This window comes from Cibotium barometz, chromosome 31 (genome assembly GCF_041138505.1).
Source record: "Cibotium barometz isolate CiBa-2024 chromosome 31, ASM4113850v1, whole genome shotgun sequence".
Taxonomy (NCBI): domain Eukaryota; kingdom Viridiplantae; phylum Streptophyta; class Polypodiopsida; order Cyatheales; family Cibotiaceae; genus Cibotium; species Cibotium barometz.
The window spans coordinates 18,008,012-18,152,190 of record NC_141076.1 but is presented as its reverse complement, the minus strand read 5'-3'; the positions used below and the strand labels follow the sequence as shown (position 1 = coordinate 18,152,190).

At 46.1% G+C, this 144,179-nt stretch overlaps 1 protein-coding gene across 8 annotated transcripts; it reads right to left on the bottom strand.

Moving 5' to 3' along the window:
• Positions 1-30,318: 30,318 nt before the first annotated feature.
• LOC147620565 (phosphatidylinositol 4-phosphate 5-kinase 9-like) lies at positions 30,319-134,426 on the bottom strand. Of its 8 annotated transcripts, none has more exons than XM_086824796.1 (9): positions 134,280-134,426; positions 131,705-133,216; positions 114,718-114,879; positions 112,481-112,646; positions 109,895-110,005; positions 72,401-72,588; positions 31,599-31,747; positions 31,232-31,397; positions 30,319-30,642 (listed from the first exon to the last, which is right to left on the bottom strand). In XM_086824796.1, the coding sequence occupies exons 2-9, from the start codon at positions 132,940-132,942 to the stop codon at positions 30,360-30,362; spliced, it is 2,463 nt and encodes an 820-aa protein (XP_086680922.1). In that variant the 5' UTR covers positions 132,943-133,216; positions 134,280-134,426; the 3' UTR covers positions 30,319-30,359. The 8 variants fall into 8 exon arrangements, 6 of the variants coding, with proteins under 6 accessions (XP_086680922.1, XP_086680927.1, XP_086680925.1 ...); XM_086824801.1 differs by having other exon boundaries at positions 31,599-31,743; XM_086824799.1 differs by having other exon boundaries at positions 31,599-31,693.
• Positions 134,427-144,179: the final 9,753 nt, after the last annotated feature.

Here is a 144,179-nt window from a genome sequence, read left to right as displayed (position 1 = left end):
GTGAGAGAGAGAGAGAGAGAGAGAGAGAGGGGTCCTTGGTCATCATAGCCCTTGCCTTTTCTTTTGCAAGGGGCACCCTTCTCCTTTGTAGTCATACGCTCCCTAACTTGCAACTTGACAGTGTCCCATAGATCCCTAAATCCCCAATTTCGGTCGCCACGTAGCATACGTAAACCCAAGCACACACATTTAACTTGTGATTGGCCACCCCCAATTCTATCCCCCTCTCCCGCACCCTACTACCATGCCCACTAAATCCTTGTGCAGTACCGCATGTGTGTGTGTGCATGTGTATGTGTGTGTGTGTGTGTGTGTGTGTGTGTGAGAGAGAGAGAGAGAGAGAGAGAGAGAGAGAGAGAGGCCGGTCCTTCGTCATTCACAACCCTTGCATTTTCTCTTGCTACCAAGGGCACCCTTCTCCTTTGAAGACATATGCCCCCTAACCTACAGCTTGATTGTGTCCCAGAGATCCCTAAATCCTTAATTTTGGTCATGCAGCTTACATAAACCCAAGCAGCATGATCACCTCCTGCTCTCCTTCTCCATCCTACTCGCCATTGCGTGAGGCAAGGCGTGCCACTATCATGTACACCTGTGCATTGAGACGATGCTTGTGAGGGGACTGTCGGGGTCCCTTTTTGTGGGGAGTGATATAGCCCCCTCATGCTTTTTCTCGCACGACCCGCATCAGCTATGCTACCTACAAACACGCTGTGTAGCCTCACTTTGAAACAGACCTTCAAAGCTCACAGATCCCCATTTCCCACACCCTACTGCCATGCCCGTTGAATCTTGGCACAACACTGCATGCATCCCTTGACTGAGGTGTTAATACATGGCATGCCCGGGTTTACATTTTGGTCCAGTTCCGTAGGCATCAATTCAAATTTGGCAATGAGTAGGTCTAAAAGAAGAGACATTAATTTGGTGCCATTTCAAAATTCAAATTAGCGCCAATTACAAGAGATGTCATTTCCAAGTACTAGCCGTAGCCTGAGCAGTATAGATAAAGTCCTACTCCCATAAGTAATATCACAAGAAATCAAGTGAAGCTTCAAGTGTGCACATGTATATTGAAGCTTGAGTTACACACACATACCACACGTGTCACCAAATAAAGGAAGGACACATTTGGTTGTCAATCCCAAAACAAATAAGTGGATATTTTAGATCCTCAATGAAATTTGGGATCAAGCTTAACCACTTAATGTGACCCAAATAATGACGAAGGGAGTGATTAAACTGAATAGCTCTCACCCATCTCTCACAATAGAAACACAACTAGGGTACTAAGGTAGTAAATTCTATGCTTTGGGATTAGCCCCTCACCATGAAACCTAGAAATGCTCTCTCAAAACCAAGAAAACAACCCATCCTCACTCACAAGAACTTGGGTGCAATGTCATCATCCTCACCCACAAGAACTTGGGCACATGATTGGAGCACATATCTTCATGTTAAGTCCTTTCCTAACTTCTCCTCTAATTCATGATGCTGGTTTAGGTTCTTCCCCATGGTTTTCTATTGAGCGTCATAGATGGTGGGTCATTGTTTTTCTTTGCCCAAGGTATGGGCATACTTGTGTTCATTTGAGGAGAATATTTTGCCTTATTCTTTCAAAGTCAAAGTAGTAAATTTTTATGAAGTGTTGGTGTTGAAGAGGAAGTAGAAGTTATGGAAATTGTATGAGTGTGAAGTTGAAGAGAGTGAAGAGTTGTTGGTGTTTGTGAGAAGTGTAGGAGTGTGTTTCTTCATCAACATAAGGTGCTGATTTCAAGGTAAAGTGTTATTTTTAATGCTCACGAGGATGTTCGCAACAACTAAGTGGAGGAGGAATGTTAACCTCACGATTTGTACAAAATTAGGCACATTTTATAGGTCTACACTGACAAATCTTGAGCAGTTTGGCTATATACGTTTGTAATTTGATAAGCTTTCATTGTAAAATCATATGTAAATTGGCATGGCCATATAGCAGGCCTGCACTTCAAAGCCATGTCTAATGTGTGTGTATTCACATTTCAAAAAGGAGTAGGAGAATTTCCTCATTTTGGATGGTTTTGAACCTTACAAAAATCAAATATATTGAACCTTAGTTCTTTTTGAGGGAAAAAAATAAAGAAGAGGAGTTGGTTGGAGAGTGCACAACTCCTTATGTGCATGTCTCTTTCCACTTTCTTTTCTCTCTTGGTTGGCACAACTTTTGCTCTTGCGTCTTTGGGTGTTTCTTGTTCTTGCAGTATGGAAGATGGCATTTTTGGGTGTTTCTTGTTCTTGCAGTATGGAAGACGAGAGTGTGAGTGAGGATGGTGAGGATGATGACATTTTTCTATGTGCCTAAGTTCTTGTGAGTGAGATGGGCTGTTTTCTTGGTTTTGAGAGAGCATATGTAGGTCTCTCATGGTGAGGGACTAAGCCCTAAACGTAGAGTTTGCTACCCTAGTACCTTGGTTGTGTGTCTATTGTGAGAGATGGGTGAGAGTTGTTCATTTTGGTTTTATTTGCTACCTCGACAAGGCTAGCAATGGGATTTCCAAAGGATGGAGAAAAAGCTTCATCATAGTTACAAGGCTTATGAATGAATGTGAGAGAAGAGAAAAAGAGAGTAGTAAGGGAGAATTCAAAGGCGAGAGAGTCTTTGAGAAGAGAGAGAGAGAGAGAGAGAGAGAGAGAGAGAAGGGAAAAGCCCTGCAAAGCAACCCGAGTGAAGACAAAACGACCACTGTGGTCATCAGACCCAGTCTTACTGAAATCAAAGCAACAAAAAGATGAAGATGGTAGCCATCGTGTAGAAGAAGCCACAGTGACTACACAGATCTGTAATGGCCTCCACATCGCCCTTGCCAGCCAAGTAGATAATGTTTTAAATCAAACCTTAATTAATAAAGTTTACATCATCAATGGTGTAACGGTTCTTTAATAAGCACAAGTTCAGACACAGATTGATTTGAAGCTCTACTTCTACTGTCTTTACACACTCAAGGCTTGGGAAACCTCCTCTTCCCAATCCATGCTCCTCTACCAACGAAATCCAAACCCATATCATTATAAGAACACCCATGGTTTTTGTTTTTTTTTTGCTCTTATCTCCTTCCTAAAAGTTGTAGCCACAATTTCACAATTCGCAGTGGATTTTGGTGTGTTTGTATAAAATTGATGTTGTTGTCTATGTAAGTTTCACTGAAGTTTTTAACCATAAAGTGCCAGTGTGTGTGTGTGTGATAGAGAGAGAGAGAGAGAGAGAGAGAGAGAGAGAGAGAGAGATCTATTAAAACAAAAGAACAAAGGATCAAGCCAAAAGTGTAAGAATATGCTTTGATCAAGGGAGGGTGTTAAAATATATGATCTTGCATTTGTGTGAGCTAGATTTAATGTAATTGTGTTGGGACCCTTGGGTGATCGTGTAAAGGTGAAAAGGGTGTCTAAAACATTAGAGTAACTACTTTGTTTAGTTGGTATAGATGTGATTCAAAAATCATAGATGAGGAAGAATTAATTTAGGAGGGGTGAAAAACTTATAGGTCTTAGATATAGGAGGAAAGATACCTTTCTCTAAATATGTAAATATTTTATGAAGAAATTAAGCAAGCACGCAAGTACATTTTTAGTATTCATGTATCTTTTCAGCTTATTTCACTCTATTGTTCTAAATATTCTTAAAGGATTTTAATTTGATTCAAGAGCTCTCACGCAGAGCTTAGGTTAGTGCTTAGAGTTCAAAAAAAATAATCTGTGTTATTGTCCCCTAGTCTAGCTCCCAAACATCCATTAGGAAAAATGCATTTTTGTTAATCTACGATAGATCCTTTCCCCCCCTCCCCCCCCAGAAAGAGACTTCTGTTAAGTATGAGAAAAACATACAACAATCACAGCTATAAGCCGGAAGAGAATAGAATCACCCCAATATGTAAGGTGATTTCAACCACTGAGGAGCATCATGATGCCATGTAAGACTTGTGGTACTAGAGGAAAAGAAGATGCCATGGTCCCATTCCCGCATAAATATCACACGCTTCGCCTGCGCAGAATGAGAGGGCCCCTGAATGCGAGCCCAAGTAGCCATAAGAGTGTGGATGATATCACCCCATATAGTATTAATGCACTGAGACCCAAAAATCTGGACACCCTCAATAGCCTCCGCGCATCTAGCTCTCCAGATCTGCCATGCTGTAATACTGGCAATAATCTCCCAACTGGTGTCAATCCTCTGTCTAGGGGGTGTATAATCAGAGTGAGGAACATCCTGCAATAAACCATGCTGGGCAATACCTCTACGAATGAAAAAAACAGAATCTGTACCACTACCCTCATAAAAAAGTTGCGGACCGGATTGGGAGAGCCAAGCAACTGCCCCCAAGTCACATGCATGGCTCGGCCACTCAATTTGCCCATAAGTTATGGCTACAGGTCCCCAAATCTGCTGTGCAATGCTCACCCCCATAGACAATGTTATACGGACTTAGAATCTACCGCACATCTAGGACAGGAAGGTGCTACACCGAAAACTGATCTCCACTGATTGGTGGGGAGACCACCATGTAAGAATAACCAAAAGAAATGAGAGATCTGGCTCCTTCTGTATGAGTGCCAAAGTCTATGCCAATATCTGCGCTGTATCACTGGAGCAATATCATAGCTCTTCCAATGAGGCCTGAGAGTAGAGATCCTATGCATCTGTCGAGTGAGGAGAAGCTTGGCATTCCGAACACTGAACAATGAAACTGAAAAAAGGAAGGCTTTTCAAAGGATCGAAGGCATCAATCCACTCCCACTCTCCTGGATCCCACTGAAGATATCTGATAGGACTGCCACCATATAGCCACAAACACCAAGAACCATAAGTCACTATCTGAGGAGAAGGGTCAATGAACCAGTGCTTCCCCGAGCGACCAACAATCCTCACTAGACTAAGCCTAGTGTTTGGTATGATCTCCTCCATACTACATCTCCTCAATCTCCCACCAGGCATGATAGAATACATGAGGAAATCTTTATCCTCTTGGCCTGGCAGAGCAATGACCTGCAGAGGTATGCCTATCCTCGAAAAAACTCCCAGCCAACTCAGATGATAGTCTCCGTGAAAGGTCCCAGAAAGCCACTCATGCGGAATAGCTGCATCAATCTGATCAATACGAATGCGAGAGCCCCTAAGATGCTGAGTGGATGCAACTCTCCGATCCTCCAGAAGACTCTTAAAGGTATTCCAAGCAAGAACTGTGTATGCGCATCTCTCCCATCCTGACCATTGCATATAACGAGATGCACCAAGTAGCCGACCAGCCTCATCCCTAATGAACTCGTTCCACATAATAGGTTGTCGGTCAGCCTCGTCCAAAGACCTAGGAAGCCTTTGTCGCAAAAAATATCTCATGCTTCTCCATGCTCTAACAATGGCTGCAATAAGAGGGGAAGATGGTGCCCTAATATCAACCTCTGTAAACAAAAAACATGTGTTGGGCCGACCCTGGGTGTACATCTGGAAATCTGAGACAAGAAAAAATCCTTCCAAGGCTCAGTGCCTAGTAGGAAGCCTCTGACCACAAGTTTGCAAAGCAACGCCCTGCATTGAACATCCGGATCGATAATATTCAAGCCCCCCTCTCTTTTGGGCTGAATAACTGTGAGCCAAGCTACCCTGGCACGAGTGTCTGAGGTGCCATCCAAGCCCGACCACAGAGAATTTCGGATCAATCTCCGCAATTGGCCAATGCACGCACGAGAGAAGCACCAACAAGAGGCAATAAACCAAGCTGAGGCAAGCAAAACCTGATTAGCCACCAAAGCTCTGGAGGCTAAATCTAATCTCATGGAGCTCCAATGGAGGAGCTTCTTCCGGATACTCATAAGTACCGGAGCAAATTGTTGTGCAGGAGAAATATCAATCCCAACTTGGCATCCCAAATATCTAGCAATACATCCTCTACTGATCCAAGTAAAACCAAGCTGTGCACCCTAATCAACTCTCAGTGAATCACTAACCCAAAAAACAACAGATTTGTGCCAATTAATGAGTGCCCCTGCTGCCAAACAGAACTCCTCTAGTGCTACCCGGAAGGAACATAAGCATATATGTGAGGCCTCCAAAAACAGGGCTGTGTCATCAGCTAACTCAGAGTCAGCCAACTCCTCATGACTACGAAGAGGCAACCTCAATCTTGAAATACCAGCAGTGGAGCGGAGAAAGATGCTCATGGCCTCTGCAACTATGATATATAATAAAGGGGCTAATGGGCAGCCCTGTCGTACTGAGCGAGAAATCTGAAACCGCTCTCCTCTATCACCGCAAGCAAGAACTCTACCGTGGGCATCACGATACATGCATGAAACTCCCTTGATCCATCTCTGAGAGAAGCCCATATGACTAAGAGTACCCCCAAGAAAGTCCCAATCCACTCTATCATAGGCCTTCTCAAAATCCAAGAGCAGAATAGCTAAGGGCTGATTGCTTGCTTTAGCCCATTCGACGGCCTCCCAAAATGAGAAAATGTTATCAAAGATGCTCCTGCCGTGTAAGAATCCATTCTGGGTATCATGAATAACATCCTGCAAAATTGGCTGCAATCTGATAGGCAGTCCCAAGTAAGGTGATAGGTCTCCACTAGCCAATCAATGTCTTATCCCCGCTCCTAGGAATAAGATAAATAAGCCCCTCAGTGAGAGAAGAAGGCATAGAACCTGTGTCCCACATCTCCTGCAAAGCTGATGTTATCTCAGCCCCAATCTCATCCCAAAAAGTAGTGAAAAAAACAAGACAGAGGCCATCCTCCCCTGGACACTTACCATGACAGACATATAGGTTTTTATAAACCCTTTATGTCCAACTATCAGGTTATCATGGGCTTCTCTCAGAATTCTTCCCTTTATTCCCACATCATTGGGGATACCCAAGACACTCTTTCAAGAGGATGCACCAAGCCCTCATGTCCACCTCTTTTATCTGTTGGCATCTCAACCATGTTTAAATCCCCACCAATAATCCAATGGTCGGCAAGAGGCATCAATGTAGTGAGAGATTTCCAAAAGGCAATCCTCTCACCTCTATGGTTAGGAGCATAGAGGTTGAGAATACCAATGCGTGTAGTACCCTGCATAAGAAGGATCCACTGCGCTCTCACAGGCAAAATAACACCATGTCCAAATGATGTAAGGCAAGATCAAAGCTGAAACAAAGATACAAACACCACCCTTGGTACCAACAGCCGGTGACCAAAAGGTGTGTCCCGAGAGAAGCTTGCCTGATCTCCCAAACTGACTAGCATCCAGTTTATGCTCTTGCAAGAGCAATATATCCATAGGTCCACCTGTGACTGCACAATGAAGCTAGGTTTTTACAATTTGTTTCCGTCGACGTGGAAAAAAACCCCCAAGACCCTGAATGTTCCAAGAGACAATCCTCATAAAGACTTAGAGTAGGAACGTCCAGATCTCGTGGTCGACGAAGGACCCCCTTTAGAGGCGGAAGTACGTCTCGCATAGGTAAGGGAGGGAAAATCTGACGATGTAAATCTTACCTCTCTCTCCCACTCCGGGGAAAAGCCAGGGCTAGTCCTCAGAACTGGAGAGGTACCATGACAATGCGAATGCGCAACATCATCCTCAAGGGTGCAATCATCCTGTAACTGTAATGCAGCATTCTCCTGTGAGGGATCCAGATCATGTGCCTGCAAGGCCTCATCCTTCAAAAAAGGATCAACATCCTGTGAGGCAAGAGCTGCATAGGGGTTAGGGTGCTCCACAGGGAGTGTGGGTGAAGGGGCAGGAACGGGGGTCCGAGGGTGCCTGCCATCCCTAACCACAACCCAACGCTGTGTGGTCTGCTATGGCAAAGGAGCAACTGGAGTCTCGGCATCTACAGAAGGCCTCTGATGGGCAGGACCACGCCGCCTCCTAGCATGGCCCCTCGATCTGGGACAATCTCTAGCAATGTGACCCTGTCGACGACAAATCCGACACTGGTCAGGTTTGCATGCAATCTCCATACTCTGGCGGAAATGAGATCCGTCAGGTCTTTGAAGCATAACATGATCATCAGTAATCGATGGATCAGGAACAAGCACAAGGACCCGGGGTACACCATCAAGAGTGGCGGTAACGGCCGCGGAAGCTGAGGCGGGAGAGCTCAGGAGGATTGGTACCTCTAGAACCTGGCCAAAGGATGCCCCTATGGAAGCTAAAAGCTTCCAATAGGACCGAGGAAGAGCAGGGATATGTAGTGAGACCGGGGTAAGGCGCTGATCCTCCACCCCACTGGATCAAAGCCCACCTGCTGGTACTGAAAGAAGAAAATCTTCCTAGGTCCAAGAGGAAAGGGGCTGCTAGCCAAAGCCTGAGAAGTAGCTTCTGAAGAATGAAAGTCCACCTGGAAGAAGCCTCGACCAAGTAAACGAGTATCCTGAAAGTGCACAATCAGCTCTGAAGGGAGAGCTGCTAGAAGCCATTCACGGGCCTATGAGACAAAAGATGATTACAAGTATCCATGGAATATCGAAAATAAGTGCTAGGTAAATGCACATAACAAACAGGGGAGCATGCTATAAAGTATACAAGAATGATCGTAATGCACTCTATCCTGAATCTATGGAGGGGAGGGGTCCATGGGGGAGATCCATCATTGGGCAGGAGAGGGTGGCTGCAAGATCTGAAATAGTGAAGAAAGGCTGAGAAGAAGAGGCCTCCATCGTGTGTCGGTGACGTGTAAGGATCACATCGATATGGGCCTGATGGACTGGTGCTGGTGGTGGTCCAAGGGGCTGAGGTCATCTCGCAGCTTGGAGCACTGTGGCTCGTGGTAGAGTGACCCCTATGCTCCTAGATACTCTCCTAGTTTGATGAAGTGCCGGATCTGGTACAACATGCTGGGGCTGGAAGAAGTTGGTGATCCTGAGTGGGCTGAACTAGCTTGTGAGGTATGTGCTCTGAGGAGGCTCTCTCTGTGTCGTCGTAGCTCCAGCAAGAACAAGCCCAGGCATCTCTGGCCTCTATAATCCATGATACAGCTAATAGGACCGAACCCCTCTCTGAAAAGGCAATGGTACCTCCCTCTGATCTCATAGTAGACTGAGCATCGGCATACATAATGCTCCTTAGACTCCACCTCTTTGCTGCATAATTTGCAAATCCTGTCCTCCTTGGGTATCTTCGCTGCTCTACCGGCCTCGATCTATAGGGTATGGGATGAAACTCGGAGCTGATCAATGGCAGTCGTCATGGCATGAGACATAAAGATATCCATGTAGCCTGGTCTCTATATGAACCCATCCTCAGTGAGCCTAAGGAAATGATCCCGATAATACTGCATCTTGACGGGCAAGGGCTGCGCTGGGGTAATCCAAGTGTCCCTAATGTGTGCCTGAAGCAAATCATATCGGAGCACCCGGTTACAGTCCACATGGGAAAGCGTGAGGTATAGCGAGTCTGGGTCATACTGAGCTCGTCAATCTGAAGCCCATGTGCCGTAAACCATGTGATAACAGAGCCATACCAAGATGAGTGTGTGCCTCTCGCAGAGCAATCGCATGTGAAGACTCCAGGGCTAGGCGAGGGAGTCGTGTGGGGTCCATCTCTCTCTTCCTCTCTCTCGGTATACAGGTAACGGTTTGGAAGAGTGCCTCTATGACCATGGGGGATGCAGCAAACTCCGCTCGAATGATATGATGTGGGACAGATGGTTTGCTGCAAACCATCTGTGATAGCATGAGGATCAGAGGCCGCTCAATCCGGTGCCAGTCTGCCGAGGATAATCCTGGTGCCCAAAAGGGGGCTGCATACATCATCGTTGGAGTGACGAAGGTGTCAAAGAGCCACCCCTTCGTCCGAGGTTCCTAGAAGTGAGACTGATGGCACTGGCGCTCCAGGAGGGCTAGTGCTGCATATCCTCTGGTCAATCTGAAACGTCCCTCCGTATTGGTGAAGGTAACCCCAAGATAGACATAAGAACTAGTCACCTCCACTCTACTGCCTCTGTATGTGGTCATTGTATCCTTCATCACTTTGTAGCCCCCTGGGCTTCTAACTCTCCCCACTACCAGGCTCCAGCTCATATAATGAAATGATCCCCCATATCATATCTGATGGAACCCCCAGTAACTGCAACCTCTGGAGCAAGCGGTCACATGGCACTGTGTCAAAGGCTTTGTGGAAATCCACAAAGCAACAATAAAGCCGTCTGCCATCCGCCTTAGCCTGCTCAATGAGGCTCCTGAGAGTGAAGATATGATCTAATATAGAGAAGTTCCGTCGGAAGCCGGCCTGGCTTGGTGCTCGGAAGCCCTCCCTCTCTGCCAAGGCACTGAGCTCTGCCTCATGAACTGATCCATAAAGCTTGGCCATAATATGGCCGATCATAATGGTCGTGTAGTTGTTGGGATTCATGGTATCCCCAGCCTTGTGGATAGGGGTAATAGTATGAAGAGACTAGGTGTACGGAAAGCCCTCCAAAAGTGCTCTGTTAAACATATGAGCTATACGTGGGGCGACGTTTTTGGAGGCATAGGAGAGGTGCTCTTCTCTAATCCTTGTGTGATCCTCAAGTGACCATGCTGGAGTCTCCTGATAGCTTTCTCCACCATGTCTGTGGTGAAAAAGCTAGATGTAGTGGGGCGAGGCTCTGGTGGGTGTGGAAAGGGGGGCTCGGCTCATCAGGGATGTGATATAATGAGTGGGCGTATGTGTGCCAAATATGTGGGTCAGTGATGTGGTTGGCATTCCCGTCATAGTCCAAGAAACGGTCGTTTCAGCCCCTAGAAACGTGTTTCTCCGTTTCAAGTCCCCATCCTTTTCCATGGCCATTTCTCGTTTCCCCTGTGATGTTGTCACAGGAAACGGCGGTTTCCACCCCTAAAAACTTGTTTCCCCGTTTCCATTCCTCGAACGTTTCCGTTCCCATTTCTCGTTTCTGGTGACTTTGGTTCCCGTATCCGGTGCCAAGCCGCCTCAGAGTTACTGCTCAAGAATAGTTGGTATAGCTCCCAATATTGCTCTACTTCATGTGCACGTTTTTTATGACGACTAAGGGACTGGTTTCTTGTCGGGCCGAGATTTGGCCATAGCTAAGTAAGGTGATTTCAACCACTGAGGAGCATCATGATGCCATGTAAAAGACCTGTGGTACTAGAGGAAAAGAAGATGCCATGGTCCCATTCCCGCATAAATATCACACGCTTCGCCTGTGCAGAACGAGAGGGCCCCTGAATGCGAGCCCAAGTAGCCATAAGAGTGTGGATGATATCACCCCATATAGTACTAATGCACTAAGACCCAAAAATCTGGAAACCCTCAATAGCCTCCGTGCATCTAGCTCTCCAGATCTGCCATGCTGTAATACTAGCAATAATCTCCCAACTGGTGTCAATCCTCTGTCTAGGGGGTGTATAATCAGAGTGAGGAACATCCTGTAATAAACCATGCTGGGCAATACCTCTACAAATGAAAAAAGCAGAATCCATACCATTGCCCTCGTAAAAAAGCTGCGAACCGGACTGGGAGAGCCAAGCAACTGCCCCCCAAGTCACATGCATGGCTCGGCCACTCAATTTGCCCATAAGTTCGGCTATAGGACCCTAAATCTGCTGTGCAATGCTGCATCCCCATAGACAATGTTGTACGGACTCAAAATCTGCCGCACATCTAGGACACGAATGTGCTACACCGAAAACTGATCTCCACTGATTGGTGGGGAGACCACCACATAAGAATAACCAAAAGAATGAGAGATCTGGCTCCTTCTGTATGAGTGCCTAAGTCTATGCCAATATCTGCGCTGTATCACTGGAGAAATATCATAGCTCTCCCAATGAGGCTTGAGAGTAGGGATCCTATGCATCTCTCGAGTGAGAAGCCTGGCATTCTGAACAGTGAAACTGAAAAAAGGAAGGCTTTTCAAAGGATCGAAGGCATCAATCCACTCCCACTCTCCTGGATCCCACTGAAGATATTTGACAGGACTGCCACCACATAGCCACAAACACCAACAGCCATGAGTCACTATCTGAGGAGAAGGGTCAATGAACCAGTGCTCCCCGAGTGACCAACAATCCTCAGTAGACTAAACCTAGTATTTGGGATGATCTCCTCCATACTACATCTCCTCAATCTCCCACCACGCATGATAGAATAAATGAGGCAATCTGTATCCTCCTGGCCCGGGAGAGCAATGACTTGCAGAGGTATGCCTATCCTCGAAAAAACTCCCAGCCAACTCGGATGATAGTCTCCGTGAAAGGTCTCAGAAAGCCACTCATGCGGAATAGCTGCATCAATCTGATCAATACGAATGCGAGAGCCCCTAAGATGCTGAGTGGATGCAACTCTCCGATCTTCCGGAAGACTCTTAAAGGTCTTCGAAGCAAGAACTGTGTATGCGCATCTCTCCCATCCTGACCATTGCATATAACGAGATGCACCAAGTGGCCGACCAGTCTCATCCCTAATGAACTCGTTCCACATAATAGGTTGTCGGTCAATCTCGTCCAAAGACCTAGGAAGCCTTTGTCGCAAAAAATATCTCATGCTTCTCCATGCTCTGACAATGGCTGCAAATAAGAGGGGAAGATGGTGCCCTAATATCAGCCCCTGTGAACAAAAACGCGTGCTGGGCATCCAGTCTCTCCCGACCCTGGGTGTACATCTGGAAATGTGAGACAAGAAAAAATCCTTCCAAGGCTCAGTGCCTGGTAGGAAACCTCTGACCACAAGTTTGCAAAGGAACGCCTTGCACTGAACATCCGGATCGATAATATTCAAGCCCCCCTCTCTTTTGGGCTGAATAATTGTGAGCCAAGCTACCCTGGCACGAGTGTCTAAGGTGCCATCCAAGCCCGACCAGAGAAAATTGCGGATCAATCTCCGCAATTGGCCAATGCACGCACGAGAGAAGCACCAACAAGAGGCAATAAACCAAGCTGAGGTAAGCAAAACCTGATTAGCCACCAAAGCTCTGGAGGCTAAATCTAATCTCCTGGAGCTCCGATAGAGGAGCTTCTTCCGGATACTCATAAGTACCAGAGCAAACTGCTGTGCAGGAGAAATATCAATCCCAACTTGGCATCCCAAATATCTAGCAGTGCATCCTCTGCTGATCCAAGTAAAACCAAGCTCTGCACCCTCTGCTGATCCAAGTAAAACCAAGCTCTGCACCCCAATCAACTCTCAGTGAATCACTAACCTAAAAACCAACAGATTTGTGCCAATTAATGAGTGCCCCTGCTGCCAAATAGAACTCCTCTAGTGCTAACCGGAAGGAACACAAGCATATATGTGAAGCCTCCAAAAACAGGGCTGTGTCGTGAGCTAACTCAGAGTCAACCAACTCCTCATGACTACGAAGAGGCAACCTCAATCCTGAAATACTAGCAGTGGAGCGGAGAAAGATGCTCATGGCCTCTGCAACTATGATATATTAGAAAGGGGCTAATGGGCAGCCCTGTCGTACTGAGCAAGAAATCTGAAACCGCTCTCCTCTATCACCGCAAGCAAGAACTCTACTGTGGGCATCACGATACATGCATGAAACTCCCTTGATCCATCTCTGAGAGAAGCCCATATGACTAAGAGTACCCTCAAGGAAGTCCCAATCCACTCTATCATAGGCCTTCTCAAAATCCAAGAGCAGAATGGCTAAGGGCTGATTGCTCGCTTTAGCCCATTTGATGGCCTCCCAAAACGAGAAAATGTTATCAAAGATGCTCCTGCCGTGTAAGAATCCATTATGGGTATCATGAATAACATCCTGCAAAATTGGCTGCAACCTGATGCTCACTGCCTTAGCAAGAATCTTATAGGCAGTCCCAAGTAAGGTGATATTTCTCCATTGGCCAATCAATGTCTTATCCCCACTCTTAGGAATAAGATAAATAAGCCCCTCAGCGAGAGAAGAAGGCATAGAACCTATGTCCCACATCTCCTGCAAAGCTGATGTGATCTCAACCCCAATCTCATCCCAAAAAGTAATGAAATGAACAGGGGAGAGGCCATCCTCCCCTGGACACTTACCATGGAGTAAGGCATGAAGAGCATGACTGAACTCCTGCATAGAAAAAGGGGCATCCAAAGCGGCACACATCTCCTCAGTGATCAAATGTGGCAATGCATTCCAAACCTTCCTTTGTGCCCTGTGTCTCAAATCAAAATGCGGCTCAGCACTAAGAAGCTGGCAATAGAAATCAGTGGCAATCTGTCTAACCATAAGAGGATCTGTGTGAAGAGTGCCATGTGAATCTTGCAACTGCCTGACACTATCTCTGGCATGAGATGGGCCGTGAGAAGCAAAGAAGTGTTTGTTACATTTACCACCCATCTGTGTCCAAAAGGATTCCTGGGCGTGGAAACGGTACTCTGCGCGCTGCTCAAGAGAGTGATGAAGTTCTACTCTAACAGTACATAAAGAATCTGCAACCCATTGAGCATGAGGATGTTTCTCGTGCTCTTTCTGCAAGGCAGCCAATCTACGTCTAATAGCCCTTTCTAAGTCCAAGGCCTCTTGCCTCTTAGACAGGGCACATGTGTGATAAAAGTCACTAATATCACAGAGAGCAAAGGCCAGGCTTTGAGAGGCATGTATAAGAAGTCTTGAGATCTTCAAATATCAAGCATATGACGCGATAGCTTTGCATCTGAAAACAAATGATCAGGGATGCGTACATGGGGTGCTGATCCATGGCAATTCGGATCTCTAATACATAAAACCACTCGGCAATGATCCGATTTGGAGGTGCCTGTAGCAATCAAAGTATGTCCACCTTTGTCAAGCACCCAATCATCCACATAAAATCTGTCTAACCGTGCATAGATACATCCTACATCTCTTCTCCTGTTAGACCATGAATAAAGAGGAGTGTCATCCTCATGCCAACAATCTCTACCATGAATGGAGAGTATAAACCTCTCCCAAGACGCTCTTTCAAGAGGATGCACCAAGCCCTCATGTCAACCTCTTTTATCCGTTGGCATCTCAACCATGTTAAAATCCCCACCAATAATCCAATGGTCGGCAAGAGGCATCAATGTAGTGAGAGATTTCCAAAAGGCAATCCTCTCACCTCTATGGTTAGGAGCATAGAGGTTGAGAATACCAATGCGTGTAGTACCCTGCATAAGAAGGATCCACTGCGCTCTCGCAGGCAAAATGACACCATATCCAATGATACAAGGCAAGATCAAAGCTGAAACAAAGATACAAACACCACCCTTGGCACCAACAGCCGGTGACCCAAAGGTGTGTCCCGAGAGAGGCTTGCCTGATCTCCCACACTGACTAGCATCCAATTTATGCTCATGCAAGAGCAATATATCCATAGGTCCACCTGTGATGACTGCACAATGAAGCTGGGTTTTTACAATTGGATTGGTGCCTTCGTAGTAGCCTTGGACTACAAGTAGCTTCTTCTCCACCCACCTTTTGATACCATTAAGATACCTTGATTTTTGTTGTCTTGGTGGATTTTTCTTTTTGGTTGAAGTGGAAGGTTGTGAGCTCTCCTTCACATTAGTTGGCACACTAAGGCTGCAGGTTTAAGACTGGAATTGTTGACTAAGAGACTGAGTCTCATGTAGAGTGGCATTCGAGCATGCGGTTGTCTCCTTTGGTGAGATTTGTCAATGAAGAGGTATACACTCTGGGGCTTTTCATTTGAGTTCCTTGTTAGAGATAGATGGTTGCGCGGGGGTAACTTCTCCAGGAATAGTTGTTGATTGTGAGGTTTTGGCATTGAATTTCATTGGTTTCGTCGACGTGGAAAAAAACCCCCAAGACCCTAAATGTTCCAAGAGACAATCCTCATAAAGACTCAGAGTAGGAACGACCAGATCTCGTGGTCGACGAAGGACCCCCTTTAGAGGCGGAAGTACGTCTCGCATAGGTAAGGGAGGGAAAATCTGACGATGTAAACTTAACCTCTCTATCCCACTCCGGGGAAAAGCCAAGGCTAGTCCTCAAAACTGGAGAGGTACCATGACAATGCGACTGTGCAACATCATCCTCAAGGGTAGAATCATCCTGTAACTGTAATGTAGCATCCTCCTGTGAGGGATCCAGATCATGTGCCTGCAAGGCCTCATCCTCCAAAAAAGGATCAACATCCTGTGAGGCAAGAGCTGCATAGGGGTTAGGGTGCTCCACTTGGGGTGTGGGTAAAGGGGCAGGTACAGGGGTCCGAGGGTGCCTGCCATCCCTAACCACAACCCAACGCTGTGTGGTCTGCTGTGGCAAAGGAGCAGCTGGAGTCTCGGCATCTACAGAAGGCCTCTGATGGGTAGGACCACGCCGCCTCCTAGCATGGCCCCTCGATCTTGGACAATCTCTAGCAATGTGACCCTGTCTCGACGACAAATCCGACACTGGTTAGGTCTGCCTGCAATCTCCATCCTCTGGTGGAAATGAGATCCGCCAGGTCTCTGAAGCATAACATGATCATCAGTAATCGATGGATCAGGAACAAGCACAAGGACCCGGGGTACACCATAAAGAGTGGCAGTAACGGCCGCGAAAGTTGAGGCGGGAGAGCTCGGGAGGATTGGTACCTCTAGAACCTGGCCAAAGGATGCCCCTATGGAAGCTAAAAGCTTCCAATAGGACCGAGGAAGAGCATGGAACCGTAGTGAGACCGGGGTAAGGCGCTGATCGTCCACCACTGGATCAAAGCCCACCTGGTACTGAAAGAAGAAAATCTTCCTAGGACCAAGAGGAAAGGGGCTGCTAGCCAAAGCCTAAGAAGTAGCTTCTGAAGAATGAAAGTCCACCTGGAAGAAGCCTCGACCAAGTAAACAAGTATCCTAAAAGTGCACAATCAGCTCTGAAGGGAGAGCTGCTAGAAGCCATTCACGGGCCTGCGAGAACGAGAGGGGTGGGAACCATAAACTCTCGCAACAAGGGTAGTCTGGACCTCAAGGTCAATGTCGTGCTGCTGAAGAGAGGTGAGCTCGTCTTGTGAAAAATTGATGATTCTCCCGGCCAATGGGGGTGATGAGAGATTGGCTGCGGCAAAAAAAGCCATAAGACCAATCAAGAAAAGTGGGCGGCCGACTTGAATCCAGATAAAATAGCTGCTGGGAAAACGGGAGCAGAGGAAGGGGGGAAAAGGCGGGGAGCAGCTGGGGAAGCAAGGGCAAAGGGGCAGGCAGGGGCAGCAAAGGGGCAGGCGGGGACTGAATAAGGCAGGGGGCGGGCAGCAAAGGGGGAGGCGGGGCAGCAAAAGGGGGGCTGGCGGGGGTAGGTGAACGCAGGCAGGGGGCAGCAGAGGGGCTGACGGGGGCAGACGGGGGCAGCTGAAGGGCAGGCGGGGCAGCAAAAGGGGGGCTGGCGGGGGCAGCAACAGGGGTAGGCGAAGGCAGGCGGTGGGCAGCAGGGGGGCTAGCGGGGGTAGCTGAAGGGCAGGCGGGGACTGAAAGGCTAGCGAAGGGCAGAAGTTGGGCAGGCGAAGGGGGGTGCGAAGGCAGCAGAAGGGCAGGCGGGAGCAGCAAAGAAACAGGCGGAGGCAACAGAGGGCATGCCGGGGCAGCAGCGCAGGTTCACGTCACTTCAGCACGTCCGATAGAAAATTGCTAATTATCCAGGTATCGGGGGCTTGTGCTAGGTCACTCATCCTCGTGAGAAAAATTACTATGTGAAGCATTCTGCACTTGCGAATTGTTGCATAAATCTGGATCCCTACGATAGATCTTTTCAAATTTCTATAGACGAGTAATCTACATACCATTTTGATAAACTTGTATCAAATCTTAGCTTAGGATGCTTTTTCATTTGAGAGAGAAAGAGGATTAACAATGGATTGCAATAATTTTGGGTATTTCAAAATAGACAACCAAAGGTGTAAATGAGAAATAAGGGTGTGTAAAATCGTGGAATTAAAAGTAAGTGGTTTGTTTAGTTGGCATGTGTCATGGATATGATTGAGAAATCATAAATCAGTTCAATAGCAATGGAAGAAAGATGCCTTTCTCTAAGGCATATTTATGATTATGGACTTAGATATAGGAAGAAAGATGCCTTTCTCTAAGGCTATAAATATGTAATCCTTTAACGAATAAATCAAGCAAGTACTTTTTAAGTAATCACATAATATCTTTCTAGCTTGTTTCACTCTATTTTTATAAGTGTTCTTGATGGATTTTGATTTGATTCAAGACCTCTTACACCTCCAACCACTATGAAAATTTAACATGGTTTTAGATCTTAGGTTATAGCCTAGGGTCTATAAAATCCATCTCTGTATTTTCTCATCAATACTAGCTTCCAAACATCCATTAGGAAAAATGTATAGATCAGTATAATATGTTTTATTCTAAGATTCTTTTGAAACCTTAGTTTAGGATTCATATAACCCATTTTGAGGCTGTGAGCCCATCAGGGAGTTTGGTAATGGAGCAAAGGACGTGTGGGGAGCTAGCTTTGGCTAGATTCGTGTAGAATAGATGTGAGATGTGTCATGATGGTTGATAGTGATGATGAGAGGTCAAGGTCAGCTGCTCTGTGTGGTGGTATAAGTGATCAAAGTAGTGAAGATGGATGTGGGGGGATTTGGAGTGTGGGTGGACAAGGGGGGATAAGATATGGTGAAGGCTAGGTAAACATGATCTGGGTGAAGTTGGACATGGGGGGATCTAGAGTGTATGACAAGGGGGACAAGATCTGATGAAGGCTAGGTAAGTATGATCCACCCTAATGGCTAGTGGTGGGATGCTAAAGTCTCGAATATGTTGCGTAGGAGCATAAGACTCCATCATGTAATCCATGGTGCTAGAGCCGCCCCTATATGGGAAGCAGGTCAAGTTCTACAATGTGGGCCAATGAGACAATTCGTTGAAGAATAGTAGCTCATGCATGGCTTCCATGTCCAAGAAACTCCTTCCATAGCTATGTCTCAAGTGTCCTCAGATGACCACTCTAGCCCTAGCTCCAGAGAGTCTATGTGCACAAGCATAACTGGGTCTGATGAAAGTCATACATATGCACCTGCATCTTGGCTGTCCGTGCATTGAAGTTTCCCAAAAGGAGGATATCTCCCTTTGCGAAAACTCCACAATACCTGCAAACAATGGGGAATATGGTGACTATCCATCCTACAACAAATCCCATGCATAAGCAGATGGCTCTGGTGGGAAATAACATACTCAAAGTGTAATATCTAGGAGCCTGGGGCTAATAAACGCTTCCACATGAAATGGACCTCCTCATCCCACCAGACCAATGTTAGTACTCTACATAGTGGGACCTAAACAAGCATACCACTCCTCCTAAGCTCAATGGGCTAAACGTTTAGCCTAGCCAGGCTAAATGCTTCCACATGAGATGGGCCTCCTCATCCCACCAGACCAATGTGAGCACTCTGCATAGGTGGGGCCTAAACAGGCATTCTCTTCTCCTGAGCCATGTAAACCCAGAGTGGCATCCCTATATGATTACTCTATACATATCCAGACACCTTAGGAAGCCCTCTCTAAGGGTTGTAATGTCTCTCTGTAAAAGATGATGTCCCTCTCTATGTAGGACAATAGAGACCCATGCGGCGCTGTAAAGTGCATCTATGGTCCCATAGACCTATGCGGGGTGTCACTCGGTGGTGATGACGTGGCATCTTGGTATACAACCCATTTTCTTGCCTTCCTTGCCTACATAACTTGCATCATTCCAAGTTTCCATTGTTGTTCTTGCAAGAGTGTGACATCATCACTTAGATAGATCTACATGGAGCGAAGCATTGCCCTCTTCGCTAGGAAGGCTACACTTGTATCATTCCAAGTTTCCATTTCTCTACTTGCAAGAGTGTGGCATCATCTCACTTAGATCTTCATGGAGCGAAGCATTGCCCTCTTTGCTAGGAAGGCTACATGTCCTTGAATTTGAGGAGCAAAGGCCTCCCTCTAGTGAGGTCCTTACCTGCCCACCAAACATCCATGAATGGAGTTTCGACAATGCCTATTCGGCGGCACAAGGTCTCGTCATCTTCTTTCGAAGAGCTTTCCGCAAGAAGGCCGGTGACTCGCACATGCAATGCACATGAGTGTCGCCTCTTGTCTTCTTCCAAGGTGGCCATCATGATTTGTGTTTGTGTTGTGAGCTGGTCTTTGTTTTTTAGATACATCCACCCATTTAAAGATCTCGTCAAGCTCCTTCTTGACCAATCCCACCCATTTGGAGGTGGACGTCAATTTCTTCCTTCGCTCCGCTTGGATTTCGGTTTTGGTGGCCTTCAAATGTAGCTCCTTGATTTCCTTCTCCATTGCTTGAAACTTTTGACAGATTTTCTCGTTCTTCTCCTTGAGTTCCTTCAACTCTTGTGCCCATGCCTTCTTGCCGGCTTCCTCCTTCGCTATGGCTACAGGGTCCCTTGGTTCATGGAAGGAGATCCTAAGCTCATCGATCTCCTTGTTGTAGTGTAACTTCAAGCTTTCTATTTCCTTCTTGCTTGTTGCTTGCATTGCACTCGTTCTTTCTCTTGTTTGTTGCTTGCATTGCACTCCATTCTTTCTCATGTAATGCTTGCATTGCACTTTGTTTCCCTCTCGTGGCGTCGGGGTTCAAGAAAAGATAGGTTCTACTTAGCCCAGAACTTGTTCAAATTTGTGCAGAGCTTGTGGAAGAAGGAGAAGAATCCTCTTCAAAATTTTGAAGTTTTAGTTATATTTTGCAAAATTTACAGAGATGCCTTCTCAAAATGATTAATTTCCTCTTCAAATTGCAATGACTGTAGGAAATATAAAAGCAAGTGCAAAACTAGAAATAAAACAAGAGCAAATGAAATACAAAGAGTTACCTTGAGATGAGTGTAGACAAGACACAAGATTGATGCTTTCATTGATGTGACACCTACAATATATAGGTGAGAAGTACAAGATTGAGTAGACTGACTTATGGGATAAATGTAGAGGTGCCACATGGCACTAGACTCAAGACACAAAGACTTAAGTGAAACTAGACTAGAAATAGTACACCTAGTGTGCACTTATTTCCAACACCCTCCTTAAGTGGACACTAGGAGGAAGACAAAAAAGACAAGACTAGAAGATAGACATAAAGACTGATAGACTGAGAGACAAGACATGAGAGACAAAAAGATCCTGAGACACCCCTCCTCAAGTGATATCCTCATATGGGTCCACAAGGGTAGGGACAAGATGGATCTAAAACAAGACACAGTCAGATTGATAGACAGATAGACAGACGACAGATAGATAGACAGACAAGACTAGATAGACAGAAGACTGACTGTAGACAAACAGATGGACCTTGAAGACAACCCCTCCTCAAGGGCAATCACTGCCTCTTGGGTAGGGACAAGAGAGAGGTCAAAAAGCATAATGAGTAAGACACTAGAACCCCTTGACCTACATCATCGGTGGTCAAAGTGGTAGATAAGAAAGGTGAAGTAATCAGAAAGCCCATTCCTCATCATGTGAGGAATGAACAGCAAGATCTGCTGTTGTAGATGCTGCAGCAACATGTGCTGAGGCAGATGCAGGGGCTGATGTAGAGGTTTTAGAGTAGCAGTCCTTTTCCCGGTGATTATCACGGCCACAAATGGTGCATGGATGAGCTTTGAAGCAGTCCTTCTCCAAATGATTAGGTTTTTCCACAATGGGTGCAAGGCTTTCTTACCTTAGATCCTCCTTTCTTTGCTAAAAATGCAGTGTCAGTTACCTTTTGTTGTTTTGTTCTTTCCTCCTCTTGGAGAGCATTGATGATACCTTCAAGAGTAGGATTATTGTGATACTTGAAGGTAGTGACAAGAGTAGCATAGGTATCAGGTAAGCTTTTGAGAAGCACAGCAATAGCAATATCTTCGGAGATGGGGGACTTCACTGAAGCAAGCTGAACCATAAGACTGCGAAAATAATTGACATGAGAGGCTATAGTAGCTCCCTCCTGCATATATAGATCAAAGAATGAGATCATAAGTGCAATCTTAGAATTTTTAGAGCGGGGTCCAAAGAGGGTATCCAAAGTGATCCATGCTCGAGAAGCAGACTGTATGTCGGAGATGTGATGAATGTAATCATCTCCAAGACCGAGCAGGATGATAGCATAGGCTTTGTCATTCTTAGCAGTGGGAGCATAAGTGATAACTTGCTCAATGTCGGAATCTTCGGGAGCAGCATGGTGAACAATGTCCCAGAGACCTTCTTTCATAAGATGGCACTTGATTTTGATTTGCCAAGTATGAAAGTTGGAGCCATTGAATTTGTCGATAGACATGAGAGAATGAGTAGAAGAGGCCATGTGGGAAGGTCTTACCTCTTGCTAAAATGCAAGGGCAGTGTCTATTCCCTTACAAGATTGCAGAAATGAATGAAAGAAGAGATCCAAACTGTTTTTAGAAGCCGGCTCTCTCACCACTTGTCAAGGCCATAGCATTTGACAGCCTATCGAAGCATGAGGAACTAGCAGTTTGCAGATAAAAAAGGACTAATCAGCAAACTGATGGAGACAATGCACAATTACCTTGTAGACTCTTCAAGAGGAAGCATTGGCAGAACTGAATGCAGCAAAAAATAGCTCGTTTAGGAGGACAGTCGATCTGCAGCTTCCTTGAGATGATACACACCCTTGAGTTGATAAAGAAGGCAGCCAAAGATGGGCTGCAACAGTATGGCGGGCAGCAGCAGCTCCAAGTGAGAGAGCAGTAGCAGCTTCACGAAAGCAAGAGAAGTATGCAGCAGCTACTGAAATCAGGCCGTGGACAGTAGATTCAGGTCAGCGCAGCCTTGAGATAAATGGAGCCGGCGCAGGGTGGACAGCAGATTCGGGTCGGCGCAGCTATGAGATGAGTGGAACCGGCTGGTCCTACAGGCTGAGCACAGCTAGGGAGAAGCTATGGCAGGCAACCTAGCTCTGATACCATGTAGGAAATATAAAAGCAAGTGCAAAACTAGAAATAAAACAAGAGCAAATGAAATACAAAGAGTTACCTTGAGATGAGTGTAGACAAGACACAAGATTGATGCTTTCATTGATGTGACACCTACAATATATAGGTGAGAAGTACAAGATTGAGTAGACTGACTTATGGGATAAATGTAGAGGTGCCACATGGCACTAGACTCAAGACACAAAGACTTAAGTGAAACTAGACTAGAAATAGTACACCTAGTGTGCACTTATTTCCAACAATGACAAGGTTTTCAATCCGGCTCAATAAAATGTATTTCGCGAACACTGTGGCGCGTTTTGTAGGGGCTAAATATCTTTGATTCTCGTGACATCTCAAGCAAATCTTGTTATGACACCGGGTTTCTCGGCACTCAAGTGTGTGCCCATGTTGGTGATTGCCTTCACAAACTTCCTAAAGTTGCCATTCCATTTCATGGAGCGTGTCATGCCTGACTAGTCTAGTCGTTGGAGTCGAGGGTGGAATAGACATTGTCCAGTGATGACTTGATGATGATGATGATGATGATGTGTGTGTGTGTGTGTGTGTGTGTGTGAGAGAGAGAGAGAGAGAGAGAGAGAGAGAGAGAGAGAGAGAGAGAAATGAAATGAAATGTTATATTAACGTCTTCAAAAGGCCATAATGACCTATGAGACCAAAAAGTTACATCATGGTAGCTCAAGCAAGAACAATCCCAAACACCTCTGGTCCTGGTACCCCACGACTCTGGAAAGTGGTCCAAAACCCTCTCTGAATAAACAGTGGAAACGACCACGTATCTCATAGTATGCAGTACAATGGCATATATAATGCAGCTCTATCTCTGGCTCCCCATGGCATACTCGACATATCCTGGCCTCAGCTGGTATACCTCTATATCGGCCAATCTCAATCTCAAGCTAGTGTGAGGATGTGCGAATCTGACCAATAGCACATCGTACTGCATGAGACAAGTGTACATCCATGTAACTCGGTCTGATCACAAAACCATCTGTTGTGAGCTGAAGAAAATGCTCTCTTTAGAAAGCCATCTTCGTGCCCAGCTCCTCAGTCGGCTGTATCCATGTCCTCCTAATGTGCAGCTGAACTAAATCCTGACGGATGAGTCTGGTAATCTCTGTCCGTGTGAGAGTGAGAGAGGGTGCCTCCAGAGAATACTGGAAGGGAGGCAATCTGTCCATGCTAAAACCATGTGCCTGGAACCAAGATGTCATCTGTCCATACTAACAAGCCGTGTCTCCCTGTAAAGCTAACTGTCAGGAGGACTCAAGGGCGAGGCGTGCATATCTGTCTCGGGGGAGATCCCACAAGCCATGTATGTAGGAGACTGATCTCGTAAGAGCCTCAATCACCAGAGAGGCAGCCGCCAGCTCTGCTCGAATAATCTCATGAGGTACCAAGGCCTTGGCTCTAATAATCCTAGCAATCATAGATACCAAAGGCCTCTCCATACCTCTCCACCCGCCTGCGCTGTGATGGCCCACTAAAGGTCCCCATATCTGCACTCCATAAAGCATAGCTGATGTCACTAGAGTGTCAAAAAGCCAGAGTTTCGTTCGAGGTTCCTGAAACTGAACCTGCGAACACATCCTCTCCAAACCACCCAGGGCTGCATGTGCTCTAGTCAATCTAGTCTCTGCTGCTCTCCTCATCGAAAACATTGGTCGCTGAATACTACCCCAAGATATGTATATGCATCTTTATACTCCACAATCTCCTGCCCATATGTAAATGTGGGAGCTGTTAGAAGTCATCTCCTGTCTATTTGTATACACCAGGGCCTCTGTTGTGGGTGTGCCCGCCCGTATATCATTTTTCCACACTCCCCGTATTTTTTCCCTATTTTTCCCATTTTTTCCTAGTGGCTGGAGGGCTGCCAGGTGATGCCAGGACCACTCTGAAGCTGGCCGACTGCATCTGTAGTAGCAGTCGTGGGCTATCTGAGTGCTGGCCGACTTGTTCTGTGCAGACGTGGGGCACCAGATGCTGGCCGACTACTGTTTTTCAGCAGTCGTGGACATTTAGTCAGTCGTGGGCCTCTTCCAGAGCTGGCCGACTGCCCTCATGGGCTTGTATATATTGCCCCCCATCCTCCTCCACTTTCTCATTCAGTTATCTCCGGGATCTTGTGTATAGAGAAGAGTTTACACACATCTCTCTGTGTTTCTTGTGCTGATTATTTTCTGCAGTCTACTTGCTCTTGTCTACCCAAGTTTGGATATCATTTCCGCTGCATATTCTGACATGGTATCAGAGCCCTAGGCTCTAGCAGATCTTGGGCGTTTTTCTGAGCAAGAGGGGGAGCAACAGGTTGCTGATCGGTGGACTGTTTCGGGCTGAACGGGAAGTGAAGGTGCAAGAGGAAGGCGGGCAGAGGGGCTGGACAGCCACTTGCATATATTCTGATTTTCAGATTTTTCCCACCCACCCACCCTTTCAGGTTACTCTCCGAGATGGCGGATTTACTCGAGATGGCAGAGAAGCACGTGAAGATTCCGACTCTCCCCACGTTCCCAGTGGATCGTCAGTTGGACGGGTCCAATTATGGCATCTGGAAGGTCATGATGGAGTCAGTTCTGGAGTCATATGATCTTGCTGATTTTATTATCAAAGGGGTGCCAAGGCCGGAAGCTGAGGAAGGGGAGGTTTTATCAGCGAGGAAGGACCGAGAGGCACAGGCACAAATGTGGGACCGTGTCAACGCCAGGGTCCGGTCATTTATATTCCTCAATTGCACACCACAGGTGATCAACCATGTGAAGCACATGACGCTGGCACGAGGCATATGGGAGCACTTGGCTTCTTTGTACAACAGGGTATCACCCATGAAGTGGATATCCTTGGAAGTGCAGATGCGGGTTATGAACCCTGCAAAGTCTTCGACGATGCGGGAACACATTAACAAGCTGCAGGCCCTTCAGCAGGAAGTCCTTCAAGCTGGGAAAGAGATATCGTCCGAAGATATGGCCATCACGTTACTTTCCCACTTGCCTGGTCAGTATTCCGCTTTCTATTCCTCGTTGATCACGAGTGGCAGGCTCAGCACCATTACTTGGGAGGAGCTTGTGCCAATGGTCTTGGACTAGGAGGAACGTTTCACGAACCCTCCTCACGGCGGAGGTTCGGAGGCCTTAACTGGCCAACGGTCGAAAGGCCGTAATACCAACAAGGGCAAAGGGAAGGCTTCATCAGATAAGTCTTCCGAGAAGAAGCCTGATCCAGAACGAGAGAAGCTGAAGGCCGAAAGATCGTGTAATGATTGTGGCGAGAAAGGCCACTACTGGAGGAAGTGCCCTAAGCGGACAGGGAAGAGTGCTGAATCCTCAGCCTCAGCTGCAAAGACTCCGGCATTTGTGCACTTGGAGATGGTGGACTCCGATGATTCATCGTCTTCGAGCGAGGAGGCAGTTGGCTTCACCGCAAAGGATACTCGGGAATGGATTCTCGACAGTGGTGCTTCCAGGCACATGACTCCATCCCGTGACTTCTTCCTGGATCTGAAGCGGCAGTCAGGTCGTATCTTTATTGGTGATAACTCCACTATTCCGATTCATAGTGAGGGCCGGATGGAGATCATTCCCGACGGAAAGGGGGGCAAGCATGCTTCCCGTGTTCTTTATGTCCCTGCTCTGGGCTTTCATCTTTTGTCAATGCATGAGGTATGCAAGACTGGCTTTCGGGTGGAATTTGAGGAGCATTTAGTTGCTCTAAGGGACCGTGAGACAGGCAAAGTTGTTTGGGAAGGCGGTGTGGAGAACGGTATCTACAAACTCTCTGCACTCTCCTCACTGACAGGCTCTCAAGTCGGAGACTTGTGGCACTTTCGTTTTGGCCACTTGAATGTGGATGCTTTGCGGTGCGCCTTCCGGGACCAGATGGTGGTTGGCTTGCCAGATGTTGGTAGTAGGCAAGGACGCTGCAGTTCTTGCATACGTGGTAAGCAGCACAGGGAATCCTTTCCGAAGCAGGCTTCCAGGCGGGCTTCGAAACCTTTGGAGTTGATTCACACTGACTTGTGTGGACCACAGCAGATACCATCCTTGGGAGGATCTCTCTACTTCATGCTGCTTGTTGATGATTGTACCAGATTCACGTGGGTCTACTTTCTTTCCCAGAAGGACCAGGCTTTTGCTCGGTTCAAGGATTGGCACGTGATGGTGGAGAAAGAGTCTGGATTTCAGGTCAAGACTCTCAGGGCTGACAAAGGAGGGGAATTCTCCTCGACTGTATTCTTTCGGTTTTGTGCAGAACATGGCATCAAGAGGGAATTGGCCAATACCGGATCGCCTTCGGAGAATGGAGTTGTTGAACGTAAGAACAGGACTGTGGTGGAGATGGCGAGGACCATGCTGGAGCATCGAGATCTTCCTCGTCCACTTTGGGGTGAGGCTGTGGCAACAGCTGTCCATAAATTAACCGCTCTCCGACGACTTCTGTACCCCATATGACTCCATTTGAGGCATATTTTGGCAGGAAACCCGATGTCTCGCACTTCCGTGTCTTTGGGAGTGACGCGTATGTACATATTCCGAAGAAGCAGAGGGGGAAGCTTGACTCCAAGTCCCGCAAGCTGGTATTTGTGGGGTATAACTCTCTTTCCAAGGGATACAGGTTGTATGATCCAGAGAGGAACGAGATTGTTGTCAGCCAGGATGTGGTCTTTGACGAGCATGTTCCAGCATCCACTGTCGAGGAGCCGCCACTTCTTGGAGATCCAGAGTCTGATGATGATTCCCAGTCTATCACTCCAGTTGATCCACCTCAGTCATCACAGGAGGTTGAGCCCTCAGCTGGAGTTGAGCCCCCGCGACCACAGGAGGCTCCACGATCTGTTCGAGTACCTAGGTGGTTGATGGACACCCTTCGGGAGTCAGGTGTCACGGAGCTACCCTCCGAGTGGACCACAGAGGACGGCCCTCGAAGATCACATCGAGTTCGAGATAAAAGCAACACGGCGGAGCTTCTTCAGGTGAACTATGCTCTTATGTCTCGTATCATGCGGGATAAAGAGCCCACTTCCGTAAAGGAAGCCCTTTCACAGGATACTTGGAGGGAAGCCATGCAGGTGGAACTTGACGCCATCGAGAAGAACAACACTTGGGAGTTGGTACCGAGGCCGTCGAAGCGGTCAGTCATTGGTGTCAAATGGGTCTTTAAGACCAAGTACGCGGCTGATGGGTCGGTGGACAAACACAAAGCCAGGCTCGTGGCTAAGGGTTATGCTCAGCGGCCAGGCATCGACTACGAGGATACCTTTGCACCGACAGCGCGGATGACCACGATTCGGACCGTTCTTGCCCTTGCTTCTTCTCAGAGGTGGCCCGTGTACCAGATGGATGTAAAATCGGCGTTCCTTAATGGTGACCTGCAGGAGGAGGTGTACGTTGAGCAGCCTCCAGGCTTCATTGTTCCAGGATCGGAAGGGATGGTTTACAGGTTACGTAAGGCCTTGTATGGTCTTAAGCAGGCTCCGCGGGCTTGGAATCAGAAGATTGATTCCTTCTTTATTCGGACTGGATTCCAGAGATCGGTTGCAGATCCGAACCTGTATCTCTTTCGGGAACGCGGCATGGTCACACTCATCATCCTTTATGTGGATGATCTCATTCTCACCGGCGGTCATGTGGAGCACATTGGAGTGACGAAGGCTGCCTTGTCAAAGGAGTTTGAGATGACCGACTTAGGCTTACTCCACTTCTTCTTGGGATTGGAGATCTGGCAGACCCAGAGGGGGTTTTTCGTCTCTCAGCAGCGGTATGTTCATGAGTTGCTTGAGGCCTTTGGGATGGAGAACTGCAAGCCTATTACTTCGCCGATGGATCCGAACACAAAGTTAACCGTTACAGATCCTTGTGAGCCAGTTGATGCCTCGCAGTACCGGAAGTTGGTTGGTTCATTGATCTGGTTGCTGAACACCAGATTGGACTTGAGCTTCTCCGTGGGGCTGTTGAGCTCTTTTATGCAGATGCCATTGAAGACTCATTGGGACGCAGGATTGCGGATCTTGCGGTATCTGCAGAGTACGAAGGATCTGGGACTCTTTTACACAGGAGGGAATGGAGTCAAGCTCCAAGGTTGGAGTGACTCAGATTGGGGAGGAGATCCAGACACGAGGAGATCTACTTTAGGATACACTTTTACCCTCGGCTCAGGAGCGGTTTCTTGGAGCAGCAAGAAGCAGCCGACTATTGCCCTTTCTTCGACAGAGGCAGAGTATCGGGCTGCTTGTGGTGCTGCTTGTGAGGTTGTATGGCTGCGGAGGCTGCTTGGCGAGATGGGGTTTCCACAGAGGGAGCCCACAGTCATCCAGTGTGATAACCAGAGTTGTATAGCTATTGCTCGGAATCCGGTTTTCCATGCCCAGACCAAGCATATAGAGATACAGTATCACTTTGTTCATGAGAAGATCTTGGCGGGTGACATCTTGCTACTTTATTGTTCGACGGAGGACAATGCGGCGGACCTCTTCACGAAGTCTCTACCTCAGGCTACGCTCAGGCGGCACTCCAGCTCCCTGGGGTTGGTTTCACAGCCAGGAGCTGAGAGGGGGTGTTAGAAGTCATCTCCTGTCTATTTGTATACACCAGGGCCTCTGTTGTGGGTGTGCCCGCCCGTATATCATTTTTCCACACTCCCCGTATTTTTTCCCTATTTTTCCCATTTTTTCCTAGTGGCTGGAGGGCTGCCAGGTGATGCCAGGACCACTCTGAAGCTGGCCGACTGCATCTGTAGCAGTTGTGGGCTATCTGAGTGCTGGCCGACTTGTTCTGTGCAGACGTGGGGCACCAGATGCTGGCCGACTGCTGTTTTTCAGCAGTCGTGGACATTTAGTCAGTCGTGGGCCTCTTCCAGAGCTGGCCGACTGCCCTCATGGGCTTGTATATATTGCCCCCCATCCTCCTCCAGTTTCTCATTCAGTTATCTCCGGGATCTTGTGTATAGAGAAGAGTTTACACACATCTCTCTGTGTTTCTTGTGCTGATTATTTTCTGCAGTCTACTTGCTCTTGTCTACCCAAGTTTGGATATCATTTCCGCTGCATATTCTGACAGGAGCACCCACTGTGGCGTGGTGTTAAACACCATAACCTTGGTTTTGCCAAGGTTGACAGACAATCCACTATCATGTGCAAACTCATGTAAAGCATCCAGATGACGCTGCATACCCTCAGGGGAGAGAGAGAGAGAGAGAGAGAGAGAGAGAGAGAGAGAGAGAGTATTACTTGTCTTCAAAGTGAACTTTCCTGAAGTAGAGAACTTGGATATAAGACCAAATTGAACATTCACCTGCAACTGCAATTCACCCATCTTAACTTTGTGGCAAGGATATTGTTCTCAGATGGTAAACAAGAATATTTCCACACATACACACGTGCACCCTTCCTAACTACATTTTGTTGGTACACACACCAGCAGCTACATTTGGTTGGCACATACTTTAAGCTACACTTGATGCAAACTTCAAGAAAAATTGAAAATAATATTTTGACTAGGTATAATATCACACACTAGGCAGAAATGTTTTGAGTATAAACTCCTGAAATCGTTGGGAGTAAACACGTGGGTTTACTGCAGATATAGAATCTGCACTATATTTCAGGGACTTGTATACATGCTCAACCCTCTTACCAATGTCATATCTTTGCAGGATGTCAATGATGCCAAAATAAAGTATAACATCACAAACTTCACCAAACAAATTATCTGTGTGATAGATCGCATCCATTTTTGGGCACCCGCAAACTGCCTTTGATGGCATGTTCACTCCGAGCCGTATTTGTAACCTGGATTCAGCAGTAATATATCTTTAGAAAAAACCCCTTACCTAATTGAACTTGTGAGACGCCCCCCCACACACAACCCCCCCCCCCCCCCCCCCCCCCAACCCCCCCCTCCCAAAAAAAAAAACACCCACCACCAACCCCTCTTAGCTTGGCCCTAAAAATGACCCCTCTTTCTTCTATCTAGAATAAGGTACCCATAATGTAAGTATATGTATATAATAAAAAATATTAAAAACCCCTTATGTTGAACTCACGTGCTATCTTACATGTTTTCTGCTGGACAAGATAGCATGTTTCCTACTGACCCCCCACACCCACTCGCTCCCCCTCCCATCCTGGGATTAAAACAGGTCACATGTCTTCTAGTGGGAAGCCCCTTATGTTGAACCCACATGCTATATTACATGTTTTCTACTGACAAGGTAGCATGTTTCTTAGTGACCCTTCCCCCGCTCCCTTCCACTTGAACCCACGTGCTATATTACATGTTTTCTACTGAACAAGGTAGCATGTTTCCTAGTGACCCAGTGCCCCGCTCCCTTCTGCGCCCCCGTGATTAAAGCAGGTCATCCTTGAGATGCATGCAAACCTTGAGTTCGTGCCCAGAATCATCAAATCGACTTCCTCGTGTCCAGATGTTATTGCTTTGAGAGGGTTACCACGAACATGGGGACCTGGAAAACTTCCTGCCTTTGGCTCATGAGCAACCAAAGCCAAACCTCCTGGCTGAATATGGTCCTCTTGTATACTACACTCTGGTGGACACAAAAAAATGCATTCGTCAATTTTTATGTAGAAGCAGGTCTGTATAAACAAACAAGCAGCATCTTCTCTAGAATAGAAAATGAGCTACCTTAAATACATTCTCCACGAGCTGAAACCACTCTCACCATAGCTTACATGCTTTCTGTAAGGTTAGTCTCAAATTGCACAAACATATGGCACTTTCAACTTACCGTCATGATCTTGTGATGAATTCTTCGTTTCCAATGAGTCTGAAACCAAGAGTTCTGAGGATTCTGGAGCTCTAAAATGGATGCCCAGCAGAAGACTGTAATCCATGATTTGTTCAGATTCAAGAAAGGAGCAGTCTTTACGAATCTGCCTGTATAAAACCCTTTAAGGATCTCTCTCTCTCTCTCTCTCAGATCCACCATGATGTAACTTTTGGTCTCATAGGTCATTATGGCCTTTTGAAGACGTTAATATAACATTTCATTTCATTTTCATTTCTCTCTCTCTCTCTACACCTACAATCATTACGAATCTGCCTGTATAAAACCCTTTGAAGCGGAGAAGTGGATAGAGGTCGCCAAGAAGGGTAAAGGTAAGGAGATAACAACCCCTACACCTACAATCATTAACATGACTTTGGAAGAGGAACAATGAAGACGTACACGTGCTTTGCATGTGAGGATTACCGGCCTTAAAGACGGGGATAAAGTTGAAGAAGAGGTGAAAGAGTTTATGGTGTTGATGGGGATTGACAGTCCGGCACACGCAAAAGCCTGGAGAGTGGGCAAAAAAAGCGGAGGCAACGGGGAAACATCAAAGGAAAGAGCTCTCATACTTCGCTTTCCCTCTATTGAGGCGAAGGAGGAGTTCTTGAAGAGGCGACCCACTTTAAAGAATACAGGCATTTTTCTTGGTGACGATCTTACTCTTTCACAGCTTGCACATATGAAGGAAGTCATGCTAGAGATTAGGGCAGCAAGAGAAGAGGGAAAGATAGCATTTTATAGAGAAGGGCATGCATTGTTGACATTGACCATCTCTTTTCACTTTACCACAGCTCAGAGGACACGAGGGGCAGATCACACTCGATATACTTTTACTTCAGAGACTGATGCTGTCTACAGAGATGGGATTTATAGACGTCTGTACATAGAGGAGCCAGGGAGACCTTTGGAGGAGCTGACCCATATACTGACAGAGACTTTACAGGATGTAGCGAGAGAGGCATATCCACATACTCAGCCTGGACAGAGATAGCGTTCTGGGTGTATGTCCCAGAACAGCTGGTATGATGAGGAGTGCAGAGAGACAAGAGCCCGACGTCAGCAGGAGGTTGCTTTGGGAGTCACTACTCACCGACAGTCACGTATTGCCTTCTGGCGCCTTGTGCGAAGGAGGAAGCGGGCCTTCCTTGCTCAGCTAGAGCAGGAATTATACCAGCTGTTCTTGAGCGAGGATTCGAGGGAGGCTTGGCGTTTGTTTCATGAGTCCTCCCCTGCTTTTGCCATCACTTCTACAGAGGTCTGGGGTAGTTATGCAGCATCTCTATATACAGTTCCTGGACACACACCTTTTCCTGACCCGCCAGCACCATGCCCACAGACATGTACTTTCTTTACCGTAGAGACGGTAAGGAAGGCCATTGATAGGATGAAGACTGGGAGAGCATATGATCATGATGGATTGGTCGCTGAGCACTTTATTCATGCGCGAGACATGCTGGCACAGCTTCTAGCAGTGATGTTCAATCGTGCTATGTGTGAAGGCTTACCCGAGACTTGGAGTATGTCCACCATCGTGCCTATCTTCAAGTCAGGGGACCCTATGGAGCCAGGGAATTATCGCACTATTATGATTGGTCACACACTAGCATGATTGTATGCATCCATTCTTGAGCAGCAGTTGAGTAGATGGGCAGAGAGAGAGGGCATTCGAGCAGAGGGACAGGTAGGGTTCAGGAGAGGTTTCTCTACTCTTGACCACATCTTGACTCTGCGGGCCATTATTGAGGAGGGCAGGTCGCATGGGCGACGGATTTATTGTAGCTTTGTGGACTTCCGCAAAGCATTTGATACAGTGCCCAGAGCCAGATTGATGAGGCGATTACAGGAGATGGGGGTACCCACAGAGCTCATATGGGGGATTATGGCTTTATATAGATCAGTTGCAGGACAGGTACGCACCCTAGAGGGGGTCTCTACTTTGGTTCACTCCACTATAGGAGTGAAGCAAGGTTGCCCGTTATCTCCTTCATTGTTTGGTATGTATGTGGATGAGGCTTCTGACTACAATGAGAGACTGGGGGACAGAGGAGCCCAGCTAGCATGTACTTGGATCCCACTATTGTTATATGCTGATGATATTGTGTTGATCTCTGACTCCCCTGAGGGTATGCAGCGTCATCTGGATGCTTTACATGAGTTTGCACATGATAAAGGATTGTCTGTCAACCTTGGCAAAACCAAGGTTATGGTGTTTAACACCACGCCACAGTGGGTTAGGCGATCAGCTCCCACATTTACATATGGGCAGGAGATTGTGGAGTATACAGATGCATATACATATCTTGGGGTAGTATTCAGTGGGCCAGTGTTTTTGATGAGGAGAGCAGCAGAGACTAGATTGACTAGAGCACATGCAGCCCTGGGTGGTTTGGAGAGGATGTGTTTGCAGGTTAGTTTCAGGAACCTCGAACGAAACTTTGGCTTTTTGACACTCTAGTGACATCAGCTATGCTTTATGGAGTGTAGATATGGGGACCTTCAGTGGGCCATCACAACGCAAGCGGGTGGAGAGGTATGGAGAGGCCTTTGGTATCTATGATTGCTAGGATTATTAGAGCCAAGGCCGTGGTACCTCATGAGATTATTCGAGCAGAGCTGGCGGCTACCCCTTTGGTGATTGAGGCTCTTACGAGATCAGTCTCCTACATACATGGCTTGTGGGATCTCCCCCGAGACAGATATGCACGCCTCGCCCTTGAGTCCTCCTGACAGTTAGCTTTACAGGGAGACACGGCTTGTTGGTATGGACAGATGACATCTTGGTTCCACGCACATGGTTTTAGCATGGACAGATTGCCTCCCTTCCAGTATTCTCTGGAGGCACCCTCTCTCACTCTCACACGGACAGAGATTACCAGACTCATCCGTCAGTTAGCTGGACATTAGGAGGACATGGATACAACCGACTGAGGAGCTGGGCACGAAGATGGCTTTCTACAGAGAGCATTTTCTTCAGCTCACAGCAGATGGTTTTGTGATCAGACCTAGTTACATGGATGTACACTTGTCTCATGCAGTACGATGTGCTATTGGTCAGATTCGCACATCCTCACACCAGCTTAAGATTGAGATTGGCCGATATAGAGGTATACCAGTTGAGGCCACGATATGTCGAGTATGCCATGGGGAGCCAGAGACAGAGCTGCATTATATATGCCATTGTACTGCATACTATGAGATACGTGGTCGTTTCCACTGTTTATTCAGAGAGGGTTTTGGACCACTTTCCAGAGTCGTGGGGTACCAGGACCAGAGGTGTTTGGGATTGTTCTTGCTTGAGCTGCGGAGATATAGAGATAGCCTGCTTAGGCGCACAGAGAGTCAGACTCAGAGGCACATTACAGACTTCTTTAGTCCAGCCATCACTGCGCCAGATGGACCGCAGCAGCAGCAGCAGGACATGGATACCGCCCACACCAGCGGTACACTGATTGATCGGGCGACTGAGCTTGGGTGCTCCAGACGCCCACGACTACGCAGGAGGGCATCCCACCATAGACGGAGGTTGCAGCCGCGGATTCGGATTATTCTTGCGAGACATGCGGGACACCCAGTCAGGGTGCTGACCACAGAGGATACTGAGGAGATCCGCCAGCGTCCGATGCGGCACATATTATGAGATGGAGGCACCTCCATAGTGTACCCCCCCGTCCCACATGATATTGTATCCCCTCACTGTACTCCACTCACCTCCATAGCGTACCCCCCCCTCACTATATTCACACCCTATAAGGGTTTCTGTTTACCTTCCAGTTCCAGTTTTATTTTCTAGGTGCCAATAGTATCATCTTTCTTTTTTTCGAGAAAAGATCCTTTCATTAGTTATATAAAAAATGCCCGTAGGGCTACAAAAAATCTCTCCTGCTCATAAGAGAAAAAGAGCAGTGAATACAGCATGGCAGTCCGGGAGACTCTCCCTAGGTGCTGCAAAATACAAGCATCAGCACAAAGGACTGAGAGGCTAAATCATACAATAGGGGGGGGGGAAGAGCCAAACAGGTGGCCTGTAGTGCCAACGGGGGAATCCCGTGTGTAAGGTGTAGAAGGGGCCACAGCGCCAAGTGGTGTGAAAGGCCTGGCGTCGCAAGTTCGCCTCATCCGAATGCGGTCGTACTGTCCTCGCAGGGTGTGGATCAACTCCTGCCAAATCCCCCGTACAGTCTCTGCTGGTGGCTCCAATCTCCCCTCAAAGGCCGTGAAGCACCGGGCCCTCCAGGTGAACCAGATGGTGAGGCTGCTGAGAAGCTCCCATCGTAAATCCCTCTCCTGTGTCCAGCTGGCGGACGAGAAATCCGGTGCCGGAACCAGGCGAGGCTGGCCCCTAATAAATCTGATGGCCTAACTACCCTGCTCCATCTCATAGCCCATCGCAAGCCCTGACGAGGTCGACCAAGCAGCGGCACCCCACGTAAACATACCCTCTGGTGAGAGGGGAGCCAGAATACGCATCCGCAGCCAAATCTGCTGCGCCTGAGGGCAATCCCAAAGGCAATGTCTCTGTGTTCCCATAGGGTGGCCGCATCGGACGCAGGCCGCCGGAAGACCGCTGTAAACAAGCCAAGTGCCAACTGCTGTGCCCCTGTGGGCGACCAGCCCACTAAAAAGTCGAGATCCTGCGGGCCTGTCGACTAGCCCTGAGCCGAGCCCAAAAATCCTCCAAGAACTCCAGTGAGAGTCCCTGTAGCCGCCAATGCCCCGCTGCCGCTGGAGAGACCGTCCTCCTCGCCGTCAAAATATGCCGCCCCAGCCGGACAGTATACTGGAAAAAGGTAATCTCTGTGGCCTCAAGGGATGCATAAGGATCATGCCACTCGTACTCCCCGGGGTCCCACTGTAGCCGGGCCAAGGGGCACGCTGCATATGCCCATATGCGCCAATCCGGGAGCACATCTGCAGGGTCGGGGTCAATATGCCACTTTCGAGAAGCGGCGGCCACTACCCGAATCCTCTGAAAGGTGCACTCTGCAACCAAAGGCGACTCCACCTCCACTCTCTGGAGTCTGCCCTCATCCTGAATCTCATAGTAGAGGCAACTGCCATCCTCAGTGCAAGCTCTGACTGCAATCAGGATCTCCAACTGTGTAAAGGCTCCCATCCACCGTGGGGCCACTGGCTCGAGAGGCGTGAACCACTCCTCTGTGAGTGCCTCCTGAATATCATCCCTCATAATCAACCCCCCTCTGAAGTGACTCAGCCTCTCCACCTGGATCTCCTCTGGGAGACTGCAGAAGCCTGCCAGTCTCCAAAACTACGAGCTGGGCCTGCCGCCGCTAAAGGTCCCCAGGCTAGACGAGGCCGAGAACCCAGCATATGACCCTGCTCCGTGCGAACCGCTGGGCTCCAGATGAGCGGCTATCTGGCCCGCTCCTCAACACAAGGAGGAGGTCGCTGAGAGAGCCCCGGTCTCAGCAGCTCCCAAGCTCTCAGGATACTCAAAGCAAATCTGTCCTCCCATCCTCTACTGAGGCCTGTCCAACGGGGAATTACTCTAACGAGTCAAAGTCTTAACTAGTTAAACGGATCTGACCGAACCTGAAGTCACATAGTCAGATCAAGAGGAGACATCTCTATGAAGATCCAGCGAATCTCTGGTGCCCAAGTACCCCCTACTGAGGGCGCCCGAGCCTGCAGCCGCTGCAAGAGGAGCTCTTTCCAAGGCTCAGCGCCTGGAAGCAACCCCCGAACAATAAGCTTCCCCAATAAGGCTCTACTCTGATCGACTGGATCTATAATGCCCAAACCTCCCTGAGCCAGCGGAAGTGTAATAACTGCCCATGCACCCTTTGCCCGAGCTAGCTGACCGTCCCGCCCAGACCACAGAAAGTTCCTAATCAGCCTCTGTACCTGGCTGATGCAAGAGCTCGAGAAAATCCTGCAAGACGTAATGTACCACATGGTCGCTAACAGCACCTGATTTGCCACCACCACCCTCCCAGCCAAGGATAGTCGAGCTGTACTCCAATACAAAAGCTTCTTCCGAATGCTCAGAAGAAGTGGGGCAATCTGCTGCTTAGGTGACAAATCTAGGCCAATCTGGCATCCCAAATACCGCACTGCTGTGCCTGGAGGAATCCATCTAAAACCGGGGTCCGGGCTCCATGCCGGAGTGGGAGCACTACTGATCCAAAAGGCCACTGTCTTGCGCCAATTGATCAATGCTCCCGAAGCTGCACTAAAAACCTGGAGCGACTGCTCTGCCCGAAGAAGATTGGCCTCTTGGCCATGCAAAAATAAGCCCGTGTCGTCTACAAACTCAGCATCAAGCAGGTCCTCCCCCCGGACTGGGAGCTGAAGTCCTCTCAAACCAACCTCCTCTGCCGTCAAATACATGCTCATAGCCTCCGCAAAGAAGAGAAAAAGAAAAATCTTCCCCTCTTATTGCAGCCATTGTCAGAGCATGGAGAAGCATGAGATCTTTTTTGCGACAAAGGATTCCTAGGTCTTTGGATGAGGCTGACCGACATCCTATTATGTGGAAGGAGCTCATTAGGGATGAGGCTGGTCGGCCACTTGGTGCATCTTGTTATATGCAGTGGTCAGGATGGGAGAGATGTGCATACACAGTTCTTGCTTGGAAGACCTTTAAGAGTCTTCTGGAGGATTGGAGAGCTGCATCCATTCAGCATCTTAGGGGCTCTCGCATTCGTATTGATCAGATTGATGCAACTATTCTGCATGAGTGGCTTTCTGGGACCTTTCACAGAGACTATCATCCGAGTTGGCTGGGAGTTTTTTCGAGGATAGGCATACCTCTGCAAGTCATTGCTCTCTCGAGCCAGGAGGCTACAGATTGCATCATTTACTCTATCATGCTTGAAGAGAGATTGAGGAGATATAGTATGGAGGAGATCATCCCAGATACTAGGCTTAGTCCAGTGAGGATTGTTGGTCGTTTGGGGAAGCATTGGTTCATTGACCCTTCTCCTCAGATAGTGACTCATGGCTCTTGGTGTTTGTGGTTATATGGTGGTAGTCCTATCAGATATCTTCAGTGGGATCCACGAGAGTGGGAGTGGATTGATGCCTTCGATACTTTGAAAAGCCTTCCTTTTTTCAGTTTCACTGTCCGGAATGCCAGGCTTCTCCTCACTCGATAGATGCATAGGATCCCTACTCTCACGCCTCATTGGGAGAGCTATGATATTTCTCTAGTGATACAACGTAGATATTGGCATAAACTTTGGCACTCATACAGAAGGAGCCAGATCTCTCATTTCTTTTGGTTATTCTTACATGATGGTGGTCTTCCCACCAATCAGTGGAGATCGGTTTTCGGTGTAGCACCTTCCTATCCTAGGTGTGCGGCAGATTCTCAGACTGTACAACATTGTTTATGGGGATGCAGCACTGCACAACAGATTTGGGGTTCTATAGCCCAACTTATGGGAAAATTGAGTGGCCGAGCCATGCATGGGACTTGGGGGGCAGTTGCTTGGCTCTCCCAGTCAGGTCCACAGCTTTTTTATGAGGGCAGTGGTACAAATTCTACTATTTTCATTCATAGAGATATTACCCAGCATGGTTTATTGCAAGATGTTTCTCACTCTAATTATACACCGCCCAGACAGAGGATTGACACCAGTTGGGAGATTGTTGCCAGTATTACAGCATGGCAGATCTGGAGAGCTAGATACATGGAGGCTATTGAGGGTGTCTAGATTTTTAGGTATGAGTGCATTAGTACTATATGGAGTGATATCATCCATACTCTTATGGCTACTTGGGCTCGCATTCAGGGGCCCTCTCATTCTGCGTAGGCGAAGCGCTGATATTTATGCGAGAGTGGGACCACGGCATCTTCTTTTCCTCTAGTACCACAGGTCTTACATGGCATCATGATGCTCCTCAGTGGTTGAAATCACCTTACATATTGGGGTGATTCTATTCTTTTCCGCCTTATAGCTGTGATTGTTGTATGTTTTTCTCATACTTAATAGAAGTCTCTTTCTGAAAAAAAAAAACAAAACAAAAACTCAAATTGCACAATAATGAAGGTAGAGAAGAATAGCCCCACACCCATGAGCTCCTCTGAAGGGAGCTTCGATGGCTGATCTCAAATTGCTAAGACCGAGACTCTAACCTGGGCCTAGCGAAAGACGGTTTTCACGTCTAGCTTGGAGATAGAGCTTGAGTCTGGATCCATTCACTAGAGAAAGGCACTCATTGGACAAGGTGCATTATTGCACAATGCCTTGTGGCAAGATTTGTTGAACTTGGTAAGGTTTTTCCTAGGCAGGTTACCAACTTTTTCGCTCAATTAAGGTTCTAAGCCTTGTCGAGTCACACTGAGAAAAGCGAGGGCGACATATGTTAACAATCCTAAAATGGGATTGATCATGGTGATAGACACAAGATTAAACATAAGATTAAGGTGGGTTATACCACACTAAAAACTCCATGACTAGAGAGAGAGATTGCACACTCAACACAAAATCTTTATTGCATTCACAATGAATCATACAATGATATAGGCTTTCTAGCCTTATCCCACTTTACACATCATCATCCATGTGGCACTCCCTTTTCCACTCTTTTGGTCAACACTCACACACCATACAATATCACACGTGGTATTCTTATCTTCCCACAATATCTTGCACCTCTAGGGTGCTTTCCCACATACAACCAAATAACCCATTCATTTTACATTGCACATGTCAACACCCCTTCTCAGTGTAAACTTGGGTGTGTGCATACAATCTCTCGATTTGACCAACTCGCCTCTCACCCCCAACAATTTGGCATTGTCAATCTCAACACTTCCCCTTAATAGTGTTCAACAAGTTTGTGTGCATGTGTCTACCATCCTAGACACGAAGTCCATTTTGAGCCCACTTACTCACAGCGGAACCACTAAGTCCAATTTGAACATAAATATTCGGGTGGGAACCAACCCATGAAGTACGACGCCTATGCGTGCACAACTCAACGCACACCACATTTACAAACCATTTCGAGCACCCGCAGGCTCGGACAAGGGACCCTCAAAAAATCTGGGTGAGAGAGTACAATCCTTTTTATGCGTGCAAGCAAGGGCAGGGTACCTGTTGTGACGAGCCGATTGCTCTCACAGTGTCTCGAAGACATACAAACATGTGTACATTTACTCATTTTGAGCTTCTCGATGAGCTCGGGTACGGTTACTCTCATATCATTAGGTGAGAAATTATACAAACCATTTTGGTGACCTGTGTGCCTGAACAATGCATTAACAATGTATGGTAGGGAACCTTTGCATGTGAGTGGGGGCTTATTAAGCTCTCTTTACACCAATTTTGGGCTTTAATGAAGATATCCTTCATACTATGAGCCACACAATTAAAAACGTTATCTTCTCGTTGTTTCTGTCGATGTTCATCTTCTCGCTAGCATCGCCCCATAGCCATGGAACCTTCACGGTTGCCATTGCTGTCTTTTAATCACAGCTGCCATTGCTGTCTTTTAATCACAGCCAGCCCCTCTACCATCGCTAGGTTTCTGTTGTGCTGCGCTTCTCTCCACCAATGTAGCATCATTTACACGGACTCTTATCTTCTCTTGTGCGCTTATCTTCTCTTGTGCGCTTCTAAGGTCGCCAAGCTTCAATGCTTTTATGCAAAGCACTGCGACCTATGCATGCTAATCTCTCTTCACACAACAATCGTGCGCTGCTACTCTTTGCTACTTCTACTTCCTCTGCTTGTGCTGAGGACGGCGGCCATGGCATTTGGCACCGACAAAGACAACCAATTCAGGTTCTTGCAGCTAGCCAAACTCCCACGTACGCGGCTACAGTGCTATTCGCTGCTGCAGTGCCTGTCTCTTCTTTGTGACTTTTCTTCTTGGTCTGCTTCTTGAGCATCTACTGCTGCTCAAGTCCATCAGCAGCGTAGGCGGGGTGGTGTGCGACGGCTGCAGCAACTGCGGGAGCCTCTTATTCTTCAAAGCTCACTTTTATGAGCTCGCTTCTTTGAGCTTACAACTTAACCATATGCTACTATGCTACGTTTCTGCTGGGGGGTAAGCAAGGCTCACATGATTTCTCTCTGCATACTTTGGGAGCAAATCCTGCACTGCATCTTGGGTAGCTTATTCTATGTGATGAGCTTTCTATTGCTCACGCCTCTTGCTGCCTTTTGCCTTCATCTCCTTTGCTGCCTCTATTGTGATGTTTCTCTAATCAGAAGCCCTTGCTATGCTTTCTTGCTAATCCAAGCTTCTTGTCTGCTCTCCTTGCTTAGCTTTCTACTCTGCCATTGCTATAGCTGTGAGTTGAATCTTGAATCAAGCGTCCATGGCACATGCTCCAGATGTGCTTCTTCCTTCACATGTAGAAGTTCCTTTACAGCTTCTCTTTTGTCTTCACAAAACCTCCCCCATGAGGTTCTTGTAGCCACCACTTTGGCTACCATGAGCTTCAAACATGCACGCTCAGTCATTGCATGCATCTACAAGGGTTCTCTCATAGATTTCTATTTCAAGACCATAGGTGCATGACCAACATGTAAGCCTTTAAAGGCTTGCATACAGCTTGCCCCCCTTCTTTGAGCAAACTACTAGCACATCCCTTCCAATGTGCTCATTCATGGGCTCCATTCCTTGGCCCAAACTTGCTTGTCCCCATTTGGACAAGCTGCACCTCATAGTACTCTTTGCTTACTTGCAAAGAACCATGGGATTCATGTTCCCATCACATCGTAACCCTTTCATAGAGCATTCTTCCATGCTCAAACACCAAAATATTGAGGTAATATAATACACAAACCAATCTTCAATGTTGCAATTGCAATTTGCACTTTCCTTGATGATGAGACAGCTTCCAAGACTTCATCTTTACTGAAATCTCCATTTTCAGCTTGCATGGCAGCACCATAATCTCTAAGTCTCCATGAATAGCTTCCAAGACTCCAAATGCAATCCATAATGATGAGTGTGCATAATGTTTCTTTCATAATAACTGAAAATAATGCTTAATCAAATAACCTCATAAACAAGAAAACTATACATAGATATTCACCATGACCAAGAGCCCACCCAAGCTCTGATACCATGTTAACAATTCTAAAATGGAATTGATCATGTGATAGATACAAGATTAAGAATAAGATTAAGGTGGATTATACCACACTAAAAACTCCATGACTAGAGAGAGAGAGAGATTGCACACTCAACACAAGATCTCTATTGCATTCACAATGAACCATACAATGATATAGGCTTTCTAACCTTATCTCACTTTACACATCATCATCCATGTGGCACTCTCTTTTCCACTCTTTTGGTCAACACTCACACATCATACAATATCACATGTGGCATTCTTATCTTACCACAATATCTTGCACCTCTAGGATGCTTTTCCACATACAACCAAATAACCCATTCATTTTACATTGCACATTTCAACAACATAAATGACAGTCGTGCTATGCCGTGCGTCTCTGCTACTCTGCTTCTAAGGCCAAATTGTCAAGGGCACAGGTTTCTTCCAAGACTGAGAGACGGTTGATGGAGGAAGAATGAGAGGCTCCAAAGCAAGAGACATGTGGGGTGCCCACCTTGAGGGAGCCAAGGTCAAATTCGAAAGGGGAGGTGGCTTCAAGCCCAAAGGCCAAAATGGAAGAGGCAGTGGTGTGCAGTGGCTGTATAAGCAATGCAATATGTCCAAGGTGTGTCCAAAAGAGCATCCGGCCCCAACTTGGCGTCCAGTTAAGGCTTTCGAGTGGATTCCGAGAGGCACTCATCTTGGATGTCAGGTGGGCATCGATATCTCTTCGGAGCAACAGCTCACCCCTCTTCTTCTGAGCATTCGGAAGAAGGTTTTGTATTGGAGATCCACGAGACTCTCCCTAGCTGGTAGAGTGGTGTTGGCAAACTAGGTCCTTGCCACCATGTGGTACATTACTTCTTGTTGGGCCTTCTCCCAAGCGTGTATTAGTCAGGTCCAGCGGTTGATCCGGAATTTCTTATGGGCCGGTAGTTGACAGGCGGCCTGCCAAGGCAAAGGTGGCATGGAGAGTGATCATTCAGCCACGACGCAGAGGGGCCTAGGCATCATTGACCTTGCTATTCACAGCCACGCCTTGCTGGGCAAGCTGATTGTTAGAGGATTCCTTCCTGGTGGTGAACCTTGGAAGGACTTCCTTTTGGCCCAGATTTCAGCCCACACCCCGAGTCTAGGGGGCCCTTGGCCGCCGCAGAGTGGCCGCAGAGTACCAGATGGATCTTCACAGAGATGTGGACTCGCGGATTTAGCCCTACAGATTTACAGTGAGTTTACTCCGAGCTTGGGATCACCTTAGGCATCTAGCTCCAGTTGCCTCAGAGGAGTGTCTTCGGCAACCATTGATCTGGGACCACCCTTTGATCCGTTTACCTAGTGGCCACATGCTGGGGGCCCAACCTCATGTATCATGGGGCGCATTGAGCTTAGGACCTACCACGTCCCTTGGAGATTGGCTTGCACACAAGCAGCTACCCCCGAAGGTTTAAAAGAGAGGCTTGGCAGGGATCTGGGGTAGAGATAGGCTCAGCATCGATATTGACTTCGCTATTCCTCAAGAGTGGTTGACACCTATCCGGGGTAGAGAGGCTTGGCACGGATCTGGGATAGAGATAGGCTTAGCATCAATATTGACTTTGCTATTCCTCAGGAGTGGTTGACACCTATTCTAGACACGACTCCCCCACTGTGGCTAGGAGTGTTTACTCAACACAATATTCTTCTAGCCGTCCATGGGACGGCGGACGAGGGCAAAGGTTTGCTCACTTTTTTTTTCCCCCTTTTTTCTTTTTTTCAGAAAGAGACTTCTATTAAGTATGAGAAAAACATACAACAATCATAGCTATAAGCCGGAAAAGAATAGAATCACCCCAATATGTAAGGTGATTTCAACCACTGAGGAGCATGATGATGCCATGTAAGACCTGTGGTACTAGAGGAAAAGAAGATGCCATGGTCCCATTCCCGCATAAATATCACACGCTTCGCTTGTGCAGAATGAGAGGGCCCTTGAATGCAAGCCCAAGTAGCCATAAGAGTGTGGATGATATCACCCCATATAGTACTAATGCACTGAGACTCAAAAATCTCGACACCCTCAATAGCCTCCGTGCATCTAGCTCTCCAGATCTGCCATGCTGTAATACTGGCAATAATCTCCCAACTGGTGTCAATCCTCTGTCTAGGGGGTGTATAATCAGAGTGAGGAACATCCTGCAATAAACCATGCTGGGCAATACCTCTATGAATGAAAAAAGCACTGTACCACTGCCCTCATAAAAAAGCTGCGGACCAGACTGAGAGAGCCAAGCAACTGCCCCCCAAGTCACATGCATGGCTTGGCCACTCAGTTTGCCCATAAGTTGGGCTACAGGACCCCAAATCTGTTGTGCACTGCTGCATCCCCATAGACAATGTTGTACGGACTCAGAATCTGCCGCACATCTAGGACAGGAAGGTGCTACACCGAAAACTGATCTCCACTGATTGGTGGGGAGACCACCATGTAAGAATAACCAAAAGAAATGAGAGATCTGGCTCCTTCTGTATGAGTGCCAAAGTTTATGCCAATATCTGCGGAGAAATATCATAGCTCTCCCAATGAGGCCTGAGAGTAGGGATCCTATGCATCTGTCGAGTGAGGAGAAGCCTGGCGTTTGCTCACTTTTTCTATTAGTCCCCATGGCAGATTAGAGAGATCCGAGCCCCTCTTGAAGGATTTCAGTGGATGCACCTTGCAGTGGGTGAGGGTGATTGGTTTTCGGTCACGTGAGTGGCACACATAGACCCCCCACCGGCCAAGGTAGCTAGGGAGAGATTATGACGGCTATGGGTATGGGAGAGCCGACCCCTCACGCGCCTCGAGTGGGACCCGAGAGAGTGGACTTGGCATGATCCCGCCAATTAGGAGGAGACTCTGGATGCCCCCTTTTTTGCCTATTCAGCACGGCTAGGCCACACGATCTAGATGCCAGAGATTGATGGCACCCGGCAGCAACAGTACATTGCCAGTCACAGGGCCTCTCATATTGCCAGTCACAGGGCCTCTCATAGCGCTTCCTCTCAGATTTTTGGAAGAGGCTCTAAGGTAGTTTTCGGCCTAGAAAGATCACCCTCTTTCTTTGGTTGATGGCACATAGGAGCTTGGCGGTTGGCACTTGGTTGGTAGTTGGAGGTCGGCCAGCAACTTGCCCAAGGCGCGGCCACCCTCAGGAGTCTCACCGACATTGTCTTTGGGATTGCCCAAAGGCTCAACAGGTTTTGCAGTGGATTCTCCGCATATTCACGATGGACAGGACCTCGACCCAGATCATTACTTGGGGCACGGTCGCTTGGGCCACAAACGTTGAGGTGTTTAGGACTTATGAGGAGGATGGTAGGGGGCTAGCCCTTCAGGTTTCTCACCTCCACATTTCAGCATATTCACGATGGACAGGGCCTCGACCCAGATCATTACTTGGGGCACGGTCGCTTGGGCCACAAACGTTGAGGTGTTTAGGACTTATGAGGAGGATGGTAGGGGGCTAGCCCTTCAGGTTTCTCACCTCCACATTTCAGCAGTACCAGTCACGACCAAGCTCACGCCAGAAATGGGAGATTTGCAGTAGCATTGCAACCTGGCACATATGGCGAGCTAGATGTAGCGAAGCCATAGAGGGTACCCACACTCCACCTGCAAAGTCCATCAGGAGTATTTGGCTCGACATCATCCATACCCTCCGCGGTCAGTGGGAGAAGTTGCAGGGTGGCTCCGACCGCTTGCGGAAGCGGCGGGAAGCTTTCCCGAGGCTTTGCGACTTGGCTTTTTCTCACCGATAGAGGTGGTGACCCCACTTGGCACTACATACCATCTGTGTGGTTGTTTCCCCCCCACCCCGCCTCCCACCCCCTTCCCCCTGTATGAGATAGCTTTCTCCTCGTAGAGTGGCCAACCAGAGGAGAAGTGTCTCTTTCCCCCCATTTGATTAATTGATCCTCGCCCTATACACGAGGCGAGTTTGTATCTAGCCCTTCGTGATGTATGTAGCCCTTTGTGGCTGTTTTTTTCAGTAACTAATAGAAGGATCTTTTTCCCGGGGCAAAAAAAAAAAAGAACATCCACCCATTGCTTGGGATGCTGGTGACAAGTCTTGCGGAAAAGATCACACAACACTTTATTGGTGGTTTCTACTTGACCATTGGCCCGAGGGTAGTAGAAGGCACAAGATTTTTGGTGGAAAACCTTGTAATTGGCTAGGAGGGTGGTGATGATTTCATTGACAAAATGGGAGCCCCAATCACTAGTCAACTCCAAGGGACAACGAAAGTGGATGAGGATGTGCTCATAGAGGAACCTGACTACAGTGGAGGCGGTGGTATGTTGGTAGCCTATTCTTCTGCCCACTTGGTGGCATAATCAGACAACAAGGATGTAGTGACATCTACTGGATAAGCCATGGAATCCATGCCATGAAGTCAATTCCCCATCTTTTGAATTGAGACCAAGTGAGGGAGACCAGGGACGGTTGGATTGGCAAGTGGGTTTGGGTCCACACCTTTGGCAAATGTCGCAGCTCTAAGTATGTGCTTTGCTGTCTTTGAACATGTTGGGCCACCATATGCCGGAGTGAAATATATGTTCAGATGTGGTGTGCCTTGGGTAGTGACCAGCAGAAGGTCCAGTATGAGTGTCCTCCACTAGGTGTGGAACCTCATGACGACTGGCAAAGCACCACCAGACGTTGTCATGACCAGCTTTGTAGAGTTGCCCACCCACTAGTTGGTATGGCTGCCTCTTGATGCGAAGCTACCTTTTTCCTCGGGGGATATAACAATGGGAAAAGAACCTATGGAGAGCAGAGCAAGCACATCGCCATACCAAGCAGGAGCAACATATACTTTAAAAAGCACATTGTCAAGAAGGTCATCGTCTATACCTGCACAGGTGGCTAGTTCACCACTATCTATGCGAGATAGGTGTTCCACCATGACGTGGTGCCTTCCTGGTTGTGCAGGGATGTCGAAATCAAGTTCTTGGAAGGGAAGGAGCCATCTCCAGACTCAGCCAGCCAACTGTAGCGTGTTGAGAAGTTATTTCACGGCATGATGGTCAGTGATGAAGATGAAATGGACACCTAGGAGATAGTGATGAGATTTTTGGAAGGCATAGACAATTGCCAAGCCTTCACGCCCCGTCGTGTTGTAATTTCTCTCACCTCTGTTGAGTAGACGGCTGGCATAGTAGATGGGCCTTCTAGCTGAAATTTTGTGCTAGGTTGCAGTTTGACTGGAATTAGTGTGGACATGGAATATGATGGACCAACCTAGCGGAATAAGGATGGGGACTTCTGTGAGGCGCTACTTGACATAGTTAAAGGTAGTGGCCTTGGAGCACTGGAAGTTTGTGGAGAGGCTCACTAGGCAGGTGAGAGGCACACTAGGCAGGTGAGAGGCAAGGCAATGTCCACATACATTGTGCCCAACAAAGACTTGGGTGTCCTTTGAGCTGATGGGAGGAGGGAGGTAAAGAATGGCAATGATTTTGTCCGAATCTGGGGCAAGAGCCTCAGCAGAGATAATGTGCCCAATGCCAATTAACAAGGAGTATGCTCCGTGATTCTATGGAAGGTGGATGACCACAACGTCAAGAACAAACTGGGCACCATCCATCTGCACTAGTACTCCCTCCACTAGGCCTAGAGGAGTGACCTCATGCTAATCGGCCATCTGTACACTGAAGTTGGCAGGCCAGGTGAATTAACGGCCCCAACGGCATGCAGGGTGAACTCAGGCATCAAGTTGACACTGGACCTGCCATCTATGATTGCACTAGAAAGTGACGTAGGCGGAGGCTCCGGCAGTCAGTGAGAGTGGTAGTGGATGGGCCTATCCCCATGCATGTGGGAATGTCCCATGCCCACCATCGCCCACCACTAAGGGGAGCTCATGGACTCTGTCCTTCCCATTGAATGAGCAGTGCTGCAAGTTGTTGGCAGACCTCCGAGCTCCAGTGAGGTAGATCATGAAGGGACACATCCAGTCGTCAGACTTGAAGAAGGGAATGGATTGATGGTATTGATAGCTCTGGGAATGAGGATGGTGTGGATGGTGAGCTGGGAGGGATGGCAGCCTCCTGTGGTGGTGTGGTCAAAAGATCCTTGTAGGCTTGTAAGAATGAATGGTCCACTAGATTGCGAGGAAGAGGAGATGTGTCTTCAGGCTGATCTTCAGTTGAAGTGGCTCCTAGAATTTTCTTTTGGGCACGAGTGGTCACTGTGCAGGTGGGGGGTTGACACTAACGGGTGGAGTGGGTAGTGAGAGGGAGACTCCTGATTAGGAAGGAAAGGACGTGATTGGGGTTGGGTGTGGTGACAAGGGGTGTGCTCCTCCCACCGAGACGAGGTGTGTGGTGGGGAAGGTGACGTCCATGGATGGAGAAGCAGACGTGTTGGCCCTGTGTGTGGGTATAGTGGTCATTAGAGCCCATGCAGTAGTGGCAACGGGTATGCTTCTCCTCCCACCAAGATGAGGTATGTGGTGGGGAAGGTGAAGTCCGTGGATAGAGAAGCCGACGTGCTGGCCCTTTGTGTCGGGCACTCATGGGTATGTTGATCCTTAGAGCCCTAGCAGTAGCGGCGACGTGGTGATCCTTCAGGGAGGGATACTCACCACATCTGTAACACAGAACTAGACATGTGGGGGGTGGAAGCAGATGAGGTGGGCAAGCTATGGGGGCTGCCGCTAGGGTGGCAGCTGGAGGATCAGGGATGAGAGGTGGAAGAGTTGATGTTGAGGGAGGGGCTTGTTGGGTGTAGGTGGGTGCCGGGATTGGCTGGTAGACAGGAGTGTAGGGGCCTGCCAAGTGACTGACAGCTGTGGTGGTTGGTAGAAATGGCTGCTGTTGTTAGTGTAGCTAGCGGAACCCCTTCAAGTAGTAGCAGTCTGTCCTCATGCCCGCCCTTCTCACAGAAGTTGCAGTATCAGACACACCTGTGGAGTGTGACCGACGGCTTGATAGATGGCGCACCAAACTGTTCTTGTAGCTTCCCGTCGAGCCTTGAGTTCTTCCATCTCCTTCCTGAGCTGGGCAAGACTACCTTCTTCTTGCTGAGCTTTTTGGAGCTTAAAAGCTGCTAGCTCATGCTTGAGATGACCTTCTTCATTGTGGGCCTTCTGGAGCTTGAGGGCTTCCAAGTCCATTTTGAGTTTGGTCACAAGGTCATTGGCAATGGTGATGGACCCCAGAATGCTAGCCCCTCCGTTGCTGTCACCTTCAAACAAGTGATGTACATTTTCTAGTTGAGCTACGAGTTCTTGAAACTCCCACAAAGTGGCACCTAGTGTGATGCTCTCTAGGATATTTTGTTGACTGGTTTGAGGAAGAGCCTGGTTCACCCAGTGGCTTACCATGAAGTCACCTCAATGGGCGGGCAAGGGGGCCGCCAGGACGGTCGCCCATGTCATGAGCTCTGAGACTTTCACAAGAAAGAAGCTTCAAGTTGTGGAGTTTCTGCAACACACGCTCCTCATGATCACTTGGATGGAATGTCCTAGAGAAGGTGTCACGTAGGACAGTTGGCAAAATGGTTCACCAGGAACTTTTGTTTTTTTTTTTTTCAGAAAGGAGACTTCTATTAAGTATGAAAAAAGTTTACAAAATGGAGATTTCACACCAAGAAAGGTGGAGATCTCAACCAATCAGGAGCCCTGTGCTGCCGATAGGGTCCCGAGTGAGAGAATGTGAAAAAGATACCACTATCCCACTCTCTCATAAACTGGCCGCGCTTCCTCTCCGCAGCCCTCGAAGATCCTTCTGGCCCAGGTAGCCATGATGGTGTGAATAATATCACTCCAAATCTTGCAAAGACACTGAGAAACAAGAACGGGAGTACCCTCAATGGCCTCGGTGAAACCGGTCTATGGACACATAAAGCGGTAATTCATTCACAAATAACCTGGACTTACTCAGACACACAATCACAGAATCCTCGCTCCCTCGCTCAACAACACATTGGCCCCGAAGTCCGGCGCCCCTTGCGGTATTTCTTTATTGTTAAAAGGTTGGAAATTACAAAGCACAAGTGCAACAAAGCACTCTACTTACATTAGCTGAGTTTTACAAATTCTGGGAGAAATTTGCCAGCATAACTGCACTAAAACTGTTCCATAACATCTCAGAATGAGTCCCAACTGACAGGCTCACTTCCATAGGCATCAAGCTACCCAATGGAGTCCAAAACATCACAATTCAGCTTGCTGTAATTTTCTGCACATACCTGTTTTCAGCTCTGTTTTCAGCGCAAAATAACCCTTGTACTGTCCTGGAGGACTAAAGCAAGGTCCTACTGCATTTTGGCATCAACCGGGCAACATAACAGCCCAAAAACAGCACCTAAACAGTGCTGAAACAGCATTGTATTGAAGAGGATATCACCCTCTTCCGTCCCTGCTTTGGTGTAGGAACCAACTACACCTGTTCCTGTTCAAGGAGGCAACTAACCTTTGCATATAAGCATGAAATTCACACAACTGTACCTGATTTTATCTGATGAGAGCATTTCCATAGTCTGCAAGAGAGAGAAAGAGAGAGAGAGGCTGTGGGGAGCAAGCTCAACCCTCAATTCATGAGTTGTAGGGCAAGGGAGTGCACCACCATAGCTGTTTTTCCTGCAACAAAACCACACGATGGCTGCAAATGAGCCTCCTCTTTCCAAATTCCCACGCTTCCCTCTTCTCAATGAGGAAAATGCACCAAAATTTGACACTTGGCACATTTTTAAGCCTTTTCCACATGCAATCTTCCAGGCTAAAAATCTCCTGACTGGTTCACATTCTCACAACAGTCCTTTGTCAGCTTTTGGTCCCCTTGACATTCCACACAAACTGACGCGAACACTTTTCAATTCCGACACTGCCAAAAATAGCAGTTCCCTAGATTTTAGGGATGATGTCATCTGCATTCCTTCTGGTCTCCTGACCATCTTTGACCACTATGGTCACTTCAGAATTTGCTTAGAATTCAAGATACATTCACATTTCGGTGGCGGCCACTTACTAGTGTAAACCGGCCTATGCCCTCATTCAGTGGCCATGTCCTGGACACTGTCATTCATCTTTCAGTGCCCATGTCCTGGACACTGTACTTCATCTTTCAGTGCCCATGTCCTGGACACTGTCATTCATCTTTCAGTGCAGTTCTAAGGCTTAGCCAACCATTGGTCCAAAGTCCCACTGGCTGACCCATTCTAACATTGCAATGGCCCAAGCCCTTCCAAGAGATCCCGGGGGAAAACAACAGCAACCAAAGAGAAAGAAAAGAAAAATATATATTTATAAAGAAATGTAAATAAAGAAAACAACTGCAAAAAGTTTCACCTCCTGGTGACACTCGGTGCATCTAGCCTTACAGATATTCCAGGCTGAGATGCTAGCAATAATCTCCCAAGAGCTGTCTAACCTCTGTGCCGGAGGGACAAAGTGTGAAAGTGGCAAATCCTGAAGACAACACTGCCGAGCAACTCCTTGTCTAACCATAATGGCCCTCGAATCTCAGCTTAGGCCCAGACTGTGTCAACCAAATGATAGAACCAAAAGAAATGATAGCATCCCTCTTAATCCTACCAAAGAGGTGTGCAATCGCAGACCAAACCCTCTGTGCTTCCCTGCATTACCATAAACAATGGTAAACTGACTCCGAAACTCCTACACATCTAGGGCATGCTAGTCAAGCACCAGTAACTGACCCCACTAATTGGTGGCCATACCACCATGAAGAGAAACCCAGATAAAGGAGGAAATCTGTGGCTTCCTATAAGAATGCCACAATCTCCACCAAAAAACCCTCTGAATGTCAGTCAAAATGCCGTAAGATTCCCAATGGGGTCTAAGAGTAGGGACACTCTGAATGTGTCCCAAGATAAGATGTCTGGCACCCACTCACCGGGGTCCCGATGCAAATGTCTGATAGGGCAGCCACCATACAACCAAAGGCTAACACTCTATGATCATCCCTGTGGGGGGGGGGGGGGGGGGGGGGGGGGGGGGGGGGGTGAACAAAGACGTGCTTCCCTAACCTGCCAACAAGACCGGTACATCATCCTCCCTAGGCAAGGGGAGACCCATAAACTGAAGAGGAACACCTGTCCCAGAAAAAACCCCAAACCAAGAATGATGACGGTCTTCCAAAAAAGATCCAGTAATCCAGTGGTTGGGAATGGCTGCATCAATCTGTGCAATCCTCCGACTAGAGCCTCTCAAATGCTGCGTGAGATCCAATCTCTGTACCTCGGTGAGGCTCTGAAATCTCTTCCAAGCCAACACTATGGGGCAAAGGGTCTCCCAGCCAGCCCAAAGAATATGCATAGCGCCCAAGAGGCCTACCATGCACATCTAAGATCAAATCATTCCACAGAATGGGCTGCCGATTAACTTCCTCCACTGAATGCGGGGGGAATGTGTACCAAAAAACTCCTCAGGCAGTGCCAGGCCCGTAGGAGGGACCTAACCATGGGGGATGAAGGGGAGCGGTGGACTGCATCTGAAAAAATAAAGTGTGAGCTGAGAGTCCAAGTCACCTCCGTGAACAGGGACACACTTCGTGATCTGCTGCATGAGAAAGTCCTTCCACGGGGCTCAGTGCCTTGAAGAAAGCCCCTAACAACCAGCTTACACAGCAAAGCCTTACATTGCACCTCAAGGTCAATGATATTCAATCCCCCTTCCTGCTTAGGCCTGATAATGGTTTCGCAAGCAACTCTAGCCCTGGTGTGTGCATTTCCATCAGGCCCTGACCAAAGAAAGTTCCGAATAAGGCGACGAAGCTGGCCAATGCAGCCCTTATGAAAAATCCAACACGAAGCGATAAACCAAGTCGTGGCTAGCAAAACTTGGTTAACCACCAAAGCTCTAGAGGCCAAGTCGAGCTTCCTCTTACTCCAGTGATGAAGTTTGCTTTTAATGCTTAAGAGCACTGGAGCAAACTGTTGTGCAGGGGAGATGTAAACGCCCACCTGACAACCAAGGTATCTGGCAAAGCATCCTCTCTCAATCCAAGTAAAACCAACATCAGTACCCCAATCTGCAAGAGGAGAATCACTGATCCAAAAACCAACTGACTTATGCCAATTGATAGAAGCTCCTGCTGCCAAACAAAAGGCCTCCAAGGCTGTCCGGAAAGCACATAAACAAGCATGTGAAGCCTCAAGGAACAACGTCGTATCATCTGCTAACTCAAAGTCCAAAAACTCTTCCTCCGTACATAAAGGCAACCTGAGACCCACAACACCAGGGGCAGCCCGAAGAAACCTGCTCATAGCCTCAGCTACAGGTACAGTAAAGGGGCGAGGGGACAGCCCTGCCTCACTCAACGGGAAATCTGAAAACGCTCACCACACCCCCCACACGCTAAAACAGTGCTATGAGCCTCCCTGTATACACAAGACACACCTCTGATCTAGTTTTGGGAAAACCCCATGTGTGCCATAGTGCCCTCCAAAAAATCCCAATCCACTCTGTCATAAGCTCTTTCAAAATCAAGCAAAAGAATGGCAAGAAGCTGCTGACTAGACTTTGCCCACTCAACAGCTTCCCAGAAAGAAAAGATGTTATCAAATATACTCCTTCCTTGGAGGAACCCATTCTGGGTATCGTGGATAGTCCTTTGGAGAATCGGCTGCAACCTTATACTCAAGGCTTTAGCTAAGATTTTATATGCAGATCCAAGGAGGGTGATGGGCCTCCATTGCTTGATGTCAGTCTTGTCCCCACTCTTGGGGATAAGGCGAATCAGCCCCTCCGTGAGGTATGGAGGCATCATACCCGACAACCACATTTCCTGAAGGGCAACAGTGATAGCATCTCCAATATGATCCCAAAAAAGAATAAAGAAGGCGGGAGAAAGACCATCATCCCCTGGGCATGAACCACTGGAAGGAGCATGCAGTGCGTGAAGGAATTCATCCTTCGAGAAAGGGGCATCCAGGGAAGAACACATAGCATCTATAATGAGCCTGGGCATGCACTCCCAAAATTTCTGCCGTGCCACATCTCTCTGAGGGGAGGGCACCTCTGCAGTCAACAAAGACCGATAAAATTATGAAGCAATACCCCTCACCTTATCAGGCTCAATCTAAACCTCACCCTGTGAATCCTGCAAGTACCTCACAGAATCCTTGCTATGGGAAGGCCTGTGTGCTGAAAAAAACTCTTTGTTTCATCTGCCACCCATCTAAGTCCAAAAGGCCTCGTTCGCATGAAAGGCGAACTCAGCCCTCCTGTCCATGGCCAACTGCAGCTCTGCTCTAACTGTGGTCAAGAGGTATGTAATCCAAGACGCATGTGGATGCTTTTCATGTTCCCTCTGAAGAGCAGCAATCCTACGCCTAATAGCTCTCTCCTTGTCCAGAGCCTCCTTCTTCTTGGACAAGGCAGTGCTATGATAATGATGGCTGGTCCTCTCAAGAGCTAGGGCAATATTATGACGAGGATCAGGACCATCACAAGATCTCCATCTCTCTCTGATCTCAAGGGAGATATCTGTCCATGGCCAACTGCAGCTCTGCTCTAACTGTGGTCAAGAGGTCTGTAATCCAAGTCGCATGTGGATGCTTTTCATGTTCCCTTTGAAGAGCAGCAATCCTACGCCTAATAGCTCTCTCCTTGTCCAAAGCCTCCTTCTTCTTAGACAAGGCAGTGCTATGATAATGATGGCTGGTCCTCTCAAGAGCTAGCGCAATATTATGACGAGGATCGGAACCGTCACAAGATCTCCATATCTCTCTGATCTCAAGGGAAATGTCAGCATCTAGATAAAGAGTCAGGGATACGGATACGGGGAGAGGCCGAGCGAGCCCCAGGCTCCCTGAGACAAAACGACGGGGCAATGATCGGATTTGATGGTGCCAGGCATAATAGCAATGGTGTCTCCTCTGTCCAAGGACCAATCATCCACATAAAACCTGTCCAGACGTGCAAAGATACTCTCATCCCCGCTCCTGCGGTTATGCCAAGAGAAAGATAAGGAATTTGGCCTTCTCTGGAAGTCATCCTCAGTCCAGCAAACCCTGCCAAAAAAGGAAAGCGTGAACCTCTCCCATGAGGCTTGCTCCAAAGGGTGTAAACCCCCTTCGCGTCCACCCTTCTTGTCAGAAGGTTGCTCAACCATATTAAAATCTCCTCCCACTATTCAATGGCGTCCTCAGGCTGCCCATCGTCTTCTTAGATCGGGGGTCAAGCCCTCTTCTCTTCCATGAGAATCGTCTCATGGAATGTTCAGGGCCTTGGAGGGCTTCCCACCCGTGGTAGGAAGCGCCTTCTGAAGGACCAGCTTCACCCTGCTGTTACACGAGGGTCTATGGATGTGCTTTTGTTGCAGGAACACAAATTGGATAGATCTTAGTGTGGCAAAACTGGTAAGATGCTGTCTGGCCACACCTTCTGGTCCTTGGCAGTTGGGACTAGAGGGGGTATTTGTATTTCAGTGGCAGCATCTATTATACCTCATGTTATTGGGCACGGTGTTATCATCCCTGCTAGATCTTGATCATGCATGAGGGTCAGAAATTGGGAATCTTGAATATCTATGCACCTAACGTGAGAGGTGAAAGGGTGGCCTTTTGGGACACCAGGAACTGCTAAACCATTTGTTGGCCAACCCCTCCGAGGTGGAAGGAAATAGTAACACATAGGCATCCTCTCTATCAAGCCCTTTTCTTCTGCACATTTCCAGGAAGTGCTACATATGGTTGTCGACGTCCTCTGTGGCGGTTTCCTTGAAGGTTGGCAGTTTCACGTCCCATGACAGTCACCCGAGGGGTTCAGTTCTGACCATATTTCCATTGGCCATAGGTGGAGGCAAGGGTAAGGGTGGAGGAGGGCTATGAGGCGGAAAAATTTGAGATTAGGTTTCCTAATGCTGTATCAATGAACTGACGTGGGGCTTTTCAGTTGACTTGATGGAGCATGTGTTGGTGACACTGGACTCTAGAACTCACAAGGAACCCCTGATTGTCAAGAGTTCCCCAGAAGAACCTCCAAATTTTAGTGTACCTATGGTAGACCTTGCTGCCCGGCACACTAGGGTTTATGACACCAGATTGTGTCACGGGTTCACTATATTGCAACATGCCTCCAAAAGTTGCTACTTAACTAGGGAGACGTGCAGATAGACTACCCTGCTCCACTATGCACTCGTATGACTCTGACTAGACACTATGCTTATTGTGCACCCAAGACTAGACTGATAGGAGAGATAGACAATCAACAAGACGACTCAAGAGACAATACAGAACATGAGAGCAAAATGGACAGGACATGGGTATCCCTAACTGAGCTTTTTCCAAGACTCTAGTCCTACAGAAAGCATTTTCTAAGGGTCACTAGGGATGGATTCATTGAGGGGCTCAGCTATCTCCACAAACACATTGTCATTGGTCCGCTAAGGCTGTCCTCATATTGCCTTCAGATTGAGACAGAGAGAGAAGAGGGCATCCCACCGGATAGACGAATATGCAGACTATGTAGTAGTAGGGATATAGAGTCAGAGGAGCTCTACATACTTAGATGCCAAGTTTAGACTGATCATAATCCTCCAAAATATTAAGTCCGTTGTTTTACAAAGATTTATCATATGGAATCTCCGTTGAAGACAACTGGTCAACCAACGAGATCCAATATTAAAATTCAGTTCACAAAAGTAATTCCTCCCAGTTCATTCATATCTTCCTCGATGCACACATGGGTGTCCTAGCAAAACCACGAGCCCGTGCGTCACCTGGTCAGAACCCTCTAGGATCCTACTTGTTTGCTTGCAATGACTTTGTTGAGGATATGATCGTGTCTGCACGCTTGTATCGCCAAGAGAAAGAGCAGCAACAACTGCAATACCAGGGGATCACTTCTTCGAATGATAGAGTCAACCTGGATAATGTCCAATACATGCATGTGGATGATATTGTTTCTTCAATAACCCTAAGACATAAGGTAAACAAGGATATTTCAAAGGTGCCAGAGGATAAGAAGAAGACACACAGTAAGTGCCCACATAGCACAAACATCGTCTTGTTAACTACCACCATGAGTTTATTTGCTATTTGCATCTATTGCCATGTGCACAGTGTGTATCTACCGTGTGCTATACGCACACAAGACTAGCTTCGAGGATTGGGGAAGCTTGGAGCTAGGTAGGCAGATTGGCGAGCAAAGTTAGGGATAGACTAACGGGCACCCAAGTATGGACGGGCGAGCGCCCAAGTGTTGACGCCCGATGACCGGCCAAGAGCCTATAAAAGGGTGGCCAAGGTTAGTCACTAGTGACATAAAGAGTCTCGCGAGTTTGTGAGAGCTCTATGGTCTGGAGCCTGGATCTAGTGTGCAGACGTGCACCTGCTTTACGCAGCCGAGGCCGACAGCAGTCTCGACGCCCGCGAGGGTAGCTTCGTGGCGGTATGGGACGACACGAGGTAGAGGCTGGTCGGTACGTCAACCTAGTTAGCTCAGGTCGTGGCTCGATGGGGACACCCAAGACTGTGGGCTTGCCCACGGCTGTCATGGTTGGGAGGTGAGTCAGGCCTGCACCCCCTTCTTGTTTGTTTGTTTGTTTGCAGGTTTGGAGTCTCAAACCGGGAGCGTTCTATGAGCAGATCTTTGGGGATTTGACAGTGGTATCAGAGCGTGCCTCGTGAACGAGCAAGTCGGTAGGCAGAGAAGATGAGGTCAAAGAAAGGTATGTGTTCAAGAAGCTTGCTGTTTTGTTATACATGCTGCTGTCTTTTCAAAAAGTATGTGTTTTTCCGTCAAAGAAACCCTGGATGATGGAGATGGTGGATTGCTTTGCAAGAAGAAGACTGAAGTTGCTTGTGAAATCGCATGGAACAAGTCGGGTGAGAAACAGAAAAAAAAAAAGCACGATGCTTTTTGGTTGAACGCGAGAGAGAGAGAGAGCGATGAGGGATTCGTTGCTGGCTTCGTCGACGGGTGCTATTGGTTGGTTCATGGGAGGTTGGTGGCGCTAGGGAACACGTGGGCTAGGCCTATGTAGGCAAGCGCCCACGGGCCGGCGCTCAAGCCTATGCAGGCAGGCGCCCAGGCCCACGCAGGCAGGCGCCCAAGCCAGGCAGGCCGGCGCCCAGGCCCACGCAAGCCGGCGCCCAGGCCAGGCAGCCTGGCGCCTAGGCCTACGCAGGAGCCCAGGCAACGGCTGGCGCACACAGCCGTGGACCCCAAGCATAGGCGGCGCTGGCAACATGAGCATGATGGCGACGGCGCTAATTCCGAAGGGATAGAAAAAAAAAAACAAACAAACAAAACAGCAAAAGCATGCGCCCAGCCCGATTCGGCGCTTTTGTTTTTTTTGCGTTTTTATTAAACTTTTTTTTTTACAAAAGTTTAAGAGTCCCTAAGGTTCAACGTGTTTTTTTCTTTTTTTTAAGAAAACATAACTTTTATATATATATATATATATATATATATATATATATATATATATATATATATATATATTTTAACACAAAAGCAAAAGCTCAAGTAGCTTTTGGGACAGGCTATATAAACCCCTTAAGTGGGCTTCTTGCCACACATCTCTCAAGTTTTCAAGCTCTCAAGCTCTCAAGTTCACTCGCATTTTTTTTGTGCAAGACCGAATTTTCTCTCCGCTCACCCTCTTCGAGATGTCGACCCAAGAATCGGAGTTGGAGCCCCTTGTTGAACGCGAAGGCTTGCCGGCTACAGAAGATACCGATGTCGATCTTTTTGACGATTATGTGTCAAAATCAGATTTCCAAGAGTTCAAAGTAGCTCTCGAAGCTTCTTCGTCAGAACGTCAGCCACAAATCGCAGCCCAGATGCAAGCTTTGCAAAACTCCATCGCTCTCTTAACCACTACCCTCTCTACTCTATCGGGTATGGATACCTTGGCCTCTGCTTTAGGCCCCAATATAACTCCGGAACAGTTCGGGGGCGAGCATAAGCAGCGTACCAAGGAGACGTGGACAATTGGCTACATAAGTGGCAAGTTCACTTTCAGTTTCATCCATATGATGATGGAAAAAAGATCCAGTTAGCAGCAGGTTTCCTCTCAGGCAAAGCTTTGCTTTGGTGGAAGGAACTCAACCCTAAGCCAACGACTTGGGCACAATTCGAAGACGTCTTCAAGAAGGAATTCCTCAAGAAAGAGGATGATTATGATGTTGTTGCCCGGTTTATAGCTTTGACCATGACCTCGCAGCACCTCACTTATGAGGTCTACCTCCAGAAGTTTAGGGACTTGCAGATGAAAGCTACAAAGATGGATCCCACTACTCTTTTGGGGTTCTTCGTAGCTGGTTTACCAGACTCATACCGTTTACAGGTTAAAAATAACAAATGTAAAACATTGGACGAAGCCATTCATTCAGCTCGTATCTATGATGATACAATGGTTTCTTCCAAGTCTAAACCCGTTACCGAGCAGGGGAACAAGCATAAAAGAAAGTTCCCCGCACCTACGGCTAACACGATTGAAGGCAAGTCTTCGGACCAACCTTCGAAGAATTCAAATTCAACTCCAGCGAAGAAACGACTCCTCAGGGCTTTAAAGCTCAAGAAGGAGGGACGACTTATTTCAGTCATTGAAAGGGCTTTGTAGGACTGATAGTTATTTTGGTTCATTTTGGCAGAAGATCGAGGACGGGAGCTCATTGATTGACCAAGACTCAATGACTAAGCAATCTACCATTCAGGCTGCAGGAGGCCAGTGGATGATTCCGAATGGTTTACTATTCCGTAATGACAAAATTTGTGTACCACAGATCCCGAACATTAGGTCCAAGATTCTTAAGGAGTGTCACGACGCCACTTCTGTTGGACCCTGGGGTACACAGGACACTATCGTTAGTGAAACACACTTTTTATTGGCCAAAGATGAAAGGGTATGTAGAAGATTATGTTCTCAAGTGTCAAATTTGTCAGGCAAATAAAGCTGAACGCTTTCAACAGGCTGGGTTATTGCATCCTTTTGCAAATCCCAAGTAATAAATGGAAAAGTATTTCCATGGATTTTATTACCGGAGTGCCAAGAACACATCAAGGCCACGATTCTATTTGGGTTGTGGTAGATCGCTTGACAAAAATGGCTAGATTTTTACCGACCCGGAAGACTATTACAGCTACGCAATTAGCACGGCAGTTTATCGAGCAATTGTTTAGACTGTACGGGTTACCGCAGGACACAGTCAGTGATAGGGACTCTAAGTTTACGAGTGATTTTTGGAAACTTGTTTTTGAAAAGTTGGAAACAACTTTGAATTTGAGTTCCTCTGATCATCCTCAATCTGATGGCCAGATTGAAAGAGTGAATCAGATTTTGGAGAATATGCTTCGAGCATATGTATCCAAAAGACAGAGTTCATGGGAGGATTATCTTCCTATGTTAGAATTTGCATATAACAGTACTAAGCATACGAGTACAGGTTTTAGTCCTTTCATGCTTATGTATGGTTTTTAACTTAGATCACCCGTTACAGTAGGATTCTCAGGACTTCAGCATGATGCAGCACATAATTTTTTGCAAGATATGCAGGAAATGTCACAAGTTGCGAAGGAATCTATTAGAAGTGCTCAAGATCGAGACAGATTTTATTCTAATAGACATCGTTCACCCAGAGAGTTTTCTGAAGGAACGATGGTGTATTTGCGAGTTCCGAAAGATTCCGAGACTTTACGGACAGGTCAATCTCCGAAATTATCCCCTAGATACTGTGGACCATTTCGTATTACACGAAGGATTGGTTCAGTTGCACATGAATTGGATTTGCCTTCTCATGTGAAAGTTCATCCTGTATTTCATGTCAGTAGACTTAAGTACTGGGTGAAACAGATCAATTAGTTACTCCTCAAGAAATTATAGATATCGAGGACATGACATTTGTTCCGCACGAACCTGAAAAGATTCTTGGATTTCGTGAAAGAAGATTTGGTAATACACTTATCACGGAATACAAGATCAAGTGGAAGGATCGTGTTGAGGAGGACGCTACATGGGAGACATTGGCTACTCTTCAGAGAGATTACCCTGGCTTTTTAGTGAGCTCAGGAGTGAGCTCTTAGAGGAAGGGGAGTATGTCATGTGCACAGTGTGTATCTACCGTGTGCTATACGCACACAAGACTAGCTTCGAGGATTGGGGAAGCTTGGAGCTAGGCAGGCAGATTGGCGAGCTGAGTTAGGGATAGACTAACAGGCGGGCACCCAAGTATGGACGGGCGGGCGCCCAAGTGTGGACGCCCGATGACCCGCCAAGAGCCTATAAAAGGGTGGCCAAGGTTAGTCATTAGTGACATAGAGAGTCTCGCGAGTTTGTGAGAGCTCTAAGGTCTGGAGCCTGGATCTAGTGCAGACATGCACCTGCTTTACGCAGCCGAGGCCGGCAGCAATCTCGAGGCCCGCGAGGCTAGCTTCGTGGCGGTATGGGACGACACGAGGTAGAGGCTGGTCGGTACGTCAACCTAGTTAGCTCAGCTCCTGGCTCGGTGGGGACACCCAAGACTGTGGGCTTGCCCACGGCTGTCATGGTTGGGAGGTAAGTCAAGCCTGCACCCCCTTCTTGTTTGTTTGTTTGTTTGCAGGTTTGGAGTCTCGAACCGGGAGCATTCTATGAGGAGATCTTTGGGGATTTGACAGACATGGGGACACTGTAGAGAAACATGAAAGCTAGAGCAGACTAGAAATGGAACAAGAACAAAACAAAAAAAATGAAAGACAAAAAGTTACCTTGAGATGAGTGTAGACAAGACACAAGATTGATACTTTCATTGATGTGACACCTACAATATATAGGTGAGAAGTACAAGATTGAGTAGATTGACTTATGGGATAAATGTAGAGGTGCCACATGGCACTAGACTCAAGACACAAAGACTTAAGTGAAACTAGACTAGAAATAGTACACCTAGTGTGCACTTATTTCCAACACCCTCCTTAAGTGGACACTAGGAGGAAGACAAAAAAGACAAGACTAGAAGATAGACATAAAGACTGATAGACTGAGAGACAAGACATGAGAGACAAAAAAATCCTGAGACACCCCTCCTCAAGTGATATCCTCATATGGGTCCACAAGGGTAGGGACAAGATGGATCTAAAACAAGACACAGTCAGATTGATAGACAGATAGACAGACAAAGAGTTACCTTGAGATGAGTGTAGACAAGACACAAGATTGATACTTTCATTGATGTGACACCTACAATATATAGGTGAGAAGTACAAGATTGAGTAGATTGACTTATGGGATAAATGTAGAGGTGCCACATGGCACTAGACTCAAGACACAAAGACTTAAGTGAAACTAGACTAGAAATAGTACACCTAGTGTGCACTTATTTCCAACACCCTCCTTAAGTGGACACTAGGAGGAAGACAAAAAAGACAAGACTAGAAGATAGACATAAAGACTGATAGACTGAGAGACAAGACATGAGAGACAAAAAAATCCTGAGACACCCCTCCTCAAGTGATATCCTCATATGGGTCCACAAGGGTAGGGACAAGATGGATCTAAAACAAGACACAGTCAGATTGATAGACAGATAGACAGACAACAGATAGATAGACAGACAAGACTAGATAGACAGAAGACTGACTGTAGACAAACAGATGGACCTTGAAGACAACCCCTCCTCAAGGGCAATCGTTGCCTCTTGGGTAGGGACAAGAGAGAGGTCAAAAAGCATAATGACTAAGACACTAGAACCCCTTGACCTACATCATCGGTGGTCAAAGTGGTAGACAAGAAAGGTGAAGTAATCACAAAGCCCATTCCTCATCATGTGAGGAATGAACAGCAAGATCTGCTGTTGTAGATGCTGCAGCAACATGTGCTGAGGCAGATGCAGGGGCTGATGTAGAGGTTTTAGAGTAGCAGTCCTTTTCCCGGTGATTATCACGGCCACAAATGGTGCATGGATGAGCCTTGAAGCAGTCCTTCTCCAAATGATTAGTTTTTCCACAATGGGTGCAAGGCTTTCTTACCTTAGATCCTCCTTTCTTTGCTAAAAATGCAGTGTCAGTTACCTTTTGTTGTTTTGTTCTTTCCTCTTCTTGGAGAGCATTGATGATACCTTCAAGAGTAGGATTATTGTGATACTTGAAGGTAGTGACAAGAGTAGCATAGGTGTCAGGTAAGCTTTTGAGAAGCACAGCAATAGCAATATCTTCGGAGATGGGGGACTTCACTGAAGCAAGCTGAACCATAAGACTGCGAAAATAATTGACATGAGAGGCTATAGTAGCTCCCTCCTGCATATATAGATCAAAGAATGAGATCATAAGTGCAATCTTAGAATTTTTAGAGCGGGGTCCAAAAAGGGTATCCAAAGTGATCCATGCTCGAGAAGCAGACTGTATGTCGGAGATGTGATGAATGTAATCATCTCCAAGACCGAGCAGGATGATAGCATAGGCTTTGTCATTCTTAGCAGTGGGAGCATAAGTGATAACTTGCTCAATGTCGGAATCTTCGGGAGCAGCATGGTGAACAATGTCCCAAAGACCTTCTTTCATAAGATGGCACTTGATTTTGATTTGCCAAGTATGAAAGTTGGAGCCATTGAATTTGTCGATAGACATGAGAGAATGAGTAGAAGAGGCCATGTGGGAAGGTCTTACCTCTTGCTAAAATGCAAGGGCAGTGTCTATTCCCTTACAAGATTGCAGAAATGAATGAAAGAAGAGATCCAAACTGTTTTTAGAAGCCGGCTCTCTCACCACTTGTCAGGGCCATAGCATGTGACAGCCCATCAAAGCATGAGGAACTAGCAGTTTGCAGATATGAGGATAGGAAAAGGGCTGACCAGCAAACTGAAGGAGACAATGCACAGTACCTTGTAGATTCGTCAAGAGGGCTGAACTGCCTGATGCGTAGACTGTAGATGAAGAAACACCGCCTCCAGCAGATAGACGTAGACTGCTGCAGAGGTGTAATACAGCTCAAGTACTGCTCATCCAGAGAGGGAAGCCGACAGTAGCTGCAGGTATGGAGTGATGCGCAACCTGTAGACTCTAGAGGATGAAGCGCCAGCAGCAGCAACTGGAAAACAGGCCGGCGGACAGCAAAAGCTGGCGGACAGAAGGTTCAGAATGTGCTGGGCAGCACGTGCAGCTTGAGAGACGACGTTGGACAACAAATGCAAGTCAAGTTACACAACATGTGCAGATCTACGCAGGGCAACAGATGGGCTGCGCTGGGTTGAGTGGGACAACTTGGAGAGAATGGCGAAAGCTTTGATACCATGTAGAGAAACATGAAAGCTAGAGCAGACTAGAAATGGAACAAGAACAAAACAAAAAAAATGAAAGACAAAGAGTTACCTTGAGATGAGTGTAGACAAGACACAAGATTGATACTTTCATTGATGTGACACCTACAATATATAGGTGAGAAGTACAAGATTGAGTAGATTGACTTATGGGATAAATGTAGAGGTGCCACATGGCACTAGACTCAAGACACAAAGACTTAAGTGAAACTAGACTAGAAATAGTACACCTAGTGTGCACTTATTTCCAACAGACACTACCTCTGTCTTTACAGATAGAAGTTCAAGCCTTTGTCAGGGGTGATGCACTACAGAAATCAGAGATGCCTAGGACTATACTTACTAGGGCTTAGGCACCACACAGACAGACTATTGAGGCTGTAATCCGAGAGGCAGAATACCACACAAACATCTATTTCTTTGGCCATCATCAAAGAGCCCCGACTGATATTATGTTCATATGAGATCCTTCAGGACAGAAGGATCGGGAAAAAACCATGCGATCCCACGAAGTGAGCACTCACGAGCCTGCAGCATGCTGGCACCATGCACCCATATACTACTCTGAGAGAGAGATTGAGAGAGAAATGATGAAATGAAATGAAATGATATATTAACGTCTTTAGAAGGCCAAAATGACCTATGAGACCAAAAAGGTTACAACAATTGGTGGATCTGATACAATGTCTGTGTAAAAAAAGCTAAAAACAACTAAACAACTAACTGAAACTAAAACAACTATGAGGAAAAGTACGGTACTAGGAGCTCCTAATGGATAACATCTGGGAGGAAAACTCCAGCAACAAAGGTAAGCATCATACACATCACTATCCAAAGATGTCTCTCATCGGTCAATGGCGGATATCCTCAATGTCCTCCATGGTGAGTACTCTGACTGGACGACTCCCATGCCGTGCCAGTATGGTCCTGATCCTCTGTTGTAGTCTCCGCCGGTGTCGAGATGGGCCTCTCATCTTGGGGCCCCTGGACCGCCCCAGCTCTATAGCCCGATCAATCAGTGTACCTCTAGTGCGGCTATACTCTGGGGCTAGCTGCAATGCCTGCTGGCCTGACTGCTCAATCTCTGGTCGAAAGAAGTCTGTAATCTGCCTCTGTAGGTGTCTCTCCCTCTCTGATCCCCTCCCTCTCAAGAGACCCTCTCTATGTCTACGAAGCTCCAGCAAGTATAATCCGAGGCATCTCTGATCCTGGTATCTCATGACTCTAGAAAGTGGTCCGAAACCCTCTCTAAACAGGCAGTGAAAACGGCCTCGTATCTCATAATATACTGGACAGTGACATATGTAATGTAACTCTGTCTCTGGCTCCATCTGGCACAGCTGACAAATCCTGGCCTCAGCTGGTTTTCCTCTGAATCTGCCAGTCTCAATCTCTAGCTGGTGTGAGGATGTGCGCATCTGACCAATAGCACACCGTACCCCATGAGAAAGATGAGAGTCCATGTAGCTGGGTCTAATCACAAACCCATCCTGCGTGAGCTGGAGAAGATGATCTCTATAGAAAGCCATCTTCGTACCAAGCTCCTGTGTCGGCTGTATCCATGTCCTCCTAGTGTCCAGCTGAATCAAGTCCTGCCTGATAAGTCTGGTAATCTCTGCCCATGTGAGAGAGAGGGAGGGTGCATCCAGGGAGTATTGAAATGGAGGTAGCCAGTCCATACTAAAGCCATGCAACTGGAACCAAGCTGTCATCTGTGCATACCAACATGATCCGTCTCCCTGTGATGCCAACTGTCGTGAAGACTCCAGGGCTAAGCGAGCATATCTGTCTCTAGGGAGAGCCCAAGTGCTATGTATAAAGGAGACTGATCGAGTGAGTGCCTCTACTACCAATGGGGGGGCAGCCATCTCTGCACGGATAATATCATGTGGTACGGAGGCCTTGGCCCTAATCATCCGGGAAATCATAGAAACCAAGGGCCTCTCCATATGTCTCCATCCATCAGTGCTACCAGCTCGGCTGTGGTGATCCACTGAGGGTCCCCATATCTCCACTCCATACAGCATGGCTGAAGTGACCAAAGTGTCAAAGAGCCAGAGCTTTGTTCGAGGTTCCTGAAACTGAACCTGCGAACACATCCTCTCTAGTCTCTCCAATGCTACATAAGCTCTGGTCAATCTGGTCTCCGCTGCTCTCAAGGAAAATAGTGGGCCACTGAAAACCACACCAAGGTAAGTATATGCATCTGTATACTCCACTGTCTCCTGACCATATGTAAAGGTGGGTACTGACCTCCTAACCCACTGTGCTGTGGTGTTAAACACCATCACCTTGGTTTTACCAAGGTTAACAGACAATCCACTGTCCTGTGCAAACGTGTGCAATGCATCCAAATGACGCTGCATCCCCTCTGGAGAATCTGAGATCAGCACAATATCATCAGCATACAATAACAGTGAAATCCATGTCCCTGCTAGCTGTGCTCCTCTGTCACCCTCCCGCTCTACATAGTCTGAAACCTCATCCACGTACATCCCAAATAAGGTGGGAGAAAGGGGGCAGCCCTGTTTCACCCCAATAGTGGAGTGAACCATCTCAAATATACCCTGAGTAGTACGTACCTGCCCCACAACTGTCCTGTATAAAGCCATGATTCCCCAAATCAGCTCTGTGGGCACTCCCATCTCCTATAGTCTGCGCATCAGTCTGGCTCTCGGTACTGTGTCAAAAGCTTTGCAAAACAACAATAAATCCTCCTGCCATATAATCTGCCCTCCTCAATAATAGCTCTGAGTGTCAAGATATGGTCAAGAGTGGAGAAACCTCTCCTGAACCCTGCCTGCCCTGATGCACGTATGCCCTCTCTCTCTGCCCATCTACTCAACTCCTGCTCAAGAATAGATGCATATAATCTAGCCAATGTGTGACCAATCATGATGGTACGATAATTCCCAAGAAGCATGGGATCAACTGACTTGAAGATAGGCACAATCGTGGACATATTCCAAGTCTCAAGAAACCCCTCACACATGGCTCGGTTAAACATCATAGCAATAAGCTCTGCAAGCATATCTCTGGCATGAATAAAGTGCTCTGCTACCAAACCATCATGAACATATGCTCTCCCAGTCCTCATCCTGTCAATAGCTTTCCTTACCATCTCAGCAGTAAAGAAAGCACATGTCTCTGGGCATGGCTCCGATGGGTCTAGCAGGGGCGGCTGTCCTGCTGCTGTGTACAGGGATGCTACATACTCACCCCAAATCTCTGTGGAGGTAATGGTTGGTGATGGTGAATGCTCATGGAATAGTCTCCATGCCTCGCCTGAGTCCTAACTCATAAATGACTGATACAAATCCCTCTCTAACTGAGCAAGATAAGCCCTCTTCTTCCGTCACACTAGGTGCCGGAAGGTAACCCGTGACTGTCTGTGAGTGGTAACACCCATGAGCACCTCTCTCTGTAATCTGATCCTCATCTCTCTGCACTCCTCATCATACCAACTGTTTTGGGGCATGTTCCCAGATCGTCTCCGTGTAGGCTAACTATGGGGATATGCCTCTGATGCTGCAGCATGAAGCGTATCTATCGATATCTGAGTGAGCTCATCTAACGGCCGTCCCGGCTCCTCGGCACATAAGCGTCTGTATATCTCATCCGTGTACACGGTGTCAGTCTCCCTCGTAAAGGTATAACGAGTGTGTGTGGATACCTGTCCCAATGGAGCGGTGCTGAACTGAAATGTGAGAGTGAAGGACAAGATAGCATGATCCACGGCTATTCCAACCGGCCTAGTGCCTACCAAAAAATCCTGAAAAGAGGGAATGAGACTGGGCTGAGCCATAACATAGTCCACTGTACTAGCACCATGCCTATGTGGAAAGCAAGTGAAACCGCCCGATGTCGGGAATCTCTGTAGGCCATTCAAGATGGCCAATCCATGTGCAGTCCCCATGTCTATCAAATACCGCCCATACACTGTATGTTCCTCATCCTGTGAGAGTCTAGATAGGCCCATATCCCTAACATCAAGCTCCCTCAACATCTCCTCTGAGGTATCATAAAATACTGTCTGGTTATGGGCGGTCCTAGCATTGAAGTCCCCCAGGAGAATGATGTCACCATCCTTGGAGAACTCCCAAATGTCATCATCCAAAATAGAAAAGGGAGACTGCCCGCTAGGTGATGCATACACTGATGTACTAGGAGCAAAATAGCATATAGCAATGTAGAGATATCTGCCCGTCTCTGCCCTCAGTCTAACCCACATGTACCTAGCCTGCTCATCTCTGCGGACTATATGTGTCAGTGGCTGTAGCTCCTCTCTAAACAATACTGCCACTCCTCCCGAGCCCCGTCGTCTATGCTCTGAACGAGTCTCCTGTCTACAAGCTGTCTCCCATCGGTATCCACTAGCATGTGGCATGGACTGTCCAGGAGCCTAATGCGTCTCACAGTAGAAGATGATGTCCCTCCCAGTGAAACTATCCTCAAAAGCCCCTACATCAAGACATAGAGATCCATTACAATTCCAAGTAGCAACTTTGAGTGTAGTCCCATAGGTCTCGCGCCGTCATGAAGAGCGCCTCTCCATAATCACCACTCTACCATCTCTATAGAAGGCCACTTTCCCTTTCTCTCGGGCTGCCCTTATCTCTGGCATAACTTCTTTCATGTGGGCAAGTTGCGAGAGTGTGAGGTCATCTCCAAGAAATATTCCCGTCTTCTTGAGTGTAGGACGTCTCTTCAAGAAGTCCTTCTTCGCACATGTAAGGCCCGGGTCTTCCTCCTTTGCTCCTCTTCAAGGGTCATGTTGATGATGGTGGGAGTGGGGATGAGTGGCGATTCTTTATCTTTCCCTTTCTTGGCGACCTGGATCCATTTCTCCGCCTCGTCCATCTTCTTTTGTGTCTTTGTGATCACCTCCACCCATGAAGATGTCTTCTCTTTATGTTGCTCCTCCTCCTCTCGAATGATCCTCATTTGTTCCTTGATGGTATTCAACTCTTCAATAAAGGAGGGCTGAAATTTTCCATCCTCAAGATTGCTTTTTGAAGTGGCTTCCAACTCCTTTTTGAGGGCTGCGATTTCAGCGGCTTGACTCTTAGCATGCAATTTGGCCTCCACTAAGCTGAAATCTCAGCCTCTTGTTTGGAAGATCTCTCTTCGAGCTCTTGGATTTTGTCAAATCCCTTCTCGAGTTTGGAGAGGCGGTTTATGATTGCGGTGACGGAAGAGTCGACCATCTTCTTGTTTTCTTTGATAATTGTGCCGAGCTTGTCCTCCACCTTCACGAGCTCCTCTTTAAACCCGGTCTTGGCCATGACTTTTTGCAGATTCCCACAGCCAATGGACTGAAAATTAATCCATGACACAGGCCCGAAACAGCAGCAACAGGGGGGGGAGGGGGGGTCAAGTCATGTAGGGAAAAGGGGAAAGAGAGGAGAAGAGAGTTACGTTGCTGCCTTGGGGGCCTGAGGAAGGGTGGGTGGGAAAAGGGAGGCGGACGGACGGACGGGCCAGCCCAGGCAAGAAGAGAGGCGGGCGAACAGCGAAGAGGGCAGGGCAGGGCGGCGCAGGGGCGAAGGGGGGCAGGGCGGCAAAAGCGAAGCAAAACAGGGCAGGGCAGGGCGCCGCTCAGCGGGCGAACAGCGAAGAGGGCAGGGCAGGGCGGCGCAGGGGCGAAGGGGGGGGCAGGGCGGCAAAAGCGAAGCGGAGGGGGGCAGGCGGAAGAGAGAGAGAGAGAGAGAGAGAGAGAGAGAGAGAGAGAGAGAGAAGGTCCTTCAAAGAGCCAAACGCCCCCCTTCTCAAAGATCCAGACCTTCCATCCACAAGCTCCAGATCCGCACTTGCTTCAGAAAAACAGAGAGGCACCACCACAGGTAGCAGAGAGATAGAGGCCATGTAGTTAGTCCATGAGGAGGTGGGCATATGATGAGGCCGGACACGTGAGGTTATTTTGTTGCCTACTCTATTGTCCACACAGAGTGTACGTAGTATGTTGTCCTTGGATTTCTTTTGGCAACTGGTTTTTTCTTTTTCTTGACATGCAGCTTACTACATGTAACATCTTTTTGGTCTCATAGACCCTTCGGGTCTTTTGGAGACATTAATAACATCTTTCTTCAAGAGCCTCAGATGATACCTCTAAAGCCAACCATAAACATCCACACAACCCAAGACTGCAACAACTCCTCGACCGCGTAGAGAATGTGTGTGTACAAAGGAAAAATGCAAAGGAAAATAGACTCATACACCACCAACAAGCTGCATAGTATTGTTGATCCTTCCAAAATCAGATTCTATAATCAGATTTCATAACTTCTGATAGCACGCATCCGACACCCTTGAAAAACCCAAAACGACTCTCTCATCACTGTTTTCTTCGATCTCGCCTCCTGAAAATATCAAAGATTTTGTTTTTTTTCTTCCTCCACTCACTGCATGCACGTGCCTGATTTTGGCAAGATTGCATGCAACAAATCATCTCATCTGTGGCTGTTGAAGAAGATCCAGCAACAGCATCATCATCATCATCATCCTTTTTTTTTTTTCAATATACTCTTTTTCAAAGCCTATAATTTTTTGCCCAGCGACAAAAACTTAAAAACCTCGAAATGAAAAGAAAAAACATTGAAGCATGCCTTGTGACTATGAGTTGTGCATTAACAAGATATTGCCAAAGGAGTATAGCACACTATTATGACGCAGAAACACATTATGCAACTTTTCTATATTGGACAAGACTATGTTAAGCCAGGTCGGGATATATACAAAAGAACACACTCTAGTAGGTAGATATTTTGACTTCAAAAAATCAGAATTCAAGTGTGACATAGTATAACTAGCTAGGGTGGATTGAGGAATGTGACATGCTTTGTGTGGTATAAGACACACAGTCACTGCCATCACATAACAATTGTAGGTGCATCCAATTCCAGATATTACTATGTCCTCTATGGATTACGAGGAAACATTTGTCAAGCTACTGTTCTATGGTTGGATGGCCATATCATGCACCATTGTCTACCACTAGGGCGAAGCTGGTACATAAGATGATTGTAGCTAGGTGATATGTTGAGATGTGTGCTCTCTATTTAGCCTTTAAGTTGGTAGTTGAAGGTGTAATATGTGTAAGTATTATTTGATGAAGTTTATATCTTAACAAGGGATAGTACTCAATAACATTTTGTAGAGCTTTTAAATTGTATGACTTATCTAGTGGATGTGGATGATGCCCATAACAGAAGAGTGGGCGCACGTGAGTGTGTGTAGTGTTTTTCTTTTTTCAGGGGTGGGGGGGGGATCACCAGGCACTATTTCATCCAATGGAAGGGCCACATTATATACATCTCGCTCTTACATGTTACATCTGTTTCTTGCATGTTGCTCAATGTGGATGACATATAATCACTTCGAGCACAGCAGCACATTTAAGTTGACCCTATATAGCACCATGATAAAAACTTTGGGTGTGGAAATTTGACCAACTTCTTGCAAGTTAATAGAAACATCTTTAAACAACTTACTCAAAGAAAGCTAGCCGCCATGAGGGTTCAAGCAAAAATTTGAAGTCCAAATCCAAGTCTTTCAAAGTTGTAGTCTCGTCAATCTCGATCTTCTTGGTTGAGCGTCCTTGCCAAGAACCTTTGAGATCAAATCTACGGTGAATTCTCAGCTCTGTGCAGAACACATTCCCCATTACCACAACCCGAATCTGTCCAAGAGATTAAGAAGAACAGGAAGTCAGTCAGTCAGTCAAAGTCCCTTAACCCACTTGAAGAGAATCATTCATGCATATAGAAGTCAATAGAAATCATGTCTACATTTTGCATATCATTCATCCCATTTGCATATAGACCATCTAGATCATTGCAAAAGACTCAGAATATCATCCAGTATTTTTCCCATATTTTATAGCATTTATCTGGCATTTTTACCATATTATTATCAACATTATCCATTTATGCAAGACATGTTGTAGTCAGCCAGCTTTCAGCCGACCTGCACATGAGAGGCATATAAATAGCTCAGCCTTGCATTCATTCATCATCTCTCAAGCGTTTCAGTCCATAGCATCTGGAGCATCATCGCATGAGCACGTAGAGCATACTTCAGCAAAATGCAACAGCCAATATTCAGCCAAGGAAGGAATCACTTCAGTACCTGCGTTTTCAGCCTTCATGCAGAATTGAGCACTCATACATCTCATCGTTTTGCTACAGCCACTTTGGTGAAGGTAAAACGTTTCATATTCATTCATTCGTAGTGCATAACACAACCTAGAAACAGTCCCAATCAGCCCCTTCTCTCAGCCTCATATTTGCAGCCTTCCTACATTCCATTGGAAGAGTGCATAGGCTTGAGATCAGTCATCATTGGTCTTTCTACAGCCGAGAACAGTTCAGCCCAACTCTTGGTCTTTCAAAGGTCTTTCAAAGGTCTTGTGTTGGGACCCAAGAAGGTGTACAAATCTCTCTCTTTCTCTCTCTCTCTCATCTCTTAAAGTTTGAAGTGATAAAAGTGGATTGCTAAAGACTCACGAAACTCAGGATAAAGAAGGCGGTGTGAGACATGTGTGACAGGATCCTTCATGATGCATAATTCTACTGCAGCCTGCATGTTACATTGGTATCACATTCAACTTGTCCACACACGCCGCAACCTAGCATGAGAGCATCCTTGGATGGTCATACTTCGCTCTGGCACGACCACCGACTTCAATAACATGTCTACAGATTAGACACATCAGCAGGAAGACGTCTTCCCCGAAGGAGACCTTACTCTTCCACCTACTACAGATACCATAGCTCTACTCCGAGCATAGAACCAGCTTCTTGGCTCTTCGAGGCAACAAAAGAAAAACCCACTCCTCCAGTTACCCCCAACTTCGTCACCCTCTTCTTTCAAATGGAGCAACAAAGACGAGAGAATGAAGCCAGATGTCGGGAAGAAAAAGCAAACAGACGGGACTATGAGGAAGCCCAACGCAGGCTTGAAGAAGACCGATGTCAGGCTGAACTTGCCGCTTGGGAGCACCAATGAGAGCTCGATCGAGAATGTTGAGGAAATCATAGTCAAAGAGTGTGTATTTGTGAGTCTTTGTGTGAGAGAGTGCCACGTGTCACTTTGGGAGTTATCCCATAAGCATATGGTACTTGAGTGTGTGTTCACACTCTATAAGAGTGATGTACTTTCTTGTGTGTCAAATCAATCAAGTCAAGCTATCTTGGTCTACATGTAAGTACTTGTTCATTGCTTTCATTTCCATTTCATTATGTTTGCCATCTTTCCTTTCTGCACCTAGAGTTAGCTTGCTCTCCTGTTCCTTCATGTGGTATCAGAGCCATGCTTCTCCATGGGCAACCCTTGGGGGTGAAGGCCGAACCACAAATGTAAGTTGGTCTTCCTCCTTTGGTTGCCCACTCCCATGAGGTTCTCTTCTCCTCTCCTCCAGCCCCGTATGCTCCCTTTCTCTCTTTCTCTCTAATGACCGACTGCTCTTGATGCCACCTTGCTTCATCCCTCTTTCCCACTTCAAAATCAGCATCTCCTCCATATTTTCAAGCTGTTGGCCGACTCTTCTACTTCTAGATGCTGTTGGGCAGCTAGGAGGGGTCGTGATTCTTCTTCATGGGCAGCCATAATAGACTTTGGAGGTGTTCCATGATGTGGGCAGCAAGCTGCGACTATCATACAGGCTGTTTGCAGGATGGGCAGCATGTATCCTTGTTGTGGGGCACGATCTTTTGATCCTTGAGCAACGTTTTTGGGGTCATTTGGAGCTGCCATTCATGGGAGGATAGAACGGCAATTTTGTGGCAGGACTGTTCAGCCGACTACTATTGCTGACCATCAAGTCTTTTGAGCTGAATTCCATTGCAAAAACAGTAAGTTTTTAGTTCAGACTTGAGTCATGACTTCGCTATCTTCTAGTACAGTGTTCATGGATAAGTTCAAGGGGGAAGGCTTTCCCACATGGCAAACCAAGATGCAGCTGCTACTTATGCGTGAAGGAGTGTGGGATGTTGTTGAGAACGACACAATTGATGCACTTGATCAGCCACAAAGAAAAATTTGGGAGCAGCAAAATGCAAAAGCCATTGCCCTCATTGGTCTCTACTTGGCGGACTCTCTCATTCATCACGTCAACTTTACATCCACGGCTAAGGAGATCTAGCATCAATTGGAGAGCATCTTTGGTAACAAGGTCACTAATTCCAAAGTTTTTCTGAAATTAAAGTTTTATGAGCTGAAAATGCAAGACGATGAAGAGCTAAGTCATCATCTCTCCAAATTTAATTCTCTTGTTCAACAATTATCAAGTTTGAAGTGTTCTCCAGATGATGAGGACAAGATGGCAGTACTAATCAAAAGCATGCAAGGTATTTCTCGCTTTGAGCAGACCATTGAAGTATTACGCCTGGCCGCTACTACATATGATGACTTCGTTGCTCCTCTCATTGAGAAAGACCGCCGGAACAAGGGAACCACTTCTACATCCTTGACCTCAAGCAGTGAAGAGGCGCTTATCTCCGCCAGCACATGGAAAGCCAACAAGAACATCATATGCAGATACTGTAAGCAGAAAGGTCATATTGAAGCCAATTGCTTCAAGAAGAAGGAGAAAGAACAAGAACAACACCATGCTAATCTTGTTGCCGCTGCTGCTGATCCACCAAACGAGATTCCCGCCCTTGACAACATTCATGCACTTACTGCCCATGTCACCCTCGATGACGATGACAAAGATTATTGTTTCTAATTTCTTCGATGTGTGTATGGGTGCTCTGCCCTTGCATTAGGCATAAAATGGATGAAATAAACAGTGTGATGTGTGATGGTCAATAAGGGTCCTCTGCCCTGGGTTGTCCCCCAAAAATGTGTATTGGTTTTTCTTTGATATGATGTATTGACACCCAGTTCAGAGTAAGGGGGGGTGACGAGTGATGGTTCTCACTACCGGTCGCAAGCTGACTCAGAAGTCACTATCACACGGGAGGTGTTGGATAGTTGGACTTGCTCTTTGCAGTATTGCGGTGGAGGGGGGATCGGTCTACTCCTCACGTGTTGGGTCTCACACTCTTTGCTTTGAGGAGCAATGTTGAGGAAATCATAGTCAAAGAGTGTGTATTTGTGAGTTTTTGTGTGAGAGAGTGCCATGTGTCACTTTGGGAGTTATCATATATGGTACTTGAGTGTGTGTGTGTTCACCCTATAAGACTGATGTACTTTCTTGTGTGTCAAATCAATCAAGTCAAGCTATCTTGGTCTACATGTAAGTACTTGTTCATTGCTTTCATTTCCTTTCATTTCCATTTCATTATGTTTGCCACCTTTCCTTTCTGCACCTAGAGTTAACTTGCTCTCATGTTCCTTCATGCGCATGTTACTCAAACACCAACGGGAAAAGAAGGCCTTGCATCTGAAGTATCAGCACCTCTCTTCAGTTTCCCCACCCATAGGTGCCACCAGCCAGAATCCCACGACATCGAAAACCGTCGTCCGAACTCAACCGAATTTTAGTAAGTGTGATGGTAAGTGTGATCATTTAGCTGTCAATCAATTTATTCATCAGTTTAACGCTTATTTTCCATTGGCTAAGCTAACAGACCCTCAAGAGTGTTGAGATATTGAGTGAACTGAGGCTCTGATCTCGTCGCTCATGCCTGTGTGGTGTTAAACACCATAACCTTGGTTTTCCCAAGGTTCATTCTCAAATCCCTATCCGCACAGAAAGCTGTAATGCATCCAGGTGTCTCTGTAATCCCTCCGGAGAGTCTGAGATTAGAACAATATCATCAGCATATAACAAGATGGGTATCAACACCCCTGCCAGGCATGCCCCTGGGCCTCCCAATCTATCTACATAATCAGAGACCGCATCAATGTACAGTCCAAAGAGGGTGGGCGATAGCGGGCATCCCTGCTTCACCCCTATCGTGCTGGTCACCCTTTCAGATAGTCCGCCTGGAGCTCGGACTCTGCCTATCACAGACTCATACAAAGCATATATCCCCCACTGCATATCCTCGGGTACCTCAATGTCATGCAATCTGTGCATAAGCCTGGCACGTGGTACGGTATCGAAGGCTTTGCGGAAGTCCACAAAGCAGCCGTATATCCTTCTCTTCTGTGCCCTGCCCTCTTCAATAAGTGCCCGAAGTGTCAGTATGTGATCTAAGGTAGTAAATCCTCTCTTGAAGCCAGCCTGTCCATGTGCTCGATGACCATGCCTCTCTGCCCATCGGCTCAGCTCCGACTCCAGTATAGAGCCATATAGTTTGGCCAAGTAATGACCAATCATGATCGTCCTGTAGTTGCCTGGTACCATGAGGTCCCCACTCCTAAAGAGTGGTACAATGATATGCTCTGTCCAGCTTGTCGGGAAACCCTCACAAATGGCACGATTAAACACATGTACGATGAGCGGAGCCAAAGTGTCTCGTGCATATGAGAAATCCTCTCCAACTAGCCCATCATGATCTTGTGCCTTTCCATTCTGTAACCTGTCTATCGCATCTAGCACCATCCGCATAGTAAAAAAGGTCCTGCTAGCCGGTCTAGCTCCCAGTGGAGGGGGTTTGGGGGGTTGTCCTGGTGCATCATATAGCTCTCTAGCATAAGTATGCCATGCCTCAGGTGCAGTAATTGGAGTACCAGGCTGTCTCTCCTGAAACATCTTCCATGCCCTCTTGCTATCCTTCCCTAGGAAGAGTTGGTAGATCTCCTCCTCTAGCTTAGCCAGATAGGCTCGTTTCTTCCTCCGCACAAGGCGCCGAAAGATATCCCGGCCTGTCTATGCATGTGAGACCCAATGGCAATCTCACGCCGTAGCTGTGCTCGTGGCTCACGACACTCATCATCATACCAACTGTTCTGTGGGGCACTACTGCGGGGGTGGGTGGAAGGGATCATAGTGCAAGGAAACGCATATGAGGCGGATGCATGTAGTACACCTGCCAATCCTCTCGGTAAACCCCAACTGTCTCACGTGTAAACTGATATCTCGGGTACCTGGGTAGATGAGTGGCTGGCGCATCTCTCGGGGATCTACCTACTAGTGTGAAACTCAGGTATGCATGATCGGCTGCTATGCCTACTGGAAATCGTGAAACCCCGCACATCAGGTATCAATGAAGGAGATCCCATCAAGTAGTCCACTGTGCTCGCTCCCCCTTTAGAGTTCCAGTGTGTGAGAGCATTTGATCCTTGCCATCTCGATAAGCCATTGTATATGACCAACCCATGTGCACTCCCGAGTGTGAGAAACTACCTGCCGTAATCTGTAATCTCCCCCTCATCCTGTGCTGATCTCTGCAACCCTACATCCTCTGCCGTGATCTCTGGTACATAGCCTCTTGAGTATCATACAGCTATGTCTGCTCTGTGCCTGTACGTGCATTAAAGTCTCCCAATAGTAATATGTCTCCCATGCTGGCAAACCTCATGATATCATCATATAGTGGTATATAGGGCGACTCTCCTGATGGTGCAAACCTGGAGTGGGCTGGGGGAAAGTAGCATACCGCCACATATAGCTCGCGGAGCCCCTCTCTGCATATTCGGACCCACATGTACCTCGCATCTGCATCTCTATGTACCACATGTATTTTGTCACGAAACTCCTCCCTGTAAAGTATTGCCACTCCTCCATATCCTCTGGTACCTCCCACTGTCCGTGGCTGAGGGCGGAAAACTGATTCCCATCTATAACCCCGTACGTCAGGAAGCCTCTTGTTTGTGCACTGATGGGTCTCCGTATACATAGCAATATCACTGTGTCTGAAAGTATCCTCAAAGTATCCTGCATCTGTTATGAGGGCTCCGTTGCAATTCCACACCGTGAATCGCAAGGTCTCATAGGCCGCGCACCATCAAGCGGGCCTCCTCTCCATAATGATGACTCGGCCATCTCTGTATACCGCCGATTTCCCCTCTTTCCTTGCCTCAACCACACGCGGCATGTGTTCCTTTCCGGTGTGCTATCTGTGCCGGTGTAAGGTCCTCATCCAAATAAATATTTTCCCCCTTAAGGGCCATCCTTTTGGAGAGGAAGGCCTTCTTCTTCTCCAAGTCACCAAACCTGATGATCAATATCTTTGCCCTGGTTTCATCTCTGCCTACTCGCCATGCTCCGGTAATGGGTACATCAGTGGCTCCAATTTGAAGAGCTTTTGCATCCTCTTGGGGATTTCCCTTATCTTCCCACCCAACTACACGTACATGTAAGGCACGTGCCCGTCTCTTGGCTTCCTCTTCCAATGTAGCATTCATCACCTCTACTTTATTGACTCGTGTATCCTTCTGTTTTTTCACTACTTCAATCCATGGGTTGACTTCCTCAATTTGTTTCTTTGTGGCACTGGCAATTTCAGCCCATGAATGCATTTCCTTCTCACCTGTAGCCACTTTTGCCTTACATAATTCCAAAGTGTTTTGCATTTCTGTGATGTCTTTTTCGCAGTCAGCCATACATGTCTTCAAAGTGCCTTCGTTCGATGCAACTGTTGTGCCAATCGGCCTCCCCTCTCCCTGTTCGCGTTGCTGCACAGCGCCTCTCGCCCCCCCTGCCTGCTCGCCCCCCCGTCTTCCCCTCGCTCCTTCCCCCTCCCGCCTTCCCTGCATTGCCCGCCGCCTATCTTTTAGCCCCCCCCCGCCTGCTTCCGCTGCTGCCCCCCCCCCCTTTTTCCGCCTGCCTGCTGCCGCCCTGCTCTGCTCGCCTTCCTCTCCTCGCGCCTCCCCCCTTATCTTCGCGCCCCCCCCTCCCCTCTGCAGTGCCTCACCCCCCCCCTCCGCCAACTCGCTTCCTCCCATCCCTCTTGCGCGCAGCCCCCGCCTTCCCCCCTTTTTTGGGTTTTTCTCTTTTTTTCTCCTTCGCCTACTTCCACCCAACTTTTTTATGCGCTATTGGGACCTTTTGGGGCCAGGCCTCCGCAGGGGCTTTCAGCATGTTTTGGACACTGGGGTGATGCCGCAGAGCTTTTCAGAGGGCTTGATCTATCTTATCCCCAAGGGGGAGGGAGTATCAGATGATATTCGGCATTGGAGGCCTATTACGATCCTCAATACTGTCTACAAGGTCTTAGCAAAGGCCTTGAGTTTGAGGATCCAGCCCTTCCTGGGGGAGTTGATTCATGCTACTCAGACAGGATTTGTCAAGGAGCGCAGTATCCTTGACAACATCTTTACTTTCTGGGAGGCGACAGCCCGAGCTAGATTTCTTGGCGAGGACTTGGTCGTGATGCTTCTTGATTTTGAGAAGGCATACGATAGAGTTGATTGGGGTTTCTTAGAGGGCACTATGCTTCGCCTGGGCTTTGAGCCAGGATGGATCAGAGGGGTGGCAGCTCTGTATTCCACAGCTCGCAGACAGGTGCTAATTGCAGGAGGACGGGGGCCGAGTTTTGAGCTGACCAGATCAGTCCGTCAGGGGTGTCCTCTCGCCCCTTTCCTTTTTCTCTTCTTTGCGGAGGCTATGAGTATGTATTTGACGGCAGAGGAGGTTGGTTTGAGAGGACTTCAGCTCCCAGTCCCCGGGGGAAGGACCTGCTTGATGCTGAGTTTGCAGACGACACGGGCTTATTTTTGCATGGCCAAGAGGCCAATCTTATTCGGGCTGAGCAGTCGCTCCAGGTTTTTAGTGCAGCTTCGAGAGCATTGATCAATTGGCGCAAGACAGTGGCCTTTTGGATCAGTAGTGCTCCCACTCCGGCATGGAGCCCGGACCCCGGTTTTAGATGGATTCCTCGAGGCACAGCAGTGCGGTATTTGGGATGCCAGATTGGCCTAGATTTGTCACCTGAGCAGCAGATTGCCCCGCTTCTTCTGAGCATTCGGAAGAAGCTATTGTATTGGAGTACAGCTTGACTATCCTTGGCTGGGAGGGTGGTGGTGGCAAATCAGGTGCTGTTAGCGACCATGTGGTACATTACGTCTTGCTGGATTTTCTCGAGCTCTTGCATCAGCCAGGTACAGAGGCTGACCAGGAACTTTCTATGGTCTGGGCGGGACGGTTAGCCAGCTCGGGCAAAGGTTGCATGGGCAGTTATTACACTTCCGCTGGCTCAGGGAGGTTTGGGCATTATAGATCCAGTCGATCAGAGTAGAGCCTTATTGGGGAAGCTTATTGTTCGGGGGTTGCTTCCAGGCGCTGAGCCTTGGAAAGAGCTCCTCTTGCAGCGGCTGCAGGCTCGGGCGCCCCCAGCAGGGGGTACTTGGGCACCAGAGATTCGCTGGATCTTCATAGAGATGAGGAGGACAGGCCTCAGTAGAGGATGGGAGGACAGATTTGCTTTGAGTATCCTGAGAGCTTGGGAGCTGCTGAGACCGGGGCTCTCTCAGCGACCTCCTTCTTGTGTTGAGGAGCGGGCCAGACAGCCGCTCATCTGGAGCCCAGCGGTTCGCACGGAGCAGGGTCATATGCTGGGTTCTCGGCCTCGTCTAGCCTGGGGACCTTTAGCGGCAGGCCCAGCCCGTAGTTTTGGAGACTGGCAGGCTTTCTGCAGTCTACCAGAGGAGATCCAGGTGGAGAGGCTGAGTCACTTCAGAGGGGGGTTGATTATGAGGGATGATATTCAGGAGGCACTCACAGAGGAGTGGTTCACGCCTCTCGAGCCAGTGGCCCCACGGTGGATGGGAGCCTTTACACAGTTGGAGATCCTGATTGCTGTCAGAGCTTGCACTGAGGATGGCAGATGCCTCTACTATGAGATTCAGGATGAGGGCAGACTCCAGAGAGTGGAGGTGGAGTCGCCTTTGGTTGCAGAGTGCACCTTTCAGAAGATTCGGGTAGTGGCCGCCGCTTCTCGGAAGTGGCATATTGACCCCGACCCTGCTGATGTGCTCCCGGATTGGCGCATATGGGCATATGCAGCGCGCCCCTTGGCCCGGCTACAGTGGGACCCCGGGGAGTACGAGTGGCATGATCCTTATGCATCCCTTGAGGCCACAGAGATCACCTTTTTCCAGTATACTGTTCGGCTGGGGCGGCATATTTTGACGGCGAGGAGGACGGTTTCTCCAGCGGCAGTGGGGCATTGGAGACTACAGGGACTCTCACAGGAGTTCCTGGAGGATTTTTGGGCTCGGCTTTGGGCTAGTCGACAGGCCCGCAGGATCTCGACTCTTCAGTGGCTGGTCGCCCACAGGGGCTCAGCAGTTGGCACTTGGCTTGTTTACAGCGGTCTTCCGGCGGCCTGTGTCCGATGCGGCCACCCCTTTGGGATTGCCCTCAGGCACAGCAGATTTGGCTGCGGATGCTGCGTATTCTGGCTCCCCTCTCTCCAGAGGGTATGTTTACGTGGGGTGCCGCTGCTTGGTCGACTTCGTCAGGGCCTGCTATGGCCTATGAGATGGAGCACGGCAGTCAAGCCATCAGATTTATTAGGGGCCAGCCTCGCCTGGTTCCGGCACCGGATTTCTCGTCCGCCAGCTGGACACAGGAGCGAGATTTACGATGGGAGCTCCTCAGCAGCCTCACCATCTGGTTCACCTGGAGGGCCCAGTGCTTTACGGCCTTTGAGGGGAGATTGGAGCCACCAGCAGAGACTGTACGGGGGATTTGGCAGGAGTTGATCCACACCCTGCGAGGACAGTACGACCGCATCCGGGGAGACTCGGATGAGGCGATCTTACGGCGCCATGCCTTTCACACCACTTGGCGTTGTGGCCCTTTCTACACCTTACACACGGGATCCCCCCGTTGGCACTACAGGCCACCTGTTTGGCTCTTCCCCCCCCCTATTGTATGATTTAGCCGCTCAGTTCTTTGTACTGATGCTTGTATTTTGCAGCACCTAGGGAGAGTCTCCCGGGCTGCCATGCTGTATTTACTGCTCTATCTCTCTGATGAGCAGGAGAGATCTTTTGTAGCCCTACGGGCGTTTTTATATAACTAATGAAAGGATCTTTTCTCGGAAAAAAAAAAAACTGTTGTGCCAATCTCTCGGAGCATGTCATCCTTCCATTTCTGCATCTCTTTTTTCATTTCCGTGTGCATCAAGGCTTGGGCAAATTCCATCTCAACCCGTACTTGGGCTTGCATTTCTCCCTTCAATTGGACATATATCTCTTCCTTCAGTGTTTCGTATCACTTTCCTTTGGGCATGCATCTGCTCAGTCCATTCCTTTTCAAGCTCCTGTCGCATGGTGTTCATCTCTGTCCTTATGTGAAGCTGTATCTCCTCATAAAGAGTCTCATCTCGTCGGGCCATCTTCATAATCCTTCGTGAGCCAGGGGACATGATTCCTTCCCTCAGTCTTCTACGGTAGGCATTTGGTGCCTTCGTGGGGGTGTGAAAGGTTGTCTCACCATCCTGTTCCCCCTCCAGGGGTTGAGACATGTTTTCCTCTACTAGTTGCTGCCTTGGGGGCCTAAGCAAGGGTGGGTGGAAAAAGGGAGAGCGACGTGCGCACAGGACAGCGAGGCAGCCTACAGCGACGAGCAGAGCAAAGCAGCGAGGTGGGTGGGAAAAGGGAGGGCGACCTGCGCACAGGGCAGCAAGGCAGCCTACAGCGGCGGGCAGAGCAAAGCAGTGAGGTGGGTGGGAAAAGGGAGGGCGACCTGCGCACAGGGCAGCGAGGTAGCCTACAGCGGCGGGCAGAGCAAAGCAACAAGAGAGAGAGAGAAGAAGATAGAAGAAAATTCAATCATTCATCTCTCTCTTGTGTCTTGCACTCTCTTGTGTGTGTGTCTGTTTGCTTCCCCACATTCTCTTTATGGTATCAGAGCTCCAGTTCGTGTGTGAGCTAAGGAGGCAAGTAAGAGGTAAGAACAAGCAAGCAAGAAAGCGGTATATGGGTAAGAGCATCACCAGCTCTTTCCCTTCTAGGTTTAGATACAATACCCCTCGGTAGCTCTGGGAGCTACACATCTCCGATTGAGGAGCTGTCTTCGCAAGCATGGAGATGCTTGTGTGATTCGTTGTACTTTGTGCTGAAGTTTTGCAACCAGAATTGCGTTTCGGGCACGTCCCGGTCTCTGTTCTATCAGTGCAAGGTATGTTCGGCAATTTCAGTAAGTTCTGGTTGAGAACTGGAAATTTGGTTATTGCAATACAACAGTGCATTTTGGGAGTGCAGACAGTGTTTGCACATGTATTATTGACATTGGGTGTATGTACATGTACTCTGGTCAGATCTAGTGACCTACATGTTGTGCTGAAGTACCGCTGCAAGAACACATCAGAACAGGCCTTCAACTCCAATTCAGGTAGAGGCAAAGGTAAAGGTCATGGTCGAGGCCAAGGTGGTGGGCCGACAGGGAAATCAGAATTCTAAACAACAACAGTCCAATGATTCACAACAACAACCATACACAGATGGAAGAGGCTAGTCTAGAGGCAGGGGGAGCCAAAGGGACTACTATAAAAATCAGAATGACATTAAAAGTGGAAAGTTGTAGCAAAGCAACTATACATCATCTAGTAAACAGGGAGTTGATGACAGAAGTGAGCAGTTGTTTGTGATGCAGCACATGCTCAGTTCCATAACAAGAGATATGTCAGGATCTCAAGATACATGGTATGTGGATTCTAGCGCCTCTAACCACATGACCAGTCATGTTGAGTGGTTTAGAGACACACAGAAAATGAAAAAACCAAGTTATGTAGAAACAAGGATGATACTGTGCATCCCATTGCGCATGTTGGTAAAGTGCCATTGTCTATGCAGGATGGCAAAATGAAGTATTTGACATATGTACTTCATGTTTCAAATAGATGTACTTCATGTTCCAAATATTACAAAGAACCTGGTTTCTGTTGGACAGATGGTTGGACAAGGTCTACAAGTAAGGTTTAATTCTCAAGGATGTTTTGTGGAAGACTTCAAAAATCAGTGTCGCTTGGTTGCAAAGGGTAATAGAAATGGCAGGATATTTACTTTGGATGTAAGCATGCATGAAGTAAAGGCAGCCATGTTTGCGCATGGAACAAGTGTCATTGCAGATATTGACATATGACACAAGCCCATTGGTCATGTGAATGTACAGCGACTCAAGTCTATGCAGGCCCAAAATATTGTTGCACGTTTGCCAAAGTTTAAGGTTTGATGGTATGCACAAAGTATGTGAAGCATGCGAGCCTGGTAAGCAGGCCAAACATGCTTTCCCACATGAAAAGCATGTCACTGCAAGGTCATTAGATGTCATACATTCAGATGTATGGGGACCCGCCAAGACTGCAATAATTACAGGTTACAAGTATTATGTTACATTCATTGATGACCACACTAGGAAAGTGTGGGTTTACTTCATGAAGGAGAAAAGTGAGGTGTTTGCTCACTTTCAGAGATTTAAAGCCTTAGTCGAGAAGGAAAAAGACATGCAAATAAAATGCCTAAGATCAGATGGTGGGGGAGAATATTTCTCTAATGAATTCAACGATTTCCTGAGGAAGTAAGAAATCAAGAGACAATTTACATGCAGGTACACCCCGCAACAGAATGGTGTTGCAGAAGGAAAAACAAACACATTGCAGAAGTGGCACGTGCCTTGATGGTTGAAAAGAATATGCCACATTATTTTTGGGCAGAAGTAGTAGCAACTGCTGTGAACATTATGACAGGACACCCACTACAGTTGTTCATGGTATAACGCATGAACAAAAGTTTACAGGCATAACACCGGATGTGTCTCACTTGAAAGTGTTTGGGTGTATTGCATATGTGCATGTTCCTGATGAAGTGAGAACAAAGTTGGATCCAAAGGCAGAGAAATGTATCTTTATTAGTTATGCTATGGAGCAGAAAGGTTATAGATGTTATAACCCTACCACTCGTGAAATGCGAGTAAGCAGAGATGTTGTCTTTGACGAGATGAGTAGCTAGTATACACCAGTAGTGAAGGCCACAAAAGATGAAGATGTAAGAAGTGTTGATGCTACACCACATGTAGAGCAGCAATCACAAGTGCTTAGTGGACCTAGAGAGTCCTCTAGCAGTGGATCCAATGTTAGCCCATAGTCAGGCAGATTGAGGACAGATGTAGGTACACATATATCACGCAAAGGGAAGAAAAAGGTAGATCAACCTTTTATGCTTGATCTATCAACAAGTCACTCATATGTGAATGGTGACTCTAGCGGCTCTGAGCAGAGCCTTGATGAGGAGCTTGGCACTCCATCTGTGGTTACTCCTAGTGTAAGGAGAACGAGGACTGTTTTGAGGACACCTTGTAGTGATCCAGGTGTACGCTGGTCTATGAGGGTTAAGTACCTTGTTGACTAGTTAAGCTATGATGGAATGGATATACAACCCATCATTATGCTTACATGGTTAAAGCAGTACAGGAATTGAAGCCCACTTGTTTTGAGCAGGCACTTGGAAATAAGAAATGGGAAGATGCCGTGAATGAGGAGATGACAGCATTGGATTCAAATGCAACATGGGAGTTAGTGCCTTTGCCCAAGGAAAAGAAGGCAATTGGATGTAAGTGGGTGTATAAAGTCAAGCATAACGCTAATGGTTCAGTGAGCAGGTATAAGACAAGATTTGTGGCCAAAGGCTATGCGCAGACTTACGGCATTGACTATGAAGAAACATTCAGCCTGGTTGCAAGAATGGCAACAGTGAGAGCCATCATTGCTATGGCTACGGCAAAAGGTTGGTCTTTACATCAAATGGATGTAAAGAATGCCTTCTTGCATGGTGATTTGCAAGAAGAAGTTTACATGATGCAACCACCAGGTTATGAAAGTGATGCACACCCAGATTTTGTGTGCAGGTTAGGCAAAGCCTTGTATGGCTTGAAGAAGGCACCCAAAGCATGGTCAAACAAGATCGGGAAGTATCTTATAGGAAGATTGTAGCATTCTTATAGGAAGCCATAGATTTCCTCCTTTATCTGGGTTTCTCTTCATGGTGGTCTAGCCACCAATCAGTGGAGGTCTGTTACTGGTGCTTGCCCAGCATGCCCTAGATGTGCAGGAGTTTCAGAGTCTATTTACCATTGTTTATGGGAATGCAGGGAAGCACAGAGGGTTTGGTCTGCAATTGCACACCTCTTTGGTAGGATTAAGAGGGATGCTATCATTTCTTTTGGTTCTATCATTTGGTTGACACAGTCTGGGCCTCAGCTGAGATTCGAGGGGACTAATAGGAGCTTGGCCATTATGGTTAGGCAAGGAGTTGCTCGGCAGTGTTGTCTTCAAGATTTGCCACTTTCACACTTTGTCCCTCCGAGACAGAGGTTAGACAGCTCTTGGGAGATTATTGCTAGCATCTCAGCCTGGAATATCTGGACGGCTAGATGCACCGAGGCCATTGAGGGTACTCCCGTTCTTGTTTCTCAGTGTCTTTGCAGGATTTGGAGTGATATTATTCACACCATCATGGCTACCTGGGCCAGAATCCAAGGATCTTCGAGGGCTGCAGAGAGGAAGCGAGGCCAGTTTATGAGAGAGTGGGACATTGGTATCTTTTTCACGTCCTCTCATTCGGGACCCTATTGGTAGCACAGGGCTCTTGATTGGTTGAGATCTCCACCTTACTTGGTGTGAAATCTCCATTTTGTAAAATTTTTTCATACATAATAGAAGTCTCCTTTCTGGAAAAAAAAAAAGATCGGGAAGTATCTTATTATCATTGGATTTCAGATATCCAATGCAGATGTTTCACTTTATGTGAAAAAGACAGACAGAGGGATCATGTTGTTAGTCATCTATGTGGATGACTTGATTATCACTAGTGATGGTGATATTGACATACAGGATGTCAGGAGGCTTTTGAAGCAAAAGTTTGAGATGAAGGATTTGGGTGAGCTGTGATATTTTTTGGGCATAGAGGTGGTGAGATCACCTCATGGCATTTTGTTATTGCAGAGGCGATTGTTGGAAAAGGAGAGTAAGCTAACTCTAGGTGCGGAAAGGAAAGATGGAAAACATAATGAAATGGAAATGAAAGGAAATGAAAGCAATGAACAAGTACTTACATGTAGACCAAGATATCTTGATTTGATTGATGTGACACACAAGAAAGTACATGGGTGTAAATACTTCATATCAAAGTAAAAAACAATACACATTTTTGGGGGACAACCCAGGGCAAAGGACCCTTATTGACCATCACACATCACACACTCCTCATTGAGGGTGACATGGGCAGAAAGTGCATGATCTTCGGGAAGCTCGTCTGGTGGTTCATCAGCAACAAGATTAGCATGGTGTTGTTCTTGTTCTTTCTCCTTCTTCCTGAAGCAATTGGATTCAATATGACCTTTTCGCTCACAGTATCTACATATGACGTTCTTGTTGGCTTTCCATCTAAAAGTCATCATATGTAGTAGCGGTCAGGCGTAATACTTCAATGGTCTGCTCAAAGCGAGAAATACCTTGCATGCTTTTGATTAGTACTGCCATCTTGTCCTCATCATCTGGAGAACACTTCAAACTTGATAATTGTTGAACAAGAGAATTAAATTTGAAGAGATGATCACTTAGCTCTTCATTGTCTTGCATTTTCAGCTCATAAAACTTCAATTTCAAAAAAACTTTGGAATTAGTGACCTTGTTACCAAAGATGCTCTCCAATCGATGCCAGATCTCCTTAGCCGTGGATGTAAAGTCGACATGATGAATGAGAGAGTCCACCAAGCGGAGACCATTTAGGGCAATGGATTTTGCATTTTGCTGCTTCCAAATTTTTCTTTGTGGCTGATCGAGTGCATCAATTGTGTCGTTCTCAACAACTTCCCAGACTCCTTCACGCATAAGTAGCAGCTGCATCTTGGTTTGCCATGTGGGAAAGCCTTCCCCCTTGAACTTATCCATGAACAATGTACTAGAAGATAGCGAAGTCATGACTCAAATTTGAACTGAAAACTTACTGTTTTTGCAATGGAATTTAGCTCAAAAGACTTGATGGTGCAGCAGATGGGTAGGAAGTTTTTAGCTTCATGTGAAAGCACCCCTATCTGTGGTGAAGTGTGAAGCCAAGACATAAAGGTTGTGAAACTTATCCCAAACAAATGGCTGAGCTACATCTCATCACTTGCTCGCCATCGCTCCCTGCCATTGCCTTCTGCCGCGACAACCAAATCCACCAAATGGCCCAGCAGCAGTCAGCAAAGCTTGCTCTGCTCAGGAGATGCAGGTTGTGTTTGTGTTCAGTAGAAGCTGTGCTTCACAGGTTGTGTTTGCGTTCAGCAGAAGCCTTGGAGATGATGGACGGGGCTGTGGTGAAGAGGACTGTGGTGGGTGAGGGGATTGGCGTGAGCAACTGAGGGCTTGCAACGACTTCATGCAACCGGAGCACGGCCAGTGGGGAACGAGGCCCAGCCATTGCTGTTGCCAGAGCCTGCCTGCGCCAACGCCAGCTTAAGGGGCTGTCTAGCACGGAGCGCGGCTAGTGGGGGACGAGGCCCAGCCTTAGCTGTTGCCAGACCCTGCCTGCGCCAACGCGAGCTCAAGGGGCTATCTAGCATAGGTGAAGCTGAGCAATAGCAATGATGCTCATGCGGCGGCAAGCTTCAGAGCCTCCCAGATGAAGCGATGGATGTGAAGCGAAGAAGAGGCTTGGAGATGGACAACCAAAGGAGGAAGACCAACTTCCATTTGTGGGTCGGCCTTCACCCCCAAGGGTTGCCCATGGAGAAGCATGGCTCTGATACCATGTTGGAACAGGAGAGCAAGCTAACTCTAGGTGCAGAAAGGAAAGATGGCAAACATAATGAAATGGAAATGAAAGAAAATGAAAGCAATGAACAAGTACTTACATGTAGACCAAGATAGCTTGATTTGGACACACAAGAAAGTACATCACTCTTATAGAGTGAACACACACTCAAGTACCATATGCTTATGGGATAACTCCCAAAGTGACACGTGGCACTCTCTCACACAAAGACTCATAAACTAGTTCCTAGTACACATTAGAACACACTCTTTGACTATGATTTCTCCAACAGCAATATGGCTTGGACATGTTGTCCATGTATGGTATGACAGATATTTCAGTGCCATTGGAGCAGAACACAAAGCTTTCCGCAGATACATGTGAGCTTTTGGAGGACCCTACTACATATAGGCGCATAGTAGGTAGCTTGATCTACATGACCATTACTAGGCCAGACTTGAGCTATGGTGTTGGACTTTTAAGTCAGTTTATGCAGACCCCTAGGATGCGGCTAGACAGATTCTTAGGTACATAAAGTCCACAGTTGATTATGGACTTTTTATGAGGCTGGTATAGAGATACAGCTACATGGGTACACAAATGCTGATTGGACTAGTAGTGTTGCAAACATGAGATCTACAAGTGGTTTTATGTTCTCATTTGGGAGTGCTGCTGTGAGTTGAAGCAGTAAGACGCAGCCAACAGTTGCCTTGTCGAGTACAGGGGCGCTACTATGGCAACTTGTGAGGTAGCTTGGTTTCAGAAGCTACTAGGTGATATGAGTGAGCCCATGGATAGGACAGTTGTAATTTATTGTGACAACATGAGTAGCATACAGTTGGCCAATAGCCAAGTACACCATCCTAGAACGAAGCACATTGAGGTGCACTATCACTTTGTGAGGGAGAAGGTTCTAGCAAGTGATGTAGATCTGGTATATGTCAACAAAGAGGATCAGGTAGCTGACATCTTCACACGAAGGCATTGGGCACAGAGAAGCTACACAAGTTCACGAGCTTACTTGGAGTGCAGTGTGTGGAGTTGAGCTCGAGGGGGAGTGTTGAGATACTAGTGCTACAGTGAACATTGATGACCCGCTTGGGTGACAGCTTCCGCACTTATGTCACTAGCACGGTTGGTGCGATTATGGTTGATATGCCACCAGTGGATGATAGGTTGTGTGACAGCCACTTTGGAGTACTACAAAGTTATGGCATAGTTATAGTGCTAGCTCATATAGTCGGGTTCACACTATAAACAGACCACTTTGTATGTTATTGTAGGAGAGTACTTTCCCTTTATGTATGTACTCTTATCTTTTAGTTATATGGTTGTAGAAAAGAGAAGAAGATGGAAGAAAATTCAGACATTCATCTCTCTTGTGTTTTGCTTGCAAGGAACTCAAGCTCTCTCTCTCTCCCCCACATTCTCTTTAGAGACAAAGTCCACGTAGCGGCTACCCACCTCACGGGTGAGGCAGTCACTTGGTGGCAGCATTGGTCTAGTATCCATACAAACCACATCACAGGTGTCACAGCTTTTCGCTGGGATACCTTTGTCCATGACCTTAAGACCAGATTTCTCCCTCCCCAGTATTTGACCAACCTAGCAGATGAGTTCTATGGACTCGAACAGAACAGGTCACCCGTGCTTCAGTTTTCCAGTAAGGTTATAACTTTAGCACAACAGTTAGGGTTATCTGAGCAGGCCAAGATGGATCAATTCATTTGTGGATTAGATCCTAACATCCAGTTCACAGTTCGTAACTTTGAACCCAGCACATATGACCGGGCTTTGACTCTGGCTCAAAATGAAGAAATCAAGATGAATAGAGGCAAGCCTAAGCAACCGCAGTCTAGTACCAAACCCTAGCAACAGCAATCTGCTTCGTAGTTGGGGAAAGGTAATGCATCTTCTAAAGATGCTAAGGACGACAGTTCTAGCTCTAGTTCAGGAGGTAAGAAGGATAAGGAATCCAAACCTGAGAAAACCCCTCAAAAAAAGGCTAATCAGGCATCATTGGAGGCTATCTTCCTCCAGAGGAGCAAAGGAAGTACCAGTCACAGAACAGATGTTTTTTATGTCATACCGTTGGACATGGTAAGAATGATTGCCAGAAATGGCAAACGAAGCAAGCCTCCAAACCACCTCCTTCCACACTTGCCACGGCATCTCCTGCTCCTCTAGCCCCGCCTACTACCACAAACGCAGTTCACCTTTTACCTTCTATGCATCCTATGTCATCCGTGGTATTTGATGCTAAGCAGGAGGGTGAGAGCGATGCTGCACAAAAAAGCCTCATCCGAGCTTATGGCTCTGCCAAGGGCCGCCAGTTTGTAGTCCTATTTGACATGGGCAGTTCTAAGGATGCCATCTCTCCCCAATTGGCTACCAAAATGAGCTGTACATTAGTGCCATATCATTTGGATGTGGATGGGTTCACACCTAATCTCCGCACCCACATATCTCAAAAGGCATACAGTTTTTCTTTGTAGTTCAAAAGGCCTCATTCCAACGAGATTTCGTTGTCTCGCCTCTTCTAGGGTGTGACATGATCTTAGGAATCCAGTGGTTTCATCAGTATGAGCCTCTTCCTGATTGGGCGCAGGACACTTTTACTATCTGTAAAGGTTTTCTTGAGCCTATCATGATTCGTGGGGATAGAAGCATTCTTGGCATTCCATTGATTTCTCATCTCTAGGCCCAACGAGCTATTCACAAGGAAGCGGAAGGAGCATTGATTTATGTTCGTTATCTAGAGCCCATTATCTCGCAAAAGTTGCAAGACTTTCTCCACATCTTTCTCATGCTCCTCCGCAGTGGCTAAGAATATAAGTATATCATCAAGAAATATGAAAACACACTTACCAATGAGGACTGCGAAAATCCTGGACATCATTTTATTGAAGGTTGCTGGTGCATTGGTAAGCCCAAAGCGCATGACTACGAACTCGTAGTGACCACGCTCTGTCCGAAAAGCTATTTTTGGAATATCAACTTCAAAAATGCGGACCTGATGGTAACCACTCTTGAGATCGATCTTAGTGAAAAAATTTGCACCGTCTAAACGCTCCAAAATGTACTCAATCCTTGGCATAGGAAACTTATTCTTAATGGTAAGTTTGTTTAATGCCTTGTAGTCTACACAAAGGCGTGCAGACTCGTCCTTCTTTTGGACAAATAGGATGGGTGCTTCTACAACCGTGTAGTGTTCAGCCTAACTCTTGGTCTTTCAAAGGTCTTGCGTTTGGCTTATCTACAGTCCAAAGTCAGTCCCTCATTCATTCTCTTCAAAGATGATAAAGCAAATACTCCTAGCAATAGGAGGGGGCCCTTCAGGGGGTAATTTGGGACCCAATAAGGTGTACATATCTATCTCTCTCTCTCTCATCTCTTAAAGTTTGAAGTGATAAAAGTGGATTGCTAAAGAGTCGCGAAACTCGAGATAAAGAAGGCGGTGTGAGACTTGTGTGACAGGATCCTTCATTACACATAATCCTGCTGCATGTTACATCCCCCCTTCAAGAACTCCCTCGCAGTCGTTCCATCTCGCATGACCGAGGCTGCCCTCAAGTGCCCTTTTTCAGAAGCAAACCTCGAACTCTTGTTGTAATAGGTTTCCTCCTTGAGGCCCACCATCCTCGCCTACAAATTCACCCATAGCAGACCCACCCAATGCCAAATTTGAGATTTCTTGCAAGCCACTCTTATCAGCGAGCTGTTGGAAATTGGAGGCCAGTTCTTGGAAGGTCACCCATCCCAGTAGTGTTCACGCCACTGCGCGCTTAACCTCCACCATTGTATTCCCTTCAAAGCCACGAAAATTGATGGAGGAGGGAATGATAATGGCCCTAGTCTTCTATTATTTATGTATGATCTCATTATCCCTAGCACTATGCATATGGTATGTAGACGGCCAGGCCATGACCTTCCAACACCCTCCCTCAATGGCCAAGACATAGGCTACCCAAAGGCTCTAATGACACTTGGCTCAAAGGTCTACCTACTCTCACAAAGATGTTACCCGTCGACTATTCCAGCATATGCATGCTTGCTAGTGATTACTCAGAGCATACCAGCACGACATAGCTTTCTTAGTCGTACACGCATTCGGCCTTCGTTCAACTCCACCGAGAGGAATTGGCAAGTCAACCAACTCCGCTAACAATATCCCAACATGCCCTCCCTAGCTCTAATACCATATTGGAAATTAGGGGCCACTTCCCAATAGATCACCCATCCCAGTAGTGTTCACGCCATTGCGCGCTTGCTCAACCTCCACTACTCTATTCTCTTCCAAGCCACGAAAATTGGTGGAGGAGGGATGATAATGGCCCTAGTCTTCTATTATTTACGTATGATCTAATTATCCCTAGCACTATGCATGTGGTATGTAGACGGCTAGGCCATGACCTTTCAACATGAGCAAGACCAGATCTCTTATGTACAGTTCCTCTGCAATGTTTCTATAACGATTGAGTTCATACTGGCCACCCTTGCAGACAGAGTCATGTAACAGAGCCCCATCGCAGTATACAGTGCACATACATACTTTGCAAGATGGTACCATGGTTTCACACTTGCTTGCTTCCGTGGTCAGCTTTCTAGTGAGCGTCTACTTACCCAGCCTCCCAATAGAGCACCATGAAATTCTCCTAGGCGATTGGACAACATCTTGGACAGGTGGTCAAGACACCTTGGTTAGCTGCCACCAAGACATGGTTTCACGCTTGCTTGCTTCCATGGTCAGCTTTCTAGTGAGCGTCCACTTACCCGGCCTCCTGTTAGAGCACCATGATATTCTCCTAGGCGATTGGACAACACCTTAGACAGGTGGACAAGACACCCTGAACAGCTCCATGCCTCAGAGCTGAAAGAAAGAGCATCACAGGTTGTAGGCCCAAAGCACAAATTATAGAAGGCTAGAAACAGTTGATTATTGCTGAAAATGAGCACGAGGGAAGACCGTAGGTGCTTACAAGCATAAGAGACTATTGCTACAGCCAATGACCTCCAACACATATGAGATGAAAAGTGAGGTGAGAACCCTAACATATCCCTCCAGAGAGCTGGTCGACCAGCTGTAGCAGCCCAAGAGCTGTCCAGTATCATAAAATGCTATAAAATGCCTAAAAAATGGTAGAAAAATCCCAAATAATATCTGCTAAATATGCCAATGCAGGGTCTCATAAAATGACCAGTACAAGCATGAAAAAGGTGATGTAGACCCTCTGGGGATGATATATTCCAACACCTGCTAGAGGGGTGGTCCAATACCAGCACGCTGAAGTAACACCTCCAAAGTAGCTCTCAGAAGTGGTTTGGTGAAGAGATTAGCCACATTGTCCTTGGTAGAATAGTAGGCCAACTGAATAAGTCCCAACTCAATCCAGTCACGTACAAAATGATAATGTACTAAAGACCAAGTGTGATTCCTCTCAATAGAGGACATCTCTACTTCCATGGCTTGCCGCCACTACGGCTGTGAAAGAACCTCCTCTAGACTCTCAGGCTCATCGATCTCTTGGCGAGAGCTCATGAGAGCATAATTCACAGTGTGATGAGATGTGGAAGCCCGAGATGAACAGCAAGGTCTAGGGGTGGTGGTAGAGATCTGGTTATGGAGCTGTGCATCAGTGAGACCAGAATCTCTAAAGAGTTGCTGAACCCACTGAGGTAGGCCAGCCTTCCTCTCAAAGAGTGAAGAAGAAGAAGATCCAATTGCAGTAGAGGACTCATTCGATGCTGCTGGTGAAGTAAGCACTGGTGGGGGTAATCCCGGAGTCAAAGCAGGACTCGTAGAGGGACTAGGAGCTGTAGAAGCTAGTGCAACAAGAACTGGTGGCTGTAAAGGAGCAGTTGGCACCGGAGTTGCAGTAGGAGGAGGAGGAGGAGGAGGAGGAGGAGGAGTTGGATGTAGAACAGGTATGAGATCACTAACATCCGCCGGGAATGGATCACCCCGAAAATCTGTAGATGCATCAGGTGGAGAGGATTCAATGCCAAACAAGCTCTCATCAAACCGAGCATCACGAGAAATGATGATGTCATCAACCTCCGGATCCCAGAAGCGGTACCCTTTGGATCTTAGTCTGTAGCCTGTGAAGATTATCCTCTTTGACTTTGGTGTGAGTGTGGTCCTCTTTTGATCTGGGACATGCACATAAGCAACACAACCGAAAATACGCAGATGAGAAACAGAAGGCTTGTGTCCTGTAAAAGCCTCCTCTGGGGTCATCCCCTCAAACCACTTTTGTGAGAGAGTGGTTAATGAGATAAACTAAGGTAGCCACAGCTTCATCCCAGAAAGATAGAGGGAGACCTACATGATGCAACAAAGAACAAGCCATCTCTTTAATGGTCCGGTTCTTCCGTTCCCAACTCCATTCTGCTAAGGAGTGTAAGGAACTGTGGTCTGTCAGTGAATGCCCTTCGACGCAAGGAAGTTATCATACGGTATAAACTCGCCACCATTATCAGTCCGAAGAAAAGAAACTATACCACCACACTGATTTTCCACCATCACAATCCAAGTCCTAAAATTGGCAAACGCATCTGACTTGCAAGCCAGAAAACATGCCCAAACTTTGCGCGTGAAATCATCCACAAGAAGAAGAAAATATCGAGTCCCTCCAAGAGACTCAACCTCCATGGGTCCAGCAAGATTTGCATGTATAAGCTCCAGTCGTCGGGTTGCTCGATGAGTGGCCTCCTCTCAAAATGCATATCAATGATGCTTGCCCATCATGCAAGATGAGCAAATGTGTGAAAGAGACCTGAGAGCTGAGGTAGTCCGCTGACAACCTACTGAGAATGGAACTTCTGAAAGGCAGCAATGGGTACATGACCGATGAAAGAAAGTGAAGCAAATATAAAACACAGATGTATGCCCAGGTACAAGACCTGTAAATGCTGGAAACTGATGTTTATTGCTGAAATTTGAGCACGAGGGAAACCCATAGGTGCTGTACAATGGTGAGAAGCAATAGCAGCTGCTAATGACCTCAACTGAATGCTGAAAAATGAAATAAATTGAGGGAAAGGGGGCCAGCCCTTATACAATACCTCAGGATGCTGGTCGACCAGTTGTAGCAGGCCGACAGCATGGGAGCAGCATAAAATGCTACATAAAATGCCTAAAAATACCAAAAAAATGGTGGAAAATGCTGAATAATCTCTGCTAAGATATGCCAATGCAGGGCCTCATAAATGGCCAATACAAGCATCAAAAAGATGATGTAGACCCTCTGGAGATGATATAATCCAACACCTCCTCTTCAGCGCCAGAGGGGCACTCCAATACCAGCACGTTGAAGTTATACCTCCATAGTAGCTCTCGGAAGTGGTTTGGTGAAGAGATCAGCCACATTGTCCTTGGTAGAACAATAGGCCAGTCGAAGAAGACCCAACTCGATCCAGTCGCGTACAAAATGATAATGCACTTCAATATGCTTGGATCGTCCCCATATCACAGGATTCTGTGCTAGAGCAATAGCACTCTGAGAATCCGAGAAATAGTAACCGGGGAGGTGTCGGCACAGCACAAATGCTCCAGAATCTGACGAATCCAAAGTGCCTTAGTAGAGGAGAGAAGGTAGAATTTATACTCAGCCTCGGTGGAAGAAGCAGAAACAATCCTCTGCTTTTGAGACTTCCAAGAAACCAATCCAAAACCAAGCATGAAGCGATATCCAGATGTAGACCTCCAAGTATCAATACAACCTACCCAATCAGAATCTGTGAAGCCAACCAAATCAGCACCAGTAGGTGATGCCATAATCTGAAGTACCTCAAAGATAACGAAGAACTCTCAAAGCTGCCTGCCAATGAGACCTTCGAGCGGCTGATGAGAACTGGCTGAGGACACTCATAGCATAGGAGATGTCTGGACGGGTGTTGGCAAGGTAAAGCAATGAGCCAACAATCTGTCGGTACTCTGTGGAATCCACCAAGGGTGTATCATCCTCCTTGGAGAACTTGGTATTGGGATCCATGGGACAAGAGAGAGGTGAACAATCTAACAACCCATATAGTGCGAGCAGCTTCCTCACATACTTCTGCTGAGAAATGAAGATACAATCATCTTTCTACCAAACCTCCAATCCAAGAAAATAATGTAGAAGGCCAAGATTAGTCATCTCAAATGTCTCTGAAAGCTTGGACTGAACCTGTGTGACCAACCCAGTTTCTGAATCAGAAAGAATGAGGTCATCAACATACAAAACAATGACACAAATATCTCCATCAAAAAGAAGCACATAGAGATTGCTGTCAGCATATGCCCTCTCAAAGCCAAGAGATAACAAGAAGGCATCAATCTTCTGATACCAGGCACGGGGTGCCTGTTTGAGATCATAAAGAGCCTTCTACAGAAGATAAACATGGGTGTCCTATCCCTGAATCACAAAACCAGGAGGCTGCTCAACATAAACTTCCTCCTCTAAATCTCCATTCAGAAAAGCGGATTTGACATCCATCTGGAACACAGGCCATCTGAAGTGTGCAGCCAACACCAAAACAATCCTGATAGTGGTATACCTAGTTGTAGGAGAAAATGTCTCATTAAAGTCTTCACCTGTCTTCTGAGTATATCCTCGTGCAACAAGGCGGGCTTTGTACTTGTCCAAAGTACCGTCTGCATGAAACTTGACTTTGAAAATCCATTTCACACCAATAACACGATGATGTAAAGGCCGTGGTACCAAAGACCAAGTGTTATTCCTCTCAATAGAGGCCATCTCTGCTTCCATGGCTTGCCGCCACTGCGGCTGTGAAAGAGCCTCCTCTGGACTCTCAGGCTCATCAATCTCCTCGAGAGAACTCATGAGAGCATAATTCAGTGTGTGATGAGATGTGGAAGCCCGAGATGAACAGCGAGGTCCAGGGGTGGTGGAAGAGATCTGGTTATGGAGCTGTGCATCAGTGAGACCAGAATCTCTAAAGACTTGCTGAACCCACCGAGGTAGGCCAGCCTTCCTCTCAAAGCATGAAGAAGAAGATCCAGCTACAGTAGAAGACTCATCCGATGCTGCTGGAAGTGGTGATGAGGTAAGCACTGGTGAGGGTAACCCCGGAGTCGAAGCAGGACTTGTAGAGGGACTGGGAGCTGCAGAAGCTGATGCAACGGGAACGGGTGACTATAAAGGAGCAGCTGGCACCGGAGTTACAGCAGGGGGAGGACGATGAGCTAGACGTGGAAGAGGTAAAAGATCACTAGCATCTGCCGGAAATGGATCATCTAGAAAGTTGGAAGATGCATCAAGCAGAGAGGAATCAATGCCAAACAAGCTCTCATCAAATTGAGCGTCACGGGAAATGATGATGTCATCAACCTCTGGATCCCAGAAGCGGTACCCTTTGGATCTCAGACTGTAACCTGTGAAGATCATCCTCTTTGACTTCGGGGCGAGTGTGGTCCTTTTCTTATATGGGACATGCACATAAGCAACACAGCCCAAAACACGAAGATGAGATACAAAAGGCTTGTGTCCTATAAAGGCCGCCTCCGGAGTCATCCCCTCAACCGCTTTTGTGAGAGAGCGGTTAATGAGATAAATTGAGGTAGCCACACCTTCACCCCAGAAAGTAGGAGGGAGACCTCCATGATGCAACAAAGCACGAGCCATCTCTTTGATGGTCCGGTTCTTTCGTTCCACAACTCCATTCTGCTGAGGAGTGTAAGGAACTGTATTCTGTCGGTGAATGCCCTTCGAAGAAAGGAAGTCATCAAATGGTACAAACTCGCCACCATTATCAGTCCGGAGGAATGAAACTCTACCCCCAGACTGATTTTCCACCATCGCAATCCAAATCCTGAAACTGGCAAAAGCATGTGACTTGCAAGCCAGAAAACATACCCACACTTTGCGAGTGAAATCTTCCACAAGAAGAAGAAAATATCCAGCCCAGCCAAGAGACCTAACCTCCATAGGTCCTGCAAGATCTGTATGTATAAGCTCCAGTCTTCGGGTTGCTCGATGACTGGCCTCCTCTGGAAATGCATCTTGATGATGCTTGCCCATCATGCAGGATGAGCAGATGTGTGAGAGAGACCTGAGCTGAGGTAGTCCGCTGACAACCTGCTTAGAATGGAACTTCTATAAGGCAGCAATGGATGCATGACCAAAGTGAGAATGCCACAAAGATGTGTGAGAGAGACCTGAGCTGAGGTAGTCCGCTGAGAACCTGCTTAGAATGGAACTTCTATAAGGCAGCAATGGATGCATGACCGAAGTGAGAATGCCACAAAGAAGTATCTGCCTCAGAAACCAAAGCCAACACAGGTGAGAAAAGCTAATGAATATGGGAATCAGTGTGATGGATCTAGGAAGAAAAATTGGTAATCTTGTAGAGACCCCCATCATGAACTCCATTGGCAACAACCAAGAGAGTCTTCCTGTCGATTACTTCGATGACCTCATCATCAAAGTACACACCAAGTCCCTTCTGAGAAGCTTTGTATATTGAAAACAAATTTTTGGAAATTCGTGGTACATGCAGAACATCATGTAAGGTGGCAGAGGAACCCAAAGAAACATTACCAACACCGGTGACAGAAAGCGAAGAGTTGTCGCCGATACGAACTGAAGAAGAGATAGTCTGGTAGTCCTCCAAGATATGGGCCTGATTGGTCATGTGGGCAGAAGCACCACTATCACGAACCCATTCCACCGCTTCAAGTGTGACACTAACCTCTTCAGGAGAAGTCATATTTGTGATCACGAGGAATGAATCCTTTGAAGAAGTGGATGAATCTGTGACTACCATGTATGCAACTTTGGCAGATCCCTCCTCTGAAACTTTGTGTCACAAACCCCTATATTCTAGGGACATGCGGATGCGTGTCAGGCCTAGAAACATGCGGATGCATGTATGTATTATACCTGGGCATGTGTATGGATCATATGAGTGGATGCATATGAGTCCAAGGACATGGCAGGACATTTGTGGACTTTCGGGCGATGCCCGTGTGGATTCCGGCCATGCACACATGGTGTGTTATGATGGCAGGCGGAATATTTTCAAGTACAAGAATGATGATAGGTGGTTCTCCAAGTTTACATGTGCACAATGCATAAATGATGCATGCCATAACTTTATTTTACTTTGTGTGACATTGTCTTGCTGCCTGGACAATGCTTGTTATTTTGGCTTGTGAAGTCCGAGGGACCGGGGACGCCCCGGCACCTTGTGGACACGTGTGTGCACTCCTGTTTGGGCTTAAAACTGTGGGCTTATGGGTTTTGCAGGTGGTAAGTGCGTCCACACTCAATTTACAGCTTACTTCATTTACTACTAAGGTTTATTGGTTTGTAGGTCCACAGTCATTAATAAGTGGCCGGACAACTTATAATGCGTTCGCATTTTGGTTGGACCAAAATTAATGAAGTCCGGACAGCTTATAGCCATTTCCCATTTGGTTGGACCTAAACTTATAGAAACAGGACAAATGGAGCACTATGGGCTGGACACCTACCTGGACACCTTATGGGGACACATGTCAGCCAGCATGTGTACCCACCAGGCCCCTGAGGTGGCACCTGAAAAAGGCGCCTCCCTCAAGAAGCCCTTTTGGGCTATTTTACTCATTATTCAACATATTGGAGAGCTGGTTGGACCTTTGGGAGTTGCTACAAGGCTGGTTGCTTGCTTCCCGGACTCACACAAGCTTGGACAATGATCCCCACACTCTTCTAAAGGACTGGTTGGTAAATTTCAGACCTGCAATTTCTGGTTATTGCGAGTTTTGGGCTGGTTACAGGTGTCCAAAGTCAACTTGGACAGTACAGGACAGCTCTAGGGACCTCCACAGGGCTGTAGGACCCTTTACAGGTGGATTTCTCGCGACAGAAAGTTGCTGTTTTGGACTGGTTATTGCACAAAACAGGCCGGACAGCAATGGAATATGTGAGCATGGATGTGTCTCAAGGATTCCTGGTATAGCAGGTGCTTAGGGCAAGCATTGGGAACACTTGCTCGCGGAGAACACAGGTTTCTGGATCAGTTTCTCGCGTGGAAATAGGGCCTAAAGATCCATTTACATCTTGTGCAGGGCGGAGTACCTGTGAGGATTGTGATACTCTTGTGCAGGGCGGATGTACCTGTGAAGAGGCTTGTGCAGGGCGGATGTACCTCTGTGTAGGGCAGATGTACCTACAGATTCTCTTGTTTGAAATGTATTCATTCATAATGTATTTGGAAGAATCAGGTGCAGGCTGGTGGTGAATCCCCAGGCACCCGTAATCTTGTACTTTGCAGACTCTTTTGGTAATATAACCTAAAGGGGGGGGGGGTCAGCCTATCATCGGCCCCTTTATGTGGTGTACTGTCATTTTCAGCTTTGTGGTTGTAATGCTCAAATGTTAAGTGCTCAGAATCTTGTTCACATTTATACGATTCCAATACACGCGTCCGCCGCTTCCGCCTCCCGTTACATTGGTATCAGAGCTCAGTTTTTTTCCCCTCATTGGAAAACGGTCTGAGGCTTGGAATCATAACTGGTGACTTGATTTGAGTGTCATGGACAGCCACATTTCTGACAGTGTGGAGAACACACAGGACCATGAATTTCATGGTACAAGGGATGCACGAGATGCTGCAGGCAATGATGTCTATGGAGATGCAGGTACTCATGATACTATGCATTCTGATTTGGAATCTTGAGGCGTCAAGTGCGACGCTATAGGGCTGAAACCGAAGAGCTTAGGTCATTGAAAAATGACCCGGATGTACAAAGGGTGTTGGCTGCGAAGGCAAAGGCTTCGGTCCATGAAGTCACTTTTGAAGCAATTGCAAAGGAAATGGATGTTGAGAAACCCCGAGAGCTTGCACTTGCATACCTAATGGTTAAGGGTGATGTATACACCGAAGCAGATGGTAGATTGGCTTTCAAGAAGCCACCCCTCATGGCTACCCGTGATGGTGCACATGATGCACAACAAGCAAGAAGAGCACAGCAAGTGCCAAATGCTGAAAGGACAAGAGTCCCTGGTGCTAGGCTTGATGCAGGTCAAGAGAAGAGTAAGGATGAGGGATTCTCTACTCATTCCCGCTTTGCTCCAAGAAGACATATCCGTTCTCGTGTTGAGCTTTCCACTCATTCAGAGAGTGTGGCTCAAGAGAGAACGAAGAGGGATCGTGAATCTTCATCGCGGCATCATCACCATGGAGATGAACAGGATGTACATAGGGATGCACATAGAAGGAAGAAGCCTCGAGAGTTCAAGTCCGGTGACAAGGATGTAAAGTTTGAAAACTTTCAAGGACGGATGGACTCTACCAAAGCACTTGCTTTCATTAGACAGTTTGAGATAGCTTTTTACAATGAAGACTTTTCGGAAAAGTCTATGCTCAGGCATGTGGGAATGCATCTCAAGGATACGGCAAGTGATTGGTGGCTTGCAAAAATACTTGATGGAAGTGCTGCCCCAACTTGGTCTTCTTTCAAAATTCAGTTTTATGATCAATTCTTACCACCAAACTTTGCAAAGAATGTACGCAAGGAGTAGGATTGGCTGTCCCAAGATGAGGGAGAGTCCGTTGCTTCATACATAGCAAAGTTTTGGAAAGAAGCCGGGGAGTAAACGCCACAATTTTGGGCTCTCAAAACAGCAATTGGAAGAGTACAGGAAGGCTGGAAAATGCTTTAAGTGTGGCAGTAAAGATCATATATATCCTAAATGCCCACAGAATCCTAAGAATGCTGAGCCTAATGTGGAAAAGCCTCTTGTGAATGTTGTACCCGATGTGCAGGGTAATACAGGGCATGAGCCCAAGAGTAGAGTCATATGCAAGGCTTGGGGCAAATTGAAGGATCAGCCTGCTTTGTTTCTTTTTGATGATGCTTCCACAGATAACTTTATATCCGTACAGATGGCTACTGCCATAGGTCTCAATGTGGAAGACATGGGAATGCAAATGAATGCAGATGCCGCCTTTGAGGGCAAATAGGTTGATGTAACTCCAGTCATTGGTAAGCTCCGTGTACATATACAGGACTACCTCGACCATGAGAGCTTTTTAGTGGCTCCTCTTACAGGTTGTGATGTTTTGTTGGGGATGCCCTGGCATCACCGTTTAGAGCCTATTAAGGCTTACAAAGAGAAGAAAATCAGCTTTGTACATAGAGTCATGAGCACTCTATAGATGCTGGTACTACTGGAAGTACCATACCTCTTGTAAGCCATGTACAAATTAATAAGGCAATAAAGAAATCAGCTTGTTCTTACTTGGTTTTTGTACATGATACCATTGAACATTCTAGTGTTGATGTTAGTACATTAGATCAAGACAAGCTTAAATTTTTGAATGAGTTCAAAGATTGTTTTGCGAATGCTTTGCCAGCAAGGTTGCCACCCGAGAGGCCAGAAGATCATTGCATAGATCTAATTCCCGGTAGCTCTCCACCTAATAGGCCACCATACAGGGTGAGTGCTAATCAACAAGAAGAGATTATGGCACAGGTGAATGAACTTTTGGAAAAGGGTTTGATTCGGCCTAGTTCCTCGCCATATTGCTCGCCGGTACTTCTTGTTCAAAAGTACTCACAGGATGTGTGTTGATTACCGTGCCCTCAATAAGATAGCCATCAAGAATCGGTTTCCGATTCCGCGCATTGATGACATCTTGGACAAGCTTGAAGGTTCGGCATGTTTCAGCCGAATAGACCTCAAGAGTGGGTATCATCAAGTGAGAGTGGCACCTCAAGATGTACACAAGACTGCATTTAGGACAGCCTTTGGTCTTTATGAGTTTTTGGTGGTGCCTTTTGGCCTTACAAATGCACCTGCTACCTTCAACAGGATGATGGACAGGGTGTTCAGAAAGCATAGAAAGTTCACGGGTATATTCTTTGATGACATTATTGTATTCTCAAAGAATGAAGCCCAACATCGTGAGCACCTGGCTATTGTGTTTAAAGAGCTTAAGGAAAATCAGCTCTACATAAATGCAAAAAAGACTGAATTCTTCCTCCCAGAGATTCACTATCTTGGTCACATTGTATCAAAGGATGGTGTGCGCATGGATCCCGCAAAGATACAAGCCATGCAAGAATGGCCAGAGCTGAAATCAGTCCATGAAGTGAGGAGCTTCCTTGGTTTATGTGCTTACTACAGGAGGTTCGTCAAGCATTTTGCTTTCATTGCCGCTCCGTTACATGAGTTAACGAAGAAGAAAGCAATCTTTAAATGGACACAAGAAGAGAGAGATGCCTTTCAAAAGTTGAAGAGTGCAATCATCTCGGGACCGGTACTCATTATTCCGGATTTGCACAAACCTTTTGTGGTGGAATGTGATGCATGTGGGGACTGCATAGGGGCTGTTTTGAACCAAGAAGGACATGCCATTGCCTATGAGAGCAGACGCTTGCAACATGCAGAGCTTCACTTACAGGTTTATGAAAAGGAGTTGTTGGCTGTAATTCATGCCCTTACTATTTGGAAACACTATCTTTTAGGAGCTGATTTTATGGTCAAAACTGATCATCAAAGTTTGAGATACTTTTTGACTCAAAGTAAGCTCTCAGAGAAGCATATGAGATGGGCAAATTTCCTCTCAATGTTTCATTTTCAGATTTTACACACTCCAGGGAAAAAGAATGTGGTGGCAGATGCCTTATCTAGACGACCACAGGTTCATGCTATTACAGTTGCATACCATGAGGACTTATCGGATATGCGTAATACTTATCATCTGGATGAGGATTTTGCACATGTATGGGCTGATTTGCAAGAGGGTATTGCTGTCCCATCTTATGTCATAAGAGATGGATATCTCATGATGCAAAATCGTATGTGTGTGGTAAAGAACCTTCGCCATAAGGTTATGGATGAGTGCCATGCTCCTCCATATGCAGGTCATAGAGGCATTTTGGCCACAGCACAAGCTTTGGAGAGGTATTTCTTTTGGCCAGATATTCGCAAGGATATTGAAGCATATGTACGTGAATGTATGGTATGTCAAAAGGTCAAGTTTGACCGACATAAAGCACCTGGATTGCTTCAGCCTTTGCCTATACCAAATGAACCATGGAAAAGCATTGCTATGGATTTCATTATGGATTTGCCAAGGACGCCACAGGGAAATGATGCTATTTGGACCATCATTGACAGGTTCAGCAAGCATTTCATTCCCGTACGCAAGACAATAAAGCCAGATCATATGGCTAGGATGTTTTTGGCACAGATATTCAAACACCATGGCATGCTTAAATCTATTGTGGGGGATAGAGATCCTAGAACCACAAGCTTATTTTGGCGCGCATTGTTTGACAATATGGGTACAAAGCTGAACTTCTCATCAGCTTACCATCCACAGACAGATGGGCAAAGTGAAATAGCAAATTCAGCCGTTCTCGACTTGCTGAAATCTTATGTATCCGACCGCAAATCGGATTGGGATAAGTATTTACCACTTGTGGAGTTTGCCTACAACAATACAGTACATACTTCTACGGGCAAGGCGCCCTTTGAGATTATCTATGGCAAGGTGGTACTACCACCCATCCTTCGTACAAAGGATGAGATTTTTGCAGCAGATGAGTATGTCAGAGACTTGGATACTGCATTTGCACAGGTACGGACAGCCATAGAGAGGTCTCAAACCAAGAATAAAAAGGCAGCTGATAAGCATAGAAGGGATGTACAATTCAAACAAGGTGATTGGGTCTTGCTGAAATTTGAAAAGGCACGCCTTCGGAAGAGGCCAAGAAAAGAGGGAAAGTACCCTAAGCTTTCCAACAGGTACTATGGACCTTTTCAGATCTTGGAGAAGATCAATGATGTTGCATTTCGGCTTGTACTCCCAGATCATTGGAACATGCATAATGCTTTTCATGTGAGCCTATTGAGGCCTTATGTGGGACCGACACCGTTTGAGCCGGTTTTGGAAGACCCAACCTGAACAGATTGTTTTTCACAAGGAACGAAAGAAAGCTTCTATATTACCTTCTATTCCAGCCACTCCAAAGTTGGCTTAACCTTCACCTTCAAGTATTGTACTCGTGTTATGTTACAAAAAGTGAGGCCTCCTACCCTTTATATAGGGTCCACCAAGGGCTAGGGTTGGGCCAACCCTAGATCCCTTTTCCACCCACATGCCCACTTTATTTGGGGTGTGTTCACACCTACATGACCTCTTTCTCTTACCCTTTACCACTTGTACATCATATATTTCAACAATTTACACATCACAAACCTCATTAGCCACGCCTGGTTCATGGCGAAAATGGAGCTCAATCCGTCAAAGCTACCATGAGGGCAACAGATCCTACTCCGCCAAGGCAAGGGAGTCGCACCTCTTCATCTTCTTTCACATTGGATTTGCCACCCAGTGATGCATTTACAGGTACCTTCACTGCGATGGGGTGCATTCACTAGCAATGCGGAATAGGGCAGAGGTCAATGGTCTTATCTAGATGACTGTGTCTACTCACACCTCGAATGCCTTCATCCACTAGCAATGCGGAACACGGAAGAGGCAAATGGTCTTATCTGGATGAGTGTGTCTGCTCACACCTTGAATGCCTTCACCTGTGCACAAACAAGCACTACTCACCTTTGAAACCCCCGGCCCTTGACTGTAGTGACTCCTGCCAAAGCAAACTCCTCGGTCACTTGCCACACAAGACAAACCAACCCTGCATCAAACTATCCTCAGCTCTATGCCTTTTTTGCCTTCTCTATCAGAATCAATTTTTGTGAAATCTATAAAATCTTTTTTTCCCAAGAAAGGCTGCTCCTATTAGTCTAAAAAAGGCATCTGCTCAATGCAGACTATAACCGTTGAAAGAGGAGCATCCTCCTGCAAAGCCAATAAACAAAGAAGGGAGGCTCCCTCTCTGGTTGGACGCTCTGAGAGGTTCAAACATCATCGAGAGAGAAAGAAAGAAAAGAGAGAGAGAGAGAGAGAGAGAGAGATGAAATGAAATGAAATGTTATATTAACGTCTTCAAAATAATGACCTATAAGACCAAAAAGTTACATCATGGTGGATCTGATACAATGTCTGGATTAAAAAAACCAGAAAATGAAAATAAAGCTGATACTACTGGCACCTAGAAAATGAAACTGGAACTGGAAGGTAGAGAGAGAGAGAGACTCACTAGGGCCTGTACTAGAGAACACATGTGGAAAACCACTTAACACAATTAAGAGAATTAACACACAATATAACACTGAGAACAACCAGATGGATCCTTAATGAAAGATGTTACAAGAAGCTCTAAAAAACCAATAAGCATATTAACTACTGAACTAGTCCCCAAAAAGTCCCAAGGGTGTATAATGTGAGTGAGGGACATCTTGCAACAAACCATGCTGGGCAATACCTCTACGAATGAAAATAGCAGTGTATGAGAAAAGCTACAGACCAGACTGGGAAAGCCAAGCAACTGCCCCCCAAGTAACATACATGGCGTGGCCACTCAATTTTCCCATAAGCTGTGCTATAGAACCCCAAATACATTGTGTAGTGTTGCATCCCCATAAACAATGATGTACAATCTCAGAATTTGCCACACATCCCCAGCAGGTAGGTGCTACACCAAAAACCAATCTCCACTGAATTGGTGGGGAGACCACCATGTAAAAATAACCAAAAGAAATGATAGATCTAGCTCCTTCTGTATGAATGCCAAAGCCAATGCCATATTTGTGTTGTATCACTGGAGTGATGTCATAACTCTCCCAATGAGGCCTGAGAGTAGGGATCCTATGCATCTGTCAAGGGGTGCCAACGTGCAGAAAATGCATGATGAGGTTGGAAGGTCTACAGGCGTAAGCAGGATGGAGGCTAGATCTTCCAACCTTACAGTGGTCATCACCTAGGGGGAAAACAGGGAGGGAAAAGGAAAGGGGTCGAGGTTGTGAAAGTTGATGGAAAAGGTTGTCTGATCAAAGGAGAGGGATGGGTCAATGGAGAATGGAATGATGGAGGTGTGAGCACTGGGGAAGGTGGAGAAGGGTGAAGCGGCAGGGTGGTCCTCCTCAGATGGGGTGTACAAAGGATCACTGCTATCTGAGGCAGGGGAGGGAGAGTAGGAAGATTGAGATGGTGGTGTGGTGGAAGAGGAGGAGAGGGTGATGTTGTCAGTAGGGGTCTCCTCATCAAAAGAAGATGAGGTGATTAGGGTCAGGATCAGGATGGGGAAAGAGGGGGCAAGGGTGCGGAGATAGGGGTGGGGTGGGGTGGTGGAGACCTGGCAAGGAGAAGGCGGTGAGGTACATACCTCTGCCCAGACTGAAGTGCCATTAAGGACTGGGCCCAACGGTTGGACCTGCAGATGGTACTGGAGCGGCAGCAAGCAGAATGTTGCCAGACCGGTTGATACAGGACGACGAGCAACAGGCAGCACTAGTGGTTCAGCCGGAGCAGCTGGACCCATCGACATGGGAGGAGGATCATGGGACACTGAAGCCAGCATTGTGGGAGGATTATCCAAGGGGATGGTCCAGCTGGTCGGTATGGGAGGAGGATCATGAGACACTGAAGCTGGCACAGAGGCAGGCCGCAGGATTATCCAAGGGGCATACATACATATGTGTGTATGTATGTATGTATGTATGCATATAGATATAGATATATGGCACCAATCACTACTTGAATGTCACATACAAGCAGCTTATAGTTTTTCCCATGCTCATTAGGGTAATTAAAAACTTGCATTTTGCACATAGCCTCTTTGTGTAGGGAGAGAGAGCCGGAAGAGAGAGAGGGGGGGGGGGGGGGGGGGGGGGCGCGGGGGGTGTGTTGAATAAAGGCATTGTTGGCCAGGTTATCTTATCAAACTGATTTGAGTTTCTTGCATATATAGTGATCTTCCCTACAAGGAAAAATGAGATTTGCACATTATTTTTCCATGCAATGCAGAGCACTTATGAGCAGGTTTGCCCTGCATGGTTCATTGCCAGGGAGTCTACAAGTTCTACACGGGCAAGGAAACTGTTTATTTTTAGCACCCTCATAAGAAGCCCTAGATCCAGATTCTTTAGAAGGCTTGAGAAAGGGTTTGCACAGGCTTAGTGGAGAAACTCTTGTAACAAAATGATTGTCCCTCATGTGAAAATGGCAGGATTATAGGCATGCTTGAAACACCTATGATGGTCTAGAGGAATGGTGCTTGGCACACCTATGGTGGTCTAGAGGATTATAGGCATCCTGCTCCTCTTTCCACAGTATTTGCATCAACTGGTTTAGAATCTAGTGTAGTTATTTTACAAGCTTATATTCATATAATCCCATGTTCCTAGAATCCCAATTCGTGATTAGCACATCTAGAGGTTGGAGGTTAGAGGTTAGGGTAAATCTCATAGATCAACTATACAAATATACGAGATAAAAATGGATACAGTGATCAAAATCTCAGAAAGCAATCTCTGCCACTTCAACACTTGGACATATTAAAACCTTACCTTCTGACCACCTGCTGGCATCACTTGATGAAGCCCAAAAAATTTCGTGATCAAAGTATTGTCGTGCTTGCAAAGATGGCTATAGTAATTCGGGAGCATATTCAACAAAACCTGCACACATATGAACCAGCCGCATGAACATAAAACGGTGAATCCTACCAGTTATCATACTTTCCTGAGAAAGATCCTTGTAACGATTACAAACTTAGAGCGGGAGGGGAGGTTTCTACATACAAACAATAAATACCAAATCATCTACATACAAAACAATAATGACTGTTATTTCCTTTGAGTGCATATTGTATAGATTCGGATCTGCATTGCACGTCTGGTCTCTTTATCTTTGTACACGGTGCCTGTTTTTGACTGTAAAGAGACTTTTCAGCTTACACATCTCATGCAAAGCCTACTTCTTGTTCCATTTAAACCGCTTTCTCAAGATCACCATTTAGAAAAGCAAACTTTACATCCATTTGCTATAGTGGCTACTTTCAATGGGCTGCCAACACTTTGGTCATAGCATGGCCTTTTCTTTTGCTTTTGCTACTGACGTAAAGGTTTCATTAAAGCCCACCCCTTGTCAAATGACCCAACCATCTCAATCTGTTTAGTAAACACACATTTAAAGCCCATGGATTTGTGTTTCGAACTAAAATTCTTCCACCTTGCTTCTCAACTGCAAAGGCCTGACACCCTTGCCTTTGCCAATCCTATTTGCAAGGTTTTGGAGTCACATCTCCTGTTGGAAAAGGTATCCTTCCAGCCCAATTGATATTGGTAGTTCCTAACAAATGGATAAGGTACTCGTAAAAAACTAGGTAGTGCTCTGTAAGGCTTGAGTAATGAGGCTACTTGCAATGGGCTGCCAACACTTTGACCATAGCATGGCCTTTTCTTTTGCTTTTGCTACTGAAGTAAAGGTTTCAGAGTAAAGCCTATCCCTTGTCAAATGACCCATCCAGCTCAATCCTTTTCGTACACATACATTTAAAGCCCATAGATTTGTGTTTTGAACTGAAACGCTTCCACCTTGCTTCTCAACTGTAAAGGCATGACACTCTTGCCTTTGCCAATCCTATTTGCAAGGTTTTGGAGTCACAGCTCCTCTTGAAAAAGGAATCCCTCCAGCTCAATCAATATTGATAGTTCCTAACAAATGGATAAAGGTACTCATAAAAACTTGGTAGCACTCTGTAAGGGTTGAGTATTGAGAGGATGATTGGGACGACTTTGTCATGGATCCTACTTCTCTCCTACAAAAGATAATGAATCCTTCAAGTTTACAAGTTCTTCACAGGAAACACAAAATCATTAATAGACTCATTGTTCTACATCTCTATGTATCCAAACGTTACCAAAGGTTACAAGACTCACTAAGTTTTTTTCTAGCAAATCTTAGTCCTGGACCAATGAAATCTCACAACCAAGTGATTTACCTTTAAAATTAATGCTTTTTGGTCTTTTAATGTCCACCTTGCCATTACTTCTAGTGGATTCTCTGGATTGGTATAAGTGACACGAACACAAAAACCAGTTTGATTCTTTTGAGGTCTCAAGGTTTTGAAATATTCAAATCGAAATGTTTTGTACTGTATGGAAGTAACAACACAAGGTTTCAAATTGTAAACTTGGCATATTCATACATGCAAATAAACAATGTAGTGTAGATGTTTAATTGTACATATAGATGCATAGCCAAGATCTGCAAAGGCAGGAGGAAGCACCAACACCATCGGTTGCTTGAGGAGAGCTTTGCAGACTTTGCTTCAACCGAGAGTGAATATGGAGCCTCTGGAACTCGCTAAATCCATTTGTGGTGGCTGATTAGCTTGAGGATGAGAGTTTAGTAAAACCACTTTTTCCCATAAGAGGGTTTTCAATATGGTTTGCCATGCCTAAAACCACTTGCTCTTGGAATTGGTTATTACCCAATTTCATTGGCCTTTGCCCAATGGATAAAAGCCCAACTCTCTAACCTTTAACCAACAAGGTGATAGCCCAAGTGGTGAAGGTGTTTGGCTAGGACCAAGAGGTCTTGGGTTCAAAACCCCACAAGGTGCTTCCTCGGTGGCATCGCCTATACGGACGGATAAAAAAGCACCTATACGGGCGGTGAAAAACAGTAACTATAGGAGGATCTTGGGCCTAAGGCTAGTTGGGGAAAAAAAAAACTCTCTAACCTTTAAAGTGAAGCCTTTGTTAAATTAATTGAAGTTCTCTATTGCCCCATGGTCTCTCCTTCCTAGACCTATGCTCTGATACTACTCACACAAGGCCACTAACACGAGGGGATCAATTTACTAGGAAGAGAAGAAAAATTGACTAACTCAACTAAAATTTGAATTTGAAAGCTCATGAAGTTTCAAAAGTCCAAGATGTCAAAAAGAAAAAGACGTGTAAAAGTCCCTATATCTTAAATTTGAAAGCTCGTGAAGGAAAGTCCAAGACGTGTAAAGGCCCTGTATCTTAAATTTTGTTCCGACCAGCCCATTATATGTTAAGAATTCCTTGTCATGCCAATGCAAGCAGGGTTCCTTTCCATTCCATATGAGATACAATAACACAATGATATACATAAAGATAAACCTTCACTTCTGATCGTCGTAATGTCTTTATCATATAGCAGTCATCATTAGAAACATAGAATATGCTCCCACTCTTTCCTGGAGAGGAGAGCTCCCTCAATGCATCACTTCCACATATAGACATGATGTAGTCTGCTGCATCAATCTTAAAAATTTGCCGTACCTTCCTGTAATGCAGTTAAAAAGTAAACTGCAAGATTGGTTATTTTTTACAAGCACTAGAAAATACAGTAAAAGTAAACTGCAAGATTGGTTATTTTTTACAAGCACTAGAAAATACAGTAAAAGCAGGGATGAGATCACTTAGCTTCAATGCTAATCTATCTTTACATTAACACCAAAAAAGATAAACAGTTAACATTGAAAAAAGAGCATCTGAAAGAGACGGCCAAGAGGAATAAATCAAATCCTCAAAATGAAAAATTATCTTGAGAAAAAAGGACACTAGAGGGCAAAGCCTCTTGGTGAAGCAAAGCAATGCTTATGTTCTTTTTTTCCTTGGTGAGGTATACATTATATTTTTAGGTGTAGGGTACAAACTCATGCACCCTTCTTGGCAGCGCGAGTAAAGGCCCACCGGTAGCAATGCTTATGTTCTCATCAGCACGAATGCATAATCTGCTTAGAAAGACTCAAAAATGAGCAGCAAACCGGACCAAATTTGAAGACCATGGGCACTTGGAGCACACAACTTTTAGTTACGTCTAGCATTTGTTTTCTTCCTGAAAACCTTTTGATTCACAAATCTAACTCACCAAATAAATCCCATTTTTTCGGCAAAAAAAATATCTTTATACACATTGAGAATACATGAGGAGTAAAGCCTAGCAGATCCTCACAGCACCTGAGCAGGCTCAATGGCAATAAACCCCCTTTCGTAGTGGTGTTTCCTTTCTTTATTTGTGTTCATGCGTGTGTGCTTGTGTTCATTCCAAAGCACGAATCCGAGAAACAATGACCACATTCAAGGAAGGCAGTAGGCATTCAAATTATTTGATCTAGACACAGTAAGACAAAACATAACAATACTCAGTTTTTTCAATTCTAGTAATTGGAATGAGTACAATCAAAGTGAAAGTATCCAGAGGATGTTCTCAAATTGTATTGCCATCATGGCAAGCAGTCAAAATGGGAACAGTATCTTCCTTTGGTGCACGCAATCCTCAACGACGTTCTTGTACTCATGGGACTCCATATAAGGCAACATTTGGTCGCCCTTTCTTGTCTCTTCTTACAGGGATGGTGTCGCCATCATTGGAGGCCAACAAGACACATTACATTCTCAAAGATTATTGAGTCTATAAAGGAGCACCTAACCAAAGCACAAGAAGCATACACCAGGCAAGCCAACAAGTCTAGATGAGATGTAAACTACAAGAGAGGAGAGAGAGTTGAACTGTATTTTTAGTATATTGATATGGTACAAAAAGATATATATGACTGTGGCCTTTGGCCTTCGAAAAAAAGACTGAATTCTGACTAAAAGGACTCACTGTTGACTGACTATGACCTGCCCCATAAGGGATGCAAATGAACTTTGACTGAATTGTACCCTTCTATTTATAGGACTCTTCTACTGCTGGTCGGTTCACTGTTGGCCTGCTAATATGTGCTCACAACTTGCTGATTCTAGCATTAAATGCTGCTTTCCCCATCACTGCTTCACACGTGGAAAAACTGCTGTCCCCACTGCTGGCCGACTGCTGCAGACCTGTCTGACTAGACACAGAACAACCTGGGTCTCTTCTTTACCTGTCAACACCTTAATTCAACCTAAATGTGCTAAGTAATCATAGATAAAACAAAATTGAGTTTTTGTATCAAACCAGCCTTGTGCACTGAAGATCCTTTTGTCACAAGCATCACTACCTCCCATCAGATGTATGTGACCGTGGTAGCCATGGTTGGCTAGGGCTAGATAGGCAAAAATAAAAAGACCCTAATGTGAGCACAATGATGATCAGAAAGAAAGAAATTTCGGTTGCACCTCCCCAAAGCCTCAGACAGCTTATACTAGCCTAGGAAGAGAATGTACCACCCCTAGCACCTTCACCGGACACAGGAGGAGAATGTACCACCCCCAGCACCTTCACTAGCCACAGGAGTAGGGGCCACACACATGACAAAAAATGACACAGATAGTTACTAGTTAAATACTGAGCATGCATCTCACAGAAAAAGACTGTGAAATGTACTGAAGAAAAGGTAGAAAGAAGCATAAGGGAACGGAGAGATAACCTGAAAACCATGGGGCAGTAGTCTAACCACTTGAAATCCACAGACTGGTGGAAAGGAGTCAGTTGAGAACCTTTTCCTGGAAACTTAACCTGTGCTTTATAGTTGAAATCAGAGGGCAATATCTCAAGGTCTGACACTTGATTGCTTCTCCCGACAGAATACCTGCACATGGCCACCCAATTTGATTAAGTTATGAAGGTAACTTCCAGTAAACCGGACACACCCACAATAAGTACTGAAAACGAGACTGGTGCATAGCATCCCACGAGGATGAGTGGTGGGTGGGGGGGATCCATCAGCATAGCTGCTGCTGCAACCATGTCATGGCATCTTACATGTAAAGTTGGGCTCTCCTGAGTTGGGAACCTTGGGGCGATGTGGATTGCCTCCATCTTTTCCATCTGAAGCCCTTATTTAATGATTAATCATCTGTCCAATGCCAAACTCCTGCATGTTGCAATGTTGAAATGTTGTTGTTCAAAGCACGCCTCAAAATCCTATCAGCTTTCCGGGATGCGGATCCATTCGATAATTAAGTAATAGAACTGGGCCACCGACCTCGAACATCCGGAACTTAGTATTCCGATCAACCCACAACTTCCAACGACGCTAGACCACATCCGCCACGCTTTGGAGCCAATTCCCACGCAGAGCAAGGAATTGCTGAATCTGGTGCTCTTCAGACTCCTCCAAAGATAACCTGGTGGACAAGGCTACTCCTAAACTTGGGACCACAAATTTCATGGAAACTACTGCTTCTAGACCATAAACCATTGAAAACGGCATCTACACCGTTGTTGTCTTGTAAGCAGTCCGGAACACCCATTTTGCAGAATATGAAGCTTCTAATCCCAATCTGTCCAGCTCTCATTTACTACCTTCTTCAAAAGATCTTCTCCAGAATCTTGTTAGAGGATTCAGCCAGACCATTGAAAAATACACTGTAGACTTCTTATATGATGTTGGGTCAAGATTTGTATTACTTCATTGAGAAAATGCCCTCCTTGGTCACTAAATAATTCTTTTGGGCAACAAAATTTGTTCATAATCAGCTCATACAGAAAAAAAAAAATTTTATTTTTTTTTTTGAGAAAGGAGACTTCTATTAAGTATGAAAAAATTTTACAAAATGGAAATTTCACACCAAGCAAGGTGGAGATCTCAACCAATCAGGAGCCCTGTGTTGCCAATAGGGTCCCGAATGAGAGGATGTGAAAAAGATACCAATGTCCCACTCTCTCATAAACTGGCCGCGCTTCCTCTCCGCAGCCCTCGAAGATCCCTGGATTCTGGCCCAGGTAGCCATAATGGTGTGAATAATATCACTCCAAATCCTGCAAAGACACTGAGAAACAAGAACGGGAGTACCCTCAATGGCCTCGGTGCATCTAGCCGTCCACATATTCCAGGCTGAGATGCTAGCAATAATCTCCCAAGAGCTGTCTAACCTCTGTCTCGGAGGGACAAAGTGTGAAAGTGGCAAATCTTGAAGACAACACTGCCGAGCAACTCCTTGCCTAACCATAATGGCCAAGCTCCTATTAGTCCCCTCGAATCTCAGCTGAGGCCCAGACTGTGTCAACCAAATGATAGAACCAAAAGAAATGATAGCATCCCTCTTAATCCTACCAAAGAGGTGTGCAATCGCAGACCAAACCCTCTGTGCTTCCCTGCATTCCCATAAACAATGGTAAACTGACTCCGAAACTCCTGCACATCTAGGGCATGCTGGGCAAGCACCAGTAACAGACCTCCATTGATTGGTGGCCAGACCACCATGAAGAGAAACCCAGATAAAGGAGGAAATCTGTGGCTTCCTATAAGAATGCCACAATCTCCGCCAAGATACCCTCTGAATGTCAATCGAAATGCCGTAAGATTCCCAATGGGGTCTAAGAGTAGGGACACTCTGAATGTGTCCCAAGATAAGATGTCTGGCATTCCACACCGTATAACTGAAAAAAGTCATGCTTTTCAAAGGGTTACAAGCATCCTTCCACTCCCACTCACCGGGGTCCCAATGCAAATGTCTGATAGGGCAGCCACCATACAACCAAAGGCTAACACTCTCTGTGATCATCCCTGGGGAGGGGGGGGTCAACAAAGACATGCTTCCCTAACCTGCCAACAACTTTGACTAGACGAATCTCGGGGCCCTCAATAAGGTCCTGCACGTCACATCTCTCCAGCTGCCATCCATCCTGTACAGAAAGAAAGACCGGTACATCATCCTCCCTAGGCAAGGGGAGACCCATCACCTGAAGAGGAACACCTGTCCCAGAAAAAACCCCAAACCAAGAATGATGACAGCCTTCCAAGAAAGATCCAGTAATCCAATGGTTGGGAATGGCTGCATCAATTTGTGCAATCCTCCAGCCAAAGCCTCTCAAATGCTGCGTGAAATCCAATCTCTGTACCTCGGTGAGGCTCTGAAGCCTCTTCCAAGCCAGCACTGTGGGGCATAGGGTCTCCCAGCCAGCCCAAAGAATATGCATAGCTGCCCCAAGAGGCCTACCATGCACATCTAAGATCAAATCATTCCATAGAATGGGTTGCCGGTTAACTTCCTCCGCTGAACGCCGGGGGATGTGTACCAAAAAACTCCTCAGGCAGTCCCAGGCCCGTAGGAGGGACCTAACCGGGGGAATGAAGTGGAGCGGTGAACTGCATCCGAAAAAATAAAGCGTGAGCTGAGAGTCCAGTCACCTCTGCGAACAGGGACACACTTCGTGATCTGTTGCATGAGAAAGTCCTTCCACGGCTAAGTGCATGGAAGAAAGCCCCTAACAACAAGCTTACAAAGCAAAGCCTTACATTGCACCTCAGGGTCAATGATATTCAATCCCCCTTCCTGCTTAGGCCTGATAATGGTTTCCCAAGCAACTCTAGCCCTGGTGTGTGCATTTCCATCAAGCCCTGACCAAAGAAAGTTCTGAATAAGGCCACGAAGATGGCCAATGCAGCCCTTATGAAAATCCAGCACGAAGCGATAAACCAAGCCGTTGCCAGCAAAACTTGGTTAGCCACAAAGCTCTAGAGGCCAAGTCGAGCTTCCTCCTACTCAAGTGACGAAGTTTGCATTTAATGCTTAAGAGCACTGGAGCAAACTATTGTTCAGGGGAGATGTCAACGCCCACCTGCTGACAACCAACGTATCTGGCAGAGCATACTCTCTCAATCCAAGTAAAACCAACGTCTGTACCCAATCTGCAAGAGGAGAATCACTGATCCAAAAACCAACTGACTTATGCCAATTGATAGTAGCTCCTGCTACCAAACAAAAGGCCTCCAAGGCTGTCCGGAAAGCACATAAACAAGCATGTGAAGCCTCAAGGAACAACGGCGTAAGTCCAAAAACTCTTCCTCCATGCATAAAGGCAGCCTGAGACCCATAAACACCAGGGGCAGCCCGAAGAAACCTGCTCATAGCCTCAGCTACAATGAGGTACAGTAAAGGGACGAGGGGACAGCCCTGCCTCACTGAACAGGAAATCTGAAAACGCTCACCGCGCCCCCCACAGGCTAAAACAGTGTTATGAGCCTCCCTGTATAGGCAGGACACCCCTCTGATCCAATTTTGGGAAAACCCCATGTGTGCCATAGTGCCCTCCAAAAAATCCCAATCCACTCTGTCATAAGCTTTTTCAAAATCAAGCAAAAGAATGGCAAGAGGCTGCTGACTAGACTTTGCCCACTCAACAGCTTCCCAGAAAGAAAAGATGTTATCAAATATACTCCTTCCTTGGAGGAACCCATTCTGGGTATCATGGATAGTCCTTTGGAGAATCGGCTGCAACCTTATACTCAAGGCTTTAGCTAAGATTTTATATGCAGATCCAAGGAGGGTGATGGGCCTCCATTGCTTGATGTCAGTCTTGTCCCCACCCTTGGGGATAAGGTGAATCAGCCGCTCCGTGAGGTATGGAGACATCATACCCGACAACCACATTTCCTGAAGGGCAACAATGATAGCATCTCCAATATGATCCCCAAAAAGAATAAAGACCATCATCCCCTGGGCATGAACCACTGGAAAGAGCATGCAGTGCGTGAAGGAATTCATCCTTCGAGAAAGGGGCATCCACGGAAGAACACATAGCATCTGTAATGAGCCGGGGCATGCACTCTCAAACTTTCTGCCGTGCCACATCTCTCTGAGGAGAGGGCACCTCTGCAGTCAACAAAGACCGATAAAAATCTGAAGCAATACCCCTCACCTTATCAGGCTCAATCTAAACCTCACCCTGTGAATCCTGCAAGTACCTCACAGAATCCCTCCTACGGGAAGGCCTGTGCGCTGAAAAAAACTCTTTGTTGCATCTGCCACCCATCTGAGTCCAAAAAGCCTCGTTCACATGAAAGGCGAACTCAGCCCTCCTGTCCATGGCCAACTGCAGCTCTGCTCTAACTGTGGTCAAGAGGTATGTAATCCAAGACGCATGTGGATGCTTTTCATGTTCCCTCTGAAGAGCAGCAATCCTACGCCTAATAGCTCTCTCCTTGTCCGGAGCCTCCTTCTTCTTGGACAAGGCAGTGCTATGATAATGATGGCTGGTCCTCTCAAGAGCTAGGGCAATATTATGACGAGGATCAGGAGCGTCACAAGATCTCCATATCTCTCTGATCTCAAGGGAGATATCAGCATCTAGATAAAGAGAGTCAAGGATACGGACACGGGGAGAGGCCAAGCGAGCCCCAGGCTCCCTGAGACACAAAACGACGGGGCAATGAATGGATTTGGTGGTGCCAGGCATAATAGCAATGGTGCCTCCTCTATCCAAGGACCAATCATCCACATAAAACCTGTCCAGACGTGCAACGATGCTCTCATCCCCGCTCCTGCGGTTATGCCAAGAGAAAGATAAGGAATTTGGCCTTCTCTGGAAGTCATCCTCAATCCAGCAATCCCTGCCAAAAAAGGAAAGCGTGAACCTCTCCCATGAGGTTCACTCCGAAGGGTGTAAACACCCTTCGCGTCAGAAGGTTGCTCAACCATATGAAAATCTCCTCCCAATATCCAATGATCAACCTGGGGAATGACATTTGTAATGGTGTCCCAAAAGGCCACCCTTTCACCTCTCACGTTAGGTGCATAGATATTCAAGATTCCCAATTTCTGACCCTCATGCATGATCAAGATCCACTGTGCTCTAGCAGGGATGATAACACCGTGCCCAATAACATGAGGCGTAACAAATGCTGCCACTGAAATGCAAACACCCCCTCTAGTCCCAACTGCCGAGGACCAAAAGGTGTGGCCAGAAAGCAGTTTTGCCACACTGAGATCTATCCAATTTGTGTTCCTGCAACAAAAGTACATCCATAGACCCTCCTGTCAACAGCAGGGTAAAGCTGGTCCTTTAGAAGGCGCTTCCTACCACGGGTGGGAAGCCCTCCAAGGCCCTAAACATTCCATGAGACGATTCTCATGGAAGAGAAGAGGGTTTAACCCCCGATCTAAGAAGACGATGGGCAGCCTGAGGACGCCTCTCATAATGCTAGAGGACGGGAAAATCCACTGGGCGAATTCCACTGACATGCCCTTGTCCGAGGCCCTGCACAGTACCTGCATATGTACGAGAAACCTGTTCGCCCTGCAGGGCATCAAGGGCAATGGCATCATGCTGAAAATCCTGCAATACATGATCCCCACTGCGCTGAACATCCTGCATATCACCCCCTCCAAGTAGAGAGGACTCAACAAAATCATCCTGATCTAAGATATCATCTCTCTGCAAAGATGCATTAGCTGACACATCCCTCGGACCAGAAACATCATCTATCTGTACATGATCCGAGGAGGCCTTCCCATCAATCGCACCGAGGGGGCGGGCGTGAGAGACAGCTCACCACACCTCGCGGACTGAAGGACGGGGAGGAACCAAGGTAGGTGGTGCCTGAGAAGCACGCTTACGAGGTCTCCTGCGACCTCGAGCTCGAGGGCAATCTCGAGCAAAGTGACCCTGTTGGTGACAAACCTGGCACTGATCGGGTTTACCTGCAATCTCCATACGTTGCTTCAAAGGGCCACAAGGGCCCGGAAGTAAAACATAGTCCTCAAAGAGCTCAATGTCACGGGCAAGAACCATGACCCTGGGGACAGCATCCGCCGAGGCAGTGACCACCTGGGCAGAAGATGTCGGCAAGGCATGGAGGGGGGGCACTTGAAGAACCAGCCCAAAGGCAGACCCGATGGCCTCTAACATAGGCCAATATGCGCGAGGAAGACCTGGGAATCTAAGAGTAATCGGGAAACGATTCCGGTCTTCCTCAACAGGGTCAAAATAGCTGGAGTAGGGAAGAAAGAATATCTTCCTCGGGCCCAATGGCAAAGGGCTGCCCTTCAAAACCTCTAAGGCTGCCTCAGAATCAAAATCCACTTGGAAGAAACCTCTTCCAAGCAACCTGACATCTCGAAAGTGTGGAGCGAGGTCGGAGGGCAGAGCCGCTAGGACCCAATCCCAAGCCTGGAGACGGGACGGGTGAGATCCAAAGATTCTGGCAATGAGGGTCGTTTTGGAGTCTTTCTCTATTTTGGCGTAGAGGACCGCGAGCTCGGCTTCGGAAAAAACAATGGTTCGCCCGGCCGAGGGAGAATGATTAGCCATAATGCTAATCGAAGAAAAAGGCCAACTTGAACCCGGATGAGGAGCAATCCGAACCAAAGGGAAGAGGCAGGCCATACAGAAAATTTGCAATTGGAGTAGCCTTATTATTTCTTAAAGCACGAGTCTCTACCCACTTGGTACAGTAACCTCTTGCCACTAGGATATACTTATTCCATGTCTGGAGTGAGGATTTTAATCTCCTAATCCCTCTATTGCCTATTCTAATCATGATTAAGAACTAGAAAGACAAGACTTGCAAGCTTAAGCCTAAGAATTTGAGTTGATTGAATTGCACATGGAAGCCCTCTTTAAATAAGGATTGAAGAGTTACAGTCCCTATGGAGGATCATGCCCTTTCATGAATAGGTGTGTCTTTAGATTAATAGTCAGGTCCCTTGTGAAGTGGTGTGACCCTTCGAGAGGATGTGTCCCTTGACTAGTGACCACTCGAGAAGGCACAACTCTTCACTAATGAACAATAATAATATTAGTCACAAATCGTGACATTCCCTCCCATTTAAAATAAGATCCACTGCTAAATAATGATCTGTCGCTTGTCAAAAAAATCTTGGAGGAGCTTTGGATAATTCTTCAAATCTTCGTCACTTTGCCATGTAGAATCTGACTCATCCAGATCTTTCCACTTAACAAGAAACTCTGTTGCAAGCTTTTTCCGAGTCTCTTTTTGACGAGCATCCAGAATCATATGAGGAATCAATATAAAATGTTCATCTTCAATTTCGGGAACATAGGACGAAACATCTAGCACAGGTGAATCTCCTTGAACAGCCAAGAAATATGAAAGGTCAGATGAATCTTTCCCTAAGAAGAAGGAAGTTCCAACTTATAACTAACTTCTGAATTCTTCTTCAAAATCTGAAAAAAAACATAGAATCTAGGCCTGAGCTTCGGAAAGACTAACTTTACTATCTTATAATTGGATAATGATCCAATTAGTGGTTATTCTAATCACACAAGAACAAAATCTCCTTCATTGAACTCTGCATGTCTTTTTTTTTAGTGAAGATGTATTTATATTAATAATATGAAAAGAGTACATATAAACTGTGGGTTAGTCTTCTCAAACAATCAAGAGAAGAACTACCCACAAAAATTGCTCAATCCAATATCCTCTTAGTGAGTAGTTTCATTGTATTTGACTCCCATCTGTTTACACTCACCAGACTAGCAATGTTAGCTTTCACTAAACAGATAACCTTCTTAGGATCTACACTTTGCATGCCATCATTAACAAAGACCAGAGTGTTCCTCGTAGACCAAATCTCCCACAGGCATGTAAATCTTGCAAATCCAAAAAGGCAATTACTCTCCTCTACCAATCTTTTTACCCAAAACCCAATGGGACCACGTACATTGCAGCCCAAAAATGTCCCCCCCCCCCCCCCCCTCCCCATTTAGAGAGCTGTGTCCAAAAGGATGTCTTCTGCTCTTGTTTGCATGTCTTCTGCTCTTGTTTGCATTCTTCTAATATTTCTCTTGAACTTGAATCATCTGATCACGAATTTGAAGAATAATATCTTGCATTTCTTGAACCAATTGATCAGCTAATGCCACCTTATGTTGCAAGACAAAATTTGTCAGCATAATTGGTGTATGGCCATACGCTACTTGAAAAGGAGTCATTCCGATTGCTGAATGGAAAGAATTATTGTAAGCAAACTCTACCAAAGGCAAATAATCTTCCCATGATGCAAATCGAGACTGAATATAATGTCGAAGCATTTCTTCTAAAATTTGATTTACTATTTCAGTCTCACCATCTGTCTAAGGGTGATATGCTGACCATCTAATATGTTGAACTGAACAAAAGATTAGTTCCAAGAGACTTCAATAAAGAAGTCCAAAAATGACCAGTAAACTTCGGATCTCGATCAGAAATAATCTACTTCGGTAGGCCATGAATCTTGAAAATATACTGCACAAATAACAAAGCAACATTTGGTGCAGTAGCTCCTTTCTTATAGCTCATTTCTTACAAGGAATAAAGTGAGCCATTTTGGAAAAGTGATCCACAACCACAAGAATTTGTGTTTCCCCTGGAAGACTTTGGCAAGGAAGTAACAAAATCTATACTAATACTTTCCCATCTTTCTTGCGGTGCTTGCAACGGTTGAAGAAGACCTTGAGGCAACTATCGGCTAGCTTTCATCTGCTAACAAGAGTGACATGTTGTAACAAACTTAATAACGTCTTGCTTCATCTGAGGCCAATAATAGGATGCTGTCAATAGCCGATACGTCTTGTTTACACCAGGATGTGCTGCATAAGGTACTTCATGATGTTCACGTAATAAGATCTTTTGCAAATGTGCATTATGCGGCACACATATGCGATCTTGATAATAAAGAAGACCATCCACCATAGAATATGAAGTATAAATCTTCAATTCCGATGGAGTCGTCCTAGTCGAAGTCAAAGCACGGAAAGCAAAGGAGAAATCCTTTTCAGTCAAATACTGATCTTCAAACATTCTAGATTCTCCATTGTTACTATAGAAATTGCCATTATTGTTGCTTGAGGCATGCGACTAAGAGCATCTGCCACAACATTCTAAAGTCCGAGCACATACTCAATAGTCATGTGAAAATTCGATAAAAATTTAACCCATCTGCCTTATCGAGGATTCATAACAGGCTGAGTGAAGATATACTTTAGGGAATGATGATCCGTCTTAACAACTGAATCTGCTCCAAGAAGATAATGCTTCCAAGTACGATAAGCATGAACTATCGCCAAAAATTCCTTATCATAAACTGGATACTTTATTTGGATAGCTGAAACTTATGACTGGCAAAAGCAATGACGCATCCAAGCTGCATAAAAACACCATCGGAAGCACAATCTGAAGCATCAGTCATAACTTCAAACGGAAGAGTAGGATCTGCAATTGTCATAACAGGAGTAGTAGTCAAGGCCTCCTTAAGTGCTGCAAAAGTTGTTGCTGCTTCTGGGAACCATTGAAGCCTTTCGTACTTTGTCAACTCCATCAGAGGGGCTACAATTTCTAAAAATCAATACACCTTTGTGTGACAAAAATTAGCAAGAACCAAGAAAGATCTCACATCAGAAACCGTTACTGGAATTGGCCACTTTGACAATAACTTCAATCTTCTTAGGATACACTAAGATGCCAACTATGGAAATGATGTGTCCCAAATACTCTAGGTGAACTTTGAAGAATTCACTCTTCTTCTTGTTGATGAAGAGAACATTAGCTCAAAGAATTGAGAAGACAATCCGAAGATGCTCTTTATGTTCACTGACTGTCTTGCTGAAGACCAAAATATCATCAAGATAAATGATGACAAACTTATCCAAGTGTGAGCCAAATATGTCATTCATAAGAGTCATAAAGGTAGCTAGGGCATTGGTTAACCCGAAAGGAATCACCAGAAACTCATAATGGCCATACTTCGTTCGAAAAGTTGTCTTGTACTCATCACCTTGACGAATACGAAGCTGATGATATCCGGAATTGAGGTCAATCTTGAAGAACACCTTGGCACCGAGTAGTTGATCAAACAATTCACTTTTGAACCAACAGGATTGGAGGACCAAAGGGACTCTTGCTTGGGAGAATATGTCCTTTGTCGAGAAGTTCCTTGAGCTGCTTCTGGATCTCTTGTGATTCTGCAAATGAGGCACGATAAGGAGCTCTAGAAGGAGTACTGCCAGGGACAAGATCAATTGGATGATCTACTGCACGTCTGGGAGGCAGCTCTCTAGGTAATTCATCTGGAAACAGATCAACAAACTCCTGGAAGAATGGCTGTTGCAAATAGGAAGCTACCAATGGCGAACTATTCGTACCATGAGAAGGGCTGCTGGTGCATTTCTTTTCCAAATTATCCGCTTAGCTTGTAAGGCAGAAATGACCGGAGAAGGCTTATGACTGAAGAGCCCTTGTAAATGAAAACATTGAGTGCCTTTGACGAATTGCAATGTATGATTTCGAAAGCTGATTAAGGGATCATATTTTTACAACCATGCTTGCCCAAGGATGATGTCATAGCCAGAGAGAGACATGACCTCAAAATCCAGCTTATCACGATACTTGTCGATTGAGAAAGACAAACTTCCAACCAACTTGTTGCATTCCAAGGTAGAACCATCTGCTAATTCAATTGTAGGAGGTATGTTCCACTTGGTACGAAGATGAAGTCGTATGACCATGGTGGTGCCAACGAAGTTTGTGGAACATCCACTGTCAATTAGGACATTGACAGGCTTGTCCGCAACTGAACCAAGGAGGGTAAGCACCTGAGATGCCAATCCGTGTCACGGTCATCTGCTTCTGGGACTCCAAAACTGGAGAGATTGCACTCAGCAACGGTCAGCAGGATGGAACTGACAATCCTATATCCTTTGTCTGACATCAACGGGACAGATTCCAATGTCAAGACTTCAAAATTGGAACTCTTCCGGACATTACTAGTATCGGGCCACTTGGGACACTCCAACCAGCGATGGTCACCACCGCAAATTGTGCACAGGCCATCTCTTGGGGGTCTGTGGTTGGGCTGCTGGGGACGGGAATCGCGACACTGTCCGCGGGTGGAACTCTGTCCACGATCGTGGCTCTCACGACTGGGTGCTCGACCAGGGTCGGAGTTGCACGAAGCATCAGGTGGTCAATTGGAGGAGTCTCCAAAACGACTTGGCCGGAAATTCAAAGCTGGGTTCTGATGCTGTTGCTGACGAAAATTTGATTGTTGTCGAGGGTGTTGCTGACGATCCCCTTCTTGAGAAGTCGAGCACCTTTGGGATCGATCTTGTTGTTGGTGAGAAGACCGACCTTGCTTCTGTCTGGTACTCGGGAAATTAATGTCATTGATTCGCTTTGCCAACTAAATTGCATCCTGGACTGAGGTTGGGTTGTACTTTCGAACTTCATGTCGTAGTGATGGATGTAGACCTTCAACAAAATAATGGAGCTTGTCTGCCATTGTGAGATTGGCCACCTCGAGCTCCAACTTATTGGATTGGGTAACATACGAAGACAAAAAGCCATTTTGGGAAAGGTAGCAAAGCTCTGTATGGGCCTGAAAGTCCGCATCTGCTGGTTCAAATTGTTTGCGAAGTGCCCACTGAAACTTATCCCAAGTGTGAGTAGTCTTTTGATCAGCTACACGGCGTTGCCACCATAAGAAGGCCGTGTCTGAAAGAAGGGAGGAGGCAATGGTGACTTTCTTGTGCTCCAGCAGATTATAGTTACCAAAGTACAGATTCATTTTTAAAAGCCATTGGTCTATTGTTCTTTTATTTTGTTTGCCATCATACAGTTGAGGTGGTTTTAAATCAATTTTCTTAGAGTTATTGGCTTGGAATAATCGATACAAGATTCTTACATCTTCATTATCAACATCTGGAGGAAGATCAACAAGATCATCTACAAGGGCTACCACTGAAGCTTTGGAACTGGAAGGTGAGGGTGCTACTGTAGCTTTTGCCTGCATGCCATCCATACAGGAAGTCAACTTTTCCATCATTCGCTCAAACTGGACCATCCAATGGACGGCCCAAAAGGTCTGGCATATAAGGGAGCACTCTTGCTGGCGAGGCTGCTAACGACCACCCGGTGATGTGGTCCCAAGACGAGAGTATGCCAAGCTCACTAGCTGAAGGAACCTAAGAAGTAGGTACTACTGGAGAGGCCTCTGGAGTAAATAATGGCTCATGCACCGAGGGTGAGGCCACTAGAGAGAGGACTACCGACCACGGTGTGTATTCAGGAGTAGCGAGCCAGCAATGGAAATGGTGAGGAGGCTGACGCTCCTGATAGCTGCCCAAACAACACCCGTCAATAACTGAGCACAGATGTGGCTGTCTGGCGAGGATATGGGTATAGTGTTCGAGGTAGCTGGTTCGGAGAGGATAAATATGTCCCAAAGCCCCCAAAGATCAACTCCAAGAAGAGGAAAGGCTAGGGATAAGTGGTAGTTGATTGTTGGTTCAGCATCATCATCTCCAAAGGGCGAAGAAAAATGTATTGCATAATCTACTGCATTATATTGGGTTGGTTCAGACACCGATTGGGCCTGAGAAGGTGATTCATAGAGAAGATGCGGGAGAGTTGGGGCTTCTTGGACCAAGTCGGCAGCCAATGGTGTGTGCTCGGGATACAATCCCAAGTTGATGAGAATATCAGGTTCGTCCAAAAAACTTAGATAAGGTTGGTCATCAGCCATAATGTGCACGAGAGAGAGAGCTCGGACACCCCACACGTTCCGTAGAAGTTTCCAAGCAGGGGAGCACCCACCGAGCGCAAGTAAGCACGAACGGGCTGGCCGGAACATCGAATGAAACGGGTTCGCTTCATGACATTTGTTGATATTTTATTATTATTATTTTGTTTTTCCGTAATTCATAATGCTGGTCGGCTGGCCGTGGCTGGTCGAGCTGGCCTATGCTGGTCGGGTTGGCCTACGCGGCTAAACAAAGGCTATTTAAGCCTTATAAGTTGTTTTTATTTTTATTTTAATGTGGAAACGTTGTCTCACAAGAGTCGTGACTCTCTACGAAGGTGCCAATTCAGCCCAAACTGATGTGGATGCCATCCAAAAGCGAGAAGGGAGGCATGAAGGTGCTGAATCTCTCATGGTACCCGGGTATCTCTACAGCACACCTTTTTTTTTGGGCTTTTTATAGAATTATGGGAAAATTCATAAATTGGGCAAAATTGGGAAAATTAGGGAAAATTGGATGGGGCATTCTCTCCTACTCTTCCATACAACTCTAACTATACCCGATTCTAAGGCCAATTTTCTGATTTAGGGTTTTTGACTTTTAGGGTTAGGGTTAGGGTTTTTTTATGTGGGCATCCTACAGGCTGGAACTTGTTTGCTCTAATACCACTGTGAGGATTTCTATCTCCTAATCTCTCTATTAACTATTCTAATCATGATTAAGAACTAGAAAGACAAGACTTGCAAGATTAAGCCTAAGAACTTGAGTTGATTGAATTGCACATGGGAGCCCTCTTTAAACAGGGGCTGAAGAGTTACAATTGAAGAGTTATGTCCCTATGCAGGATCATGCCCTTTCATGAATAGGTGTCTTTAGATTAATAGTCAGGTCCCTTGTGAAGTGTTGTGACCCTTCCAGAGGATGTGTCCCTTGACTGGTGACCACTCGAGAAGGCACAACTCTTCACTAATGAATAATAATAATATTAGTCACAAATCGTGACATCCGGTAAGCAGGAGGTTTGAATAGTCCCACAAAATCTAGACCCCATTTTTGGAATGGCTCAAGGGGAAATATTGGATTATGAGGCATCCGGTCTACCGCATTAGGCTGACTCAATCTCTAACAAACATCAAAATCCCTAGCGAATTCCCATGCAAATTTTAACAAAATAAGCTGCTCCTCCCATCAGACAAACTTTTCCTTTACCCCCGGGAATTCCCCCGAGGGAAATAATAGGGATAGACCCTTTGATCTCATGATTGGGAGCACCTGAAGATGCTCTTCCTTGCTTGCCGAAATCCGCTCGATGACCAACAGGTTGACTGCAGAAGGCTGACACATTCCAGGTCCCTCAGCCTGTGGGGTCACGTTCTGTAATTCCTGCTCCTGCCATAGCGCACACTATGTCTTCTGATGATCAACTCCTTCACAATAGAAGCACTGAAACCCACCTAGTCTCCCTCGTCCTTGCAGATGATGGAATTGATTGCTTTGGTTGCAAGTTGATTCACTGCGGCTGCCACAAATCAAGCACTTGCTAAGCTTGCAGCCTTGCAGTCCTCCTTCGTGTGACCTTGATCATAACATTTGGTGCACCAGACATTCGGATGGACCCCGAACCTCCTACAGCATTGTCCGCAGTTATCTTGGACAAAGCGGCTACCTTTGTAACAGCTGTATCTGAACCTCTCCTTCATGGCAGCACTCAAATTTTCCTTTTTTCCCAGGCTAATTTGGCAGATTCAGATGACTGGCATCTGCGGCACGGCATTCATGGCATTCCCCTTCTCTGACTTTTGGAAGCCGCTTTGGGACACTTTTCAAACTAGAAAGGTCACTCTCTTCCCTTGGCAGCTTGCTCACAGGAGCCCCGTGGTCGGCACTTGACTGGCAATCAGCGGGCCGGCAGGCAGCCTCTTGTTTCATGCGTGAGTTTCGCTAGGAGTCTTAGCACCATTGCCTTTGGGATTTCCCAAAGGCACAGCAAGAATGGTGGCAGATCCTCAAGCTCTCCATAAGAGATCCGAGGATTGCCCGTGCAGTCACATGGGGGGCCATCGTGTGGGAATCACACTTCAGTTTACACCCTTTTCAAGATCACCACCATCACAGCCACTATCTCCTTGGACCCCCGACACCCGCACATATCAAAGGTAGGAGATCATTAGCAGTATCACAGCCACACACATCTAGAGCAAGGCCATTGAGGGGACTCTCACTCTGACAGAGACCATCAGCGCTTCACAACAGATCCAAGGACTGCCCATGTGCAGTAACTTGGGGGGCCATTGCGTGGGCTGTAGAGGCGGCCCAGCCCTCCTCATTATCTCCCATGTTGTGTGGACATAACGAGGATAGTGTTAGAGGCCCACCGGACAGTTCCTATAGCAGTGTGAACTGGTCATGTGGCCTATAAAGTCGGGATTGTGGCTCATTTGCAAAGAGGTCCAGTGTATGTTGTGTGGACATAGCAAGGCTAGTGTTAAAGGCCGGCCAGACAATTCTTATAGCAGTGTGAACTTGTCATGTGGCTATATAGTCGGGATTGTGGCTCATTTGCAGAGAGTTCCAGTGTAGGATGTCAACCATGGCATTGGGGTCCCAGCTAGTGGTTAGCCCACTGGTTAGCCATGCCAGTGACAGCCATGAAGGCTGGGGAGAGTGGTATGGAACGCACATGCCTTGTGGGCGTGGGCTTGCCAAGGTTGTGCCAGTGTTTACCTCGGTGGGTGGCTTACCAAATATGTTTGAACCCCTATTCGTTTCCCTTGTTTGTTCGTAAATACAGTGGTTCATATGAGGTGTTGTAGTGCTATGGACGTGCTTCTCGAGCTATCAAATGTGAGTCGTCGGTCTTGGGCGGACACATAGGTAGGTGGACACTTACTTGCTTTTGGTATAGATTAGGAAGGTCTGTGAATGGCCAATCCTAAAGACCATCACCCAAGTCAAGTCTTTTTTAGGATTTGTTAACTTCCTCCACACTTTCGTTTGGAATTATGCAAAGATTGCATTGCCTCTTTCGAATCTTTCTGAAGGGGTGGAGAAAGGGGCTGGGGTCAAACTCAGGCAGCCAGAGCCAGCAGTGCAACAAAAGCGAGAGTTGGATCAACAGTAACACAGCCCAAATGTGTGGTGCACAGTCGCACACGAGTCTTGGGACAACAGTCGACCTATTGTTCATGCATTGTAAGCATTAATGCTAGGGTTTAGGAGACCAGATCTAAGTTTGTATACATTCATCAGCAATATACATGGTAGATTAGGTCAAAAAGCAAGCCTCTGCTCTTCCACTGTGCGTTTTCAGATTATGCTTGTAATTAGCGATAATTAGCCCCTTTAATCCGCTTTAATTACGGGCATAATCAAGCACGCTTCCACACACATGTAACATCCTAGGCTATGTACAAATTGTTGCCAGCATCCTTACATTGGCATGTTGAGCCCGGCTTCCACACGCACGTAACATCCTAGGCTATGTACAAATTGTTGCCAGCTTCCTTACATTGGCATGTTAAGCCCGGCTTCCCATTATACAATTTGCATGAAGCACTTAGTGTGGCAATCTTGACTTTTAAAGTGTGTTGTTCCACACATTACAAGAAAGACTAGGACATGTTACCCGAAAGGGTTGAAACATGGGTACAAGGAAGAAAACACAAAGCAGTATCCTGGTCTGATTGTTGCTGATGTGGCACTGATGGCATGGGAGCAGGTCAAATTGAGTGTGTGCCAAAATTAGGCTGAAAATCAAGCTTGTTTTACAGAAAATCAAGGTTTTGGGTAACGAAAAATCACAAAGTTGAGAGTGAAAAACACTATTTAGGGGATGCATAGTGGTTTTTCTTTTTGAGATTTTTACGTATTATTTTTATATACATAAATACATACATATAGTTAGATGTCCACTCACGTCCCCTCTTGGCAGCGTAGTATGATAACCACTCGGGAAAGCGGCCGCTGACTTATATACATACTAATCTAATCACCACTTAATTAAGAAATTGAAAGCATTCGTTCACGAGTGCAAAAATGACAGATTTGTTTTTGCAACACTAACCATGTCAGTTTTTTGTTTTTACAGCACTAACCATGTACAAATTCAAGCTCAGGAAAAAAAAAACCTTCTCTAAGGGTTCTATCAAGTAGTTGCAGATAAATCAACAGACCTGATACCAAGCTGCAAGTTCAGCATAAGATCGTAACTCCTGTGCCCTTTTACAATAGTTTCGCCTGGCTTCCTCCATAGTTTAGCCTGATAATATTGCTGAAGAATCCCATTTTTCATTGACACAAATCGCGGGCTGTCCTTTGCGAGTTCGCTGATCAGCACCCCTTGTGCATACTCTCTTTCAAGGATGGGCAATACCTTTGCTTGCAATTGATCTTGGGCACATCCAGAGATTCCTGTTTCATCCTGAAAACTAGCATCCTTTCTCGCACAAATGGCATCTATCGGACCCTCGAAACCCCACCATCTTTCAACCACTGTATGCCTGGAAGGCAAAGATTTTGACTTCCTTAAAGGATGCATGATTTTCCCAAAAGAGGATCTCCTTCGGTTCTGGTATGAGGATGGCACGTATTTATTGTCTCCATAAGAATGACACTCCTCATGTTTGTTTGTCACCTCACCTGACCCAATACTATAAGATGAACCAAAGCTTCGATTGTGTGCAGGCTTTGTGACTGGAGGATAAAAAGCTCCCTTTCCGTCCTTCTTCCCTCTGCTCCAGGTGCCCGTGTAAGCCTTACCGTCCGCCCACATATATGTCCCGTGTCCATGTTTCAACCCATTCTGCCATTGTCCATGGTAGGACTCGTTGTTTACCCATGTTAAGGACCCATCTCCAGAGATATTACCTCCTTTCCAGTCCCCAAAATAAACATCTCCATTCTTCCAAATATACCTGCCCGGGCCATCTTGCACCCCTTGATTCCATGAACCTTCATATAAATCCCCGTTTGGATACCACTTCCGCCCAAGACCGTGCTCTACATTCATAATCCAGCTGCCTTTATAAATTGTGTTGCCAGCTCCTGTAAACGTTCCCACCCCCTGTATGTACCCGCCTGAAAATTCACCCTCATAAGTTGCCCCTGAAGGCCATGACATCTTTCCTCTTCCAGTTGCTTTACCAGTACCCCAGTCACCCTCATACATGCATCCATCCAACCATAGGTACTTCCCAAAACCATCTGGAAGACCCGACCTCCATGATCCAATATAGATATCTCCATTTTGCATTTTCTTTTCACTAAATTCCCTTGAACTAGGGCCTGTATTTTCATGATTATTTGCATGTAAGATTTCTGAATAGTGCAAACTAGATCTATCCTCTCGAAGTTGTGCATTTTTCTCATTAATCGCTTTGCCATAGTCAGCACAATCTTCCAAGTCAGACATACAGGACAACTAGCTGCAATTTTCAATGAAGCAGCCCTTGCACAACATCTCTCCCCATTTGCAAACATCTATTTCTTCAGGGTCCACATCACTCTCGTCCTGACCAATGCCCAAGTTGGAAGATCACGTATGCCTCAGCCTCTCTAGAATCTGATCGTGCCTGGCTGAACTTGCCCCTGCAATGGAGTCTACGAGGTGTACCCTCCAGTGGACTAGGGGCATCTCCATCTACACAATCTTCCAGTGAGAGTCAAACGCCAAGTGCACAAGAAGGCTGCAGAAGTGATCACATTGACTATCAGAGATTTTAATTAAGAGGATCATAATCATCAAAACAATACTTTACATCTCCCAAATAGAAGTAATTAATAGATTGGAAAGCAGTAAAATGATTCTATTGACAAAATGCATGGGTCTCAAAATCATATAAACTTTGCAAAGCCATTGGAAGAAAACTAGCATTGAGCACAAAAACCACTAATGTGATGTTTAGTCACTGGCCGCTGCAAGCTGTTAAGAATCCACTTAGCATTTGCAATACTTCTGATCAAGTTTTGCACCTTGCTAGCATGGCTATGTGTTGGGCTGAAAATTGACAACAGTGTATAGGAGGCTACTGTGTTTCTGCAATGCTTCCAAGGAGCACAATTCACAGCAAATGCTTGTTTTAAACTCACCAAAACAAGGTGTAAAACCTGAACACATGATCGATCATGTGAAGTGGATTAATTGGATTATGTATGTATGTCCACAGATATACATACGTACATGCACGCATGCATGTGTGTGAGTGTCACACTCACCACCCCCCATAATGGCTATGGCACCAATTGATCAGATAAAAATAATGAGGGTTATATTTAAACCAAAAAAAAGGGCAGAATTTTTAGCTTTTAAATTCGTTGGTGATATTCATCTTATAAATTTTAAAAAAATAGGATCTGGTGTATATTATTTGATTTTACTTGTTTTCTATAGACGGACAGAAAATTGAAGCTATTTCGAAACTGCCAATGAATGCTTACATATAATAAAAACGTAAATTATATATATAGCCTTCATCACGCACACGTGTGTGTGTGTGTGTGTGTGTGTGTGTGTGTGTGAGAGAGAGAGAGAGAGAGAGAGAGAGAGAGAGAGAGAGATCTCACAAAATAAGCAAGCTTGGTATTATTTGAATAAACGAAAATTTGATGTGCTCGAGCTATATTTTGGACGAGAAACATAGATTTGGATACGAGATTTTTTTTTTTACAAATAACCAAAATAAGAAAAATAAGCTTAGGCTGCAATTCTCATAAATTTGGCTTTTTTTACGGGCTTGAGAAAAAGCATACCGCTTGCAGACACGAAAAGGCGAGCTTGTACGCAGGTTTTGAGAACGTGTTTGTCGCGCGCAAGTCTGTGAGATGATGGTGTTCCAAAAAGCATAAAAAGTTGGCAATCTCTTAAATTCAATTCAATGTTCTTTCTTTAATTGTAGTGCACAATATATACAATATATAGAGAGAGAGAGGGAGAGAGAAAGAAAGAAAGAAAGATTTTATTAACGTCTTCCAAAAGACCCAACTCGGCCTATGAGACAAATCGGTGTACCTGTATGGGGTATCCTCTGTCATCCCAACAAAATGAAAAAGTACTCAACTAGAAAGCTGAATCTGGGTGTGCAATAAGTACAATGAGTGGTGAAGGGGATGGAGCTCTACTACTAGGAAAATGCTACAATCATGATATGCAACCTAGCTAGCTCCATCCTGCAGAGCAGCCAGATACTAGGGTAAATACGACCAACGGTGGGAGAGAGAGAGAGAGAGAGAAGAGGAGTAAAAGAGGGGGTATATATATATATATATATATATATATATATATATATATAGAGAGAGAGAGAGAGAGAGAGAGAGAGAGAGAAGGGGTAAGAGAGGGGTATATATATATATATATATATATAGAGAGAGAGAGAGAGAGAGAGAAATGAAATGAAATGATATATTAACGTCTCTAAGAGGCCATGATGGCTTATGAGACCAAAATTGAGAGTACATCTGAAGTTGGTGTCTCAGCAAAAAGAGAACAACCAAATGAAACTGAAAAGTACAATAAACTGACTATCTTACAGTTATAAGAACTGTAAGTAAGACTCCTGGATGATACTCCAAGAGAGAGAGAGAGAGAGAGAGAGAGAGAGAGAGAGAGAGAGAGAATGGGGGGGAAGGTGTGCGTGTGTGTGTGAGAGAGAGAGAGAGAGAGAGAGAGAGAGAGATGGGGAAGAGAGAGAAGAAGAAAACGGAAGATAGATGTGTGTGTGTGTGTGTGTGTGTGAGAGAGAGAGAGAGAGAGAGAGAGAGAGAGAGAGAGCGAGAGAGGAAATGGACAAGAGAAAAGAGGGAGAGAGGGAGGATGTGAACATACCAACAAAGTTCTTCAATATTGAGCTTTTTTTAAAGGTATTCCCTTTTTTACAAAAGGCAAAGTTTAAATTTGTTTTTTGGGAGCGGTGCAAGTGTAGGTGTAGTAGTAAAGTGTGTGGGATGTGTGTGTGTGTGAGAGAGAGAGAGAGAGAGAGAGCCTTTCTCAAGAATAATTCACCATAGCCATGCCTTCATTTTTTTCCCTTTCTTTCAAGAAACAAGACTTGTATTGAGTATGAACATAACATTACAAAAAAGGCCAATGGATCAAAGGCCATTTGAAAGTACATCCCAAAAGACAAGGTGTCCATAGCCAATGGATCAAAGGCCATTTGAAAGTACATCCCAAAAGACAAGGTGTCCATAGCCAATAATGATGCCAAGAAAGTCCCAATTATCCCATTGCCTAAGAAAGAAAGGGTGAGCTAGTGTATAAATGGATTTTCTCTATAGGCTCTTGCCCAAGTGGTTATTGCAATCAATTGTCAACAAGTAAATAGGTGGGATGCATGGCTACCCCTCCCCCAAAAAAAACATAAAAAAGGGGGCAAACAAAATTTGTCTAAGTTTGGAAATTTTGATTGGACCTTTGTTAAAGTACTGAAACCATCCTATATTGTTTTGTTTTCTTGAAGGGTTTACATCTTTTTTAAAAGCAAGCATGTCAAAATTTGCCATGTGCTTTATTAACATATATAATGGCTAAGAAAATAGTGTACTTGGATTGGAGCATAGAGAATTTTATTGGCTATGCTTTGGAGCATAAAGGTTATAGATGTTATAACCCTACCATTCGTGAGATGCAAGTAAGCAGAGATGTTGTCTTTCATGAGATGAGTAGCTGGTCTACACACCAGGGAAAGCAACATAAGATGTTGTCTTTCATGAGATGAGTAGCTAGTCTACACCAGGGAAAGCAACATAAGATGCAGATGTAAGAAGTACTCATGTAAAGATGACCATATAACAACAAAGCTACTTGCTTACACTTTACCCCTCTAATGTGAAGATCTAAAGATGACCATATAACAACAAAGCTACTTGCTTACACTTTACCCCTCTAATGTGAAGATGTAAAGATGACCATGTAACAACAAAGCTATTTGCTTTACACTTTACCCCTTTAATGTAAAAGACAAATGCGCTTTCAAATATTGAGCATGTCATAAAAAGATTAAATCATGTATATGATGGCATAATTTTAAGGTTCAAAAGTTTCCTTTTCTATAAGTAAAAAGTTTATGAAAGTTTAGCTTCATGAAAGATCTTGAACTTTGGATCATTTCAAAATAAGACAGTTGTAAGGTTTTAAGATCTTAAGGACTTATGACATGTAAAGATAGATGGTTATAATTTTAAATTGGTGCTCAGATATCAAAAAGTTGTGTCGGCAAATAGATTTTTAATGATTTTTAATACTATCCGTATTTTTTATGAGTTGACATATGTGTGCCTTTGCCAGGTCAAAGACCTAAAACGTGTATGATGATGTCCACAACTCTTATTCAAGACATGGAGAGAGTATGGGCAAGAAAGAAGACATTGATCATGGATGAAGATAATATTATTGTTGAAAGCAATGCCTCATCCCACACCTTAAAGGTGATGGTTTTCAATACTATGGTTGTTGAATTTCTATCAATCGGCAAAAATGTCATGCCATGTACTTTGCACATCCTTTTTGCTCCTTTTTTTTATTATTTTCTTATAATGACTCCAAATAGGTTATCAAAAAGTAATAACATGTGTTTTGCATAAAATAAAGATCCATCGTTTTCAAAAAGTAGCAACATGTGCATTGGCTTTAAAAAAAGATGCATCATTTAACTTTTAAAGCCTTTTGCTCCTAACCTTTTTATCCATTGTGTAAAAATAGATTGAATGTCACTCTAACCAATATGACCATTGTAGGACATTTAGCTTCCTTCTTTTTTGTTAAAATTTTGTGCCTCTCAAGATTGTCCTTTTACATGTTTATGGCAAAAGTTAAGCATTATTATAGTCGAGAACTTTCGATGAACTTTCAATATAACTATTTTATATGCGGGATACATGAGTACACTTTTCTCCTTCTTCAATTTTGAGGCATGCATTGTGCGTGGTTGTGATACAGCTTTGGGTTGTTAGTGTCGATATAACTCCCTCATGAGCATATCTTGGACTTATAGAAAGGTATAACTTGGGCTTTACCATACCATCTCATCGAGTCATGTATTTTTGATAAGCTAGTTGTTAGCTTTAAGTCCCTAAGATTTTTCAACTACCACTTAAAGCTTTAATTTCAGAAAAACTATGAACAATGGTAGTGGGTTATTATTTATATAAGTGCTCAGTGCCTAATTTGAACTTTGTTTTATCATAGAGACACTTACCTTATTTTGGTCTGCTACATGTAACGATAATTCATATTTCCTTTGGTCTTACTTCCCTTGCTTATAACAATGCCTCTATCTCTCTTCTTTCAGTATTCCCTTGCTCATAACAATGCCTTTATCTCCCTTCTATCTCTCTTCTTTGAGTATTCCCAAAGCCTCTCTAAAAACAATGTTCTCAAGTATGGTTAAGTTTAATGAATAATGACTTAGTATGAATTTGAATAGGTGCAACATACCTAACATATGCTTTGCATCTCATGAATATTGCTAAAAAGTTCAATCTAGAATTGTACGTATGCACTCAATTTCATAATGAACACTTTTATAATACTAAAATGGTGAGCCAAACATATTTGCATCTGTACTTTTTTTTAAAAACGTGCATTGTAGGAGATGGTACCAAAGCAAATGTCATATAGATGTTAACCACATTGGCCAACATGGTTGTCGACACCAGCTAACAAAGGCAAACACACCAACAAGAAGAACAACAAGGAGATAGACCATGGCATCCACAACAACTAATGGATGAGCACTCATGATGGTCGAGCTATTACTTCCGTAAATCCTGCTTCAAGAGTGTGTGTAGAGATGCTTCATGCGTGTATGCTAACCATATTTGGTTAACATTATTTTTGACGTGTGGTTTATTACTTTCAACATGCGATCAGTTGATTGTGGGATCTAGTTTAGTACCTTCAACATGCAATGAGTTTTGATTATGGGATCTAATAGAGCCTACGATATGTGTATTGTTGGCTAAGATGGAATTTATATCTACATAGCTAGGTATAAGATTAGCTAGCTTTTGGGCCCCCGATCGAGCACTTGTAAATATGATGCCATGTATATAAGGCCTTTTCAATAACAAGAAAAGGTAATTACAATTGATCTTGAGTTTTCTAGCTTGGAGCTCGTGTTTAATAAGCTTGTCTACTTGCTTCCCTCTTATTGATGCATGATTATGGATGGTTGGGTGTTTGCATTAGGTTTTACTAGTGTATGCTCTCTCCCTCTCTCTCTTAGCTTTTGTTGCCATATACATAGGCAGTGATGTGTGTGAACACACTTAGGACCGCCGGGGCACTTTTTCCCTCTTTAGGAGGTTTTTTCCCCCGGCTTGTATATACGCCCATCCTTCTAGGGCTAACTTATCTTTTGTACATTGACACAATCTAATACACTTTGTGTTGTGTGCAATCTTGCTCCTTCTTCTCCAAGCTTTGTGTGCTTTCTTGCAACCCTAATTCCAACAATTGGTATCAGAGCAGGCATCGGCTCCCAGGGGCTACGCCGCCAGCACCCTCTGACTCACGTTCTCCGATTGAGGTGAGTTTTCACGAGCGCTTGCAGGTCCCTAAACTCTGCAAATAAGCCCATAGGGCTTGGCGTTCTCAGAATTTGCATCTGAGGTCGTTTCGGGCTCCGTTTTTGCATTTCAAGTTCTGCACAGGTGTTTTCGTCATTTTCTGCAGAAATTTCGACAGTGCAGTTTTCTGCAAAACAGGCATACGTGTTCTATTCTGGACCGTGCTACATAGCACAAGTTGTCTTCTGTTCAGTCTTTGCTTCATTACAGGTAGCTTTTGCATCAGTTTTCAGTCAGTGGCCATGGCTGATAACAGTAATGATGTATTTTGCATGTTGTCTGCTGAAGACAAACTGGATGGAGACATCAACTACCCACTTTTGGGCATACATGATGCAGCATGTTTTGGTTGCAAAAGGAGTGTGGAACATTGTGCAAGGTACGGATGTACGTCCAGGTTCTGTGGATGTAGGATCTGTTGAGGATGTTGTAAGTTCTAGCAGCTCTACTGTTGCTGCTGTTTTACCCACTGCTGAACAAGCTCGTTGGGATGGTAAAGATGCGCAGGCTCATGCCTTGATTGCACTTTCTGTCAAACGTAACATCACCCCACATATTCATTCAGCTAAAACAGCAAAACAAGCTTGGGATATTCTAGCTGGTTTGTATGCAGGTCGTAACGAGGCAAAAATCGCTTACCTGCGTAAAGAGCTAGAATTGAAGATTATGCAGGAAGATGATGACATGAATGTTTTTCTTGCTGAGATTAAAGATCTCAAAGAACAGTTGATTTCTGCAGGTGAGATTATTCCTGATCATTCTCTTGTGCAGACTGTTCTTGATGCTTTACCTGAGACATATCAGACTTTTGCTTCCACGTGGAGACTTCTTAATGAGGACAAACCTGATGCTGTCAAGTATGATACTTTAGTCAACAAGCTCTTGCAAGAAGCGCACTCCAGGCAAAACAGGGCCAGGCAGCGTGCAGTTGATCAAGCATTTATTGCTGCCCAGCAGCAGAGAAGAAGTGGTAAGGCAGCCCCTTCCACTGTTTCTTCTCCTATTAGTAGGTCTGCAACTTCTTCTCCTTCCACAGGTAGCAACAATAAGTCTGAGAAGGCTCTTGATAAAGGCAAGAAAAAGACCAGGTGTAACTATTGTAAGGCAAATGATCATGTCATTAAGAATTGCCCTAAGCTAAAGGCTAAAGAGGCAAAGAAGAAAGAGTCAAATGCAGCCACAATAGCGGATGCTTCTACAAATGCAAATTCTGCAAATGTTGTGCAGGATACAGAATGGGCGTTTAGCGTGTATTGCCAATATGACCTATCTGTACATGATGCATGTTTGGCAGTTTCTATTGACTCTCATGTATGGTATTTTGACAGTGGTGCTACAAAGCACATTACCTCGCATCGTGAGATGTTCACTTCTCTTGAGGCTGTCCCTAATGGGAATACTGTCACATGTGCCAATAATGCTTCTTACCCAGTGAAGGGCGTTGGTAAAATTATGCTTACTGCTGCAAATGGCAGCGCTTTCACACTTTCGGATGCTTTGTATGTGCCAGGGATAAAGAAGAATCTATTGTCTGTCTCTGCGCTTGCTAGACTTGGATTTGTAGTCAAATTTGTGGATGACAGATGTACTGTTCATGATTTGACTTCTGGTGATACGATTATTGCATCTGGCACCTTGATTCGTGGGCTGTATAGGCTCAATTCTTATGACAAGTGTGTGGAAGATTCAGCAAATGCAGTTTCTGATGAAAAGGCAGTTTCTGATGCAAAACTATGGCATGCTCGTTTTGGTCATCTGAACTTTGCTAGTTTGCTGCATTTGCAGAAATTTGATATGGTTGCTTCATTGCCCCCTCTTGAGGCACCATTGAAACATGTTTGTGAAGGCTGTATTTTGGGCAAAATGCAGCGTTCTGCGTTTCCAAAGGATGGTTCTGTGCGGGCCACTCGCAAATTGCAACTTGTACATAGTGATGTATGTGGGCCTATGCAAACTCCTAAACACTTGTACTTCGTGACTTTCATTGATGATTACTCAAGGCATGCATGGGTATATCCACTGAAGGCAAAGTCAGAAGTGTTTTTGTGCTTCAAACAGTTTTTTCTTATCGTTGAAAGTGTATCCAATTGTACTGTGGGCACTCTCCGTTCTGATCGAGGGGGGGAGTACATGTCTAAAGAGTTTGATGCATTTCTGGCTAGTCGTGGGATAAAACACCAATGTACAGTGCCGTATATCCCTCAGCAAAATGGTGTTGCTGAGAGAAAAAACAGGTCACTTATGGAGATGGCACGATGTATGGTTAAGAGCCAAGCTTTGCCACATGCGTTTTGGCTTGAGGCTGTCATGTGTGCTGCATATGTACTCAACAGGTGTCCCACTAAGGCCTTGCAGTCTATTACTCCATACGAAGCTTGGCATGGTAGGAAACCTTCTATTGGTCACTTGCGTGTCTTTGGTTGCTTGGCCTATGCTTTAGTGCCTGTGCAACAACGCAGAAAATTGGATGATAAGGCTATCAAATGCATTTTTGTTGGTTACAGTGCTGAGAGCAAGGGTTACAGATTGTATCATCCGCAGTCAAAGCGTATCTTGATTAGTCGAGATGTTGTTTTTGTGGAAGATGCTGTGCAACCTTTGTTATCATGTACCAAAGAGACAGGTGTGAGCTCACGGGATGTATTTGATACGCTGTTGCCTCTATTTACAGGTGGGAATTCAAATGTAAGTCCTACTGAGGCAAATATTCAGCCTATGCAGATTTCAAACGACATCATAGATCAGCCTATTTCTGATGCAGATTTACAGGATGTAATTCATGAGGATAGGGCTGAAAATGAGCAGGCTAGAGGCATGCCTAAATGGCTGGTGCAAACCTTGCGTGATAGTAAGATTGATGCACCTATGACTAGTCGTACTCGTTCAGGTTTTCAGCATGCCTCTTATACATCAGATTGGTATGTGTGAAGAGAAAGAACCTCTTTCATTTGATGAGGCACAAAATTCAAAAAATTGGTTGGCTGCAATGCAAAGTGAATATGATGCTATAATAAAGAATGGTACATGGTCTTTGTGTGATTTGCCTATTGGTAAAAAGGCCATTGGATGTAAGTGGGTTTTTAAGTTGAAACGAAAGCCAAATGGCAGTGTTGATCGCTATAAAGCTAGACTTGTTGCAAAGGGTTATGCTCAAGAAAAGGGCATTGATTTTGATGAGACCTTTGCTCCCACTTGTCGTATGACTACCATTCGTAGCATTTGTGCATTGGCAGCTCATAATGGTTGGAATGTACATCAGTTGGACATAAAGACTGCATTCTTGAATGGAGATTTGCATGAGGAGGTGTATGTATCGCAGCCTCGTGGTTTTGTTCAAAAAGGGCAGGAAAACAAAGTGTGCAGGTTGAAAAAGGCTTTATATGGTTTAAAGCAAGCTCCACGAGCTTGGTATGAAAAGATACATGCATATTTGACTGCACAAGGTTTTCAGAATAGTCCAACAGAAAGCACTTTGTATGCTAAACGTGTGGATGGTGTACATCTAATCATTGCTCTCTATGTCGATGACATGCTGCTCACAGGACCAAATGAGAGTCATATTGCTGATTTTAAGGCTGATTTGAATGCCTCTTTTGAGATGTCAAATTTGGGGCATTTGCATCATTATTTGGGGATACAATTTAAGCAGTGTGATGGAGGTATTGCTTTGTGTCAGACAAAGTATATTGAGACATTGTTGCGGAGATTTGGCCTTGAAGACTGCAAGCCTATTGCTACTCCAATGGAGACAGGTTTGAAGTTGAGTCTTTATGATGCTGGAGATCACTTTGATGTCACACTCTATCAGACAGCTGTTGGTTGCCTCATTTATGTATGCATTACGAGGCCGGACATTCAGTTTGCAGTCTCACAGGTGAGCAGGTTTATGCATAGCCCAGGGTCTCAGCATTGGAAGGCAGTTAAACGCATCTTTCGCTACTTGAGTGGCACCATACATCTTGGGTTGTTTTATCCCAAGGGGGGATCGTTGCCGCCAGATTTACATGCTTTTTCGGACTCAGATTGGGCTGGTTGCTATGACACAAGAGTGTCCACAAGTGGTTTTTGTTTCATGCTCGGTAGCTCATGCATATCTTGGTTGAGCAAGAAGCAACCTACTGTGGCCACTTCTAGTTGTGAAGCTGAGTACAGGGCAGCTTTCACAGCTACGGTTGAGTGTGTGTGGCTCAGACGGCTTATGGCTGACTTGGGTGTTGGACAGGAGTCTGCCACCTCTATCTTCACTGACAGCCAGAGTGCATTGGCAGTTGCGAGAAACCCAGTTTTTCATGCTCGCACAAAGCACATTGAGGTGCATTATCACTATGTCAGGGAGAGACTCTCAGCAGGAGAGATCAGCTTGGCCTATGTGCCAACACAGGACAACCTCGCCGATCTTTTCACAAAGGCGCTTCCTCGTGAGAAGTTCGAAGCTTTCCGCAAAGCTTTGGGCTTGCTCCCCTTTGTGGACTGATCTACTTCGGGCATGGCACTCCCCTATACATGAGTGCCAGCTCTCGTTCACACCATCACTCCCAGGGGGGATTTGTTGCCATATACATAGGCAGTGATGTGTGTGAACACACTTAGGACCGCCGGGGCACTTTTTCCCTCTTTAGGAGGTTTTTTCCCCCGGCTTGTATATACGCCCATCCTTCTAGGGCTAACTTATCTTTTGTACATTGACACAATCTAATACACTTTGTGTTGTGTGCAATCTTGCTCCTTCTTCTCCAAGCTTTGTGTGCTTTCCTGCAACCCTAATTCCAACAGCTTTCACTTCTCTCTCTCTCTCTCTCTCTCTGTTAGCACTCACTTAGATTTTGCTTGTGCATGGTCTCTCCCTTAGTTAGCTCTCACTTCTTTCACTCTCTTGCAAGTACCAATGGCATAGCTTTTCCATAGCTCTCTCCTCCTTGTGTACTACCCATTTACAAACACTACATTAGGGTGATGCCATTGGAGGCAAGTTTGAGGACCCTAGCCTCTCCATAAGAGAGGGTTCTCTTCTCTAAGATGGTTAAGAGTGCAAATCAGTTTAAGACCCTTGCATTTCTTCTCATCATGGAAGGCATAAGTGTTGCC

Coding starts and splice junctions, on each gene's coding strand:
- LOC147620565 (XM_086824796.1), bottom strand. CDS start 132,942: ATGTCTGACTTGGAAGATTGTGCTGACTATGGCAAAGCGATTAATGAG. Junction 112,647..114,717: donor TACTGCCCCATGGTTTTCAG/GTTATCTCTCCG, acceptor ACTGCATTACAG/GAAGGTACGGCAAATTTTTA. Junction 72,589..109,894: donor TGCCAGCAGGTGGTCAGAAG/GTAAGGTTTTAA, acceptor TCTCTTGGACAG/ATTCGGGTTGTGGTAATGGG.